Source organism: Microcebus murinus, chromosome 15 (assembly GCF_040939455.1).
Source record: "Microcebus murinus isolate Inina chromosome 15, M.murinus_Inina_mat1.0, whole genome shotgun sequence".
Classification (NCBI taxonomy): Eukaryota; Metazoa; Chordata; class Mammalia; order Primates; family Cheirogaleidae; genus Microcebus; species Microcebus murinus.
In genome coordinates, this window is record NC_134118.1 from 13,793,326 (window position 1) to 13,923,486 (window position 130,161).

Below are 130,161 nucleotides of genomic sequence, written 5' to 3' on the forward strand. Positions count from 1 at the left end.
TTAGGTTTATAATTTTAGGACTGAAATGTTTATATTTATGATATTTTAGACATATACAATAAACAAGTCATATATACTTTCCCCTAATAACAAAAAATACTGACAACAATGTCTCACTTGTTTGCTTCCTGGTGTTTAATTGTGCATTTAAAAATCAAATTCCAGGCAGGGTGCAAATGAGAAAAATCTAGCTGTCCCATGAAGTCCATGCCCCATCTCCTCTCCCCTTCTCCTGAGTGCTGTCCAGAGCTGAACAACTCCTTCAGAGAAGAGGGAGTGCTGAGTTGAGGCTTTTCCCAGGAATAATAAAGTATGCTTGGTGGGTGGCCATACTCATGAGGGCTGAATATTTTGGGAGAAGTGTTTCCTTTATCACATGAAAGGGGATATGATAGTTAAGTAACACGTTGAGTGTCTGCTATATGCTAGTTCTGTGTACCCTTATTCCAGAAAAAAAAAAAAAAAAAAAAAAAGAAGGGAAGAAAAAAGAAAGAAAGAAGAAAGGAGATCCATTGTTCCCTAGGAAAAGCTCAATATGTTGATATTTTATTTATTTCCAAGGAGGCATTAGAAATCTGCAGTAGAAATGCTCAGGACTCTGGTGCCTGACAAGTTGGTGGCCTAGGACAGGCTCCCAGCTTTCTTCTCCAGTCTCAGCCTAACCTTGGAGGTGAGAGAGACATCAAAGAAGCATGTGAGCCTGAGAAATTAAACAGGAGAGAAATCCCTGGGGAGAGAAAGAGAGGACGGGACCTGGTTGGGGAAGAGACGGGAGTGAGCAGAGGAGGTTTGCACTCAACAGTTTGGGAGAGTTTGAGCACAATATTTTTTTCCCTCCTGCTCCCGGCCTGTCCCCATGGGACTAAGAGCAGCATCTGTCCTGTGCTGTGAACATGGGGCGGGGTAACATCAGGGAGGCAGTGGAGCCAGAGGACAAGTCTACTACTGAGTATTCCTGCCTCTCTTTCTCCCCAACCACACCCTGAGCAGTAGGCGATGACAATCAGGAGGAAATTTATCTTCAACAACAATGCCTGGGATGGGGAACAAAAAGCTTACCTGAGGGTCAGGATGCTGCTCAGAGGAGGTAGTAGATGAGGGGTTTAGGCGTGTGCATGCACACACGTGCACATGTGTACGGCCAGTGCTCAAGGTCAGATTATGATTCATGGAACTTTCTACCTTGTCACGGGCCATATCCTTTCCCTTCTTAAATCTACCAAGAGTGACACACGCTAGTGTTACCAAAAGTTTGGTATTTGTCCCGGAGGCCGAATCAGTGAGACAAAGAATGAGGACAAGTGGTTTGAGGAAAAAGAAAGAGAAGTTTATTAATTTGCTGGCGAATGAGGAGAGGGCAGTGGACTAGTGTCTCAAAGACTGCCATTCTGACTTTAAGCAGAAAAACAGGCTTTTTAAAAGGGGTGTTTTTGGCAGTTGGGCTTGGGCCTATGTGATCAGTGTCCCATGTCATAGCCTCATGCTATTGTTGTTTAACTATATAATTGGTGGTTTTGGCTGACCTTATCTCTGGTGATAAGATCTGGTGATCCTTGTGACCTTTGTCTGGACAACCTGTTGAGCCATCTCCTGTGGTTTAAGATACTAGAAAACAAACAGCAAGGAATATTTTTCTGCCCCTTTGATTACTGGCCTCAGGCAGGAATGCAAGCTTTAATTCCCCAAAAGTGTGGGGGGTTTAAAAGAGACAACTCGTGAAATATTTTGTTGCCCTTTTTCAGACCTTTACCTCCGTTATACCAGGGCCTAGAATTTGGCTCCGCCCACAAGACATTTCTAGCCAATTAGGAGGATGGTAAATCCCATGGGGAAAATGAGCACGGGGCAATGAAAGAGACAGCCACTAGGTAAGCTGCCCTTGGAGAGCAGATAACTGATGCTCACTAAATGCCATTGTGCTCATTTACCATGTTCCAGTTTGCCTTGCATCTTCTCTGGGGCCACCTGGTAAGCTCTAGCTACTGGAACGTGAGTGAAAGTGAGTTCTCAGTTTTTTTTTCCTTTTTGTTAGTATTTTTGTGGCTTACAGTGAAGAACTCTAAGAGTGTGGAATTGCAATGGGGAAGCAGTTTGGGTCACAGTTGCCACAGAGCAAGGAAAGTTGTCTGGCTGCAAGTGAGAAATAAAAGCTTTGTTATGTGAGCCACTGAAAGTTCTAGAATTACTTGTTTCTACAGCATATGCTCTCCTGTCCTATTACATTCATATAGGAACCAGAAATAATCGCATGGATCAAGAATTTAAAATAAGCACAATAAAGAACTTTGAAGAGATGAGCGGATATTTGTAACATGATGCAGAGACAAGTGGTTTTAAAGGAGAACATCCTGGAGATACTGATTATATTAAAAAATAATGGTTAAAATAAACTTGAGAGATGAATACATAGTAGAAAGTACATATAGTAGTTGAAAAATTAAGTGAGCTGCAATGTCAGATCAAGAAACACTCCCAGAAGACAAATTATAGGGAGGATAAGAAATGAACAGGAGGCCAGGTGGGGTGGCTGTGACCATCAATATTACATTTGTGTTTCACGAAACATAAGCTTCAAGTAAGAGGTTTTTTCCTTGGGGCTGTGCTTCAAAACTTCACAATTAAAGCACTAATGCTCGCTGAGAAGTAAATCCCAAAGACTCTAGTCGAACCTTCTGGAATCTGTACTCCTGTGACACCAGGTCTACCTTAAGGGGGACTTTCATCTCACCCTTAATCCAGAGGCAGATGGTTTGTTCAGTTATCCACCAGCTTACATTCAAAATTTATTAAGGTGCCAGTTTAATCATTCTATCAAAGCCCTGATTCCAAGGCTGGTGTTGAATGTAGAAAATACGTTAGCAGCATTATTCATGACCAGGCAAAGAGCAAACACAAATATTCTGCGTCCACAAGGCTTTTCCTGCTCTGAAATTCTTTTCAAAGAACATGGTATAGACAAGGAGTAGAACCAGATTTTTTATTGGTCCTGTGATTTTCACAAGTTTGTACATTTCCATGAGCCTCACATCTCTCATTGTAAAATGGGGGATTTGAATCTCTTAATCCCTAAGTTAAGGATTTAAGCTCTAAATTTTCAAATTCAATGTTTCCAGTTCTTTTATTACTCACCATTTCTAATACGGTAGTCACCAGCAAAGAGAGAACTAAGAGAATGAGTCACACACTTCAGATGAGGAAAAACGTATGAGTCCAAGGGACTTAGGATCTGAGTTGAGCCGACGAGAATCATCCTGACCACAGCCAAGCTCAGAAGGGCAAGCTCAGAGGTCACCACGATCCCATCTGAGACAGCGGGTGGGTCTAGAGCCAGCACCTGCAGCGAGAGCAGAGTCGAGACCACCCATGGGGGATCCCCGCCTCGGAGAGCCACCCGTGGTCTCTCCAAAGCTGCCACAGGGCCCGTGCTTCCTCCCAGCAGTGGGGCATTCCGTATGAAAAATGCATCTCTCCACACACGAAAATTGCTCTCAAAGAAGAAACATGCTCACACGCTGAGAGGGTGGAGATCTGAGATCAGGAGAGAAAAGCTCTGGTTTCCCGCTAAAGTCCACTCAGGGCCTTATGTTCAAATAGATGTATAGTTTAAATCCCACTCCCTTTCTTTCTCTCCCTCCCTTCCTCCCTTTCTCCCTCCTTCTTTTCTGTCTCCCTCTCTCCCCTTTGCACTAAAACTGGTCCGTAGTGAGCCCTCAATCACTGATGGCAGCCAACACTCTTCCTCTGAGTACAGTGGCCCTCGCTTGGTTGACAAAGGCTGTCTGAATGCTTCCCATGTGCCATGCGCCATGACGACACGCCACGCCGACGCTGGCACTACAGTGGTGAAAGATACCGCCCCTGTCCTTGAGGGCCTTAGGGGTAGTAGGGAGAGGAGCAGATACAAAAGCACAGGAAGTGCTATCACAAAATTGAGCTCAAGGGTACCTTGGAGGTGCCCAAGCCAAGCTCGGCCAGGGCCAAGGAAGCTCGTGGGAGAAGCGAGGGCTCCCCTGAAACTTGGAGGGTGAGTTTGTGTTGGGCAAAGAGTAGGTCAGCAAAGGGACCAGCATGTGCAAAGGTCCAGAGGTAGGAGGTACATATCTAAGAACTGGAACTAGCTTACGGTGGCTGGTGCAGGTCCAATGTGCAACAGGAGAGAGAGTGAGGAGCAAAGCAGGAAGGAAAAGGCCCTTCCAACTGCAGGCGACAAGTTTAGATTTTTCCTGAAATGGTCAATGGTATAGTTATATTTCTTTCTTCCAACACTCTCTAGCTAGGGAGAGGAAATAGGATGAGAGAAAACCAAAGTCTGTCACACAGTTGTGCAAGGCGTGCATGGCACAATAGTGCCGGACCCAGATGTGGAGTGAGGTGGCAGCACCTGCTGCGCGCGCCAAGCAGAGCCGGGCGCTGTGGCGAGGAGGAATCTGCAGGGCCAGCAGCACAGCAGGGAGATCTGAAGGGCATTTTGCAAAAAGCCTGTGAGAATCGAAGGCAGCTGGAAGCAGGAGGCGGCAGTGGGGACAGTGGACGGTGGATGCTGTTGTGCACTGCAGCACAAAGACAGAAACGGTGGGATTGGGAGGCGATTAGGAGTCGGTAGCAGGAAAGAGGAAGGGGTCAAGCGTGAGACCCACCCTCTGGCCAAGGCATCTGATGGACGATGGTGCGGTGTGAGGCCTAAAATTAATGTCACACGCTACCCTGACATCTGGAAAGATAGGGAGGGCCTCGAATGGCCTGACTGCGAGTTCCTCTCCTCACCGTGCCCGTAGGCTGAGATCCCCAAGCCAAACCTCCTTCTCAGGGGAACAGAGGCATTTCTGCTTATCTGTGAGTCGTGGGTTTCATTTCCTGCCAGCACAGGGAATGATTCAAACAAGGCCATCACCTCCTCTTGTGGGACCTGGGGGCACTGTCTTCTTGCCGCTGCGAAGCTGCCTGTGTAGACCCTGGCTGTCCACTCTGCTCCAGGAGCAACTTCCACATGGCCCTGCTCAGCATGCAGTGTCCTCCTCCCCAGGCTGGGAGTCACAACACTGACGACTACTGTCATCGCGTCTATCCAGCGCGTGCGTTGGTCGTCCTGTTACCCAGGGTAGGACCCTCCCTCACCAATGGAGACGAGCAAATGCAATGCCTGCACCAATCCAGGAACCCAAAGGGAGGAGCAGGTGCTGCAGGGGACAATGTGTGTCATTTCCATTTTGGGTGCGACCAGCTCTCCTGACGGATCACCTGGTGACGTGCAAAGGCTCCCCACTCCGTGGCCGGCTCATCGCGCCCCTTCTGCCCCCCCCCCCCACCGCTGTGCGGGGCTCTGCAGAGCTCGGCCTGCAGGACAGGGCGCAGCTCCGATGAGATGAGCGAGGACACGCGCTCCTTGCTGAGCTGAGGACAGAGCTGGGACGCGGGTCTGGCTGAGCCGAGAACCGATGGAGCAACTTGCGGCCGCTGCCGCTTGGCAGCCGCAGGGCAGGGCTGGGGACGCGCTGGCTGGGAAAGGAGCCATTTGGGAGGAAAATGCCGGCCTGGAACCGGGTCGTCGCTGAGCTACACAGGAGGCAGGACCGCGACATCGCTCAGGGGCCGCACAGCCAGGCAGAGTGTGGCTTTCTGAAAACGCTACTTGCATGTGTGACAGTGGTTGTTTTTGTTTTTGTTCTTGTTTTTTTTATTTATTCTGGTGTCCAGAAATCTGGAAGAATTGCTGTGGGGCATAAGTAATAATGCTAATAATAATAGCATAAGCATTTATTGATGTCCTAGTAGGGACCTGCTACCGTTCTAAGTGGTTTTCACGTATTTGTTCACTGTTTCTCCTAACACCTCTCGAGTGACATTCTATTAAATCCCTCATTTTATCAGTGCAAAGACTGACGCACAGAGATGTCAAGCGACATGAGCAAGGTCACACAGCAGCCTGGTGCTAGAGCCCAGGCGCTTAAACAGCGTGCCGTTGTCTGTCTGAGCCTAGAGCGTGTTCTGTTCATTTCCGCGTGGCCGGTGTCTGTGTCCGAGGAAGTGGCCACGTCCTCGTGTTGAATGAATGAGTAACTGAACGAAAGGAGGGAGGAACAAACGCAACCTCATCTGCTAGGACTTCCACGCCTCTGGGTAGCTTTTAGTCACTCTTGCACAGAGCTGCAAGTTCAGAGGGCAGCGACGAGGTCTTGGCCCCAAAGCATCACGGCCCATCGCCGACCACTCTGTCGTTGTGTCTAGGCTGTCGGCTTTGTGTCTATCTGTCCTGGAGCTTTCCCTTCTTTAGGAGCCCTGTGGGAGCGGGGAGGTGCGCGGTGCTGTGGACGCTGAGGACTGAGTCCTCGCCCCCCCCAGCCCGCCCCAGGCAGATGGCGCCCCTTGAGGTCAGCAGGGGCCGCGGCCTGGTCCTCCAGAGAGCTCCCCTGGGCCACAGTGTCTGCAGGAGGCGACTGTGAGGGAGGGCACGGCCGCGGGACCACGTTGCCCTCCTCCCGGGCAGTCTCCATCCAGCACCGCCTTGGAGACCGGGTGGCCGTTTCCTACTCACAGAAGGAAATAATATGTCTCAGGGTTGGGCGGCCCAGACAGGAGAAACGTCAACTCCAAGATCTCCCCAGTGGCGTCCACGTCCTCCCGTTGCCTTTTGGGTCATCCCTGTGCAGACCCTTGTGACGGGGAGGGCTGCTCAGAGCCATTTTGAGGGCCAAGGAACAGGGGTGTGCACCCCAAAGCAGGGGCTCATCAGAGGAGAAGGAGATGGGTTTTCAAGCCAATGAAAAGAGACAAAGAGACTTTTCTACACTAACAGCCAGCACCTGGGCAAAACAGGTGGCTCCAGGCCCCACCTCCTGCCCGGCCTCCCTCCAGCCTGCGCGGCCTCCGCACCGTCCTCACCCCCAGGGCTGCTCACGCTGCCCACTCCGCGCGGGTGCCGTCCACACGCACCGAAGTCACTGTCGGTGGCGTTGCACAAAGGACTCGCCCGAACTCCCCTCTTCCCCCACCCCAGCCCTGTGGTTCTGGGCGACATTTTCCAATCGCGGTGGCCCCGTTTCTGCTCTTTCCCACTGCGTTTACCCACGGCTCCTCCGTGCACAGCACTCCTGCGCCACTGTCACCGCTCCCAGGCTCCCAGCGTCCTTGCCACGCTGCCAGGGCCTTTCTTAGCGATTTCCCAAGATGGTTGGAAAATCCCTTTAGAAAGTTCTTGCTAAGGACTCAGTAATGACTTTTCTGGCCTTCACAGGATTGTAGAACATTCTAATAGTTGTCTACCGTCAGGCCTTAATTTCACTTGCTTCCTTTTCGTCTTTGCCGTGATAATCGACAACTATAATTACGCCAAAACCAATATTTGACATTTTTAAAAGCCACTTGTGTTGCTTTAAGTGATACAACAACCTCATGAGGTAGTATTTTTCTCATTTTACCACTGAGGAACCAGGCTCAGAGAAGTTAAGTGACCTGCCTGAGGCCACACAGCTATTAAGTTGCAGAATTGGGACTTAGCTGGGACTGCTGCTGCTGGGGCTCAGAAAATGACACAAAACAGGGTGCTGTGATGCGCTGAATGAAAGAAGCTCCCTCACAGTCTCCCTCTGACCTGCCCCACCTCCCCATCTCCCTAATCTTCTTTCCCAGAGCACTGGGAGTGACTCTGTCTAGAACTTCCTTATCTGACTAAGGAAACCTCTTTCCAAAACAAATGCAGTTGTCTAGGACCCCTTCCCTAGGAATCTCATCAAACAATGAGGGAAGATTCGCCTCCGCAGGAGAGAAGACGGGACTGGGAGTCCTCAGCGCAACCAGCAGACCTGTCATCCCTCCTCTGAGGGGAGAGCTCGCCTGGGCCTTTATCTGCGCAGTAAGGTCACCTCTGCTCCCACGCAGTTCTGCCCTCGCCTTCCCTACCGTGCGGCTCCATCCAGCTTCCAAAGAGAATCCTTCGCAAAATAGCATCTGCCTCCTGGTTCCTGCATCCTCCTCCGCGAAGAGGGTGTTTAAGCCTGAACTCTCTGCCCCTTTTCAAGTCTCGTACTTCGTGTGCAGCTCCCGTGCCCGCATGCTAATAAACTGTGTGTGTCTTTTCCTCCTGTTAATCTGCCTATCGTAAGTTCGTTTTCAGCAACACTTTAGAGGGTTGAGGGGAAGCTTTCCCTTGGCCCCTACACTTCCAAGGCTGGAAGTCCTTTTCCAATGCCAAGCTCAGGACACAGTGAGGAGTAGAAATGTTGCCCAGGCTCTGCTCTTAAAAAAAACAAAAAACAAAAAAAACATGGACAATTTCACATACATGAAATAGAAAAAGCAAAACACGGGTGTGTTGGAGCCACCTCTTACTACCAGCTCCTAAGACTTGAGTGTTAAATATTCAGAAATTTTGAAAGTTGCCTGTTAAACCATTGGTTGCTTGAAACAAGCCATGGTTGGAACCCCACAGAAACTGGCAAATGGCTCAAATTTGAGCTTCCCAGTCTCCAGCCCTTTCCCCAGTTCATCACTGCCTGTCCCTGTCACCTGACTTCAAGAATCATTGTCAACTGGTCAGTCTTGTTTTATCCACACCTATACTCATTTATTTCTCTTTTTCCTCATGGCTTATTTGGAGACAAATCCCAGATACCTTATCATTTTATCCATACGTACTTCAGTGTGGATCTCTAAATGAAGACTTTTTTTTTGACATATCTAAAATGCCATAACATGCCTTAAAAACCCTGCAATTTTTTTCTCTCTTTTTTTAAAATTTTAAATTGAAAATTCCACAGCCAAGGATTGGAAGTATTGATTTTGTTGTTGTTGCTGTTGAGACAGAGTGTCACTTTTTTGCCCAGGCTAGAGTGAGTGTCGGGGCATCAGCCTAGCTCACAGCAACCCCAAACTCCTGGCCTCAAGTGATCCTCCTGCTTCAGCCTCCTGAGTAGCTGAGACTACAGGCGAGCACCAGCATGCCTGGCTAATTTTTTCTATATTTTTAGTTGGTCGGCTAATTTTTTCTATTTTTAGTAGAGACAAGTTCTCACTCTTGATAAGGCTGGTCTCCAACTCCTGAGCTCAAGCAGTCCTCTTGCCTCGGCCTCCCAGAGTGCTAGGATTACAGGTGTGAGCCACCAGGCCTGGCACCTGTAATTTCTTAATATCATCAAATACTCTATGGAATATATTTATACAGTTGGTTTGTTTGACTTGGGATCCAAACAAGGATCATGCAGAGTTTTTTGTTAATATGTCTTGAGTCTCTTTTAATTGATAGGTTTCTGTTTTAGTTTCCTGGGGTTGCTGAAACAAAGTATCACAAACTGTTACTGTAAGTTCAAGTTCAGCGCTTGTCCCAAGTCCACATCAGAAGAAGGAGGACAAGTGGTTTGAGGAGAAGGAAAGAGAAGTTTATTAATTTGCTGCCCAATGAGGAGGCTGGTAGACTCCCATCTTAAAGTACCGATGCCCCACCTCTGAGCAGAAATAGAGAGCTTTTGAAGGGGAGGTTTTCAGCTTCAGGCTCTTGCTATTCAACTGTAGTTGAGGGTTCTGATTCATCCCATCTTGGGCTAAGACAATTTGGTGACAATTCCCTTGAGCCATCTCCTTAGCACGAAGAACAAAGGCCACTCCCTGCCCCTCCTGACCACAGACCTGAGGCAGGGATTCAGGCTTTAATTCCCCAAAAGAGTGGAGGAGGTTTTAGAGAGACAGAAAACATTTTTGCCCCTTTTCAGGCTGTTCCCCCTGTTATGAAACCAGGTGGCTTAAACAACAGAGATGTATAGTCTCACATTTCTGGAGGCCGAGAGTCTGCAATGAGGTGTTGGCTGAGCTGGCTCCTTCTGAGAGCTGTGCGGGAGGGTCTGGTCCCCGCTCTCTCCTAGCTCCTGCTGGTTGGCTGGTGGCTCCATCACCCCCATTCTGCCTCCATCCTCACACAGCGTTCTCCCCATGTGTGTATCTGTGTCCAAATTTCCTTTTCTTGTAAGGACACCAGCCATATTGGATTAGGGCCAACCCTGACGACTTCCTTTTAACTGTCTCACCTCTGTAAAGACTCTGTCTAAATAAGGGCACACTGAAGTAAAGGAGATTAGGACTCCAACATATGGATTTGGGGAAGGCCTAATTAAACCCAGAATAGTTTCCTTCTTTCTCTGTTTATTTCCTTGTGATTTCATTGTTGAAGAATCCAGGACATGGTCCAGTTTCTTTTGGACTTTGCTGATTTGTTCCATGAGATCCCATTTATGACATGTGCCTCTGTCCCCCATATTTCCTATAAACTGGCAGATAGACCTAACCCCACGACCACATCCACATATGGTTATTTTAGCAAGAATACACCAGAAGAACTTTGACGTCTGTGTTTCCCTTTTTGTGATATTGTGACAAATCCCAGGCTGAGGAACTGTTAGCCTCATCTATCCACTTAAAGTTTCCCATCAGCCTTTCACTGAATGACTTTAATAGCCATTGATGATCATTGCCTAGATCCATTATTTCATTAGGGGTTGAAAAATGTAATTTTAAACTCTTAGTTCTTTGTCATTTGGCATCAGAGATTCTCCCACAAAGAAGAACTTTCTGATAACAACTACTTGCTTACCCTGAGGTATAGTTCATACAGGCAAGACAGGATAAATATTCTACTCATTCCCTTTATTTATTGGCTTTTAAAATAATGGGTTGGTTTCTGAGAATCTTCCAAAAGGGAACAAGGAGGGTTCTTTTAGTATTATAATTAACTGATGGATTTTTAACATATACAAGTCATTGTAGTTCTTCTATTTATTGGAGTTATTATTTCTTTGATACACAGAATTTTTCATCTTTGTCCAGTGACAGCCCTTCAAGTTGGCTCCAGAATTATTCTGATGCAGTTCCAAAAGTCTTTGATAGTCTCCTTGCTTTCTAGTAAATCAATGTATTCTAGGTTCATCCTGTACACTTCTTGTCCCAGACGTAAAATCAGCCATTTCTCCAAGGAACACTGATTTCTTTCATGGGAAGCTGGCATTTAGAGGCAAATATCAGAGTCCTAGAAATGTGCATTGCTAGATTATTTATAGACTTTTTTTTAGGGGACGGTGGTGGGAAATACTTTTATAAAAAAAAATAAATCATGATTTCATATCAATATTGTTAACTTAAATTTAGATACAGTGTTTTATGTACATTGTTTAATTTTATACTTGCATTTTTTAAAACTAAAAATCTTGGTTCCTAATAACTTTAATGTAATTATTTATTTGCACATATATACATACACAGATATATTTAGGTTGGTGCAAAAGTACTTGCAGTTTTAGCATTGTTGAAATTTGCCATTTGCTATTAGAATAGATTCCTGAATCTCGGTGAAACATTATATTTGAGAAGTGTGCTCAGCAAATTGATGAGATGCAGTGAAAACTGAAAGGCCCGAAGCAGGCACTGGTCAACAGAAAGGGCCCAATTCTCCACAGCAACGCCCAAGCACATGCCACACAACCAACGCTTCAAAAGTTGAACAAATTGGGCTGCAAAGTTTTGCCTCATCCGCCATATTCACCTGACCTCTCGCCAACCGACTACCATTTCTTCAAGCATCTCGACAACTTTTTGCAGAGAAAACGCTTCCACAACCAGCAGGATGCAGAAAATGTTTTTTAAGTGTTCGCTGAATCCTGAAGCACGGATTTTTACGCTACAGGAATAAACAAACTTATTGCTCATTGGCAAAAAATGTGCTGATTGTAATGTCTCCTAATTTGGTTAATAAAGATGTGTTTGAGCCTCGTTATAATGACTTAAAATTCATGGTCCAAAACCACAATTAGTTTTGCACCAAACTAAATATGTTTCAGATGAACAATGCCAATATTATTACCAAATAAATATTGTTAGTAAGTATTATTATTGAACAAAATTTAACATTCATTTGTAGTTGTTTGGTCTAGTAAAGCATAATCCACTAGGGATGTTCCCTTGAGTCACAGTGCTTTAAAGACACCTGAAATAGTTCCTGTCTATGTGGTTGACCCATTAGCTCAACAAGGTTATGTGCAAGAAATTAACAACATTAATTTGTTTCTATTTGCTTCAGATTTTGAAAGATTGCTTTTATTTTGATTGAATTTTATTTTCTAATTATAGAAAACATTCACACAAGTCCAAAGTCAACGAAATGAGAAAAATTCAGTATCTGGCTTCCGTTCCCACCTTTCCAACCTGTCCCTCCTTTCCCACAATAACCTTTTTTCTTTTCTTAGAGTAACCACTTTTATTAGTTTTTGATTTTATCCTACCACATAAAAAGTTAAACAAATAGGTCTTTGTGTATATTTCCCCTGTTTCTTACATAAGAAATAAGTTTTCTCTGAAAACTTGCTTTTTTCACTTAACATATCCTAGAAATCACTCCATAAAGAGAGTTGAAATTTGAGGTCTTTTGATAATAATCTTCATCATCAAACACAAAATTATTTTCCTATCACAGCAGCTCCAAGGTCATCAGAAAGATGGAATGCCCCTATTGGTGTCAGAGTTTTTTCATGAGTAAAAATGAAACCATCAGCTCAGACTTTCTTAGGCAGCTCGTTGGAGCTCTCTGGGCTTCTCAGATAACCCTTTGAGTAACTTGCTATATTTTAAGAGAGCATCAATAACAATACTTGCAGTTAGTCATATGATACTCTGCTGCAAGGGAAAAAGTCAAGTAAATATATGACTGGCCTTGAGAGAGTTGGGTTCTGGCCCTGACTCTGATGCAAACTTGTGTACCTTAGAAGAAACATTCAGCCCTTTGAAACCTCATGTTCCTAAACTGCAAACTCTTAAGGATAAGGAATGTTTGATGAAGAGTCAGGCAACCTGGCACTCAGTCACTACCTCGGTCAACTTCTGACTCTCTTAGAATATTGGTTTCTTTATACGTCAAATAAAGCTAATAATACCTACCTAATATGTTCCTGGCATACAATAGGTACTTCCTTATACTTCCTGTTCCCTTCACTTTAAGAAAATTCTAAGTCTAAAATCAAGATTCTAGTTCAACACATCTCTCTTACAAGTGAAGAAACTGAAAAATAGAGAAATTAAATAACTGACAAAAAGAATACTCACCAAGTAAGTATCTGAATCATGACTGGTATTCAGTTCCTTTGGCATTGAGATTGTTGATGGCCCAAAGATCTGTCAGTTGTTTCTCTTTTGTGAAGTTAAGCTTAATCATAAGAATAATATATCTCCTTTTGAGGAAATGTTACTTTTTGTAAATTATTCAGTTTCTCATTCAGCCTAAGGAAGTAGTTGAATTTCACAGAAACTGAGTGGGAGATGAGTAATGTGCTCCAGTGCACCAGAAAAGTTAGTAGCCATGGGTTAGAACTCGTTTTTCTTTAAAATGAAGGCAAAGGCTGAGCGGGGAAAAAATGTGAATAATTTTATGTTAGGCCAGTGATAAAGAATGTTGCTCTCTTTAATATCTCATCAACAGCAGTGATTGCTTTCTGTTACCAATATAGTAAGTGGTTAATTAGAAAATCTAAAAGTGTGTAAAGAAGAAAAATAACCAAGAGTGACATCATCTAAACAACATTACTCTCAGCTCTGGTAAATTTCTTTCTATTTTCTTTTCCACTGGGATATTTTATGGAACATATTTGAGTATTTAATTTTATATTTTGACACTTATCCTTAACATTTGAACGTATTTCATGTTATTTCATAGTCTTCTTAACACAATATTAAATGGCTATATATTATTTATTGAGAATGGCAGTTTATTTAACTATACTTCTGTTATTCACTCAGGTTGTTTATAACTTTTAGCTATTACATGAGCAATGTAGCAAATATCTTTATGAGTAGAGATTTTTTTGTATTAAAGATTCACCTGCACTCGAATGTTTATAGCAGCACAATTCACAATTGCAAAGTTGTGGAAACAACCCAAGTGCCTATCAATTCATGAGTAAATTAATAAAATGTGGTATACGTATACTATGGAGTACTGTTCAGCTTTAAGAAACAATGGTGATATAGCACCTCTTGTATTTTCCTGGATAGAGCTGGAACCCATTCTACTAAGTGAAGTATCTCAAAAATGGAAAAAACAAGCACCACATGTACTCACCAGCAAATTGGTATTAATGGATCAACACGTAAGTGGACATATAGGAAAAACATTTATCAGGTGTCGGGAGGGTGGGAGGGGGGAGGAGGGGATGGGCATATAGAAACACAATGAATGAGATGTGCAATGTTTTGGGGATGGTCACGCTTGAAGCTCTGACTCGAGGGGGAAGGGGGGCATGGGCAATATATGTAAGCCCCCCAAATATATTTGTACCCCCATAAGAAGCTGAAATAAAAGAATAATAAAAATATTACTGGGCTAAAGAATATAAACATTTGTAATTCTTGTGATACACAGTAATTCTCCAAACAGATCATATTCATTTTATACATAAGCTGTCATTTTAAACTTTCAAGTTATTTATTAATTTTAAATTTAAATTAACTTATTGTATTTATTTATACTTAAAATGAAATTAAACAATCATTTAAAAAATTACAAATGTAATATATGATCATTGTAAACATTTTATATGATGCAGAGATATATACAATTAAAAGTGAAATTACCCCATAATGTTATCTCCCAAAGTAATTACTGTTTATAGTTTGTTGTATATTCTTCCAGATTTTTTGATATGCATATATTGACATTTATTGCAGTCATCGTCAGCATTAAAAACATGCATAGTGTTTTGCATCTTGTTTTTTTTTCATTTATTGTGATATCTTTGACATCTTGTCACATTGGCACAGGCAGATCTACCTCATTCTTTTTAATAGCTGCATGGTATGAACATAACACAATTTCTTTATCCCATTTCCTTTGATGGACGTTTGGGTTAGTTCCAAGTTTTTTTCCCTGTTACAAACAATATTGCAATGAGAGTTCTTGTATATACGGTTTATGTTTAATGAGCATTTACTGTTGTAAAAATGTGACTTTGAAAATAATTGTTGGCAAGATGATTCTCTCTCAGTGTGCTGAAACATACAATATTTAAACACCATTTAAAATTTTAAATTTGAATTGGGTCCTTTCCATTAAAACCAGGTTAAAATCACGACGATCTTTTCCTCTTATATAGGAATGAATCCTCTTGCTCCAGATGGGACATAAAGCTCCTTAAATTGAAATTCATTGCATGGGGGCTCTGATGGCCCTTAACAGATGGAAGAACAATCTCATTTGGGTGGTTATGTAATTCAGTGATTATCATGGAACCCTTCAGATAGCAAGAGACAGAAGGTGGACAGAGTAAGGCTCTGTTGCAAAGGCAGGTGATGAGGCTGTGGATTCACTATACTGGCTTCTTCGTATTTATTTGCTGGCGTCATTAAGACTAGAATCTGAGATCTGAGCACCGTAGCATGATCTATCTGGTCTAACCACTAACCTTGGACTCTGGGAAATGAAACATTGGGATGCCAGTTGGAATTCTAATAGTTCCTTGTTAAACCACCTTGAGAGGGTTGTTACATTTCTCTGAAAGTCTCATTTTTACAAGTGTGCCAGACAATGCCTCTAGTAGTAGGGTATAATATTAATATTTATTCGGTAGATATTTATTGAGTGTTATGTGCTTAGAACTATTCTAAGTGCTAGAGATATAGGTGTAAATAAAACAGATGAGAATCTATTTTCATTTTCCTCAAAGGTGACGTTGTTACCTTTCTCAGCTGAAAGTAATCAACTGCTCTGCTTAAATTTAGTCAACATACTCCGCAAAATTTAGCCTTTATACATTGCATGTTCTTGGTAACAGAGGCTTTCACTGTGGCAAACTCATTAGCCAGATTAAAACATCCTTCTTTGGGCTTACCCATTCAACAAGGCACTATTTCTCCAGCCTTATATTATGTCTGCAGTGCTAAAATTAGAAGTCATCAATTCAACACACACTGAAACCCTCTCTGCCTTTTCCCCTTCCTTCCTTCCTTCCTTTTACCTACAACAGTGCCCAGAATAAGCATCTAGAACAGCAATGGGCACATAATAGGTACAAAATAAATTTTGATTGATTAAATGTCTACAAATATTTGTTGTTTAAATTTTAGGCACTAGGGTAGCTTTTGTGTATACAAGGATAAATAAAATGTGATTTCCATTTTCTAAGATCTCATATCCAGTTAAGAGATTGGTATATCAACCAGAAATATGATGAATGCTATAAGAATTATGTACACAGGGCAACTACCTCCATCTCCCCAGTTAATATTGCTGTTCCTCCTTTTCCAACTTCTATTCAACCTACCCAGACTTCTAAATTTATCTAAAACTGGCAGACCACATAAGTCAAAATGAATTCGTGTGTGAATTTGTTTATTGGGTGAATTAGAGATTACATTTTCTATCCTTTCAAGAGTGTGTTTGGAGGCAGCATTGGTAAATGTTTTACACTTGTTTGCAAAGCTGATATAAATATTTCAGGAAACAATCGAGCTTTTCTCATTAAAGCCCATTTTCTTGCCTCTACATGCAGAAGTTTCTAGCTATAGAGAAAAGGTACTATTTAAAATAATTGTGAAGATCCTAATTCCATGGCAACTGTAACAAATGGACTTTTTCTGCTATAATAGGTTTTCATGAGCTTATTTTTAGTTAAAACAATGATAAGTTTTGTTATTAAAATCTCTTATAACCTAATTTGATCTCTATTTTTAAACTTGTTCCCAGTTAAAGGCTGTAGTGGGTTAGACAGATCAGAATCAATTTAATTTTCAAACCAATAACACAATCTGAATCACTGTTCTCAGACAGATTGGATATTTATAGCAAGGTTGATCGATATCCTAAATCTTCCTTCTTATGTTTCTGCATATCAGGAAAAACAGTGAGTAAACAAAAAGCTTCTTTAGTACTTTCCATAGAATTACATTTAAACGTGCCATAATGCACGTGTGAAATTTTAATTTCCCCTTAGGTCACTTTTAATGTTCTACCCATAGATGGCAGCAAGTGACCAGGCTGCTAAAAACACCAGGCCTTGTCAGTCCTTGTCAGGTGATTTGTTGTAAAACCTTAGTAAAGGGAAAAATGGGGGAAAGGACAGATCACCTCATTCAGTTATTTGAGATGTGGCTCTTCTCTTCAGATCTAGTTGATTCTTCTTTCTGAGGCTTAAGAGAAGAATCCCAGTAGCATCCAAGGAATGGCCAAGGCCGTCCAGGGAGGGCATGAGGGTTAAGGGCTGCCCTGGTTTGCCCAGTGCCTTCTGCCTTGGTTCCTTCACCTCTGAGCATTATGAACTAGAAGTTCTTCTGAAAATTCAGCCTTTTCTATTTGGTCCCTGTGGGTCTGGAGTTCCTCTCTCTTATTTTTCAGCCTCCTAGCAAACTGTATTCTTGGGCAGCCCTTATCTTGAGTCCTGCTACGCCCCTTTGGGCCCCATGAAGTTGGAGAGTCAACCTGCAGATGACTTTCAACAGAATAACTTAAGGTAGGCACAAACTGGTTAATAGGTATATATGCACTTATTCTGTGCTTATTATTTGTCCAGTGCTGTGCCATGCGTCATCTCATTTGCTCCTGACAAGTGCTTTACAAATTAGATATTATGAATCTCCTTTGACCAAGGAAGAAATGGAAGTAACTTAATTTGTTCACAGTCACAAACCCTGTTTAAATTGCTTTGGCTACCGTAAGGAGGCTCCTTCTTAGGATGAGGTATGACTTTGACCTTCTCAACTAGTTTGTACAGATTACTGCCATGTGTATCATGAAAGATGTGAATGTCCCTTACCCTTGAAGACTTTATAGTGGGAGGGCCTATGCACATGAAAAAGACATCAAGGCAGCAGAATTTGAAAAAGCCCAAATTATGACAATTGGGGCTTTTGGAAGATACTGGAATAAAAGGGTTGTTATAGGGTTTCTAGGTTTTCATAGAATCAAAATGGAAGCTAATGATGGTCCTGTTTGAATTCAAGATGTAATATCCTACTCTTCCACCTTCCTTTGATTGGTATAATATCACAAACTTGGCTAGTGTCCTCAAATTGCAAGGGCCAAGATGTAGTGAACTGGATCCTCAAACTCTCCAGGAAAGCTGGGTCTACTCTCAGAGTGTCTCTGGCTGTGTAAGGTCTCCTGAAGTACCAGCAATAGATATTTTATAAGAATCTGTAGGCTGGGCGTGGTGGTTCACGGCTGTAATCCTAGCTCTCTGGGAGGCTGAGGCAGGAGGATCGCTTGAGCTCAGCAGTTCAAGACCAGCCTGATCAAGAGCAAGACCCCGTCTCTACTATAAATAGAAAGAAATTAATCGGCAAACTAAAAATATATAGAAAAAAAATTAGCCGGGCATGGTGGCGCATGCCTGTAGTCCCAGCTACTTGGGAGGCTGAGGCAGTAGGATTGCTTGAGTCTAGGAGTTTGAGGTTGCTGTGAGCTAGGCTGACGCCATGGCACTCTAGCCAGGGCAACAGAGTGAGACTCTGTCTCAAAAAAAAAAAAATCTATAGTTTATAAATTGCCTACAAGCACAAGCAAAGATGCTCAACATCGTTAGTCATCAGGGAAAAGCTAATCAAAACCACAATGAGATACTACTTCATGCCAACTAGGAAGGCTAGAATCAAAAAATCAGATAACAACAAATATTGGTAAAGATATGCAAAAATAGAACCCTTATAAACTGCTGGTGAGAATGAAAAGTGATGCAGTCTCTTTGGAGAACAGGTTCCTCAAATGATTAAAGATAGAGTTACCCATAGATGGCTACATTCCACTCCTACGTTTATACTCAAGGGAAATGAAAAAGTATGTCCACACAAAATTTGTACTTGAATGTTTATAGCAATATTGTTCATATTAGCCAAAATATGGAAACAACTTGAATGCCCATTGACTGAATGGGTCTGTCCGTACAATGGAATACTGTTCAGCAGTAACAATGAATGAAGTAGTGATTCATGCTACAACATAGATAAACCTTGACAACATTATGCTAAGTGAAAGAAGCCAGTCACAAGAGACCACATATTGTATGATTCTATTTATACCCAATCTCCAGAGTAGGCAAATCTATAGGGACAGAAGGTAGATAAGTGGTTGCCTAGAGCTGGGAGTCCGGTTACAGGGATAGGAAGGTGATAGCTTAAGGTTATGGGGTTTCTTTTTGAGGTGATAAAAAAGTTCTAAAATTGATTGTGGTGATAGTGGCCTAATTCTGTAAATACACTAGAAACCATTGAGTTACACACTTAAAATGGGTGAATTGTATGACATGTGAATTGAATCTCTATAAAGCTGTTAAATAAAAAAAGAATTCATAATCCACTACAGGTACTTGTGTAGAACTTATTTGCCAGGTACTGTTCTAAGCACTTTGCATATGTTAACTCTTTAAATCTTCCCCACAGTCTCACCAGGTAGGCAGTTCAATCTTGCCTATTTTACAGACAGGGAAGCCAAGACACAGGGCATGAAGGATCTTGCCCAGGGTTACTTAGCTTACAAGAGAGGCTGCATTAGACTATCTTGTGTAGAACTGGGAGGCCTCCAGAATTTCTGCTCTTAATTATAGGCCATACTGCCTGTGAGAGAAGAGATCTTTGTGTGTGATCACCTAGTTAAATCCTATGGGAAAATGGGGCCTACTTAGGGTGGAGCTGGCACTGAGCCAAGGCTACTGCTCCTGATCTGGAACTCTCTTCATGTTGTCACATCACCTCTGTGCTAAACGGTTAGCCAGGGCAAAGTCGGAGCCATCCATGTGCCCAGGAGACAGTTTTTTCTTAGAATTAATTATTATTATTTTTGAATCTGAGAGATGAGTCAAGTCAAAATGCATAGATGGTAGTGGTGAGGTGTTAAAAAGAAGAAAGTGCAGGAGCAGACAATAAAATTGGTTGGGGATTTGGGAGTTTATAGAGGTAAAGAGAAATAATATGCAAGCATGTCCATGAAATATTGCCTATTTCATTCTCCATTATGTACCATCAGAAGATTTCAAGGGAACTAAATTTGCAGAAAAATCTTGCTTGAAGTTAGAGTGGTTCTTTTTTGTATGAGCAACTATTAGGTATTCCATACTGCACTTCTGTTTCACTGTTAAGTCTCAAGAGAAAGGGAGTGGGATGGCAGGCTATGGAGAAAGGGCGGGGGAAGCAGAGACAAAACTGGACATTCTATTAAAGCGACTTAAGGTCACAGAGTATCAAAGCAAGCCTTCAGAATTAGCATACAATCAAGTTCTCCAACATCATTCTTACTTACCTAAATCAGCCTTCTTCAGCAGACCTCTGTCAGCTTTCGGGCTCCTCCTGTCTCTTTACAGTATTGGCAGTTAATTTGCCCCAAGGTCCTCCCAGTTTTCTTTGAGGCTGAGCTATCTTTCTGTTCCCTGGCATTTCAGTCATTCTTCTTGACTTGCTCAATTGCTCTGCTCATTCCCACTGCTGTCTCTTAAATGGCTTAAAATGGAGCACAGCTTCAAAGAGCACTCTGATATCTGTAGTCTTACATGTGATTTGTAACCTTGAAGGTTTCCTCCGAGGAATTTGTATGTCTGTGGGCAACTGTTAGATTACAACATGTTCGAAAGAACATTGCAGTGAACATGGGAATGCAAGACGTGGGGGAAGAGCAAAGTCATGCAAAAGTAAATAAAATAAATCTGAGGCAAGAAAGAACAGCAACAATAAAAACTAAGGATACAAGGAGGCCCACTGTCAAGCAGTGATAAAAGATAAATGACAGCTGTAGTTGGGCTAGCAGGAAGTGATAAAGGTTGGGTGACTCAGCTTGAATGAATAAAAGCTCATGGTGATGGGGGGATTGAGAGGAATTTTCCCACAAATCAGGACAAGGCTCCAGGTCCAATAATTATACATTAGTCCTTATTTCATTTAGCGATCGGTATGACAACAATAAGTAGCGATAGCCTTTCAGCTTAATTTGGGTGAACATAAGATAAGTGGTTTCAGTCACTGTGTATAAAAATATCCCAGGACAATAAGACAAGCAGCAGTTCAAATCGGGTGGACAATCTTGGTGTTTTAGATTCAGCTTTTCATTCTTATCCCTTTTGATGAAAATAATAATAAAGACAACAGTGGGTTATTATTATTATGTGACTGGGTTTGGATTAATCTATATAGAATATCCTTCATTTATTCTTACTGATTTACTGCCTATAAGTACCTTGTCGGAATTGAACTAGATGGAGACTAGTAGATAGCACCGTGAGGGAAGGCAGTCGCCTGCCGGACAACAATTCCCCACTTTTCTTACTCTCAGAACTCCATTTTTTTTTTTGGCCTGGCAGTGTGCCCAGCCCCAGGGAGTGATGTGATTGGCTTATGTCAATCATCAGTTCACTTTGACACTGATTGGCTCAGGGATGAGCATGTGACTCAACTCAGTCTATGAGGCTTTAGCCACTGAGGGATTCTGGGGAAAATGTTGCTCCCTGATTAAACAGAGTAGCACGATGAGAAATGCATTTTGTCACATTCCATTTCTTCCTGTTTGGATGTAGTTGTGTGAAGATGTGAAGTCTGCGGCCATGCCAGCTATTTTGTGCTTATGAGTTAGGGTGGGAAAGGTCCTGCCAACTGAGAGAGCACAGCAGATTAACAGCAAGAGCCCAGCCTTTGCTGATACCACGAGCTGCTGGAATTGCCTGCAGACGTCTCCTTGTGTGAAATAAGCACCTATTATTGGGGCTGCTTTTAGTCAGTTATTTCCTTCCTCGTAGTTAAAAGCATCCTACCTGATATGAGTGCTTTAATAGTAGGTCATTAAATATGAAATGTCCGATTTCAAATCAAAAGTGTAGTTTATTATATCTCAAACAAGAAGCAGTACAATTAATCAAAGTACGTGCCTAAACTATCAACACAGTTTTGCCATCTTAATGGTAGCTTGTTTATGCCAGCATCGAAGAAGCCTGGAGAGCAAGCAGTGATGAAATTAAGAATGGTGGTTTCCACAGCTTGTTGAAAATTGAATATTTTTCCTTGCAAGAAGTGGTCCAAAGCCTGGAAGAAGTGGTAGTCAGTTGGTGCGAGGTCTGGTGAATATGGTGGATGACAGAGAGTTTCCAAGTCCAGCCTCTGTAGTTGAGCATTGTTGTCTGTGCAGCATGTGGTTGAGCATTGTCTTGCAAAAGAAATTGATCTGTCTCCATTGACCAATCTCGGCTGCTTAACCACAAGCATCCTCATCATTTCATTCAGTTGGTTGCAGTAGACATCCACTGTAATCGGCTGCCCAGTTTTCGTGAAGCCGTAACGGATGATACCAGTGCTGGACCATCAAACAGACACTATTAGCTTTTTTTTTTTGATGAATATTTGGTTTTGGACTGTGTTTCAGCACTTCATCTTTATCCACCCATTGTGCCGAATGCTTGCAATTGTCAAAAAGAATCCATTTTTCATGACCCATAACAATACAATATAGAAATGGTTCGCCTTTGTGTCATGACAGCAAAGAAAGGCAAAGTTCGAGGCGATTTCTCTTCTGATGCTCATTGAATTCATGCAGAATCCATCTACCCAGCTTCTGTACCTTGCCCATTTGTTTCAAATGGTCCAATATTATAGGAACAGTAATGTCAAACCTTGCCGCTAAGTTACGGGTAGGTCAAGAGGGATTCAAGTCCCCTACAGCTTTCAACTCATCATTATCCACCTTGATCTCGGGTCGCCCACGTTGCTCATTTTCAAGCTTAAAATCACCAGAATGAAACTTCTCAAACCATCGACGTACTGTGCGTTCATTAGCCACATCCTTTCTGAACACTTTGTTGATATTTTGAGCTGTCTGCATTGTATTGGTTCCATGACAGAACTCATATTTGAAGATAACACCAATTTTTGACTTATCCATGATTTTACAAAAATGGCTCTTAAAAAAATTTGAATGATAATCAGAAGGCAAACCATGCATTTGAGAGACTGAAGGTGTACCTTCACAATAAAAATAAGACAAGAAGTGTCAAAGTGAAATGTTAGAGAGATCAACTGTCAAACTTAGTCCTTAAGGAAATCAGACATTTCACACTTAACAACTTAATAATTTAACATTTGCTGTCATGAATGTGAAAACAGCCAATGCATCCATCTGGGGTGTATGCAGTAAGTTTGTCCCAACGTCCCCTGAGGCTGAGCTGGCTTTCTGCTCCCTGGCATTTCAATCATTTTAATCATCTGATTTTGTGTACATGCATTACAGTTTTACAAATAAAGTCCCCGAAAAGAAAAACAAAACCGAATGAAAAGTTTGCTTAAACAAATTCATCCTATAAAATCCTTTTGCAGTAAAAGCTGATGAAAGAAATGTTTCTGTAGTGCTAGGGTGTTCAGGGCTGTTAAACAGGGCAAAAGTCCAAGAAAGGGGAAAAAAAAAAACTTCCAACAAAAGCAGCACACATGAGTGATTAGAGATTTGGGAAAGGGAGCTCAGAGTGCAACTCCAAAGCTGTGTTTTTGAGCCAATAAGAGCGCCTTCAGAGCAAAGAGGCAAGTTAATTTCCAGGCCACATTTTACAAATTGGCACCTCCTCAGTTTGCCTTCACTCAAAGCCCCAAACAACCAAGCGCCATCTCCTACACAAAATAGAAAGACAAAACAAAACCTTTGATGTACACTCTTACTTAGCTAAACATAACGCCACAGCAGTGACCCTGATAGAAGAAACACTTGGGATGGAAGTTCTATGTGAGATGAAATACTTGACGAACTAATTCGCCAAACTAACTGCCAAGGGAGGGAAGGCACCATGCTAGGTGCCAGACTACATGGGATTGAAATATAAGGCACCAAACTTTGTGGTGTAGAAATTTTTATTCTTGACCTATGCACATTTCACTGTGGCACAAATTGTAAGGTTATAAACGCTACAAGAGAGACACAAGATTATGTGCTGTGGGAGATACCAGCTGAGAGAGATTCTATCTCACCAAAAGAACGAGAGATTGGGAAAAAAAAAAAAAAAGAACGAGAGATTGTTTCATGAAAATGTGGGCATTTGAAGTGAGCTTTGAAGAGTGAGTAGCACTTGAACCTTAGAAAGTCAGGGAAAAAGGATGCTCCAAGCAGAATAAACATGTTGCTACTGAAGAATACTATATGTTAATTTAGCCAGGGCATGAAGATAATGTAGTGGATGTTACCATGGGAAAAACATAAAGAGCAAAAGAGTTGGGTAAGGTTGTCATTCCATAGGCAGTGGGGAGTCATGCAGTGTTTAGGAGCAGGGCATGACATGTTCAAAGCTGTGCTTTAGGAAGATCAAACAGCATCAATAAGAGGTATGTCCAAAGGTGGGGAGAGACTGAAGACCACATGAGCAGTTGAGAAACTGTTATGATAGTTCAGATAAAATAAAGTCCTTACTTTATTTTATGGATTATGGAAACGAAAGCGAGTCGGAGAGTGGACCCGAAACCTAAATATAGAGTTAATAGGATGCAGCAAATGGCCAGAACAGGGAGAAAAAAATTCACCCAGGCTTTCGCCTCTAATGTGAGTTTCTGAAAGGATAGAGTACCCTCCCAGCTTAAAGGTTTTGTTTTCATTAAAATCAAACTGTTCTAGTGAATCTCTTTCCCATTAAATAAAGTTAACTGAAGCCTCTTTGTGATTCTAAGATCTTCCTCAGCCAACTCGGCAGGCAGCTTTGGGGGATTCCTGGCCCACTGCCTCTCCCTGGCAAGCTGTCATTGATGAGGCTGACAGTGGCGCTGGTCTTGGGGACACTGTATATCCGTCCATGGGAGCCAGGCCTGGGACCAGCAGTCCTCTTAGCTTCCAATACACTTCATTATTAATCACATTCAGCTTTAATATTTGCTAAGCTTCTCCGAAGGCAGTCTCATAAAGAATGTCAAAGAGCATTTGAGAAAGGGTGAGCGCATGTGTGTGGTCACCTAAGGGATGAAGTCCCTGCTCCTGAGCGCAAAGGACAGGAGGCCCGTGAGGCTAGCATAGGAACGACAGCCTAAGTATTGAGAACTTCCAAGGGGAAGTAAAATCCAGGAGGAAGCAGTCATATTCTGGTTGCCAGCGAAGTATTTTTTTCTAGCCTGGGTTTTAATCCTACTAGGGAAAATGAGTTTTCCTCACACAGGTCCATACAATCCGGGTCCTTGCTACCGGCCCGATATCATTTCCTTCCATCAGCCCAGGGACACCCTGGACTCTGGCCCTGCGGAATTGAGCCTCTGAACCTGATATGCTGGCTTGGCATCTCCACGCCTCACATCTGTTGAGTCCTTTACCTGGAATGACCTTCTCCCTCCCTTTGTTGCCTCAAAGGCCGGTTTGAACATTACCTCCTCAATGCCCCGCAGGGCCCCAAGAGTTGATCTGCCACTGCCACAGAGCACTTACCACCTGCCATTAACTCTTACCCTTGTCTTCTCTGCAAACTGTCTTCCCTCAGGACCGGGGCTGCTCCTTATTCATCTCTGGATCTCTGGCTCCTTATTCATTTCTGGATCTCTGGCTCCTTATTCATCTCTGGATCTCTGGCCCAGCCCAGAGATAGTACACAGAAGGAAGGCAACACTGACAGCATGAAGGAATACAATCTTTGAATTGGCTGATGACCATCGACAGGCAGTAGGCTAGCATCTTACGTGGTGGATTTTCCTTCTCCTGACATATCTGTTCTAACATTTACAAACCTGTGGCTCTTCTTCTTAGAGGCTGACCTAGTTGGGACATTCCCTGGCCTTCATCCAGCCCTTCTGCTGACTTAGATTCCTACGTGTATTCTCGTTCAGCCTTTTTGTTGGTAAGGAAAAGAAACTACTCAAAAAAGATCAAGGAAAAGGAAAAGTTATTTTAAGGACATGGCTATTTTATAGCATCCAAGGGCAGGAACAATGGACAGCTGCCTCTCTGTGAACTAGAACTAGGAACTGGGAAGCCGTCCGTGCACCCCTTCACCAGGTGTTCACCAAGTGCCCATTGCACCTGGTGCTGTTCTAGGGGCTGAGGAGTGAGCGTGAAAATGACAGGCAAGTCCATGAACCTGGGAGCTCATGTTCTAGAGGGTGTGGTTGTGGACAAGGCAACATACTTGTAAGTGAATGACAATGTCAGAAGATGCTAAGTATTTTGAAAACTATAAAAGAGGGTAATGTGATAATAAGAAACTGTGCTATTTCGGATTGGGTGGTCAGAAAAGTTCTCTGAGTTGGTGACATTTGAGTGCAGAGCTGAGAGGCCCAAGGGAGACAGTCTTGTGAAGATCTGGGCGGAAGACCATGTTAGGTTAGGGAATGGATGGGCAGGAGACTCAGAAGGGAACATATCTGATGTGTTCCAAGAACAGAAAGCCTGTGAGGCTGCCCTTGCAGACTCTGAGGAGCCATAGGGCTCTGGTCTCTGTTTCTCTCTTTGCAGTTGCTTATCTTCCCCCAGCCCAGGGATCAGTGAGCAGTCAGCCTTCGCTGCATATCATGGCATCCCAGCCATATCCACTTCTACCAACTGACAGTCTCGTCTTCCAGGAACGATCATCAATCATCAAATATGCTCAGCGTTTCCCCTTCACACAGAGTCCTACATGGCAGGCCAGAAACTGAGAGGGATTCCTGCCACTTTCCTCTGCCTTTTGTCCTGGAAGAAGCCCCTTATCATGACCTGTCCATTCTTCTTCCAAAATGCTGCTTCTGTCTTCCTACTTCTCTCCATCTCCACTGTCCCCCATGCCCACCCCCAGCCAACCCATTATCATCTCTTGCCTGATCTATTGAACTTGTCTGTTCATGGGTCTCCCTGTCTTCATCTTGCTCTCCACGAATCCACTCTCCATAAAATAGAACGGTCAAATTGCTAATTGAGAGGATGGCCGTGGTGGTGGTGCATATTTGGGGTGGATTTTTTAGATTCTACCTCCTTTTTGGGAACTTTGATGCACCTCTGGGGGCATATTAAGTGATATGTTACTGATTGGAGAGTTTACATCTGTGAATAGTGAGTGTGGAGGCAGAAACCACCCCTCTATCCCCTTGTTTTGGGACTTATTGTCCTTTTGCTCTTGCTAGCACGGCCTTGATCTTGTGCCAGTTCTAGAGGGGGAGAGGAAGAACACAGTTATTAGATCTTTGCTGACCACTTATTTGCACTAGTATTATTAGCCACTGACTATTGTGTTGATCTTGTTCTGCTCACTAGGATACGTACTTCCAAGGATCTGACTCTATATCTGTTGAAATCCTCACTGAGCTCCCTGTTGAGGGTTGCTTGATTTAGCAAATAATAATACAGGATGCCCCCATTAAATTTGAATTTCAAATAAATAAAAAAATAAGTGTTTTAGTATTCATATGTCCCAAATATTGCATGTCCTGTATTTTATCTGGCAACTCTACCCTGCCCCTGGCTAGAGTCCCCCCACCCCACTGAGCAGAGCTTATTTTGATCTTCGCTCTGGCCTAATTTGCCATATCTGCCTGCAGTTCATGAGCCCATGTCTGGGTATTTACTCTGATCTATGCCTATCTAGCAAAGCAAGGTACAGTCTCAACTGGATGGGAGGTGCCAGTGGAAAATGCTGCCACATATCTTTCCCTTGACGCATTGAGTGCCTCATCCCCAAAGAGTCTGTCTGGTCCCAACACCCTTGGCTTGTCTTTGATGGTGTAGAATTCTTCATTTATAATGTTCAAAAGATCTAGTCACAAAGGGGCCTTTCAAATAGTTTTACTATTATAATGATGTGTACAGTATACAATTTCCCTTTGATAGCCCTTCTAGTCTCTCACTCCGGTGGTTTACAGCATTAGAATCTCATAGAGCCTTTGATCAAAGAGCTTTACTGGACGATCTCATTTAAATTTATGAAATTTTTGCTGGAGATAAGGACAGGCCTTGACACCCTCATTTTATAGATGAGGAAACTAGAAACAAATCCTTTCCATTCTGCTAAGAGCTAATTTGCAGCTGTGTCAGAGATCAATAAGTAAATACACAGATAATGAAATTTCAAACAGACAACATTGGAATTAGTTCATATTCTGACACATTTTTACCACTGAGATGAGATAAGCTATGAGTGTGAGGAGGTCAGCAGCAGAGGGGCCGTGAAAGGAGATGGGAGCCTCTACTTGATGACCCAAGAAAAGGAAGCAATACCTTTACACTAACTCTCTGAATAAAACATTTTTCAAGACTGCTGAAGTTAATTTCTTTAAAACAAAATTTTTCTTAAGCCAGGTAAAGTGTATCAAAAGTTTACTTGACTGCAATCTGATCAAGATCAAATTATACTTTCAGCTTAGATGTTATGTTGGACGTCTCCATGGGGAGCTCTTGGTGGAGAACTGTAATGTATTAGTTTCCATGCCATTTTCCCCAGTGGCAAATAATATATATTTTTAAATGGGCTGCACAATAAACACAAGGGAACAATAAATAATGCATGAGACAGTGCTTCTCAATCCCATTTACTTTTGGCTATATTTTCCAGGATTCTTAGGGGATACACTGTGGCAACTTTCTCTCACTCAGATTGATGTGCCAGATAGCTTAGTAGTTCTATGTATCTCCAATGCCAATTATGACAATATTTTTCACAACTGGTTTAGTAGCAAGGATATTTCAAAATTATCTTATCTTTGTGGAATGGATTGCGTAGAGAAGGTAGTCTCTTTCAGTTCTACAAACAATTATGGGGCTGTTTAGCATTGTTAAGAAATTTGGATGTTCTTTAATTTCTTTATTGTTAGCGTCATTAAGGTAAACCATAGTCTTTTATAAACTAACACATCATACATAGAGCTCATTTCAAGTTAGGTAAAATTCTTGGGAGTTGGATGAATCTTTATTTTTTAAAGAAATTCCCTATGATGAAGAAATTTAGAATGTCAGTTGGGTACCTCTTGGAGCCTTGAAAGAAATATGATTTAAACTCTCTTCTATGGTCTCAGGTTCAAGGGACCAACATACTTCCTTTGAACAAGGATGTCCAAACCCCTTAGGAGCAATGTGTGGTAAAGTGCATTTTTCTCTACTTGCAGGGATATGATAGTCAATATTTGCCTTTTAGAGCAGATTTGCCCATGCCCTAGGGGGGCTATTGAGAAGAGAGGAAATTGTGAGTTCTGAATTTCCAGCTTTTATAGACTCAGCTGAGAATGTGATTTTCTTTTTCAACCCCTCTGAATGGCTGAGGATGGTTTTTTTCATTTCAAATTCAACAACTATTCATGAAGAAAACTAATTTTAAGACATAACAAGTAATTTAAGATAAAATCTAAGACATAAACAAGCATTTTTAAATGTATTTTGTGTGTGTTGCTATCACCTCATTAAACAATGTCAGAACATGGCCAGAAGGCAAGGGTCGAAGGAGTCGGTGCTTAATGAGATTGTAATGAGAGAACATTGAAGCTTGCTTTTTCCCTCTGCCTATTCCAAAACTGATGACTTAATAGGATAAAGCATATTAGAGTTCAAGCTCTCAAATAATTTAAAGATATTTCTTAGGATATTTGCTTTTCCCGTTAATTTTTGATTGTGTCAAGATGCAAAAGTTAATAAATGTGCTTCTCCCTTTTAGTGAAGCTGTAGTATGTAGTGGTTAAGAGTCTAGTAATTCTGCCACTAAATAACTGTGACCTTGGACACAGTGTGCAGTAAACATCAGCTATTATTATGATTTACAACTGAGAAAAATACAAGAATTTGGATAGACAAATTCCAAAATACAGAATAGGAAAATTTTTATACAAACTCTTCAGTACCGATGTCTTATGTACTTTACATATTAGGGATTTGACTGTAACAAACTGATTGTAAACCACTTGAGGATATTTGCTGTGTTTTGTTAAACCTGGAAAATTTAATATTTATCAAGATGAAATTACTCTGAATGTTGATCTGATAATTTAACTTTTTGATTAGTGTGTGTGTGTAGATACATGTATATATATACACATACACTAAGCTGAATTGAAGATTAATAAAATAAATGAGAGATCCAACAAAGTATAATGATAAAAATAATAGTTAAAGTTTATTCAGCATTGTATACTATCAGGCATTCCTCTTAGAGCTTTATGTGCACTCATCTACATTTTTACAACTCAATGAAGTACTATTACAATCCCTATTTTACAGATAAGGAAACTGAGGAACAGATGTGCTAAATTGCATGCTGAGGTCATGTAGTCGATAAACAGTAGAACTAGAATTCAGGCCCGGGGAAAGGTATGTGATAGATATTGCCAAATTGTTTAATGGCCTGTCAGAAAGACCTTGTCTTTTGACATCATCCTGAAATATCAATATTCTCATTACAGGAAAGTGGCCAATCTGTTTTCATTTTCCTCCATAAAACAGATCTTATATTTTCATTAGTTAATATGGGTGGCTTCAAATTAATAGTAACATTGTTCTGCTTTGTGGCTTCTCAGATAGGTCTCAGAAAACATCAGGTACCCAGAATTTTATTATAAGTTATTGACATTCCTTTGGTGATTCACAAATGCCAGAAAACAAATGCCATGCACCCCAGGGTTTAAAGAAAGACATTGTACATTCTGGATTCAGTAACTCATGTTTCAGGAAAACATAGTATGGAGTGATGACACTCACCCCATGGCCGCTGCCCTCTAGCTCTGTCCTTCAGAGGAAGCACGACCAAGGGTCTGCTAGTACTTTTCCCTCCCTCTCTAAGAATTTCCTCAGGAGAGGATGCTATGATAGCACGTGCCAAGGTTAGCCTCCCTCCCTCCTCTCCTGACTGCGATGGCCTGCAGTACCGGGCCGGTCCTTGGCACGGTCCCTCAGCGCTCACGGTAGGTGCCAGTGGCTGCGCAGTGTGGCAGCAGCTGAGATTCACGCTGCAGCCTGAAAGTTGTGTCTCAGCTTGTGAGCTTACAAGCGTATCCTGTGTTTACAATAAAAAATAAAGCCCCCTTTCCCCTCTCACCTATAGGAGCCCTCAACAAGACAGAAAACGATTTCGGTGGACTGCGACCAGATCCGGCAGAGGGAGGAGGGGAGGGAGGAGGGGAGGGAGGAGGGGAGGCGGCTGAGGAGGAGGAGGAGGAGGAGGAGGAGGAGGAGGAGGGACGCGTCCCTTGGCAGCTCGGTGCACGCTGCGGCAGAGGCAACAGGAGCACCGAGTACCAGTTGCTCAACACTTTATCACTTTGCATTGCTCTTTCTTCTCCCTTGAGTGAATTTCCATTCTGAGAGCGCAGCGCCACAGAAGACAGGTGTGGTGGCGGCCCGTGCGGGGAACGGGGGAGGTTTGGAATGTCCAGCGTGGGAAAGCAAAGGAGCGCCTACTTAGGAGGGAAATAAAAACCGGCCCGGGGCTGGCTTCTCGCTTTCAGGCGTCCCCTCTTGCCGGGGAGAGAGGCGATTTGTGAGGGAGATTGAGAGGGGTGTGTGTTCGTGCTGGTGGCGGCTCACGGGCGTCCCTGTCCGCTCGGAACACCCAGGCTGCTGAGGAGAAGGGCGAGGGGCCCCGGTGGCGGCGGCCCGCCCGGGTCCCGGACCCTCGGCGCCGGGGATTTGGGAGGAGGGGGTCCCCGTCGGCCCCGGTCCCCGGCGGTTGCCATGGTGACGCAGGGTCGGCGGCTCGGCGCGGCGGAGACAAAGCCGCCCGCCCGCCAGCCCGCTCGCTCCTCGCCCGAGCTCCTCCTCCGCGGGCGCCTCCCTCCCCTCTCAGGCGCCGCCGCCGCCGCCGCCGGAGCGGCTCCCGGGCCCTCGGCCGCCGCCGGCCAGGTAAGGCGAGCGCGCCCGCGGCCGGGCGGGGGACGCCGGGGAGGCGGGGGTCCGCCCTTCGCGGGGAGGAAGGGGCGCCAGCGCCCGGCTGCGCCCGAGTCCCCGGGGCGCGCGTCCCCACCGGGAGACGGCTCGTGGCTGTCCCCGACGCCGCCGCCGCGGCCTCCCGCAGCGCGGGACGGCGCCGGGCAGCGCGGGCGCGCGAGCTGAGGGACCGCAAACTTCGGGCCGCGCGGCGCCGGGTGGGCGCGAACCTCCCCCGGGCGCGCGGCCGCCGTCCTGGCCCCAACTCGAGGGCTCGCGGCGGGAGCTGCTCCCGGGCGACGGCGCTGGGGCGCCCGCTTACCACAGCCGCTGACCTCCCTCTCTCTCTTTTTATTTTGGCATCGAGGCTTTTAGGAAAAAGAAAAAAAAGGTATGAAAATATTTACCTTTGGACTTTTCCCATTTCATGGGTTATTCTCTTTGAGGAGGGAATGGAGGGTAGTAGGGGGGGACAAACGAGAGATTTTTACAAATCTCTGAAAAGTGAGCCTGTTCTTAACGCCTGTGGCCGAAGCGTATTGAGGAGGCTTCTGAAGTTCGTTTGGATTTTGATGCTAACTAACGACCTTTATCTTTGGAGGGTGTCGTTGCACCTGTAACTAGATGGGAAAGGTAGTCCGCGTTTCATCCAGCGATACCGGAGTTTGTCGCAGGACCAAGACTTTGTCGCTGAGATACTTGGCACCGATGTCATTGCTTTTGTTTCTGGGACGTCTTGTGTCCATGCTTTAAAGAACTGGAAAATGACTTGTGTTTTTATGTGTAGGGAAGCAATCCAGAGCCCCTGTGAGCGCAGGCAGCCGGGCGGTATTTGCAGCGGTGTTTGTGAGTGTGATGACGGGGTCGCGATGCAGTTGCCAAGGGCATTCGGGTACTGGATAGGGAATTGCTCAAGTGATGGGTACCCTAGTGTTTCCTCAGTGGCCCCAAGCCATGCAATCATTTTGTGATATTTAGTTTGTTGCAGACACAAATTAATAAATTAAAATTGAGATTGCGAAGACTTGTTTTTGGATACTTAGATATTATCTTAAGGATCATAATGTGAAAGAAAACATTCATTTTCAGAAATACAGCTGATCAGTTCAGAAGGAAATTGTATATATGTTAATATGATTTGTTTTAAATCATATTTAAACCATAGGAGGTGGCGTATTGATAACTAGAAAATGTTCAACTAATTGAATTGTGTAACCAACTTAGTAAAATAATGTATAAGTTAGAGTAGGTCATTTAGGGAATATTATATGGAATGAAAGAAATTGTATTTTTGCTAGAAAGTGATTAATGAAAAGAAACTGGCACTGATTGTCTTGAAATGCAGTTAAGTTGATTGGAATTCTGGATATGACAGCTACTTGAGGTGTCAGGCATAGACTGATTATCTAATATTCCTCTTCCCTCTTTCGGGATTTCAACACCTGTTAGCCTGCTGATTACTAGATTTCTCAGTCTGTGCATATTTGCTAGCAATTTTAAGTAATGTCACTTCATTAGAAGATTGTATTGGAAACTAAAGGGTTTAAGTTGCAATAACAATTTGCAGATTATTTCACAATTGGGTTTGTTTTTAAACTGAATTTTACCTGCCGAGGATTCACAGATGCTCTGCTAAATACTCTTTGATGATGGTAATGAAATGGTAGATTGATTAAAATGAAGTAGATCTGTTTTGAGAAGATAACCAGGAGAGAAAATAAGTATTTTCTCATTTAAGCATGAAAGACAAACAGGATATTGAAGCCTAGGCATGTAATATAGACACTGAATATAGTTTCATGTTTTGTACTAAAAATAAATTATTTTTGTGTTCTTTCTGAGGTACCAAGAGTGCAGCTTTCCTTCAGATCTTTGTTAGCAAATCTAACATTCAAGCACAAGGACTATGTACATGCTTTCAGCCGGATGAAACTCTGAATTCTAGTGTTCATATTTGTGTTGTGGCCCATAGTCTGAGTGTTAAAGCATGGAGAGGTCCTTTGTTAATTTAGCACATTAAACATGGTGTTTTGCCTTTGCTGCTAGCTCACACAGGCACAAGATTCAGTATAGTTTGGCATCTTCAAAACTATCATTTTCTGCCAAAAAATAAAGTCATTAAACACAAACCAACAGTCATGTATTGTATGCACTGCTTTGTTGTAGTGGTTTATTTGTAAAAGCTCTGAAGCATGAAATGAAGCTTGTGTCAGTGGAGTGAAAAACAAGAATCTGGCATGTTTGTGTTACTAGTGTTTTGAGGTATGTACATAACCAGATAATGAAGGGAAAAATACTATGATATCCACGTATCTCCTTAGGAAATGTAAGTGGAAAGTGTGCTTTATGTCCATGGTTTAGATTAGCCACCTGGTGGAAGCAGGCAATAGCACTGCACATCCTCAGGTATAAAATGCTAGTCATCACTCACTGATTCTCAGCAGCCTGAGTCTTTTCCTGAATTCCTAGGCTTAAGAGTCTTAATTTGCTGAAGTAAAACTGATTCTGATTTTTGGTTTAAGTTGTAAAATATGGTCTGATACAATAATTTTCACCATAGTCATGCTCAACCTGAAGAATTCTGTAATTTAATTTATGAAACATATCTAAAGATATAAAACGAGCCAAAAATGTCATTTATGTTAGGATTAACCTTAAATTGTGCCATTGTAAATCGGTTGTTTGTAACTGTATAAGCCTGCTTGGGCAGCCTAAAGCCATGAAAGCCTTTATTGGCTGTTTCTGGGTCAACATTCTCTTGCAATTTCTAGTTGCACTGTGATAACATGATTACTGGTTGGTAATTTAGCATCTAGTACAATGTGTTGTAGCATTTATAAAAGCACATTTGTGAAGGATGGTAGTTTTTTTAATGATTTTTTCATTACTAGAACACTTAGGTTTAGATTTGTGGCTGGGGAAAATAATGTGGCCCTGAGACCTCAAGGAAAAATGCTATAAATACAAGGTATTGTTAACTGACCTGCTTTGCATGGCAGGTATTGATCATAACTGCTGTGCTGAGAAAAGGCATGGGAGACACATGGCCATGGTGACAGGAAGTGGTGTTTAGTGACATGTATTATTAATAGTGATTGATAGAGGTTGAACAACTTTTGTGTTTTGTTTTTATGCTCTCAATTAAAATGAACATAGATGAAGCCATTTTGCAAACCACAAGTATTTGGGGAAAATGTATATATTTATACTGTCTGGTACATAATTTGAGTGATATATAAACATAGCTCAAGGTAAATGATTGATTTCCTATGTGCCAATTATTTGTAGCAGTTATATAATTTAGTTTTGGACATCAGTCAACAAATGTTTTTCAAGTGTTTCCTTCTGTATATTTCATATTGCTCCATGAAAGTTATCTCTCAATCATAAGAGTCAACCTCTTATAGTTGAAGAATTACTTGATTTCCAACTGTTATGATTATTTCTTTTATTTTCTGTGTAACTCTTTACATACTATACCCAAATATTCTCCTTTGGCCTAGTTTTTAGCCTGCCTTTTTTTCAGGGGAAAAGTTACCAATTAGTTTTGTAATGGTTTAAACAAAATTTTATATATGCAGAGCTATTTTTAAAATATGATTTGGTTAATTTGTAATTCCACCAGAAAAAATTAGAAACTTAGATAGTTTATGATAGTGAACATTAAAAAAACACAATAATCCTTATATTTCACATTTGGACATTTGTAGAGGTGGTATGTTGGATAAGAAAATTTGGGATCATGTTAGGTGATTGCTTATTTCCTTAAGTGCCTTGAACTCCATCCCTGCTTTTGTTTTTTTTTTTGTTTTGTTTTTTTTTGAGACAAAATCTCACTCTGTTGCCTGGGCTAAAGTGCAGTGGCGTCAGCCTAGCTTACAGCAACCTCAAACTCCTGGGCTCAAGTGATCCTTCTGCCTCAGCCTCCCAAGTAGCAGAGACTACAGGCATGTGCCACCATGCCTGGTTAATTTTTTCTATATATTTTTAGCTATCCAATTAATTTCTTTCTATTTTTGGTAGACACGCGGTCTTGCTCTTGCTCAGGCTGGTCTCGAACTCCTGAGCTCAAACAATCCACCCTCCTCCGGCTTCCAGAGTGCTAGGATTACAGATGTGAGCTACCACACCTGGCCCATCCCTGCTTCTTTACCTTTTAGTCAGTTGAAATTAAAACCAAAGGACTAGGAGGTGGAGGTGGCAGAGAATTAAACGGTGTTTAAAAGGGAGATCAGTATATACTGAGAGGCTGTGGGCTCAGTAGCAAGGGGTTTGGGGTTTAGGGGAGAGACCTCATGATGGCTCTAATAATATCCTTGACACTTTATGGTACAGATCTTAAAACAAAGAACCTGAGGTCGGTTTACCTAGTAGCAGTTTCCAGAGGTTGGCCAGTCATACCACAGTGATGCTGGTCCTGCTCACTCGTCCCCACTTTTCCTCCCAGTTAACTAAAAAGTGACTCCCTTGAACTGTGGCTTACGTGCACTTTGAACTTTGTAAACCACAAATTAAGGCCCCAAAATAAAGGTTTTCTGTGTGGGTAATCTACTTGTGCAGATACATGATTTAGATAATCAAGACAGTAATGGAACTATAAAATAAAACTGTATGTTTGTCTGATATACTTGATGTATTTGAATGAGAAGTTATGTTTCTGTCTATTGTGAAATAATTTCCCTCTCCTGTGACTATGGTCATTCAAAGCAGATATGGTGTTTTACACAATTTGATCACTATGTGATATGTCAGGCATAGTTGTATTGAAGAATTGTTGTTTACTCAGACTCTTGAATTGTAAATCTATAATAGGTTTCTGTGTGGTCTTATTTGGCATTTCTCTTGTTATATGTTAGTTTTCTGAGACCCTTTTTAGTATGATTGCATTAATTTTGATTTCCATCTCTTTTCTATCAACCATACTCTTACTAGTGCTTCTTTCCTGTGAGCTAGGTGCTGTTCTAAGTAATTCACAAATATTAACTCATTTAAGCCTCACAAGAACCCTATGAGGCAGGTACTATTATCCCTATTGTATAAGAGGACACTGATATGATCTTTCTCTGTTATATTAAACTAAAGGTACAAAAAATATAACAGAATCCTAGCTTTATGTCAAGGAATACAGCAAGCTTTATTTTCTATTCACTGATATGAACTAAGTGTAGAAATAATGGAACTAATTATTATACTTAGGCTTTTTTCCCTTATCTTATTCTGTCTTTTTAAATAAAAAGAAACAAAACCTAAAGTGATAAAACAAGCATTTCTTCATAGCATATTGTGATATGTACCAGTGTTCTTTTCTGTACATAGAATCTAGGCTAGCTTAATTTACAAAAAAGATACTCTCTGAAAGTAGTTCTTTGATTTCTTATTTGTATTCATATATTAAAAGAATAGTTAGCCCAGCATATCTGTGGGTTTCACATCTGCAGATTTAACTGACCATAGATTGGAAATATTTGGGAAAAAAGCAATAAAGAATAACAATACAGCAATAAAAATAATGCAAATTAAAAAACACAATATAATAACTATATAGCATTTATACTGCATCAGGTATTATTAGCAATCTCGATATGATTTAAAGTATGTGGGAGGATATGAATTGGTTATATGCAAATACTGTACCATTGTATATGAGGGACTTGAGCATCCTGGGATTTTGGTATCTTAGGGGGTTCTGGAATCAGTCTGCCATGGATACTGAGGGATGACCACATATTTTCTGTGGTGTTGGTCTTGCTATATACGTGTAAATCTAACTTGGAAATGTTTATCCATTTGCATTGCCTCATGGGGTTATCCTTAATCTGGGCTCACCTGTTCTTTCCTTGGCTACCTCTTACCTGTGCTAAGGACTAAATGATACTACCTTCTCACTCTCTTTCTCCCAATAGAATTGTGAATTACATCTCCCCACACAATGTAACACATGTTCTTACTGTCTCTGTAAAAGAATGATTAAACATTTTAATTCCAAGGTCCTTTCTTATATAAGCTATATAAAAGTAGAATTAAATAAGAGGTGTATATAAAAACAAGTAATTAAACATGGTTCTGTAGATTCTTTTAATAATAAATATTATGATAGCTACCATTTATTGAGCCTTTACTTGGTGCCAGGCACTTTATTAGGTATGCTATACAAGCTGTCTCTTTTGATCATCATTATAACTTGTCTCTTCATCTATAAAAGGCTAATAAATAGCTTATTCCAAATTGCAGGAGTTGGTAAATTTAAAAAAATGATTTGTGTGGATACACCACAATCTGAATTTGACTATGATTGCTTTGTTAATTACTAGCAGACAATGCCTTCCTGCTGCAGTGAAGATGCTTTTTAGATTATGTCTGCTTTGGAAACAGTGGCAGTGGAGGACTGCCTGGTGGGGCAGATTCAGAACAGCAGGTATGGTCCGCTTAGAAGGAGGAAGAAGTTCTCGGGAGGTAGCCAAGAAAAAGACATCCTTGTTTATGCTTATTGCTGCAGACTTCAGGTGGGGTTTTGGAGTAGAAGGAGGGAGAGAACCTTTATCCTCAAATCTGTTTTTAGAATTAAAACCAAAATTAAATGGAGTTATCTTCTATCTCTTGAATTTATTTTGTTTTATTAATATTTAAACTTTCCTGGATTGATTGGGAATGAGCATGAGAAAGGGCTACATGGGGTGGTATAGGAGGAAAAGAAGTGAAATGGGAAGTGACTCAGTAAATGTCATATACCCTAGGCTGGAATTCTGTGAGGTTCAGAGCAACATGTTCTTTGTTACAGTTGGAGAGAGTTCCTTGTCTTAGGATGTTGGAGGTCTGGGGTGTGGGGTCAAGGATGAAGTTAGAAATCTGGAAAGCTGTTTTTGTTTGAGTCCTTCCCCTGTACAACATGGGGTTTTCCTGGGATTTCTGGTGCAAACCTTTCTTGATAACTACTAGGGAAAAAAAGGAACAAGAGACTTAGTTAAAATCTTAACAGCATGTAAAAACTTGCTTTTATGCATACCTAATTATTTCTGTCAAGCGTGCTTTTTTTCATGTTCAAGGGCAATATGAGAAGTCAGACAGCCTGGATTTGAATTTTGGCTCTGCCACTTTTTAGCTATTTGACCCTGGGGAAGCTACTTCATCTCTCTGTACTATCACTTCATTATCACAATGGACTGAATGTTTAGTGCCCACCCCACCCATTCATATATTGAAATCCTAACCCTCAAGGTATTAGGAGGTGGGCCTTTGGGAAGTGATTATTATAGATCATGAGGGTGGAGCCCTTATGAATGGGATTAGTGCCATTATAAAAGAGGCCCAGTGAGCTCATTGGCCCCTCCTGCCATGTGAAGACATAGTGAGAAGGCACCAGCTATGAATGGGGAAGTGATCTCTCACCAGATACCTAATCTACTGGTGTCTTGATCTTAGACTTTCCAGCCCCCAGAACTGTGAGAAATAAGTTTCTGTTGTTTATAAGCCACCCAGTTTATGGTATTTTGCTATAGCAATCTGAACAGACTAAGACACAATTACCAGTAAAATGGGGAGAATAATATTACTGTAAATGGAAAAGAATCCACACTCTGCAAAATAATTAGAAGAAGTTTATTATGAGCTGACTATGTGCAACCATGTCTTGGAGAGCCACGCCCAAGAAGCCTTGAGCAAGTGGTCTTGCAGTGGTTGGGTTACAGTTTGGTTTTATACATTTCAGGGAGACAGGAATTACAGGTAAAGTCATAAATCAATACACGGAAGCATACATTGATTTGGCCTGAAAAGGTGGGACATCTTGAAGCGGGGCATTATAAGTTATAGGTGGGTTTAAAGAGTCTTTGATTTTTGATTGGTTGAAGAAATGAAGCTTTGTTTAAAGGCTTGGAATGTCTTAAGATAAGTAAGTCTGTTAATCACAGACAAGTCACTGGACATATACTGGACATAGACTCAAGTGATCTGTTAAGTAAATTGATGACCTGCAGGTGTGATTTAAGCTTTGTTTTGTGTAGCTTTAGGCCTGTTAATGAGTTACAAAGGATGTCTCCAAGAAGAGAGTGGAGTGTGAGGAAGAACGTCTGACCTCCCTTCTCATGGACTCCGTTTTAGGGTATTTCCTGGGCCCCTTGGCCAAGTGGGGCAGGGGGTCCAATTAAAGTTAGCTGGGGGGGCTTAAAATTTTATTTTAGTTCACATTATTATTTAGTTCACAATTTTATTTTAGTTTACACTACTTCACTTGGTAGTTGGGAGGGTTAAATGAATTAATATTTGTAAAGGACTTAATTATTAGTTATTAAGGGTAAGTTTTATGTGGGAAAAGGAAAATTAGTATTCAATTTATTTCTGGCAAAAATAAAAATCCAATTTTCTTTAGGCCTTTAAGTTCAACTTACCTATCTTATTATTCTGTTTATATATCTGGTAAATGTGAGCAATCACCCTCACTTTTTCTGTGACTAAATTGTAATTCAAATTGAACAGATTGAATTCCTTAAATTATCAGTGTCATTTATAAACTTAGTTAAATTTAGACCCTTAAATATTTTAAATTGCATATATAACTTTAATGTATTAGATTTTCTACTTGGACAAATCAGATGCTTATTGGTCAAATTTATGACCCAAATAAGTAAAACTTTCCCAAATAATTAGCAGAAATTCCTTTGAATATTCTATCACCTAAAAATTAATGTTATATAGACATAATCAGATACTCTTAAACATTTAAATCAAAATAAATCACGTCTAAAATCTATCATACATTTTAAACTAGAATCACAGGCTAATCTGTCATTTTGATGTCAGATTCTTTTAAAAATTAAAAACATGACAATCGTGCATAGACTGTTCTATTAATATAAAACATAGTTCTAAGTTTTTCTAAAAAGTATTAATATGAGGCTGATATTCTTCATCATCTCTATGTTTAATTCTAAACCTTCTCTGGATTGAAGGTCACTAGAAGGGAGTTTTTCACCTCAGGTAAACTGGAGGTACCATTCCAGGTGAATTTTTGTTATCATACTATCCCAGATTGATTTGAAGTTGCTGCTTGACAATTTTTTTTATTAAAATATTGTTGCTTATTGATCACAGATTTAAGGAATGCATTCTGCACCTGGGGTGCACATATCTTGGATAATTCTTCCTGTGATATTGATGGACAGGCTTGGCCTGCCAGCATAACAGGAGGCTCCAAACCCTGCTTTTCAGATAGGATTGGTTTTTTTTTTTTTTATTGGTTTTTTAATCTTCAGGACAGTGCTGTCCAATAGGTAATTTTAAGTTTTGGGTATTTATGTTAAAAAAATAAAAAGTAATTCATTTTAACAGTAGATTTTATTTAACCCTATATATCTAAAATGTCATCATAATTTTAACATGTAATAAGTATAAAAATTATTAATGAGATATTCAACATTTTCATTTTGCACAAAGTCTTCAAAATCTGGTATGCAGATTTTATACTTAAAAAAAAATCCCAATTTGATTGTTAAATTTTCAGCCATTAAAATGAAATGTAATACTACCAAACAGTAGAGTTGTATTGGAAGGAAAAATATTTTACATTGTTTCCGTTTCTAAATTTAAATTAATTCAAATTAAATAAAATTAAAACTTTGGTTCCCTAGTTGCACCTGCCACATTTCAAGTGCCCAGTAGCCAACTGTGGCTAGTGGCTGCCATTTTGAGTAGCGTGGCCCTATGCTCTGGATTCAGATCCACTCATCACCCACTTCCTCCTTCAGCCTCGATCTGTGCCCCACTACTGCTTCAGAGATCTTCTTGTACTCAGGTGGATCCTGCATTTCTTTAGCTCACAGTTCTGTGGAAGTTTCAATGACATCTGATTGGTTTGAAAGGCATTTTAATGTCATTTCACTAGATCCAAATATTCTATACTCTTGCATATTTTTCTGAATGACTTTCCCAGCAATTTTTTGTTTGTTTGTTTACAGCAGCTGTAGTAGTTCCAAAGGAGGTACAGTGGGGAAGCTTATGCCATCTCTGTTTCATCACAAGTAGTTTGCCATGTAGAGGGGATTGTGAAGACTTAAATGTGACCCATGTGTGAGCTGACTGTGCTGACTGGCTGTCCTGCTCCTGTTTTCCTGGTCTGTTTGTTATCCTGCCATCCAGGAGATCCAGTTCTGTCTTCTTTTCTCCCCTCAAACCTGTACCACCTCATGCCCCTGTCCCCTCTGCAGATGGCATTGCTTCTAGAGACCTTGCACAGGCTTCCCCCACTGCATCTGCCACCCTACCTGCTTTGAACCCACACACACCACCATCTCTCAGGGACCTTGAGTGGTGGAGTTCCTCTCTGATGCCACCTCCTCCACTTGGACATTGTGTACGACCCTTCCTTGCCCACTCACAAATAATGGTCTTTCTGTATCATCATTTTTTCCCCACTATTAGATCATTTACATGAGTTTCATAACTGTAACATTACAAGCTGTAATTCTGCTCCTCTTAAAAATAAAAAACAAAACCTTCCTTGAACCCTACATTTTTCTTCAGCTCCTGCACCATTTCTCGGCTCTCCCTTATAGCAAAACTTCATAAAAGAGTTGTCTTCACTGCTCTTTCCTATTTCTCTCCTCCCATTCTTGAACCTATTCCAGTTAGGCATTCATACCTACTGCTCGGTTGAAAAGTGCTTCAGAGTGACCTCTTTGTTCCCATATCCGGGGTCAGTTCTCAATCTTCATCTTATCCAACCTATCAGTAGCACAGTAACGTTTGACAAATGCAACTTCTTGAAAGATTTTCTTCATTTGGTGTGTATATTAGCTATTGCCTTAGTAATGCGACATTGGAAATCACCCTAACACTTAGTAGCTCGCATGTAATCTTTTGCTTTGGGGTATCATAGGCCAGCTGCATTTCAGCCGATATAGGGTGAGCTTAGCTGCGTGGTTCTGCTGCAAGCTGTGGCTTGGCTGGGATTGATTCCAGGCTGCGGACTAGGTTTAGACCTGCTTCTTCTGTATTTGTTCTGGGACTCAGGCTGAAGGGACTGCAGCCATCTGGTTGTGGCAGATTATAGGAATAAAAGAGTAAAGTCAAACCACCTAAGCATGCTGGAGGCCTCTTCTTTCATCTCATCCACTAACATTTCCATTGGCCAAAGAAAGTTGCTTAGCTAGGCCTAACATCAATGGGGCAGAGAAGCAAACCCCATCAACAGATGGGAAAGGAAAGGGAGTGAAATTTGTTGGACAATAATCCAGCATATCACATGGCCTCTGGGATACTTGTCTTTCTTGATTCTTTCCCCACCTTGCTGCAAGCTTCCCTGCTTAGTGTCCTTTGCTGGTTTCTACATTTTTCTTCAAACATTGCAGAGTCCAGTCTTTGGATGTTTTCCTTTCTTTGCCCCCAATTCCTAGGTAGTTTCATCGTGTCTCATAACTTTAATATCTTATCTGCTGATGAATCTCAAATTCATATCTCCAACTGAAAACTATTCCCTAATCCCACACTCATGTGGTCTACTAGGATGTCTAAATAAGTCCTTCATACTCAACATATCAAAAAATGAACTCCGGATACCCTGTACTGACATCCTCCCAACCTATCCTCCCAGTTTTTCCCAATTCCATAAATGGCAACCTCATTCTTTCAGTTGCTTCAGCCATACCTGTGGAGTCATCTGAACTTCTCCTCACCGCCCCTTGCCCGTCTTTGAACATACCCAGCCTGTTCTGGCCTCTGGACCTTAGCACTGCTGCTCTCTTTGCTTAGACTGTTCTTCTTCCAAATATTTATATGATTCACTCCCTCATTTTTTTCAGGTCTATACTCAAATGTTACCAGAGTGACCTTCCCTAAGCACTCTAAAAAAATGCAAATGCTAATCTTTTTGTCTCCTGTACTCTTTATCTCCCTTACCTCTTTTTGTGCATAGTACTATTACTACCCGGCACATCATCTAAACAAATAAAAAATATATATACATATATGTTTGCCTTCCTCTTTCCTCTATCGTGTAAAATCCACAAAGAGACTGGCTCTATTTTTTCACTCCTGTATTCTTAGCCTCTAGAACAATGCCTGGAACATAGTAACTGTTTAATAAATATTTCTTGAATGAATAAAAGAATTTTATATGATGCCTATTTCTAGCATAGGAGATTAGTCTTAGGAACACTCCAGAATGTTATATAGAGTTTTAGATTTCCATTGTCAAGCCTCTGCTACTTGGTTTTGTCAAGTGGCTGTCTCTTTAGCTTATTAAATGATCCCAGAGGCGAGCCCAGAAAATGCTATCCTCTATTCTGGCAAGCAGGTAAGAATTATTTATTTGGTAACACTGACGACATCTATAATCACTGAGACACGACCATTTCCATGGTAGAGACTTCCAAATAGGTGAGGGCTTTTAATAAAAAATGTACTATGTGGTTCCCTTCTTTTCTCAAGGCTTTGTAAAAATGGATATGAACCACTTGAAGATAATTTTTGAGGTCTTGCTCATGTTAACATGAATTAGAATTTTTTATGTACAATTTTGGGGGGCTGAAAAATAAAAGGAAAACACCTAAAACCTACTTCTCTATCAGCTTGAATTAACAGTTTGCTTGTAGTACTAATGATAATAACAAATATTTCTGAAAATATGGTTTTCTAAGAGCCAGAGGCTACAAAATCAAATATGTTTAATAGTTCTTTAATTTTCTGTGTTTTTAACTAAAGCAAATGTATTCTGGGGGAAGGGGTTGGACAGCTGTACTTTGTCAAAGCTTTTAGTTATCTCTTAATCACTGAAATATGAATGAGACTGTAAAAAACATAAAATACACCTCCGTATTTAGCCTATGAATTAAAAAAATTCTACTATTTTTTGTATCCTATGGGTATGTATCATTTATAACCTTTATAACCTTTTATATCCTATGGGTATGTATCATTTATAACCTTTTGACTTAGTGCCTATGCCTCTTGGGAAAGTGAACAGACTTACTGAAATCAGTAGGTACTAAAATATATAAATGAAATGAAGAGTTATTCAGTGGTGAGTGCTCCTACTGGCTGGTTTGCCATAGCTGTGCTGTATGTGTGTAAAGAGCCTGGGCTTCCTAGTAGTCGGGTCTGGGTCCCAGTCCTGGGTTTGCCCCTTGTTAAACTGTGGGACCTTTAGCAAGTTAACCTAACTACCCTAACAAGCTTCACTTTCTTCACTACAAAGTGGGATACTAATGTACCTATCATAGTGAGTTGTCTGAAGCATTAAAGGATTGAATGACGTATTATATGTATTTATTATCAGCTTATTTATTATGTTTGTTATTAGCTATGTAATATTCGCTTGAGAAGATTATAATAGAAGTGGATAGTAGTGATTGTATTTTTATATGGAAAGATTACATGACCTTGGCCATAAACTTTTCTAGTATTAGGAATTGAATTGATTTGTGTTGATTAAAAGTATTTTTGTCTAGCTCTAAGAAACAATGATGACATAGCACATCTTATATTTTCCTGGTTAGAGCTGGAACCCATACTATTAAGTGAAGTTTCCCAAGAATGGAAAAACAAGCACCACATATACTCACCAGCAAATTGGTATTAACTGAACAGCACCTAAGTGGTCACATAGGTACTACAGTAATAGGGTATTGGGCAGGGGGGAGGGGGGAGGGGGGCGGGTATATACATACATAATGAGTGAGATGTGCACCATCTGGGGGATGGTCATGATGGAGACTCAGACTTGTGGGGGGAGGGGGGGAAATGGGTATTTATTGAAACCTTAAAATCTGTACCCCCATAATATGCCGAAATAAAAAAAAATCAAATAAAAAAAAAGTGTTTTTGTCATTTAGCTCCCTCCCACATAAGGGATGGTATTTTTATTGGGGTTAGGGTGTACGAGAATTAGAGCACATGATCTTGCTACTGATACCAGTCTGTAGGTGGGAAGAAATCAGATTTAGCTCTACCTCTGAAGACAGGGCTGATAGTGAATAAGTTGGAGGATGTTGAGAAAAAATAAATCTGTTAGGATAATGTAGGAAATTCTTCCGCCTACAAATGGTGATGGTATGAAGTTTTAAAGACCAGGTTAACAACTCTTTCTGTTAAAGCTGTTATAATTCTGAAGGTGTCAATCCTATACTTAGCCTGTGAATTTTTTGGTTTTAAAAGATAATACATTTATTTATATAGTATATCACACATGTAAAATAAATGACACACATACAAGGAAGAGACCAGGAGTTGATGGGCACCAAACTATACGGTGATATAATACTGTTATCTTGTAGGGTTATTGTTAGGATAAATGATGGTTGGATAGATGGATGTAAAGCGTACAGCATATATGATACATAAAAAACACTTAGTAAATGGTAATTCCCTGCCATTTTGCTTCTTTTTTTCCTCTATTGCATGATCTATTTCATCTTTCCCTCCCTAAGAAACAAAGACTTATACTGAAGATCACTTTTAATCATTCCTTTTTTTAAAAATAATTCTGACATTTTACCTTTTTCTTCAACGTCTCTATTTTTTGTTCAGAAAGTTCTTTTATTCCTCTCATCGATTGTGTAGAGTCTTATCAAACATAATTAAAAACTGCTTACGAGTCTACTTTTTAAAAAACATTTAGTAGTGAATGTGTTAGTCTGTTTTGTGTTGCTATAAAGGAATACCTTAGTCTGGGCAATTTATAAAGAAAAGATGTATATTTGAGTAATGGTTCTGCAGACTGTACAAGAAGCATGGCCAGCATCTGCTTCTGGTGAGGGCTTCAGGGCGCTTCCAATCATGACAGGAGGTAAAGGTGTCACCTGGTGAGGGAAGAAGCAAGAGAGAGAGGAGGTGCCAGGCTCTTTTACACAACCAGCTCTCTGTTGAAGTAATAGAGCAAGAACTCACTCATTAGCACATGGAGGGCACCAAGCCATTCACGAGGGATCTGCCCTCATGACCTAAACACCTCCCACGAGGGCCCACCCTCCAACGTTGGCAATCAAATTTCTACGTGAGCTTTGGAGGGACAAATATCTAACCATGTCAGTGTAACATTAAAATGTCAGACACACCATAGCATCAACAATACCTCAATGAGTAGAATCAGGGTTTCCTATTAAACTAAATCTACAAATAAACTTTCATCATTAATATGTTTTATAAAACACTTTTCACAGAGCAGTTTTTTTAAAGATGGGGTGATCTTTGTTAGAATTGGCACGGAAAAATAAGAAAAATGTTAAATTGTGGGATTTATGTTAAATGTGTTGTATTAGCTCTTCTAAAAGTATTACTAATTGAGTAAATTTTTATCTTGTTTTTTTCTTCATGATTTGATTATGAAATAATTCTGTAGGTTTTTTTTTATCTCTTATTTTCACTCAAACCTGACAAGGGTATTAATTTCATTGTGTAATATTTGCCTTTATATCCATACAGCTAACTGATCTTTCCTTAATATCATCATAGCAATACTTCTTTTTGGCACTCTGAGCTCTTTCTTACTCAGTAAGTCAGTTTAAAAAGCAGAAAAGGTAGCCCATGTAAAAATCTCACATTGTAGAGTAGGAAATTTCTTAAGTAAATGTGTTTAGGGATTCTGCTGACTTTATCATTGCATTTATGCAGTTAGTACTTGCTGAACATCCATTACATGCAAGGCATTATGCTAGACGAGGGGTGGGAACCTTTTCATGCTGGAAGGCTGCATTAATTTAGCTATTAATATAATCAAATAAGGCCACACTCAAGAAACTTCAATTAGATGTACTTAAAAATATACATTATTTTGTAAAAATCTAACTACTGTGTACTTAATTTCAAAAAATGAAAACTATTTGTTAATTTTCAAGTTAACCAACCTTTTATGACTTTGTTTTGTCTGCTTTTTGTTGGAAAGCATTTGAATATTTGGTTCCAGCATGGAGGTCCATGATTTCAGTTGATCCTCTAGGTGGGTATCAGTCATTTGTGACCTTAAGGGCATCTTGACTTGGGATGGGTAGGAGAATGTAGATTCTCAGCAATAAGTGGTTGCAAAGCACGAGAGCATTTTTTGGGCATGTTGCTGAAGGCATGGGTATTCTGCATTTTTCCATATTTCTATTGGATCTTTCTTATAATCAAACAATGACTTTAAAATGTCATCTCCTGAAAGCTCAGTCAATTCCATCTGTAGTTCTTTAGGTGACTTGGTGATATCAATTGAGTGAGCTGAAATGCTAATTTGAGTGTGATGTCATGATTCTCAAAGTCAGTGAACCTTTCATTGTATTCTCCAATTAATAGGTTTATAACAGCTGTGTAGTCTTCATATGATTTGCATTTATCATCTCGCTCATCAGTGACCTTTGCTAACTGGGAAAAATCTTCATCTGAAATTTCCTTTTAAAAGAAATGTTTGAAAAAAAAAAGATAGCTTTTTTTCCCGAAATGCTTGGATTTTTTGCCACATATCATGTATAGACTTAGTTTTACCTTGCAAAGAAATATTGAAGTCATTTTGATTTGACATGATATCACACAGAAATGCTGCACTCATATCAAAATCTTCTTTCAATAATTCAAATTGCTGATTCTGTTCTTCATAAAATTTAACTATCTGGTCTTGTAGAGATAAAACTTTGGCTAACACCTGTCCCTGTGATAGCCAACACACTTTATTATTATTTTTTTAAATTTTGAAGCCATTTATATTTTTGTGAAGTGCTTGCTAACAAGTCTATGTTAGGTTAGGATTCCAATTAAAAGAAATGTTTTCACTTGAAAGCCTTCAGGGCTCAGTTATATGTCATGGAGTGAGGAGTAGCACTGAATTTCGTACTTTATTTTTTTTTTTTTTTTTTTTTTTTTTTTTTTTTTTTTTTTTTTTTTTTTTTTTTTTTTTTTTTTTTTTTTTCAGTTTTATAAGGAAGTGGAAGAATTTCGTACTTTAGAATGATCCCACAAATCCACACTGACTGCCTCATCCTTCAACTTTGGCATGTTTTGAAACTAATGATGCCATGTTGCATTTGCCCAAATATAGTTTACAATACTTATAGCTTGTTGCAAAGTGTCACTTAAAGCAGTAGCTTTAGCACAGAGATTTTCCTGATGTAAGAAATAATGAAAAGAAACGAGAGCATTTGGATCTGCTTTTTAAATACTTTTTAAATCTATGCAATAAACCCTCCATGCATTCCTATCATGGAAGGTGCACCATCTGTATGTACATACACTTACTAAATTTACCAAATTCAGTCCAACTTCATGACATTTATCTTGAAAGTTGTTGAAGATATCTATCTATTCCCTGTGTTTTGTTCACATGAGTGCCCAAAGCAAGTAACTCTTCATAGCAAAGAACATCTTTTGTTATGACCTGAATTAAGTATTCATATAAAACCTGTGCTGCGTCAATAGTTACAGTTAATTCATCCAAAGCAATTGAATAATGTATATTTTTCTTTTGAAGTAGTGCATGAAGTTGTTCTGTTAAGTTGAAGGCTAATTCATGCTGTTGATCAGTTATGGTTCTCCATGAAAGAGGTGGTTGTTTGTACTTTGAAACGTTTTTGGGGTCTAAGCATCCTACAACTTTGACAATGCATTCTTTTACAATTTCTACATCACTGAATGGCTTCTCTTTTTTTCCCCAAGTATATAAACTACTCTGTAAGTTGCTTCGGTGGTGTTATTTCCAGGTCTTATTGCTGCTTGAAAGAATTGTCTTTGCTTTTGTTTTTATCTTTTAATTTCTGCAATACAAGCTTTCATGCCTCTCCCTCTAATTTAAAATATTTATGGTCTTTATGAGCGTTATAATGCTGATGAGCATTGCATTTTTTTTTTTTTTTTTTTTTTGAGACAGAGTCTTGCTCTGTTGCCCTGGGTAGAGTGCAGTGATGTCATCGTAGCTCACTGCAACTTCAAACTCCCAGGCTCAAGCAATCTTCTTGCCTCAGGTTCCCAAGTAGCTGGGACTACAGGCACACACCACGATGCCCAGCTAATTTTTCTATTGTTAGTAGATACCGAGGTCTTGCTCTTGCAAGACCCAGTTTTTTGTCATTTGGCCTCATCCCTTAGCATGTGTGATATGTTTGATAGAATGCCAGACAGAGCATTTAAAAAAAAAAATTGTAGAGGCTGTGGATGATGCTTTGTTTTATACTTAATGTTCTGAAAGACAGACACGGGGCAGCTCATTTTGATTCAGTCGAGGATTGAAAAGATTTGATTCTGGGTTCCATTCTTTTGGAGGAATATTTACTTTTGGTTTTTCTTTATTCCTAGGGCCCTTTTAGACATCACAGCTGAAAACTTGAGGTGTTTAGAAGTTCACCTTCCTCCTTGTGAACCTGAACTCCACTTTCTTTGCCCTCAGCCCTATATACTACCAGAAGCTCTGCTTAGTGTTTTAACCTCACATATGCCACCTTGTCTTTGGTTTTCAAGCTTCTTGTGTTGTGCCACTTAGGAATCTTGAAGGGAAATGTTATGTAGAGTGTTGATGTTTTCCTCACTTAGCTTTTCTTTGGGATCTTGGCTCCTCCAGGTCTAGCTGCTTTGGCAAATCTGAATTCAAAGTTTTGAGTGCCTAGCACAGTCAGCCAAAATATTCAAACTGCTGCTCTCTCAGTCCCCAGGCATGCATAGAAATTGGCAAATTCTTTGTGAACAAAGTGGCAGAGAGTGTGAAGCTCATTTCAACGCATTCCCCTTCTTTTCAGGGTCTTAGCCTCCAAGTCATAGTTGCTTTGGTTGCTGTCTAATGTCTTGAACAGTTTTTGCTTTTGTAAATTTTATCCAACTTTGCTTTGTGGAAAGGTTGCTCTGATACAAGCTACTTTATTGTAGCTGGATATAGAACTCCAAAAACATTCGTCAGTGTCATTACTTCATTTGACCTAGGTTTGACAAAGAAATGGTTAATCATGCTATTTTTTCCCTCTAAAGTAGTCATCTATCTTGGAATAAACAAGGAGTCTCTTCAGGATACAATGACTAGACAGGAAAGGTTAAAAAATTATTTTGCAAAATTTGAACTAGGGAAATTCTACTCAATATATATTAATAGCTAAGAGACCAAACCATTCTATATAAAAGGACTTACCAGCAGTGTGATTATAATATTAGTCTTTGAAATGTTTTTTTCCTGAACCAGTTAGTCCTTTATTATTTCTTGTAGTAAAACAAATGTATAAGGCAATTTTATGAAAATATAATAATGACTTTTAGTGTAAATCTTTATTTTTAATTTGTGTAATATTGAGACTAATTTTATTTGAGTTTATTGTTAGGAAAACAAAATATTTAACTTAATTCAATAATGTCAAGTTATTCTTAAGTTTTTAGGGAAATAGCACAGAATGTTTAACTTTTTATGATAATTTCTTTAGAGTTTAATACTTTTTAATATAATATGAAAAGTACAAAGCAGATTTGAAAATAGTTCTTAAGAATTATTAGATCGATGGAAATCATGCTGGTGCATTCTGATATACCAGTGTTACTCTGATATTCTGATGGATAAAGAAACACCTTTAATTATTAATCCTAAGCTATTAACTTAAATATGTTAGGTACTTTTTCTATATGCCACTGTAGTGAAAGACCTATATTATTATGAACTTTAATGACCTTGAGCATTTTTGATAGACATGGATTTTGAATTATTAGAAGCTTACAAATTGAGCTCAGAACATTTTAAAATAAATGGTTTTTAAAGATATTTAGTTTACGCATACATATTTAGTACACTGAAGAATTAAAAAGGGAAAATCAGTTGCTTTCTAGGAACATGGGAAAGAAAACCTTGCCCTATTCTTTGTCTTTTTCTGAAATTTTTGTTTGGTAGATTAGTAGATATAAATAGCTTTGATAGAGCTATTATTATTTAGTTACACATAAGGAATAGTAAGAGCTACCCTATAGGTATCTAAATAGTGAAAATAGTTTCTAAGGTGTTATATACTTTTATTCATCCAAATAAGATGGTATATCTAATAACATGATATATATCAAAACCTTGATAAAAATAAAATGTATGCAATGTAAGACATTATTACCAGGCACATGGATCTTGTTCCTGCTTTGAAGTCCATGATTTTTTGGAGATGGAGATATAGAAATAGGAATTTTTACAGTAAATCAGTTATGCTGCTGGGAAAATGAATATTGAAATGCCAGTAGAACTTTGTACCATTGGCACTTATCTTACTGCATTGGAACAGCTGTAATTTGCATACATACTTGCTGCCTTATTGGATTGTGAACTCTTCAAAGAAGGTGACAATGTCTTGGTCATTGTTAGATGCATGGTACTTAGAACATGTGAAGTATTCAATAAATGTTTGCTAAGTGAATAATGCTGAAGAAAAATTTTGCACCACACACTTATTAAAAATGGCAAGACAGATTTTATTCAGTACTACTGCAGTAGGGAGAGAGACCTCAGTATAACCAGAGCTTAACTGCATAAAACAAAAGGCAGGAGTCCTTTTAAATGATGGGGTGTGCAAAACAAAAGGTACTAAAGGGTGTTAAGGGGGATAGGTCTATGTGGTAAGGTAATCTGGGTTTGTTAATTGGTGTTTATCCAGGAAAAAAACAAACTTCTCTTTAGCACAGGAGGTAGTTTAACAGATTGGAGCAAGATACCCACTAAAGTTAGGCTCTTTTTTTTTTTTAAATTTATTTTTAAATTTCAGAATATTATGGGAGTACAAACACTTGATTACATATATTGCCTTTGCACTGCCCAAGTTAGAGCTACAAGCATGCCCATCCCCCAGACAGTGTGCTCTGCACCCATTAAGTGTGAATTTACCCATCCCCTTCTTCCCCCTCCCACCTGCCGGACACCCGATGAATGGTACTTCCATGTGTGCCCGTTAGTGTTGATCAGTTAGTACCAATTTGATGGTGAGTACATGTGGTGCTTGTGTTTCCATTCTTGTGATCCTTCCAAAGTTAGACTTTTACCCTCCCACAAGAACTGGGCTGCTGCAGAGGTAGCTCTCTGCATGTTTGCATTTCATAGAGGTGGCTCCCAGGTCCTTGAGGAGACATTTCTGGGTGGTAGAAGATTTACATCTCAAAGGCACAGGGAAAGGATTTATAATTGCAAGCTTTCAAAAGTGAATGCTCTAGAAAAGGGTAGGCAGGGTCCTATGATCTGGTGTTGGCTGCAGCAAACAGTAAATTATTTTAGTTTGAGCTTTCTCAGGCAGGCATTTTAAGGGGGCTGGGGTAGATGGCATGGTCTTGAGCTGACAGAATCTATGCTAGTGTTTGTTGAAGTCTCTTAGTGCGAAGGGTGGACGAATGGTTTGTGCTGAAAGTTGCAGTTCTTACAGGCCAAGGCTGAGGCCTGGTTGAGAAGAAGGCTCAGAGAAGCCTGACTAGAATTTGGCCAAGGAGAGAGTCTTTGTCAATAATACAGGGCAAGGAAGGGTATTATTTTATGAGTGGAAATCCAGGATGAAACCAGAAATGGGGTGGAAAACAGGTATACCTATCAGAAGTTAATGTCCAGAACTGGCTAGGGGACAAGGAACTAGTGTCTGGTTCATCAGGCATGCTGTATCTGTTGTTTTTGATTAATCCTTCCAATAGACCTGTGAGATCAGTACTATCTCCATGTTATAATTCAGAGATACAGGCTCAGATGTTTCAAATCACATGTTCAAGCTTACATAGTTAGGAGCCCAACCTGTGTGGACAACCTCTTGAAGCAGCCCTTGGCCACAGCTGCTCTGGGTGGGCAGCAGCTTTAAGTTTCACAGTTCGCATGTTTCCACCACACACATCAAATCAAGGAATGAAAATAAAAGGGAAAATGAGCAAGTGGCTGGAAAAGGGAGCCTGGAAGAGGCTGCAGGAAGGGGTGAGTTTCTTAGGTGGTGGCAATTTCTTGACTTGGATGGAGTTATAGAGTATTCACTTTAAAATTATTCTTTAAATTGTACATTCATGTTATATACTTTTCTGTATGCATGTTATATCTTAAAATTTTAAAAATATAAAAAAAACCTTAAGAGGCTAAAAGTGAATAAAAGGGCTGATGATGAAACAGAAAACAAGAAATCAGAGCAGACAGACATGGGAACTGAAGTTATTGTTAGTGATTGTTGGGATCAAATCCATATATATTTTTTTTTGAGTTTAAATTTCCATTCTTTGATCATCAGCATGTATTTTAATATGTTGGAATTTGCTTTCCTTTGAAGTAATTTACATTAGTATCAGTTAACACTGATAAGCTGCTTACTGTGTGCCAGATCCTAAGAAGAACATTTAGCCAGACTTAATAAACATTGAGTAGTGAGAATATAAGAGTGTTACCAGAGCTTTGCTTGGTCAGGGTAGAAATGCTCTCAGTTGTCACTTTAATTACTGCTAACACTCTAATGCATATGGAAAGGTTGCTCTTAATTATGGAACCCTGTAATGTTGGAGCTGGAAGGTCTTTAGCCTTCAAGCCCCAGATCTTAATTTTTGAGATGAAAAAAGCCATGACCTAGAAAGGTTAAGTGATTTACCCAAGTGATTTACTCAAGATCCCAGAGCCTGTTCATTAGAGAGAGCTGGGATTGGTTAACCAAAAATAATTGTGGCCCAATTTGGGTACTTACCTTCAGATGTTTCATCACAGAATGTATTTATCAAATGTCAAATGTTAAACTGCCACAGTGTTGCTAGTGCATTCTTTTAGAAAATAACCTTAAAAGTTGGAATTGCCCTTAGAGAGAGATGATGGTAACTCAGCAGTGCTGTCCCTTGGAGCCCAGTCAGGTGCCTTAGCAGATCTCTGTTTGAATCCACCAAATCTCTTCTGGGTGACCTCATAATATAAGTTAGGCAAAAATAAAATAACAGCAACACAACCACAACAAAACAACCAATATGGGTAAACAAATAAACCTTTAAAAATTTTTTGTCTAAAATTTTCCACAACAGTATTTTAAAAATTCAAAGATTGATGTATACTACTCTTGTGTTAAAACCTATGAGTTTATGCTGTTTGTGGTGTTGAACAGTAAGCTCTGTTTTCCCCTGTTATTGTATTCCCTCTGTTACTGCTGCTGTGCCTGAATTTCGTCTTGACAGTTTTCCTCTGCCTTTTTGGCATCCCATTTATTCGATTACACTGATAGATCCCTTGGTGTGGAAATAGTGCGTGGCTCTTTATTCAGTGACACAATGGACAGGTGAGTCACTAGTGAAGATGTGGAACAAAGGTGTTAGTACTGCACTGGATATGTGCTCTGGAGTGTGTGTGTGTGTGTGTGTGTGTGTGTGTGTGTGGAGGGGTGGCTGTTAATGACTAGAGAGCAGGAAGTCAGCAGGAGTGCACTGGTTGAGGGTAGGTATTTGGGTGCTCTCAGAGTAGTTACCATAGAAGTCAAAGGGCATATGGGGAACAGGCTGGATGCAGAATCCAGTGTTTCACTTTCATAAAGTCCTGCAATAGGCAATGGGAAGCCTCTGGTTTCTAAGATGGGGTCAGTCAGGGCCACTTGGAGAAATAAATTCTTTTCCTTAGGAGAGAAGTAGAAAATCAGGAACGATTAGCTATCCTACAAAAGAATATTAAGGAGTGGGAATGAGGAATACGGGACGGTATAGCTGCCCCTTCTCCACATTTCCTGAGCACCCTTTGGAGCCTGCTTTTGCGACACTGACCATCTAGTGCTGTAATAGCTGAATTACTTATTGGGCTCCCCATCTAGACCACCCGTTTCTTGAACGTAAGGCTATCATCGGCACCTAGCCCAGGGCTCATGATGTAGTAAATGTTCAATAAATATTTGGTTAATGTACCAATACATGTGGTGGATGGGCAGGGGAGAAACAAAGCATCCGTGAACACAGATGTTGGAGAGTGGAGATAGAAAGCTTTGCTAATGGTTTTTATTTTTATCTTTTTATTATGGAAAAATTTTAAACATATTCACAAGTAGAGGAAATAGTATAATGAATCCCTTTTTGCTAATCAGTCAGCCTCAACAGTGATCAACATATGGCCAATCTTGCTTCATTTATCTGCCCCCTCCCCATTGGATTATTTTGAAACAAAGCCCAGATGTCATATTATTTCATCTATGCAAACCCCGTTATGCATTTTTAAAACAATGAAGAGACTTGCCTTTAAAAAAATATATAACCACAACACCATTATCACACCAGAAAACAATGCAGTAATTCCTTATTGTCATCAAATATATAATTGGTATTCAAATTTCCCTTATTGTCTTGTAAATTTTTTCCCCTAGTTGGTGGGTTAGAATTAGAATCCAATCAAGGACTACAGTGCATTTAGTTGATAAATCTCCTAGGCCTCTTTAGGTTCACTCTTCCTTTTCTTTTTTCTTTGCAAAACTTATTTATTGAAGAAACCGGCTCCTATGTTCTTTTGAATTTCCCATAATCTGAATTTTAATTAATTATATCCCCATGGTGTAGTTTAATCTGTTTTTATGTCTCCAATATTTACTATAAGCAGGTCATTATAACCTGAGGTTTGATAAGTTTTCAGTTTTTTGGCAGGAAGACCTATGACGATGAATAGAAGGTATGTACTTTCCATTGCATCATCTCACGAGGCACATGGTACCTTGTCCCTTTCTTTGTCACATGTGTTGTGAGCCTGACCATATATTATCCACCTCCTCACCTGCTTTTTGCCTAGAGGTTTTAGCAACCATTGGTAATTGTTATTTAGATCAGGGGTTGGTAAATTTTTTCTGTAGAGGGCCAGATAGTAAATATTTTTGACTTTGAGGGCCATATGGTCTCTGTTATTGTAATAGGAAAGCAGCCTTAGGCAGTATGTAAGTGAATGCGCATGACTCTGAGTGCCTATAAAAGTTTATTTACCAGACCAGATTTGGCCCACTGGGAATTATTGGCCAGCTCCTGATTTAAATCAATTATTTTACTAAGGGTTACAAAATAATAGTATAATTCTATTATTCTTTATTTATTAATTGAAATACTTCTATTATTATAAAGAAGTTTACCTTATCAATTATTTGGTTACTCCAAAGCAGGCGTCCTCAAACTATGGCCCGCGGGCCACATGCGGGTGTTTTTGCCCGTTTTGTTTTTTTACTTCAAAATAAGATATGTGCAGTGTGCATAGGAATTTGTTCATAGTTTTTTTAAAACTATAGTCCGGCCCTCCAACGGTCTGAGGGACAGTGAACTAGCCCCCTGTTTAAAAAGTTTGGGGACCCCTGCTGTATAATAGAAAGGAAGCTATTTACAAAGGAAAGGCAGAATAAATGCTGTGATTTAACCTTTGGTTTAACCGTTTTCAGAATGAGTTGGTTTCCCAGCATCTGCCAAAGGTGATCAGATTTTTTAAAGTATTATCATGAACTTACTTTTTGACATTTGATGTTTCAGTCTCCTTAGACTTTGGCCCTCTAGGTACATGGGAGGAGACCTATGGCTGGTGCCTGTACAGTCACACTGCAGCTACATGGCACTTCTGAGGTATGGTGTGTTCCAAGGAAGAATTGTGTCCCCGTTTTAGTTGTACTATTATTATAAAATATTATATATTATAATATATTACATGTTATAATATATATTATAATAACTATTATAAAATATTATTATAAAATATATTGGTGGTCTCTGCAGCTTTAAAATCCAAATACTACAGTTTTCAAAGTTTTATTAGGTGAGAAACATGTGTTTTTTAAGTTCAGAAATTTGATTTCTTTCCTACAGTTTTACATAATTTTAAAAATCTATGTTATTAATAACATCTTGTTTTTATCATGCCTAGAGCACTGTTGTTAAGCAAAATTGACATTTAAAATTTTAGAATGCAATATTATTTCATTAGCGTACAGTCTGAAATTTCATTAATACCCTTTGGTTTTTCATTAGTGCCAAGTGGGAAAAAAAAGGACGTATTTAAAGAGTCCAAGTTTAGCACTAATGGATGGGTCATATTGCTCTCTCCTGACTTATCATCCATATATCACTTAAATCAACTGACTCTCCTAATACTCCTCCTCATTTCTTTCCTCTGTTATTTTAGCTGTTCAAATTCATCATCCAAGTTTTCTCTCTGCCCCTGCCAAACTCTCACCCTAAACCCACTGCAGTCTGACTTCCTGTCTGACGTTTGTGGTTATATGTGGCCTCTTTCAAGTATTTATATTATTGACCTGCTTGCTGCTTTTGACACCTCTTGGTCATCCTTCCTTTTTGGATTTAGGGATGACCTTTTTATTTCTCATCCTCTTCTAGATTCCTTTTCTATCTTCTTTTTTCCCAACACATTAACTGTGTTCCTTGAGTATTATTTTATGTTCTCAGCATTTAATATTTTCTCTTTTTTTTTTGAGACAGAGTCTTGCTTTGTTGCCCAGGCTAGAGCAGGCTAGAGTGAGTGCTGTGGTGTCAGCCTAGCTCACAGCAACCTCAAACTCCTGAGTAGCTGGGACTACAGGCATGTGCCACCATGCCCGGCTGATTTTTCGTATATATATTTTTAGTTGGTCAATTAATTTCTTTCTATTTATAGTAGTGATGGGGTCTCACTCTTGCTCAGGCTGATTTCGAACTCCTGACCTCGAGCAATCAGCCTGCCTCGGCCTCCCAGAGTGCTAGGATTACAGGCCTTAGGAACCACGCCCGGCCATACTGTCTTTCTCTCTAAGCTTTAGCCTTCCTGGGAAGCTCATCATTTGGCAGTTTTATTTTCATGATTTCAGTTGTCATCAGATGCCTTTTAGAGTTCTATCTCTAATTCTGAGCTCTGATGTTTCTGTTTCCATATTTATTGTCAAATATAAGATGTGTAAACTTTGACTTGTTTTTACAACTGGAATTAAAACCCAAGAGAAGAGAGTGTGTCTTTTTCTTGAGGTACCTTTTAAATGTATTCATTTTATTCATGGAGTCTTGGTTTCAATCAATGAAAAAATTTTGAAGATGAATTTAAAGGCTTCTAAAAGTTGTCTCCCAGCAGCTATCTATTTTTTAAAATTCTAACTTATGTATGTAACTTATTACTTGTTTTTCTTCTATTTTTAGTTGACACATAATAATTATACATATGTATAGGATATAGAATGATATTTCCATATGTGTGTTTAATGTGTAATGATCAAATCAGGGTGATCAGCATATCCCTGATCACCTCAAACATTTATCATTTCTTAGTGTTGTGAACATTCAAAATCCTCTCTTCTAGCTTTTTGAGAATGTATAACAAATTATAGTTAACCATACTGACTCTGCAGTGCTGCAGAACACCAGAACTCATGCCTCCTATCAAGCTATAATTTTGTATTCGTTAACCAGCCTCTCTCCAGTCTTCCCTCTCCCCTACCCATCCCAGCCTCTAATACCCACAGTTCTACTCTCTATTTTCATAGGCTCAATTTTTTTTTTTTAGTTCCCACATATGAGTGAGAACATGTGGCATTTATCTTTCTGTGTCTGGCTTATTTTGCTTTACATAACATCCTCCAGGCTCATCCATGTTGCTGTGAATGACAGGATTTCATTCTTTTATGTGGCTGAAAAGTATTTAAGTGTGTATATACACCACAGTTTTAAAAATCTATTTGTTGATGGACATTTTGATTCTGTATCTTAGCTATTTTTATCTTCTGCTCTGCACCCTATCTCTGCTTTGGCCTAATATTCCCTGGATATCCCTTGTTGTAGACTACTCTATGACGTTCTTTCTCTACTTAATGTATCTTAGCTCACTACAAAAGTTTCCTAAGTTTTGCTTCTTTCCATGATGATTTTCCAGACTAATTACGACCGTCTTCAAGGATATCAACAGCTGAGCTCTTTGCCTCTTAAATACAAGAAGAGTTTTTTTCATACTTTAAAAGCTTCCCCCAAACCTGTCGTTTCCTGGGCTGAGAAGAAAGGAAGCAGTGTTCTTTTGAGTTTGCCTATTGGGAATAGAGTGTCGCTATGTCTGTCACACAATAAAATTAGTATGTAATTAATATAAAACTATCTTTCCCATCTTCTTCTTGTTTTATACAAGTACAATTTTTATCTCATTAAAAAACATTGCAGCTTTTAGTTTATCTTAATTACCACAGTTGAATATATGTCGATCAATAATGCCACATTATGTAGCTGTGTTGGAGAGTGACACATTCATTAAGATTGACTCTAAAAAGGCTGTTGAGAAAAGTCATTCAGGGCAAATATATTCAATAAAATTTAATCTATACTTCTTTTCCATCTTTTCAAGCTTGGATTAAGGCAGAAAGTGGTTTATTTCCTTTAAAAACCTTTTTGCCGATTATTAATTGAAACATTTCATTAATTGGATTGGTCACATTTTGCTGAGTCAGAGTACAGTTGGACCTTGGTAAATAGAAATATATTCCATTTCATAAAGTGTTGTAGCCATTTTCATTAATGCTGTAGAAGAGATGATATATTCTTTAGAATTATGGGAAGTGAGCAAAACATTTTCAGGAGTGATAAAATGGAAAAACATTTTGGTTTGTGACTTTGTTTTCATTTTAGAATAATATTATAAAAATAATATCTTTCTTGCTTTTAGTATATTTATAATTTTGGGAATGCTGTGAATATTGAGATATAGTAATAACTATTTTGCTTAGTATAATACATAAGGAAATAATACTTAGAGAAAATTTAAAAGCCTTAAGGACAAAGTATATCTCCTTCGGTTGATGTCTGGACATTTACAGACATTTACAGAGAAACAATCCTATGGGAATTTTATCCTCTAAATTTTATGATACCTTTGATAAACCTAAACCTAAATCTGATTGTAAAAAATATTTATCAAATTGGGGATTTTAAATGATGAAGATAAAGAATAGAATTTAATCATTTTGTCAACATGTATTGAGGGCTTCCTAGATGCTATGACTTATGAATCTTTTTTCCATATTATATTTTATATTAAGGATTTCTTGGGAAGTTCAGCTGATTCAATATTTCTTTATGGAAATTTTGGAGTATTAAATCAAAAATCTAAATTATAAAATATATAGTTTCCAAGAATATTTACCAAGACAAAGAGCTGCTTCACCACACTTAGAAAGGTGTGGTGAAGCATCCCAGGCTGATGGGCGTGGGAGGAGTCTTGGAGACATTTCAGTATATTTATTTACATGGCAAGTATTTACTCAGTATGTACTCTGAGCTGGCTTATGACAGGTGCTTAGTCTGCAGTGGTAACTAACATATCAGTGGTTCTTGTATTCTTCAAATTTACATTCCAGTAGTGGAAATTGACAACAAAAAATGATTTCAGTTGGGCTTGTGGAAGTTTGTTGAAGGAGGCAAACAGGGTGCTGTAATAGAAAATAAAGGATAAGGGATTTTGAAAATGAGGTAATTAGGGGAATCCTCCTTGAGGACTTTATATTTAAGATCTGCTGTGGTTTGGATGTTTGTCCCCTCCAACCTCATGTTGAAATTTGATCCCTAATGTTGGAGGTGGGGCCTAATGGAAGGTGTTTGGGTCATGGGGCAGATCCCTCATGAGTATATTAATGTCCTCTCTTGGAGATGAGTGAGTTCTTACTCTCCAGAACTGGTTGTTAAAAAGAGCCTGGCACCTTCTCCTCACCCTTTTCCTCCTCTCTTGCCATGAGATCTCTGCACAGGCTGGCTCCCCTTCACCTTCCATCATGAGTGGAGGCAGCCTGAGGTCCTCACCAGATGCAGATACCTAGTCTTGAACTTTCTAGCCACCCATAACTGTGAGCCAGATAAACCATTTTTCTTTATGAAGAAAAGCCCTCAGGTATTCCTTTATACCAACACAAATGGGCTGAGACAAGATCTATAAGAAGGAATGAGCTTGGTATGACATTTTATGTTGAGGAAACAGTCCTGAAGCATGAGAATTTGGATTGTTCATGGAACTTAACAAGGCCAATGTGGCAGGAAGGCAATATGGACAGTGGTTCAAGCTGGAATTGGAGGGAAAGTGGAGGCTAGTTGTATCTTGCTGTGTAGAGTTTGGATTTTAATCTCTATGTAATGGAAAACTATTGAAGTGTTATAAGCAGATGATAGATAAAAACTAATTTATATTTTTAAAAACTCAATTTTGGCTATTACAAAGAAAATAGTTTATAGTGGGAGAAGATTAGAAGCAGGAAGATCAATTAGGCAGTTTTGTAATGAGCAAGGTCAAAGTTTAGATTAGGATGTTGGTAATGGAGATGGAGTGAAGTTGGAAGAATGGGGACATGTGTTGGAGGTAGAATTGGCTGACTTGCCAATGGATTGGATGTGAGGAATGTAGTGTAATATAGAATCAAAGATGACTCCTAGTTTTTGGCCTGAAAAACTGAGAGAATGGTGGTGCCATTTATTAAAATGGGAAAACTGTGCGAGAAACAAGTTGGGTGGAGATGAGAGGTGAGGATCAAAACTTAAGTCTAAGACATGTTAAATTGGAATTGTTTGTGGTGATACTAGTACAGGTGCCCAGTAGGCACTTTGGAACTCAGGGAAAAGAATGGGCTGCAGATACAACCTGGGGTAGTTACCATTCAATGGTATTCATCGAATGGATGAATGGATGAAACAATCCAAGGGAAAGAGTGCAAACAGAGAAAGAACAGTTGCTGGAGATCAAGGGCTAGGGTGCTCCAACATTGAGAAATCTGATAGAAGAGGAACTAGCAGAGAAGATTAAGAGTGGTCACTGAGATAGGAGGAAAACTGGGAGAGTGTGACCTTGTGGAAGCTATGAGAATGGACAATTTCAGGAGGATGGCATAGTTACTGGGATGGCAACAGATAAGTGAAACAAGATGAGGGCAGAAAAGGATCCATTTGCCTTTACAATCAATCTCTGCCTTCAGGAACCTTGTCTTGATTACCTTGGCATTCCCAGCACCTTGCACATAGACTGATACATAATATGCAGTAAGTAAATATTGTTAAGTAATAAAATGAGAGCGGTAGTATCAAAAGAGGGCCACATTATAAGTCCATCAAGAATTAAACCCCAATTGTTCTATTTTTTAAGTGAAGATAACTTTCGTATCAATCATTTATATATTGATGAAGGACAGCCTATGATTTTCAGCCATGGCTTCAGGAGTATAATCCTGTACTTTTTTGACCAATAAATCAGTTAACCTCTGTCTTCCAAAAGAAAGACAATAACAATAGTTATGGTGGTTTGGAAGAAGAGAAAATGTGTGTGTGTGTGTGTGTGTGTGTGTGTGTGTGTGTGTGTGTGTATGTGTGCAGTGTCTATGTGCATGTGGTATACAGTATTAGTTTTATTTAGTGAAGTGGGCATCAAAATAATTAACCTACTAGAGTTCAAAATTGTAGAAATGGCACAAAGAACCTATGTTAATTTCTAGTTTAGACATTTTATTTTTTCTTGATAAGCTTAGACAGTTTTGTTAAACTTTGGCCAAGGGAAATTATGGCAGAAGGAATTAATAGGAAAGAGATTAATCTAATGGGAGAAGACTCAGTCATTTTTAATAATATTATTTTCAGGCCATATTCCTGTTAACCGATGATCTTCTTAAAATATATCTTTGTCCTTTCCAAATAAAGAGTAAGGTACTAAGCAAATAATCTGAACTTAAAAGACTTACACATTATTTGTTAGTGTCCCATAGATAGTATAAGCAAAAGAAAAATGATAACATTTCTCTCTCATCAGGTGGTAGAAATTATTACAATATTGCAAAATTGGTAGATATATGCTCTACTTTCTTTATTTACTGTCTGCTCTATCTATAAACACAAAACCTTTGTGCCTTCTTCTGATACTCTGTTCAGTGCATATTCTATCTGCTACCAGTGTAGAATGCTGAAATACATTAAAGATATTGATGAACTTCTCAATTTCTAGTAGCATGCATATAGTGCTTATTTATGCATAACATTTATACCCGAATGATTTCATTGAATCCTACCAATTTTGTGAAGCAGGTGTTATCTTTTAGTCCAAGGTCATGTAACCTGTCAAAGTCAGAGCCAAGTCTCAGATCTAGGTCTCCTGATTCGAATCCTATGTGCTTCCTTTTCAAGAGCCTGCAGGTGGTAGTCACAATCCTGGCTCCACACCCAAGGTCCTGCGGAAAGCAGATGAGGACACTTAGACATAGAGTGGGGAGTGCCTATTTTGCTTCCTCATTTCTGGGGATTTATTGGTTTAAAATTGCTGGCAAACAGTGTATCATAAATCACTACTCCGTATATATGAATAGTGGCCTCTTCCAAAATTAATAACCTACATTTCTAGATCATTAACTTGACTGTATCCTAATAAATATGTTATGATTCCCCATCAAATTAAATTGTGTGGTCTTGGAGGAGGGTGAAGTAAGAGTTTTAATCTTTGAGGGAGGCTTTCTGGAATTGCTCGTTACCATGCCAAACAACATTAGGAGTCATTGGTATTGCAGGTTAAATTCTGTTAGGGTCAGCTGTTAGTCCTTCAAGAATCAGTGCTTGGCATCTGTTAAGCCTATTCTTTTAGGATTTTCTGAGTTGGAATCTTCTATTATAGCAAATACTGTTTTTAATGAAAAGGTATAGCAAAACCCTCAGTTGTGAGATCATCACCTACACAAAGTTCAAATATTGTCAATATTCCTTAAGGGAGAACTGTAATAATTGGTGCTGTAGTACCAGTAACATGGTTTTTCTAGAAAGCTTTAACTGGAAGTCAGTTTCTGAATGTCTAGCTGAAAAAACAGGGCTTTCTTGGAGGTAGATGCCACATGTGTGGTTTAGCTTAATTTCAGACTCAAGCGCCATAAATAATAAGATTAGGGGCATAGAGTTTTGTAAATGAGCTTTTTGGCATCAGAGAGATGACAAGTGTATAATTTATCAATAGCTGAGCTTAGAAACCAATGTTCTGCCTTGATAGTCACAAAGAAGAATGATGCTACAAGTGCCAGAATCTCCCGTATGTTTTTGGGGATAGAGTTATTAGTCAAAGAATTTAGGACATCATAAAAACTGATGATAAAGAGATGAAAATGTCTGAAGAGTGATGCTCTGTTTGCAGAAAGAGAAATTGAACACAGAAGCAAGTATTTAGCACCATCTCTAAAAACAGAAACCATGGATAATGAATATGATAATACCTTAACTTATATCAGTTTTATTGTTAGAAAGTCCTTTAAAGTATATTGTCTCATCAGCTAGAGAGCAGTGTTTATAATATTTATTTTTCAGGATGGGAGGAGTATCCAGGAAATGAGAGTTGAAACTTGACAAGTTGTCTTTTTAAAAGGGGAAAGATATAACCTGTCCTGGTAATGCCAAATTAAAATGGTGATGGATTCTGTGAACATGATGCAGGCTAAATCAAACCTATATATGAAATATTTTGAAGAAATTAAACTCATACTAAGACCTATAAAATTAATTCATATGGACAGTGGAGAGAGGATAGAGAATAAAGCCCTGGGTAAGCAAACAATAGGATCATGGTGACAGCTCTATTTTTTTGAGCTGTATGATATTTTAATTTTTTTGTCCTGACTTCTTATGTAATCTTGGAAAAGATGCTTAACTTTCATGGATGTTCATATATCTGTTAAGTGGGAATTATAATTGCCCCTTACTATGATGGAGGTTATGCAGTGTTTCTAAAATTCATGAGCTTTTTAAGGAGACTGTCTTAATTAACAGAAGTTATTATAAAAATTAAAATTCTATGCATGGAAGAATATATAGAAATTTTGACCAATGATTTCTGAAACAAGCAAAATTGTAAGTGCTATAGGGTTAGGTAGCTTGAAAGTTCATAAGAAAATCTAGGTAGGAATGATACTTCTTGATAAATGAAAGAAATAATATCTTTGGACAGAAATTGGCTTTGGGTTACTTTGGAAACAGAAGGTTTAGCAAGATACTTTGGTTATCTAGTGTCTCAAAACTAACTGGCTTTAAACACAGGCATTTTATTTGCTTGTAAGTCTGGATCAGCATTTTCTGCTGGGCTCAGTGCAACTGCTGGTCTGCCTTAGGGTCCCTCATTCAAATGGGTGCTGTCCTAGGTGGTTCAGTCCTAGGTGGTTCAGTTGAATCTGGATGGTCTATAATGGTCTCACTCCCTTGACTGGTGTTGCTGTTGGCTTTTGTCTGGGCTCCTCTCTCTTTCTGGTTTTTCCTTTTCAGGGAGACTAGCCTGGGCTGCTTCACACGGTGGTCTCTGGGGTCCAAGAGAGCAAGAGCAAAAGAGCAGAAGCTGCAAGGCACCTTGAGGGCATGAAGTTGAAGCAACTTCTTTCAGTTTGTCAAAGCAAGTCACAAGGCCAGGATTTAAGGGGTGAGGAAACAGATTCCTCCACCTGTTGATGGGGTGAAAAGAAAGTCACAATGCAAACACTGTACAGGACTGTGGAGAATGATTTTAGCCATATTTGCAAACAACTTAACCTATAGGATAGGTGCTAGGGAAAAGGATATTTAGGTAATACAGTCTGCTAGTAAATTTTAAAATTTGAAATGAAAGAGTTGTATCATGAAAAAGTAGGGAAGGAGACTCCAAACAATTCAAGATGCAAATAGGAAAGACTCAAGAAAGTCTAAGTTTAAAAAATATATATGTGCATGTTTTTGACATAGAAAAATATGAAGAATTCTTATCTAATGGGTTTTTGATGTAACTGGTATGTAGAAATACATTGTGAATTAAAAGGTAGAACTTAGGACAGATAGCCAAGGGAAAAGTAAAATGATTCCTGTACCCTGGGGTGTCCAGTTTATGGATTCTTGGGGTCAGATGGTTTGCTATAGAGGAGGGAACAAAAGAACGTACAAAAAGGAGAAATCTAAAATGTGAATTTTAAAAATAGTTATGAACGTAGAGATGAATATCAGTTTGATATGCATCTTTATGTAATAGTCACTGAACATTATTATTGTCAGTGTTTTCCACAATTTAAACTTTAATCACAAATTCTCATGTTTCCCATCTGTATAAATATTTGGGAACAAAAACCTAGGAATTATAGTTGGTGAGGATTCTGGGAAGATAGCAAGCTAAAGTAGCTTGCACTCCTGCTCCTCTTGAGTCTACTATCTGTCTCTGTCTGCTGACCCAAACCACTCCTGCAGTCCTGAGTGCAGGGGAAACCCCAAGCTTTGTGGAAGTTGAGGATGGGGAGTGAGGAGCAGATGGAAATTTTCTTCCTGGGCTGGGCTGGGCTGGCACTGAGGGCTGGCATCAGATGAGTTCTTGGGAGGGTCAGAATGCATTGGATACTCTGATGAGCTTTACCTCCAGAGGTTGGTAACTCCTGGAAGGAGAATTGAAAGTTGCCGTCAGGCCATTGTGTACGTGTGTGTGATCCACAAGAGACCAAGGAGAAAATCAGCAGATGTACTGAGTCCTTCCTGTTTCTGAGACTGTGGAGCAGAAAGTCTTCTGTTGCTCTAGCAGGGCCCTAGCAGCCCGCCTGCTGTTGCACTGCTAGGTTGCAGGAGCAGAGACCAAGGTGCTCCCCACCACTTATAGGACTGCAGCCACATGGGTGCTCAACAATGAGACCTGAAGCCCCATGATGTAACAAAGAAAGATGATGGCACCACAGCCAGAGAAGACAGTCCATAAGAACAGATAGAACCCATGCTCAATGGGAATGAGCAGCAGCAGGAGACAGATGACAACCTGATAAAAAATAGAAAGAGCACATAAGGAGATGTAAATGCAACACAAGAAGACTTTCTAGGGATGAAATGCATAATTTTCCAATCAAACATTTTGGTAAATGAATTGAAGGAAATGATGGTCATTCTTGAGACTTGAATCGGTAGCCTAGTTGGTCAAGTGGAAGACTCTGAAAGCACAGAACAAAAATAGAAAGGGATGGAAATCACAAGAGAAAATAGATCCAGGAAAAATATAACATGTGAGTAATGGAAGAGCCAGAAGGAGAAAAAGGAACAGATGGAGGAAAGACAATAATTAAATAAATATAAGAAACAAATTTTCTGAGCTTAAAAATCGGGACTTGAATCTGTAAATTCAAATAGCCATCAAGTTCCAGGCAAGATTTGTGAAAAAAAGATACTTGTGCAAATATTGGAAAAGTTCTTGAACTCTGAAGTATAAGAGGCAAAAATCGTAGAAGCTTCTAGACAGAGAGAGCAAATTACCTACCATGAAGAAGTATCAGATCAGCAGCAAATTTCTTATCTATGACACAAGATACTGAAGATAGTGGAGTAACTTCTGTAGATCATGAAGAGAAAAAAACCAGCAGCCTGGAAATCCCATGCTTAGCCAAACTACCATTTCCCTGTCAAGGTGAAAAAAATTTATTACTGTGTAACTCAGAGATATCATCACTGTTTTCTGATAAAGATACTCAGGAAAATGGCATCAAACAAAAAGTAACTGAACTAAAAGTTAACTAAAAACACAGATCTTGAGATGAGGGAAAATAATAGGAGGGAAATTTTTAATTAATTAACAAATTAATTTTTTGAGACAGAGTCTTGATTTGTCACTCCAGGTAGAGTGCAGTGCCATCATTATAGCTCACTGCAACCTCAAACTCCTAGGCTCAGGTGATCCTCTTTCCTTAGTGTCTCAAGTAGCTGGGACTACAAGTGTGTGCCATGACGCCTGGCTAATTTTTCTATTTTTAGTAGAGATTGGGTCTTGCTTTTGCTCAGGCTGGTCGCAAACTTCTGAGCTCAAGCAGTCCTCCTGCCTTGGCCTCCCAGAGTGCTAGGATTATAGGTGTGAGCCATTGCACCTGGCTGGAATTTTTAAATTTAATCAGTTAACTCAAATGTGAAGGGAAGAATTATTTCAAATATAATAGTCTTTATATTAAATGTGAATAAACTGAGAAAATTCAAAAATTAAAAAAATTCATTAAACGTTTTAATGGGATAATTGTCAGACTGAGTTAAAAGGCAAAACCCAGTAATATGTTGTTTACAAGAAACACTTGAAGCAAAGTGATTGAGGATGAAAACAAAAGCATAGATAGTCATCCCAGGCAAATTCAGAGAGTTAATATAACTAGCAATATTAGATTTAGACAAGGTGGTATTTAAGTTAAAAGCATAAATAGTATAAGAAAGACATTATCTAATGATAAAAGAGGTAGAATATTTGAAGATAAAGCTGTATATGTAAAGTATAACATAGCCGCTAAATCTGTAAAACAAAACTGTTAGAAATGAAAATATAGTTATAGTGAGGTATTTTAATAAACCTCTATCACTTGTTTCAACCTGTTTTAACCTTGCATATACCTTGAAGATAGAGAAATTGAATAAATAAAAAAGTCAGTTTAATAAGAATGCTAGAACTTTACATCCTTGAATACAGACTATTCTTTTGGGGCTACTTAGAAAAAATTGATCATATAAAGAGCACTTTAGTAAATTCAAAGGAAAAGAGATATTTATAGATTTTAGTTCTCTGATCATAATCCATTAATGTTAGAAATAAAGTGATAAGAAAGAAATTTTATTATTGAGGAATTGAAAGTCAAGTTGCAAACTATCTAGAAATTGATAGTAGGAGCACAATCTATTCTACAAGCTATGGGACAGAGTGAAAGCTATAACTGGGGGAAAGTTTACAGCCTTTAAATATTTTCATTATTTAAGAATAATGACCAAGTGTACTCTTAATATGAAGTGGGGAAAAACAAAACAAAATGAACTAAAATAAATTAGAAAGAAGGAATAATAAAGATAAAAGTTGAACTTAATGAAATAAAAAATGATAGAAAGGATAAATATATATAATAGCTGGTTCTTTGAAAAGTGCAATAAAATAGATATAAGGATTCGTGTGTCTGATTAGGAAATTATTATAATAAAGAGTGAAAAACGTGGAAGACTAGGATTGAGAAAAGGGTCATGATTAGAGAGATATAGGGATGATGCAAAGAAGATAACAAAGACAAAGTTCATTCAGCTCTGTGGCAATGAATTTGAAAAAACAAAAGAAATGGATTTTTCTCTTTGCTAAATGTAAACTTCCAAATTTGACTAACAGAGAAATAGAAAATTTGAATAGGATGGTAACCACAAAAGAGATGGAAAAGTGATTAAAGACCTACCACTGAATATGGCAATGGGATCATATGAAATTACAGCTGAGTATTATGTAGCTTTTAAAGAACAAGTAATTTTATCATTATTTAAACTGTTCTAGAAGAAGATGAAAAGCTCCTGATTCATTTACAAAATAAGCATACATTTAATACCAAAACCTGACAGAGCACAAAAAATTCTAGAAACCAATTTAATTTTGAATATGAATGTAATCTCAGTAAAAGGTTAGCAGATAGAACCATCAGTGTATTTGAGGACCCAACCGTGACCAGGTGGGGTTTATTTCAAGAATACAAAAGTGGAGATCTATTATTGCAATCTATTACATGGTCAAATTAAAGGTAGAATACCATATGATCACATCAATAGATGCTAAAATTCATAAAATGTATAAATACTACTAATGAAAACTATAAGAGGAGAAAGAATGGAAAGAAATCCCTTAAACTGACAAAAATTTAACAGTTCAATAACTATTGATATTAGGGGTAGGAAAAATACTCATTACCAGTTGAAGTATGTATTATACCCGTTTTGGAAAGCAATCTGGCAACATAGGTTAGAAGCAATATCTATTTGATCCAGGAATTCTAGTGTTTGTTCTCTTAAAGAAATAAAACCAGCCACATGTAAGGATTTATTACGAGGTTGTATTTTACAGTATTGTTTGTGCCAAGGGAAATATGGAAACAAATGAATGCCCACCAGGAGAAGAATGATTGGATATATTACAATACATTCAAATGGTGAAATATGCAGCCATTATAAAAGGCATTTAGGGCGATATCAGTTGAATTGAGAGACTTTAACGAGCCGTTATTGAATAGGAAAAGCAAGATGCAGAAAACTGAGTATAATACACTATTTAATAAAAAAAAGAAAAGGATTGTTTGTGTCTTTACAGGTAAGTGAACATGGAGAAATACAGATGTTCTTCCATTTATGATTGGCGTTATGTCTTGAAACCTATTGGAAGTTGAAAATGCATTTAATACACCTAACCTGCTGAACATCATAGCTTAGCCTAGTCTACTTTAACTGTGCTTGGGACACTTACATTAGCTTATGGTTGGGCAAAATCATCTAACACTCTAAAGCGTTGAATATCTCATGTAACTTATGGAATACTGAAAGTGAAAAACCAAATGATTTTATAGGCTTTCAAAATACAGATTCTACTGAATTTGCACCATTGTAAACTCCAAAAATCATAAACTGAAACATTGTAAGTCGGGACTATCTGTACATAGAAGGAAACATACCAGGTAGTTAATATGGGTTCCTAGGATGAGGCAGACTTGAGGGGTGGCATTAGGGCTGGTACCAGTGGAGCAGAAAAGAATCAAATGAAGAAGAACACACACATAGATCACTAATAAATAATATGTATGATGACTTTTGTATATTTATGTACATGAATGTGTGTGTATGTGTGCATGCTCATGCATGTGCATGCCCATGTGCAAATGAAATCTTAAAAGTAGGGAATGCCTATTGCCTTTTGTTCAATTATTTATTTATAATTTCTGTAGTACTAAATAAAAACAATAAATTCTCAAAGCCCACAGCATGGTAACTGTATTAGGGCTCTTTGGGGTTGTAAGCAACAGAAATCTAATCAAAAACCAGCATAAGCATAAAAGGGGGTTTATTGGCTCACAGAAGCCTTCACAAATCACTGGATCCAGAAATTGGTTAAGGTCTCATCAGCATGGCTCTGTTTTTTGCCTCTGCCTGCGTCTTTGCCTCCCCCTTCCCTCCTCTTTATATTTTTGGCTTTATTCTTTCTTATTCTCCTTCTTGGTGTGTGGAAGTTCCTTAATATGCCTTTTTCTGGTTCAGGCCATCTCCCCTGGCCTGAACTCTCTTTCCCTAGGTTCAAATAAAAAAAGTTCTATGTAGGAGCTTTGAGAGGCCTGGTTTGGGTCACATGCCCATCAGACTAGTCACCGTGAGCAGGAGAGTAGTGGAGTGCTATCGTCAGCCTGGCCTGGGTCCCAAGTCCACACCTTGGGACAGAAGGGAGGTACTGCATTAGCGAAGCCCACCTGCAATTGTATCACTTGAGTGAGCAGGGAGCAGGCCCAAGGAAGTGGGGGCAGTTGGGAGGGGGAGCAGTGTGATCTAAAGGAGATAAAAAGATCCTAGGCAGACAGAAACAACAGATGTCTGCTGGAGGGACTTTGCTTCAAAATACAAGCCAAGTTTGCATCTTCACTGTCAAGGGAATTAAGTAGCAGAGTAAGGAGATTTGAGTCAAGTAGTAAGTGGTGTACATTTAGGGCCATGAATATAATCATTTGTCCGAAGTCCAGGAGCTTAAGTTGATTTATAAGAATTATAGTAGGTAATTATCCATTTGTGTAGTCTTACTCCCAGATGATTTATGAAAGAATTAAAGACTGTGAAGTGGTTAGTAAGGAATACCAGCTTCATATATGTATTTTTCTAGGAAAAGAAACCCATTTATATTTATTTTAAAGGCAATTTTATTTTATTTTAATTTTGGAGACAGAGTCTTGCTGTGTTGCCTGGGCTAGAGTGCTGTGGCGTCAGCCTAGATCACAGCAACCTCAAATTCCTGGGCATAAGCAATCCTCCTGCCTCAGCCTCCTGAGTAGCTGGCACTCCAGGCATGTGCCACAATGCCCGGCTAATTTTTTCTATGTTTAGTAGAGATGGGGTCTCTCTCTTGCTCAGGGTGGTCTTGAACTCCTGACCTCAAGTGTTCCTCCTGCCTCGACCTCCCATAGTGCTAAGATTACAGGTGCGAGCCACCACACCTGGCCTTTAAGACAATTTTAGAGTACCAGATTCTTTCCCCATTGCTTGGCGAGACATACTTTTAACACCTCTTGTTCTCATCAAGGTATGCTCCAGACTTGATCATCCCAGAGATTCCATCCATTTTTCCCTTTTATTGATATATAATAATTTATGTATTTATGAGACACGAGTGCTTGTTACATGCAAAAGAATGTGTAATAATCAATTTAGGGTAATTGGGTTATCCAACACCTTGGGCATTTATCATCTGTGTGTTGATATCATTTCAAGTCCTCTCTTGTAGTTACTTTGAAACATATATATTAATATTTTTGCTAAGTAGAGGCACCCTAGTCTGCTAGCAAACAATAGAACCTATTTCTTCTATCTATCTATGTGTTTATACCCCTTACCAACTTCTCTTCACCACCTGCTTTAGCTCCCACATGTGCGTGAGAACATGCAGTATTTGTCTTTCTGTGCCTGGCTTATTTCACTTAATACAATGAACTCTGTTTCTGTCCATGTTGTTGGAAATGACATTATTCAACTCTTTTTCATGGCCAAATAGTATTCCATTATGTATAACTACCACGTTTTCTTTATCTATTTGTTTGTTGATAGGCATTTAGGTTGAATCTGTATCTTGGTTGCTGTGAATGGTGCTGCTATAAACATGCGAGGGCAGGTATCCATTTAATATACTGATTTCTTTTCCTTTGGATAGATACCCAGTAATGGGATTTCTGGGTCATATTATATTTGTATTTTTAGTTTTCTGAGAAATCTCCATACTGTTGTACTAATTTACATTCCTACCAGCAGTATTGATTTATAGTAATGCTATACATCATTAAGGATTTATAACATTAAATCCTATACTAAGGATATAAGATGATCGATATTAAGATGATCGCTAAGTGACTGATATTTTAACTCTGTGAAAAAAATTAATGGATTTACCTACAGATTAACAGAAAAGTAAGCTGATTTAAAATACCCATTGATAGAAAAATCTATAAATTTTTTTTTTTTTGAGACAGAGTCTCGCTTTGTTGCACAGGCTAGAGTGAGTGCTGTAGCATCAGCCTAGCTCACAGCAACCTCAAACTCCTGGGCTCAAGCAATCCTCCTGCCTCAGCCTCCTGAGTAGCTGGGACTACAGGCATGCACCGCCATGCCGGCTAATTTTTTTCTATATATATTAGATGGCCAATTAATTTCTTTCTATTTATAGTAGAGACAGGGTCTCACTCTTGCTCAGGCTGGTTTCGAACTCCTGACCTCGAGCAATCCGCTCGCCTTGGCCTCCCAGAGTGCTAGGATTACAGGCGTGAGCCACTTGCGCCCGGCCAAAAAATCTGTAAATTTTGTGTGTAGAAAAATCTGTATCTATAAAAATAGCCAAAATATTTAGTTATAGATTTCTTGTTTTCTTTTGTAACTGTTTTACTGTGGAAGATACCACTAGAGTAGAAAACCGTACATGTGATGGTAGACCACAAAGTGAGCACTCATAGGGACCACCTAGCTCAAGGAAGGGAACACTATCAGCCCCTCTGCGGGCTGCGTGGAGCTGTGCCCACACCACCCCTCCATCCTCTCAAAGCCATCTGCTGTCCTGACTTGTAAGCTAATTACTTCCAGGCTTTTCTTCACAGCCCCACCGCTTACGCTTGCAACCGTAAACAGTGTAACTTAGCTTTGCCTGCTTTTCGAATGTCACATAAATGGACTCATATTGTGTGTGCTCTTTTGGGTCTGGCTTCTTTCTCTCGGTGTCACGATGGTCGCCCTTAGCTTTTGACAGCAGTGAAGGCAGGGTGGGAATGGGCCGGAATTAATGTCTCTTAGGAGGACCCAATAAAACTCCCACTACTTGTAGCCCTGTAAAGTTATAAATTTTATTAGGTTGTTACTCAAGTTCTTTGAGCGACCTTGAGTCATGATGAGACAGATAAAAACAAAATTTTTTGTAAGAACTCTTGTAGTTGGTAGCCTGGCTTCTCAAAAGGAACAATCGCTATGCTGTTTTGTGTTGTTCCAGAAAGAAATACTTGTGCTGGCTGCATTTCCAGGGATGTTTCCAGAGCTCAAGGCTGTTCGCTGGTTCTGCCCAGAAGTGCCACTCTTAGAGGCAGGACTTGATGAAGGCTTTCCGGCTGATGGAGTGGGTTTGCGAGAGTCAGCCTTGGAATTAGAGTAGGTTTCTTTTTTATTGGACATTTGAACATTTAGTATTTTCTTTGCATGTTACCAAGAAGTTCCCTGTATGAATTTTTACAAATATAAACATTATGATCACATAACACTGTATCTTAACATATTCAAAGATCTGATAGAATATTTTCTGTGACAAAAGCTTTGCTTTAAATAATAGCTCAAAATTGTCAAGCAAATAATTGAGGTTCACAGAATTATCAGCTAGAAATTGTGGCTGTCCCAACATAGAATGTTCCTGCTACTCTTCTAATGCTTGCAAGCTTGATACAGAGAGTGTGAATGTGACCTGCTGACTGTCAGATGCTGACAATATAATGTATTCTCACACAGAAATCTTTTGGTGTTTATATTTATCTACTCCAGCTTTCTGTGCATTTAGATGTAATTTTGTAGTTATCCTCGTTGGATGTTTTACTTTCTCTTTTCTTGATGTCTTATGTGTGTGTTTACATACTGTCTTTTTGTCTTTCACATGACTCCACATACCTGAGTCCTTTCTGTGGCAATGAAGCAATTGCTTCTGTCAGTCTGACTATTATTATCAGCTTCGGTACACCTGGATTTTGGAAGGCATTAAAGCTGGATGGGAAGGTAGCTGCAAACAGAATGTGTTCTGTTTGGATGGGCCAGCGGTCTGTGTTGGTTCTCAGGAGGACTGTTTGGTAGGGAATGAATGGGACCTGCCCAGGGCTAGGGACCATTCTGTGAAGGCAGCTAGGACTGGGAGTGGTGGTCAGGATAGAACACCTTCTTGTTCTTTGGTTATCATCTGGACAATGTTCATCCCTTAGAAGGGAAGAAATACCAGCTTTGTGGAACTGTGGGAAAGATGCAGTCGTGTTTTGCAGTGACGTGGGCATGTATATCCTGAACAGGATCCGGGTCAGGATGAAGAAAAGTATTAGGGCACATGGAAGGAAAGCAGTAGAAGAGTTGATGTTTGTGTCTATGTATCTTTTTATGTGTGTGAGGCTGGATACAGAGAGATTGGTTCATGGGAGCAGTTTTGAAATACAGGCATTCATGTACAGTAAACTCTATTTTTAAAACTCCTACCTACATTTCTTGGCTTGTCACCAAAGATTCTGTTGATTGATTTCCTTTTGCTACCAAGTATACGTCTTGCCACCAATTCCATTATGCATTCTTGTAGAATATGAAGTAAATTAAAAAATTAGTTAAAGTCATAAATAAAAGGAAGATAATATGTATTTACAAGTCAGCTATTCATGATTTTTAAAATTATCCAAGTTTGGCTATCCACTGTCTTTTCTCTATTAATGCAGTAAGATCCACAGCAAATTGTAATTGCTAGCATAGTTCCACTCTGCTTCTCGAACTGCTGTGACAGCTTTCTGCTATTATTGCTTAGGGGTTTGCTTGGAAATTCAAATACATATTGATATTTATTTTAAGCAAAACACAATTGAAGATGAATCTACTACCAAAAATACTACATACATTAAAGCTAAATAAAAATGTTTATAGATTTCCAATATTACCGCTCCCTTCTAATAGTACTTATAATTGAGAACCATGTGTATGAAATCAACCTTTAGCCACTTGTCTGAAGCTGGTAATAGCCAATAATAGTAACATTAAGGACTATGTATTGTATTACACTTTTTGTTTCCTACAGAAAGAGAATTTACATGAAATAAAAGTAAGTGAGTAGGTGAACATTGAGTATTTCTTGATAGCCATGCATGATTGATTGATTCTTCATATCTGGATATATAACTGTGCATGTGATAGCTGTTTACTTCTCTTTCTTAGGAATTAGACTTGACTTATTTATAATGCCTATATATTGGGTGTTATATGCTTCATTTGTCCTTGAGTGGATGCATATGCACAGCAATGGCTTTCAGGATGAGTATTGAAACAAAAAGTTTGAAATTGAATAGTCAAACAATAAAGGCATTTATATAACAAATTTATTTACACCGAGAAGGTGAGAACAGTCTGCATGATTAAATATGCTCTCATCTCTACCAGAGCACTCTGAAAACACATTTTTAACATTTATCCTTAAGATTCCCTTCTTTTGTGTGTTCCTAAGCACTAGTGAGAGTATTTAGACACCTGATATTTATAACAGCAATATTCTGAATTAGTCTATTATTTCTGATACATATCCTATTCTATTTTGAAAGAGGCCAAAATTAGTTACAAGTTTCAGGGTGAAAATGTCTTGTATCTAGACTAAAGCATGCTCTAGAGCACATAACTAGCTCTATAGTGTACTTTCCACCCATTAGGAGTCTTAATTCCTTCCTCACTGTCATATTTGTGGACTGGAACGAAGGATGAAGACACTTACGGTGTCCTGGGAATAGAAATGCGTGAAAAGATGAAGGGGATTTAACCTTTTAAGTCCATTGCTTCTAATTCTTGAAGCTCAGAAAATTCCATAAAGCGCTTTTCAGAAACACCTTTTCCATGAACTGTTCATTATATTAGAATCTCTTTTTTTCTTTACAGACCCTTCATATGGCCTTTATAAACATGCATTTGAGACAAGTGCTATGTGCAGAAGCCAAAAATGCCTGGAAGATTTCTTGTTTCTTTCACTACTTTTCCAGCCTTTTTGCATCTCTGCCTGACTTGGATGATATGATATTCAGAGGGGCACCTTAATTGAAGCCATTTCTCAACGAGATACATCTGGCAGAAGATAGTACATGTAATTCAAGATGGCCAGCCAGCTGCTTGAAGACACTGCAGAGTCTCAGGTCTCCGATGAGCTCGAGTGCAAGATCTGTTATAACCGATACAATCTGAAACAGAGGAAACCCAAAGTGCTAGAGTGTTGTCATAGGGTTTGTGCCAAATGCCTCTACAAGATCATAGATTTTGGGGACTCCCCACAAGGTGTCATCGTCTGTCCTTTCTGTAGGTTTGAGACATGCCTGCCGGATGACGAAGTCAGCAGCCTGCCCGATGACAACAACATCCTTGTAAACTTGACTTGTGGAGGCAAAGGGAAGAAGTGCCTGCCAGAGAACCCCACTGAGCTGCTGCTGACCCCCAAGAGGCTGGCCTCTCTGGTCAGTCCTTCCCACACATCCTCCAACTGCCTGGTCATCACTATCATGGAGGTGCAGAGAGAGAGCTCCCCATCTCTGAGCTCCACTCCCGTGGTAGAATTCTATAGGCCTGCAAGCTTCGACTCAGTCACTACTGTGTCACACAACTGGACTGTGTGGAACTGCACGTCCCTGCTATTCCAGACATCTATCCGGGTGTTAGTGTGGTTGCTAGGTCTGCTGTACTTCAGCTCTTTACCCTTGGGGATCTACTTACTGGTATCTAAGAAAGTCACCTTGGGGGTCGTCTTTGTCAGCCTGGTCCCTTCAAGCCTTGTTATTCTTATGGTGTACGGTTTCTGCCAATGTGTTTGTCATGAATTTCTAGACTGTATGGCACCTCCTTCTTAATCAATATGCAAAATGACAAATTTGACACATATTGCCATGTTTGAAGTTAGGTAATTTATAATTTATTTTCTTTTATGTTCTTTATGATTGGTGTCCATGACATATACAAAGAAAGCCCTTGGCCATGTTTGTGGTCCATTTTCCATCAGAATGTTGACTGGATTGGTTTTCCTGTATGCTGGGAGTAAAAATGTCCATTTCTACTTAGGGCTTAGCAAAGAAGCAAAACTGTGTAAACTCAGCCTTCATGGAGCACTGACAGCTGTGAGCCTTCTCAGAGAAAGGGCAAGATGTCACTTGGCACTGGCAGCCAGACAGCAGGGGTGTGGTGTGTACTGTAGTAGAGGTCTTTGTGGAAAGTTAGGAATGAACTGATTCCTTTTTTCAGAGTCATGGCTATTCTACGATGGCAGGTGGACAGAGAGGACAGTTGCTCTGAGACACATCCATTTGCAAAGCATGCACTGTTGCGCCCCGTCCCCATTAGTCCTAGCGTTGGATCCCCCTGGAATCATCTTTTGGTGTTTTCTCTTTTGAGTTAATGTGTCTCTCTGTGGTCTGCTGTGCCCATTGAAATGCCTGTTCCCTCTGCATGTTCTTTCTTACCAAGGGGAAGCTATTCCCTTGGGTGGTTTCAGCTGAATATCTGTTTTACCACGTTGCTAGAGATAATGAAAACATTGAGGAGTTTTCATGGCAGAATATGTCTGCCATTTGTCTTTGAGACATACCCTTTCCTCATATGTATTTTCCTCTCTCCTCAGGCTTCTCTGAGAAGAACTGAAGAGAATGAACTTCTCGTAGAGCAATTATTATTCATGGAAACTTTCATTTGAGTCTTTCCTTAAAACGTTTTAGTTTTTTTCCTTTTTAGTTACATTGCTCAATCAGCCCCACCCCTTATCCTCAGTGAGGTTCCATTTAAATTAGTTGCTAGAAATGTATGAGGACTTTCTTTTTTTCCCATTGCATTTTAAATTCTGTCAGGATTTATTTAATCTTAAAACAGTATGGGGCAAATTGTGGCAATGGAAACCCAGAAATAATTAACAAGACACTTTAGCTCACAGTTTGAAGTGCTGAGAACCTAAGTGTGTTGTTGTACTGTACCGAGTTCTACCAAAATACAATGGTTTAGGTTTACGTGCAAGGCTATGTTTTGTAGTAGTCCAGGCAGAGGGGCGGGCAAGAGACACTCAAGCTGTTGCCCTGTGTGAAAAGACCCTTCAAGAAAGTAAAATGAGAGGGCTGAGTGCAGCTTAATATGTTGCTGTCCCTGTTGTCCTTAAGTTAGTTCTGGAATGGATTCAAGTTCTTACACAATTTTTTTCAAATAAAAGCATAAGCCAGGTAACTGGAGTTAATGAACTTCTTTTCATAATGTAGAGGAAGTTGAATGTATATATTTATGAGAAAAATTGTTTAGCAGATTATAGGTTGAGTGAATAGAATGTTCACAGAAACTAAGCAAAAAAAAAAAAAGCATTTTAGTCTCTAAGACCCATTACTGATGATTAACATTAAAATATTTGTAACTTTTAGAAAGGGGCATTACTATGACTACTTTAACTTGTTTGTGATGAAATATATATTGTGCAATATAGTTTCACTGGGCCAATTCCAATATCCTTATTCAGGGAAAATTGACACTTAACTAGAATAGCAGTTTGATTTTAATTGTGTAACTATTAACTTTGAGACTATGTATGCCCAAACTAAGTATGATGAGAAAGTATACATGGGATGTGGTACAACAAATTTAAACTCCAAGATACAGCTAAATACATTTATGGTTTCATAAAATCTAGTTTAGATAGCATCGTGAATGCAATTTCCAGAAATCCATTTGTACTTAGAGTAAATATAATGTTTAGGAGATGTTTTGTGGTTTGGATTTATATATTTATAAGGTTTTTAAAAAATGCTCATTTTGTCTGAAAGGTAACATTGAATAAATTGGTGAGTTGTATGAGATTTCTAGAAAGCTCTGGACATGGGTACTATATATTTTGCTTATTTGTATAATGTTTGCAGTGCTGAATCTGTGTCTCTGTGTATTGTGGCAGTCTTTTTTTTAAGTCATGAGTAAGTTAATTTGGTTTTAAAGAGTTATAAATGTATGACAACAAAAAACTCTTTGTGTTGAATGAAAAAGGGACAATGTTTTAATATTTTATTCACTGTGATAATGTTTTGTTTGTCTATTAAATTGTTATTATTTCCAAACTAGAAGTTTGATTTCTCTGTGGTTGAAATTCAGCTATTACTTTGGACCTCTGTTAACTTTCGATAACTACAAATGTGAACTTTCAGAAACATTGAATAAGCTAATGCCTTCATCACGTGCACAGAGATTTCAGAACTTTCCAGCAAAGGGCACCTAACCTATCACACTTCTAAAATACCCTTATACCTTTTTTTTAAAAGCAAAGGAGAAAAATTAGGGGAGATGAAGTAAAAATATTGTCTTTATAAATAATTTTTTTTGTTTTAATTTGTTTGATTTTATTTCCAGGTTTTGCCTAGCTGCTCTATGAAATGGAATCCAGTTTAGCTGGGGAATCATGGTATGGGCAAATTAAAAAAATTACCTGGTATCTAAATATGACCATTGTTAGGTAAAGTAGAAATAATTTGGAAATATTTAGTAGTTCTATGCTTATGATAATTAGTGAATTGGCACTATATGTTAAAAGTAATTGTTTCATTCACTTCTGAAATCTTCGCATAGATAAGCAAAGAATCAGGTTAAAGAAAGCAGTTACCTGTGTTAGTTATAACCTCCAGTGTGAATTCATGTTTATCTACTGAGACACCTGAAAGTGATGAGCATTTGCTCAGACACTGGGCTTCAAAGACACTTTGAAGAAAATTCTTAGCATGTCAACCAGGTAGACCCAAAGCCAAAGGAATCCTGGTATTGATTGGCTGATATAAGTTATAAGTATGAGCTCTGTGAGTGGTGGAGTACAGATTAGAGATGCAAATGAGTTAACTTGAGAGTATAATGGAGGGAAGCTATGATTTTATGTGTTTCTGCATTTTTTGAGATTTGCTCTTTTTGCATACTTTTCTTGGTAAAAAAACTGATAGTGTTACCTGCCTCGATTCTTTTGATACACCACATATTATTCCAGAGCTTCACTCAAAACCAATGAGAGTCTTGTTAAAGGTAAGCTCCCTGCAAAAGTTTAACCATTTGCTCTTGAGTTTGAGTTTTGTGTGCTTTCCATATCTTTGCCCCTTTGTTACAGGTTTTATGCTCTTTACTTCAATACCCTTTATGAAATTTTACTCCTCTGTGATGTGTAGGCTTAGTATTGGGTCTTTTATTACAAGTTTACCTTTGTGTAAAAGAGATTTTAAAAATGTGGATAATTATAGTAAGTGCTGAAATTTGAGAAATTCCAAGTGAGTCCTGGAGGCAATACAGTTCATCCCAATTCCTTATATTATTTAAATCTTGGATATGATCCAAATCCTCTGTACAGATATTTATGGTTCTGACATGAAGGTGCTTGAAGCTTTTGAATAAAAAAACCAAAAATTAAATTATGTCCTGAATACTGTGTATACTAAGCAGAGATGTGTGCTCATGTATTTTTAAAAGTGGTTGAACCTTGATATAATTAAAACATTCAATTAACTGAAACAATTACTCTGCAAGCATTTTCATTAGGAGTTTATTAGATTTGTAGCACATTAACCCTTTAAATGGAGAGGGTTGGAATGTCCTAAGAGAAAAGAAAGTGCTGGGACCGTAGGTCATTTTAGATTGTGGTTTTCCCATGAAGTGTAAAGAAAGAAAGTTTCTTTTTGTGTTCATGTCATTGACCTCAGATTAGAGGACTGGCCTGGAGACATAGCTTTGGGAGTCTCTGGCATTTTAGTAGCAACTAAAAGTGAGGGAGTAGAGAAATGTTGAACCCAGAGAGAACAGAGCCAAAAGCTGGCTCTCCTTTGATTGCTCAGGGGAGGAGCTGGTGGAGGGACTGTCTTGGAGCGCCCAGAGGGTAGGAATAGAAGCTGGACACAATGTGGTCACTGGAGCCAGGGAAAGGAGGGGGGGTGAGGGTTATTAGGTGAATGGAAGCAGATTCAGACTGGTTTATGAAAAAAAGGTTCTTCAAGCGTTTTTTTTCATGAAGATTTTCAAAGACACAGGGAAGTCGAAAGAATAGAATAATTATCACTTGTGTACTTTCCATGTAGAGTCAATAGTTAACCTTTTGCTAAATTCGTTTTCTTCTCTCTGCCCCCCCCAAATAAAGGACTTCCTCTAGTTTGACTAGAGCATCATTATATTATCTCAAACATTTAAAAATACTTTTCTAATATCATTTGATATGTAGCTTTCTCAAATTTTTCTATTTGTTACCAAAATATCTTTTATAGCTTAAAAAAAGAAAAACCCACTAACAACAATAATCAGAAAAAACAAAAACCAGGGTCTAACCAAGCTTCTCATGTTGCATTTGGTTGTTATGCATCATTATTCTGTTAATCTGGAAAAGTCATCCCACCCTGCTTTTCCCACAACATTGAGTGCTTGAAGACAGTAGGCCAGTTGACTCATACAGTGTCCCACGTTCTGGATTTGTCTGTTTCCTCATGGTGGTGTGTCACCTGTATTTTCTGTACACTGAAAGTTAGGTCTGGTAGCTAGATTGGATTTGGCTTTTGGACAGTAAGTTGTCTTAGTCATCTTTGTATCTCATGAGGAGACATAAAGGGAAAGGTTGCCCCACAACTGGAAATCTGCAGTCTGATCACTCAGTTAAGGTGGCATCTCCATTTCCCTTGTGCAATTAGCAAGTGATCTGTGAGGTGCCATTTTGGATCCATGCAAAAATCCTCCTCCTTAGCAATTTTCACCTGATGGTTTTAATAACCAACAATGATCCTGGCCTGAACCAATTGGAGGTTCCTATTTTTCCCAAAGATTTGGAGTATGTGATTCCTTTTTTAAATTATTTTAGAATATTATGGGGGTACAAACGTTTGGGTTATGTAAATTGCTTTTGTACCATTTGAGTCAAAGTTATAAGTGTGCCCATACCCCAGATAGTGTGCATTGTGCCTGTTACGTGTAAATTTACCTCTCCTTCCCTCCCGCCTAGAATATGTGATTCTGAGAGAATTAACTTCCCCCTTGCAGGAGGTTTTCAAGTAAGGGTGGTCCCATTACCTCCTGGCAGGTATGTAAAGGAGGAGATGGACTCACAGGGGCCAACACCTGTCTATAAAGCCTCATTAAATCTTAAGGTTGGAGTGCATCATAACAGCCATCCAATTATTGAAGGAATAAACTGAAATGGAAATAACCTTTTATCTCTTGAGATACTTTCTATAATCTCAGAGAGGAAAGAAATCCAAATTATCTGTGAAATAATTTTTTAACCTGTAAATAATTCACTGGATTCTAGCCTCAAATTTTCCACTTGTGTTTCTTAACTACCTGTCTCAATCGGGGTCTTGCTTAAGTTGCATAAACAGCTTTCTGGTTATCTTCCAAATCATGCTTGGACTACTCGTCATTTCCTTTAAGACTCCATACTCCTTTTCCTCAATCTTTATCAGAGCTTCTTGAATTCTTCACTTCAGACAGCTCCATTTTCTTGCTATGCTAGCAATTATTAATAGTTCACTCCTCAGTCTGTTGTTCAGGGTGATCTTGTTTGGCAGAATTACCTCTTGCTTATTTCCTGGCTATGCCATCCCTTCTTAAAGTCCCTTCCAAGCAGTGGGTTCTTCTGTAACATTCACTGTATGTTCCCAGTCTTGATACTATTCTGGAACTTTCTCTATGTGCGGTCCCTGGTTTTAGATCTTTTTCATTCTTCATAGTGGCAAATGGAATATATGCAGAGCTTTCTATCAGCTCACATAATAAATTCTGTAGTCTTCAGATGTTTTAGAGCTTTTACTGAGCATTATACTTAAGTAAATGTATGTTGTATAATTCTAAACTAAACATTTCCCCCTAATTCTTGCCAATACAATCCCAATTTGGTTGAGCTAATCATGAATTATCTCTGTTAACAGATGTATTCTGGACTAAGGTCAGATAATTCTGAGAGCTGGCTTAATTTGTTAAATCCTTCTCAGTAGTTTAGAATAAGTTAAGCTTTGTGTTGTTCTATATCAACAGATAAGAAAGCTTATCTTCTAACATAGAATTTTAAATAAAAATAACACTTTAGTATGAAATGTTATTTTTAATGCTAAATAACATCATTAGTCAATAAATGAACATCTGTTTTTGTTATGTGCTGAGCCAAAACCTCCCGCACTATTCCTTTTTTCCTGTTTTCTCTAATTTCTTTAATTGCCATTTATGGAAGAACCTAGTGCACTCACTGCCACCCTCCTCCACACCTGCACACACACACACACACACACACACACACATGCACACACACACACACACACACACACACACATCTTCACATTTTAGGAAACACAGATCTGTGAAAGAGAACCACATTAGTCTTCCTCCAGTTGGTAATTATGCATTTAAGTGCTATTTAAAGGTATCTTGTGACTGCTAACAACTACATTTATGACTTCTCATAAAATAACAAATTCAGCTGCTTACCTCAGAGGTAATTATTTCCTCTTTCATGGTATTCACCATTACTGAACAATGGAGATTATCCTTAGCTAAGTGATGGACTGGTCGTTGCCATTGCTTCTGTTTGATGTGATTTTCTTTACAAGATATTCCAGCCAGAACCGTGTACTTCTATGATTAAATTTATTAACATCACAAATTTTATTTTTGGTTAGAGTTTTTAAAATGACAAAATTATTTCCAGTCTACAATTCGACCAACTTTTAATCACCAGTTAAAAGAGAGCAGAGAATGTACCCTAATTTGGTGGGGTTTTTCTGCCACTAGAGTGGAGAAGTGGCATTGGGAGACCAGAGAATACTAAATTCTGCTCTTGGAAATGCTGATCACTTGACCCTTGCTACGGTTTGGATATTTGTCCCCCTAAACCTCATGTTAAAGTTGGGTCCCAGGCTTGGATATGGGGCCTCATGGGAAGTGTTTGGGTCATAGGGACAGATCTCTAATGAATAGATTAATGCCCTCTCTCAGAGGTGAGTCTCATTCTGTTAGTTCCTGTGAGAGCTGGTTGTTTAAAAAAAGTGTGGCCTCTTCCTCTCTCTCTTTCTTGCTCCCTCTCTCGCCATGTGATCTCTGTGTACTCTGGCCTCCGCTTCACCCTCCTCCATGAGTGGAAGCAGCCTGAGGCCCTCACCTGAAGCCGAGCAAATGTCAGCACCATGCCTCTTGTACAGCTGCAGAACTGTGAGCTAAATACACCTCTTTTCTTGGTAAATTACCCAGCCTCAGTTATTCCCTTAAAGCAACACTAAAATGGACCAAGACAACTCTCTTCCCTACTAACAGCTTTATATCCAAAATGGGCACCCTGCCAGATTTTTTGATACAAAACCTGAAGTTTCATTATTTTAACTCATTATTGACTGCCTGTTATGCACAATATACAAATATTCCTTGACTCGTTGACATGATATCCATGCATGTCATACCTCATTGGAAAAATACAAAGATAATCATAGCGTTTCAAAGTAATAGTTCATTAAAACAGTGGTTTCAAAATCTATGATATGGAACATGTCCAAGTAGGTAGTCCCAGAAGGAAGGACATCCTGACTGTGTACATGTGTACATTTAAGACACTGTGAATATGTATCTTCCTTTGAGAGAGTCTCATTAAGCATCAGCACCGTAGAGTGTCTGAGAAGTCATTCAGTTAAAGAAACCTGTTTTGCAATGTAATCCAGTGTTTTCCCAAATTTACATGACCCTAGTGCTTTCCCAAATTTAGGTGATCATGGAACTCTTTCTCAAAACATCTATTAATATTTTGTGGAATTAGTGTTCTACAGAGCACATTTTGTGAAATCTGCACTGGAGGATTGATAAACCAGTCATAATATAGACTCTAACTACACATACAAGTCACTGACCAAGTGTATGAATTAAAAAGATAGCCAAGAAAGTCACAGTTTGGCAGTGGGTCCAAGAGAAATGGCAAAGTGCAAAGATAAAAGGAACAGGCTGCTGGTAGCGTGGACAGTGAGAGGTTGTGGTTAGTTTCACTTGTTCCCAACTTAATTTACATCCTTGTCAGAGTTTTATGGAATGGCACATCCAAGTTTTGTCACTAACCCCTATGAAATATCTAAATAGATGAAGAAGGAGCTCTCAAGCAGAATAATTAAGTACTAGTTATTTTTTCAAGCCTACAAAACTCCACTGTTAATTCTCAAACAGTGGAACTCAATATTCCAACTTTTGGAAAACACTTATCACATTTGAAGTTTTGATCCTTGAATGTCAAGGCTGGACAGATTTTATATATCAGAGTCCAGCTGCCTTATTTTATAGATGATAAAGGCAACACTTAAAGAAATAATTGAAGCGGTCACAACACAGGGCTATGATGGTTTCCAACAAGGGTCACTGGGTATTTGTCAATATCTGTCAACTTATTTTTTCCACATGGGTTACTGAATTATGGGCAACAAAAATATGCAGGTGGACAGAGATTATTTTATCCCTAGAAGCCGTATCTGGCTACAAAAACAGGTAACGAAGACATGAAACCAATCATCTGAATTGTTCAACATCCCATTTTGTTCTGGAGAAGTAAGGTCAAGACATTTGAGCACTAAAAACTTATTCATAAGCCAGACACTAAGAGCTTTATCATCCACAAGCACACAGATGTAGCCATTAGGAAGAGAGCTGTGGGGACAGGTCAGTACATGTGTGATAAATGAGCAGTTCCTTACCATATGCACCAGCCTAATTTAGACGCTCACCTGGATAGTTGCAGTCATCTTTGAGGCAATCTCCTGCATTGTGTGTAGGAACACACTGTGCCGTTCTGCCCTTGGTGTCTGGAGTCATGGTCACATCCGGGAAGTTGCTGTTCTCAGCCTACTCCCTCGGCTCCCAGACCCCCACTGGGGTGATCTGTCCCTCCCTTTGCACCCTCGTTCTCACCACCCATTCATTCTCTCGAGCAGCTCACATGTTGGCTCTTACTACTACAACTGTACTGAAACTGCATTCTCAAAGGGACTGATACATTTTTAAAAGTAATTTCTATTTTTATCAAAATTATACATGCTCATGGTGTTAAAAGTTAAACAGCACTAGGGCATTTAATGAAAAACAGGTGCCTCTGACCCAGCATTCTCTGTCCTTGAGGGGCAACCACTTTCTACTCTTACAATCGTTTTTGTTCCTTTTGTATTTTCATATTTCTGAAAATTGTACTTATATGACAAATTCTTATTTCTTGTCAATTTTAGCCATTATCTATTGATATGTTATTGCAGAAAATGAGGGTTTAATTTTCTCAGTACCTTCCCTCCACACATACACTTCCACTCCTTCCATTTTCCCAATGTAGGACAATCTGGGGTAAAACCAACGTCTGGTGCTGAGGCTGTTAGGACTACATAATGCTCATAGCTGAGGTTATAGTGTGTTGTGAATACATTTTCTTTCTTATACAAGTTTTTGTTTTCCCTGGAATCAATTGCTTCATTTCAGAATTTATTTAGATTTCTTTGTATCTATAACTGAAACGTCTCCAGAGTCTCTGACTACTGAAAAAATCTTTCCTGTGCAATGTGATGGACAAGCTGCCAGTTTACCCGTGTAGGGATGGCCCTCCGGGAGCCCTTCATTCTCTCGATTTAATCTAGATAAGTTGCTTTCTGCACAGCTGCCCTCCAGGGAATTCCCATCATCCTGGGAGTTCTCTGATCCCCTTTTCTTGGCTCACTTGCCATCTTTTTCTTGGTTTGTTCATTCTTTGACAAAGCACATTCTTTATCAGCTTGCTAGGGAAAAAAGATGCATGGAAGTAAACATTTTAAGACCTTGCATGTCTGAAAATACCTTTCTTCTAGATTTAGGCTCAATTGATGATTTGGTTGGAAATCATTCTCCCTGGCTGCATTGCTGCCTTTGGTCCCCTGGAGAAGTTCATCTATGGAGAAGTTCTATAATCTATGATTCTTGTATGTCATCCTTTTTCCATTTTGAAACCCATTAAGGTCTTCTTTTTCCTACAGTGTTCTAAAGTTTCACAATGAAAAATTGTTACGTGGCTTTCCACCCCATTTATTGTATGGGCCACTCAGTAGGTCCTTTCCGTGGAAGTTCATGCCCCTCGATTCTAGAAATGTTCTTGTGTTATTTTTTACAAAATAGCTTTCCCTCCATTTTCTCTCTTCTAGTTTCTGGAACACTGGTTGGCTTTTGAACCTTCTGGATTGATCCTCTGGTTTTCTTATCCTTTCCCTCCTATTCCTCATCTCTTTCACATTCGATCTAATTTCTGAGAATTTTCCTCGAATTTATCTATCAACATTTCTCTTTAATTTTATCATGCTTACCATCATGTTTAATTTCTTAGAGTGCTTTCTTTTCCTCTGAATGTTTCTTTTCTTGTTTTGAATGACATTTTCTTCTTGTTTTCACGAAGAAGGCAGTATCTTCTACCTTTGTGAGGATGTTAATTCTAGGGTTTTACGTGTTCTTTTGCCCTGCATTGTCTATTTGCTCTGGGTCGATTCTGTTTATTTTGGTCTCTCTCTTTCATAGAGCTCTATCCCTCAAGCATCTAATCTTCAGCTGTCTTTTCAGTTTAGCGAGGAGATAAACAAGCGGGTCGAAACTCTGTCTGCCTGGCGGGGGCTTGTCCAATGACGGGCCTCTGGGGAGGCTCCTCGAGTTTCACTGGCAGATGCTCAGTTCTCCTTCCATGTAGGTCTTTCTTTTAAGTTGATGAGTTTCCCCATGGAGGATTATCCTGGCTGCCAGGGAAGGAGGGTGTCAGACTTCCTTCTCAATATGCAGCCTGTCATTCAACACCAGGAGGGTGCCTCATTGCACCCTCAGGTGTGCCTGGTGTCTCTGAGGACAGACCTCCCATCTTCAGCAGGGCGGGGAGGAGCAGTTGCCTGGCTGCAGGAGCAGACCAGGGGATCTGGGAGGCTGGTTTCCTCTGTGCCAAGTCTCACCCACCTCGTCCTCCTGAGATTCAGAGGTAGCTGGTGCCTCTAATTCCCAGGCTTTGCCAGGGTTCCTCTGCATGAATTAGCTTGCTTCTTTTTGGTATCCTTTCTTTCTTTCCTCCCTGCCTCCACTTGCTCCTGCTGCAGGCTTAGCGGCAGCACTCAGCAAAATGTGTGCTCACTACATTCATTAGCAAGATTCAAAATGAGCTCCCATGGGTCCCAGACATTTTAGAACCATTTCTTATAATGTACATAAACAATGCAACGGGGGTTTAAAATGTTCCAAAGCGTACACAGTGCCACGTACTGATTCCACCTGAAGCATGGATGGGTTCGTTTGGAGTTCAGAATTACACATTCTCAGTGGCAATCTCACCAAAGAGAAAGATTCGTGATCAATGAGTCTTAATATCAGCTCACTCCATTAGGGTATGAAGAATGTGCAGGGCAGTCTGGTGGATTTTTTTCTTTTTTAAACTCTCTTACATTTTCTATATTTAATGGAGGGGATGGAAAAATGGTTGCTGGCTTAGAAATTATTTTTAATAGAATTTGAATAGCCATGAGCAGAAACCATTTTCTTTTTTAACTTAAGTCTAATAAACATGCCATGGTCCTGAGGGTATATAATAACTCTCTAGCAGAAATGAGACATAACACTTGGAATGATTAATGATCTCATACTCTGAAAATCTCAGATCATCAAAGCCAGTATTTTTCTTTTAAAGGGCTTATTGTGGCCAAGGTATTCATCAAAATCTATTTTGCAAGATGCTGACATTGTTCTAATATAAAATCCAGAAATAATTAAACATTTGTCAGGCATCATTTGTTTTCAATTATGCAGGTAAATGTGAGACTGGAGTGTGTTGTCTGCACAAGCATCTGACGTTGGTACATCAGCCAACTACTGCATAACACTGGGCTGCAAAATGGTGACATGCCACACATAGAGCAGTAATAACCCTAAAGTGCTGTACTCCGATGAGCAACAAAGTGTTTTCCTGAACTTTTAAAGTTACATGTGCTTAAGAATGACAAGACCGCCAGGGAATCTTGAGACTCTGTTCTCTCTTTCTGTAATATCCATTTTAAAAAGCCCTGAAATGAGAATACTGTCAAAAATTTACTGAGAACTTAGAACATTCCAGATTCTGGGCCAAGTGCCTTAAATGCATTACCTCAGTCAATCACCACAGCAAACCTGTTATCCTCACCTAGCCGCTAAATTCAGGACCCTGCCAGGTGGAAAAGAAGTTTTCTGTTCTCAAACCCAGCTCTATTCCCTAGACATATTTCCTTTAAACTGTTTATTATTGTTGTTAATAATAATATTGTTAGGACCTCTGGATAGTTAATAATAATGTTATTATTAAAAGTTATTATTATTATTAAAAGTTAATATTATTATTAAAAAGTTAATAATAATATTGTTAGAACCTCCCCTGTCTGAGAGAGAAGGTATTTGACTCACATTACTTTATGCTTCCTCTTCTCTTAAGTTTTGTTGGTTATGTTGTTTGTAATCCTGTCCTGATGATGTTTGTAACTTAAATAATACTCTTCAACCCCAATCTCATTTTTTCGAGTTGGATGCCTCTCCCTAATGCCAAAGCTCCAGTTCTGAGATCCCAGCTTTCTCCGATTTGGGATGGAGACTCTGAGAAAGGCCTGATGCAAGCAGCATTCAGTAAATATTTTTTAAATAACTTTTTATTTTAGAAAAGCTTTAGAAGTAAAGAAAAATTCAGAAGACAGTCGAGAGAGAGAGAGTTCTCATATACCCCCACAGCCAGATTCTCCTTTTAGTAGCATCTAACATTAATTATGGTTTGCTTGTTACAATTAATGAATATCAATTTATTATTGTTTACTAAGGTCCATACTCTATTTATATTTCCTTACTTATGTTCTAATGTCCTTTGTAGTGTCCATCCATGATACTATATTACATTTAGTTGTCCCATCTCCTTAGGTGCCTATTTGCTGTGACAGTTTCTCAGATTTTCATGTTTTTGATGACCTTCACAGTTTTGAGGAGACTGGCCAGGTGTTTTGCAAAATGTCCTTCGACTGGGACTTGTCTGATGTTTTTCTCCTGATTAGACTGGGGCTGTGGGTTTTGGGAGCGAGACCACAGAGGGGAAGTGCCATGTTCATTGCATCATATCATGGCACATACTGTCAGCACGACTTTGGTTGATGTTGGCCTCGACCACTTAGCTGATGTAGTGTTTGTTAGCTCTCTCCTCTCCAGAGTTACTCCTTCCCCCTTTCCATACTGCACTCTTTGGAAGGAAGTCACTGAACAACCCTAGGGAGTGGGAACTCATGCTTGACTTCTTTGAGGGTGGAGTATCTACATCAATTATTTATAATATTTCTGTATAGGAGATTTGTCTCTTCATTGATTGATTGATTGAGACAGAATCTCGCTTTGTCACCCAGGCTGAAGTGCAGTTGTATGACCATAACTCACTGTAGCTTACCTTCTAGGCTCAAGCTGTCCTCCTGCCTTGGCCTCCCGAGCAGCTAGGACTACAGGTGTGCACCACCATGCCAAGCTAATTTTTCTATTTTTTTGTAGAGACAAGGTCTCGCTATGTTGTCCAGCCTGGTCTCAAACTCCTAGCTTTGAGCAATCCTCCTGCCTTAGCTCCCCCAAGTGCTGGGATTATAGGCATGAGCCACCACACTCTGCCCATTTATTTATTTACTCAATCTTTAATTATTTCAGTATGAACTCACGCATATATATTTTATACATTGGGATATAATCCAATACTACTTTATTTTGATGCTCAAATTGTTCCAGCTTTGGCCATTGAGGATTCTTTCAGTTGTCTTGCATTTCCTCTTGACATACCCCAACTGGGGTGGATTTTTGTTTTGTTTTTTTTGAGCACTTTCTTACTTCCAGGCACTACAAGAAATTCTAGGCTCATCTTGTATATTTCCTGTCTCAGCCCTAAGAGCAGCCATTTCTCCAGAGAGCCTAGCTCGTTTCCATTAGCGACTGGTATCATAAACCAAGCTACGGGTGCTAGGTGTGCTGCTGCTACTTGGGTGTTGTTGTTTCTAGGCCCATTCAGTTGACAGAGCAAGAAAAATATGTGTATACTAACCCTTGCATACTCACAAATCTATAAATATTTCTATATGCAACCATCCATTTTTACATTAAGTTAAACATGAGTTTGTACTATTGTGTACAGCTCTAATGCATTACCACGTGGGTCATTCTAGCCTCCTCTAATTGCTTATCTGTAAAATCCCACTCTTCAGGGAGAAACCCGACGCCCACCATCCACTATCCAATTACTTACTTGTTCAATTGCAATATACATGTATAGTGGTATTAGAATTGTTAACCCATATCCCCATGGGAGACCACTTTATCAATTAGAGTACACTGCTTTTGTGCAGTTCCTTTTGTCTTTGGTCTTACAGATGCCATCCATTTTCTAAATCACTTATGTCAGCACCTTTCCTCCCCACCTTCTTCAGGAAGGGTTTTTCAGAAATCTATAATACAATTAGATTATTTTGTCACCTTCTGCACTTTATCCTGGAATCCCACAATGCCCTAAATGATTGTTTACATTTTCATAATTAAAGTTCACTCTGCTGTGAAGTTCTGTGAATTTTGACAGAGGCCTAATATCATGTGTCCTCATTACTGTATCACACAGAATAGCTTTACCACCGAAAAAGGCCCCTTTGCTTCACCTATTCAAACTTCCCCTGCCCCTGAACTCATGGCAACCACTGACTTTTTACCATCTCTATTGTTCTGCCTTTTCCAGATCGTCATATAATTACAATCATACAGTATATAGTAGTCTTTCATTCAGCAATATGCAGCCATGTCTTTGCATGGCTTGGTAGCTCATTTGTTTTTCTTGCTGAATAATATACCATTATGTGGATATACCACAATTTGTTTATCCATTTGCCTATTGAAGGACATCTTGGTTGCCTGTAATTATTGGTGATTATGAAGAAAGTTGTCATAAAGACAACATGCAAGTTTTTGTGTGAGTATAGTTTTCAAATTGGTTGGGTGAATATCTAGAAGCACAATTGCCAGATCATATATATGCTAAGACTATGTTTAGCTTTATAAGAAATTGCAAAACTGTCTTCTAAAGTGGCTATCCCATTTTGCATTCTCACCAGCAATGAGTAAATGTTTCCATTTCTCTGCATTCTCCCCAGCAATTGGTATTCTTAATTTTTTGGATTTTGGCCATTCTAATAGGTGTGTAGCATCTCATTTAAATTTGCAATTCCCTAATGAAAATGACGTTGTTCATCTTTTCATATGTTTATTTGCATTTATATGTCTCCTTTGGTGAGGCATCCCTTCAGACCTTCTGCTCATTTTAAAATTAGGTTGTTGGCCGGGCATGGTGGCTCATGCCTGTAATCCTAGCACTCTGGGAGGCCGAGGCAGGAGGATAGCTCAAGGTCAGGAGTTCAAAACCAGCCTGAGCAAGAACAAGACCCTATCTCTACTAAAAATAGAAAGAAATTAATTGGCCAACTAAAAAATATATATAGACAATATTAGCTGGGCATTGTGACGCATGCCTGTAGTCCCAGCTACTCAGGAGGCTGAGGCAGGAGGATTGCTTGAGCCCAGGAGTTTGAGGTTGCTGTGAGGGAGGCTGACGCCATAGCACTCTAGCCTGGGCAACAGAGTGAGACTCTGTCTCAAAAAATAAATAAAATAAAATAAAATAAAATACAATTAGGTTGTACATTTTCTTATTAAGTTTTAAGAGTTCCTCATATATTTTGGATACAAACTCTGTATCAGACATGTGTTCTACAAATATCCTCTCCCAGATTGTAGCTTGTCATTTTATTAACAGTGTCTTTTTCAGAGAAGAAGTTTTTAAAGCCCAACTTATCAATTTTTAATAAAATCCAATTTATCAATTTTTTTCTTTCATAGATTGTGGTTTTGATGGTGTGTCAAAAAATTTATCTCCAAACCTAAGATCACCTAAATTTTCCACTTTGTTTTCTTCTAGAGGTTTTATGGTTTTGTGTTTTACAGTTAAGTTTATGATCTATTTTTAAGATAATTTTTGTGAAAAGTTCAGGATCTGTAAATAGGTTCATGGTTTTTCTTTTTTCTTTGTTTTTGTATGTAGACATCCAGTTGTTCCTGTATCATTTGTAGAAAACACTGTCTTTTCTCCACTGAATTACCTTTGCTCGTTTGTTGAAGATTGGTTTGACTATATTTGCATACTCCATTTCTAGGAGAAATCTTTTAGTCTTTCGACATTAGGTGAGGCTTTGTAGATGCTCTAAGGTAATTTCCTCCTTTCCTTGTTCGCTGAGAGTTTTTATCCTGAATGGGTGTTGAATTTTGTCAAATGCTTTTTCTGAATCAGTTGTTATGATCATATGATTTTTCTTCTTTAGCCTGTAGATACGGTAGGTTATATTCATTGATTTTCAAGTGTTGAACCAGTCTTATATACCTGGAATAAATCCCACTTGATTGTGGTGTATAATAATTTCTATACATTGTTGAATTTGATCTGCTAATACTTTGTTGAAGGTTTTCCCATCTATATTCATCAGAGATATTATTGGTCTGTAGTTTTTATTTCTTGTAATATCTTTATCTGATTTTGTTATTAAAGTAATGCTGGCCTCATAGAATGACTTAGGAAGTGTTCCCTCTGCTTCTATTATCTGAAAGGGATTGTAGATAATTGGTATAATTTCTTCTTTAAATGTTTGGTAGAATTAATGAGAAACCATCTGAACCTAGTGTTTTCTTTTTTGGAGGGTTATTCATTTTTGACTCAATTTCTTTAATAGATATAGGGTTATTCAGGTCATTTATGTCTCCTCATGTGAATTTTAGTAGTTTTGTTGAAAGCTGGACATTTTGTATTATATAATATGAACTGGGGTAAATAGGCCTTTAGTGAGAGAATATGTGTTAATCTGGCTAACATTAATAATTAAAAAATAAAAATTTATGTAACATTAAAAACTGCAAAATGCAAACCTTCAAGAACTTCCTGTTATGAATAAAATTGAGTTTCAACTCTTTGGCCCGGTAGTCAAAGGCCTTTATGTTGGCTTCAACCTAACTTCTCAGCTTTTTCTTCAAATAATAATGATGCTAGACCCCATCTCTACAAAAAAATGGGAAAAAAAATTAGCTGGGCCTGGTGGCGTGTGCCTGTAGTCCCAGCTACTCAGGAGGCTGAGGCAGGAGGATGGCTTGAGCCTAGGAGTTTGAGGTTGCTGTGAGCTATGATGACACCACTGCACTCACTTTAGCCTGGATGACAGAGTGAGACTGTGTCTGGAAAAAAAATGCTATAGGTTATTGAGCACCTACTGTTTACAAGTGGATAACAAAAATACTGCAAGGTAGATATAAATATCTCTGTTTTACAGATGTGAACGTTAGATACAGACAAGTGGAATAATTTGCCCATGCTCATATAGATAGTATATGACTAAGCCAGGGTTGGATCCTGGGTGTGTCTGGTTCTGAATCCATCCACTTTTTATCCCACTAGATCAATGTGTATTCCCTTTATCAAGTTCTCTGTTCTAGGCCAGTCAAATTTGTCTGTTTATCATGCCCCATAGGTACTAATAGCTCTTGCTATTGTCCTTGGAATGCTGACTCACCTATATTAGTAGTGGAATAGCCAAATAAAGTCATTTAAATAATAAAGACATAGTTATTCCACATAACAGAAAATTTGGAAGTGGGCAGTCCCAGGGTTGACAAATGGCTCTCCCATGTCACCAAGGACCCAGACTTGTTCATCCTTGTATTCTGCTATCTTCATTGTTTTTGGTGTTATCTCCCATTATGTTCACTAGAAGGATGATTCAGCTTTAAGAACCATGTCTTCATAGGACAGGAATCCAAGCTGAAAGAAAGAGTATGGGGGACAAAAGGCAAGAAAATATTTTCCAGAATTTGAGTGGACAAAAGTGAACCCTAAACCCGTGGCCAGGTCCATCAATTGCAAAGAGAGCTAGAATTGCTGTATGCATGATTTATTTCCTGGAAGCGGGCACATTGCTGCTCAGACAGAAGCCGGGATCTAGAAGCCATGAAGGATGGAGGAATAACTTTGGAGGCAAACCTCAGGGTCTACCAGACCACCCTTCTTTTAATGCCCACATCTAGCACTGTCCCACCTGCCTTGACTGTCTCCTCTCCATACCAGCTGCCACCATCTCTCCACAGAACTGTCACAAGTATTGTCTCTACATGGGATTAGCCTTACATCAGTTATTGTCTTGTATTATGAGTTTTCTTTTCAAGCCTGTGTCTTCTCTTCAGAGATCTGGTGCAAGTGTCTCTCATATCTCGTACATGGTGGACACACACTGAACGTTTGCTTGGGGTCCAGAATGTGGTCTGGGTGTGCAGTCACCCAACAGGCTACATACATATAGTCCTCTATCTCTTGGATATCTAGACTTTTCACCCCTCTTCTCACACATAAAAGAATGATTTGAGAAATTAGCAAGTTGTTTTAAAAATGATAAATATATACAATTATTTTTGTAATACACAATGTGCAGAATGAGTTGACAGTAGACCTTGAAAACAGAGCCTGGTCTTCTGAGGCCAAGAGAAGTCTAATTTGCAAGCAAGGAAATTTAAAAGACTGTGGCTTTGTAACATGGCATCTTTTGTAAAATATGACGTTCTATTGTAAAAAAAAAAAAAAAAAAAACTAAAAAAGAAAAAGAAGGCATTTTCCATTTATCACTTTGATGGTGTTATTTGACACGTTGAGATAATGGCACCAGTTAAAACGAAATATTGAGAATCTAACAGACCAAGTTGTTGGCTGAAGAGCTATGTTTTTTGGGTGTAAATATGCAGTTGTGGTTTTTCAAAATTCCAAGCACGCATTTAAATCAAATGGGCCGAGAAAGCAGCAAGATTATAAGCTGGTTCAGAGCGCAGCCAGTCGGCTGGAGAAGAGAGGAGGAAGGCTGGGGCATCGGGTGGGAGACGGTGTTGACATGTTCAGCCTACTCCCAGGATCTGAGCAATCTGCTCCCTGCTCATTTCTCGTAAGATCATACAGGAAACTAATTTTTACTTCTAGAAAACACGTCAGAATTCTATTCATTAATCCTAAGGAGAAAAATCACTTATCACTGCTGTATAAATCCGATACCATACTGGGTAATTCATACACATCAGTGTTTTGTAATTCTTTTAGCAAGCCAACAAAATGGGTGTCATCATCTCACTGCACCGACAGGAAAATTGATAGTGCAGTTGGCCAGGGTTACAAAGCAGCGGCAGACCTGAGATGCTTCCTCGCAGCCGGCGGATTTTAAAACCTGGTTCTTTCCCCAATTCTTCTAAAGCAGCGGTTCTCCACCTCGGGGGCGTGGTGGGATCAGTTGTAAGCTTAAACAGCTTCCTGCCCACACCGCATTCTAGACCGACTTAATCAGAATATCTGGGGTTCATCTTGCCACTTGCTCATTATGAGGCTTTGGGAAGTCATAAATGAAAAACAAAGCGTTGTTATCAGTGGAAAAGTACAGAGAACAGCGTAATGAGGACCTATGAACCCACCTCCCAGCTGTATCCCATCTCAATCTAATCTAAAGTTGTGCTCTATTCGTTTCTTTTTTTCTTAATAATTAACTTTGCAATTCTTCCTGACCCATTATCCTCTCTCTCCTCTCTCTCCAGAGGTGTTTTATCATTCTGCTGCGTGCTTTCATTCTCTTACTAATTATATGTGTATCTGTTAAAGTGTAGGTGATTTCTAACTTAGTATAAATGGAACATACGCCACACAACTCCCTGTAATGTGATTGTTTTTGTTGTTTCCTATTGTGTTTTTGAAATGTATCCATCTTGACGCAAGTGGCTGCGTAGCCTTCCACTGCATGCAGCACAAATTTTATTTTTCTTAATTTTTTTTTGAGACAGAGTCTCACTTTGTTGCCCAGGCTAGAGTGCCATGGCGTCAGCCTAGCTCACAGCAACCTCAAACTCCTGGGCTCAAGCGATCCTCCTGCCTCAGCCTCCCGAGTAGCTGGGACTACAGACATGCGCCACCATGCCTGGCTAATTTTTTCTATCTGTATTAGTTGGCCAATTAATTTCTTTCTATTTATAGTAGAGACAGGGTCTCGCTCTTGCTCAGACTGGTTTCGAACTCCTGACCTTGAGCAATCCGCCTGCCTTGGCCTCCCAGAGTGCTAGGATTACAGGCGTGAGCCACCGCGCCTGGCCGAGCACAAATTTTCTACTCTGCTGGTTGATGGGTATTTGAATATTTCTAATTGTTTGCCATTAAACGCGAGAAGAACACTCCTGATTATATAGCTTCTTGAGCAAGTGTGCAGCAGTTTCTTTAGGAAATATATTGAAAAGAAGAATTATTATTGGGTTGAAAGATATATATATGCGTCTTTGGCTGGGCGCGGTGGCTCACGCCTGTAATCCTAGCACTCTGGGAGGCCGAGGTGGGAGTATTACTCAAGGTCAGGAGTTCAAAACCAGCCTGAGCAAGAACGAGACTCCCCCCCCCATCTCTACTAAAAATAGAAAGAAATTAATTGGCCAACTAAAAATATATAGAGAAAAAATTAGTCAGGCATGGCGGCACATGCCTGTAGTCCTAGCTACTCGGGAGGCTGAGGCAGGAGGATTGCTTGAGCCCAGGAGTTTGAGGTTGCTGTGAGCTAGGCTGACGCCACGGCACTCTAGCCCAGGCAACAGAGTGAGACTCTGTCTCAAAAACAAACAAACAAACAAAAAACCACAAAGAAAGATATACTGTCCTCAACTTTCAACTTCACTCAATTTGACCAAACTGCTCTTTAATGTGGTTTTACGAATTTTTCACATCCACCAATGTTTCTGTTTATGTCCTTGACAATCCTGGGTATTATCAAATTTTCAATTTTTACCAAACTGATGGGTGTGAAATGGCTTAAATTGCTTTAATTTGCATTTCCTCAATTATTAAGTATTTTAGTGGTTTTTCCATATGTTTATTATTTTTTCATGTATTTTGCTCATTTTTTTTTCGGCTTGTCTACTCCTAATTGATCTTTAGAGTATTATTATGTATGCGCTACACTAATCTTTTGTCAGTTACACACGTTGCAAATATCCTTTCCAGCTTGTGGCTTGTCTTTTCATTTTGTGATGTTTATTGGTAAATAGAAGACTTTAAATTTGATGAAGTCAAATACATTGATCTTTTCCTTTTATGGTTTATAATTTTACAAACTTAAAAGAAGTCCTTCTGCATTCTGAGGTTATGAAGATATTTCCCTGTATCCTTTTTTAAAATTTCATTTTATTTTATTATTACTATCATTATTATTATTATTATTATTTTTGAGACAGAGTCTCACTCTGTTGCCTGGGCTAGAGTGCCATGGCATCAGCCTAGCTCACAGCAACCTGAAACTCCTCGGCTCAAGCAATCCTTTTGCCTCAGCCTCCCAAATAGCTGGGACTACAAACATGCGCCACCATGCCTGGCTAATTTTTTTGATGTATTTTTAATTGTCCAGCTAATTTCTTTCTATTTTTAGTAGAGACAGGATCTCGCTCTTGCTCAGTCTGGTCTTGAACTCTTGAGATCAAACAATCCACCTGCTTTGGCCTCCCATATTATTTTATTTTTAATTATTATGGGTACATAATAGTTTTGTATATCTTTATAGGGTACATGTGATTTTTTTTATTTCAGCATATAACGTGGGTACAAATGTTTAGGTTATATATATTGCCTTTGTTCCACCCAAGTCAGCGCAACAAGTGTGTCCATCCCCCAGATGGTGCACACTGTACCCATTAGGCGTGAATATACCCATCCCCTCCTTACCCCTCCCACCTGCTCAACACCCGATGAATGTTATTACTATAGGTGCACTTAAGTGTTGATCAATTAGTATCAGTTTGATGGTGAATGCATGTGGTGCTTTTCCGTTCTTGTGATACTTCACTTAGTAGAATGGGCTCCAGCTCTATATCCAGGATAATACAAGAGGTGCTGGATCACTGTTGTTTTTTTGTGGCTGAATAGAACTCCATGGTATACATATACTACATTTTATTAATCCACTCATGTATTGATGGGCACTTGAGTTGTTTCCACATCTTTGCAATTGTGAATTGTGCTGCTATGAACATTCGAGTACAGATGTCTTTTTTTATAGAATGTCTTTTTTTTCCCTTTGAGTAAATCCCCAATAGTGGGATTGCTGGATCAAATGGTAGTTCTACTTTTAGTTCTCTGAGCTATCTCCGTACTACTTTCCATAGAGGTTGTACTAGTTTGCAGTCCCATCAACAGTGTATGAGTGTTCCTATCTCTCCACATCTGTGCCAATATTTGTTGGTTTGGGATTTTTTGATAAAAGCCATTCTCACTTTCCTCAGGGAAATACAAATCAAAACCACAATGAGATATCACTTAACTCCAGTGATGTTTTGATATAGGCATGCAATGTGAATTAATCAAATAATGGTAATTGGGGTATACATCACCTCAGGCATTTAACTTTTCTTTGTGTTAGGACCATTTCAATTCTACTCTTTTAGTTATTTTAAAGTATATCCTAACTTATTGTTGATTATAGTCACTTTGTTGTGCTATCAAATATTGTTCATTCTATCTAATATCTAACTATACTTTTGCATCCATTAACCATCCCCACTTTACCACCCCCCTCCCTGCTACCCTTTTCAACCTCTGGTAACTGTCATTCTACTCTCTAGCCCCATGAGATCAATTGTTTTAATATTTAGCTCCCACAGATGAGTGAGAACATGCGAGATTTGTCTTTCTGTGCTTGGCTTAATGTCACTTAACATAACGTTCTCTAGTTCCATCCATGTTGTTGCAAATGGCAGGATTTCATTCTTTTTTGTGGCTATATGATATTCTATTGTGTCTATGTACCACAATTTCTTTGTCCATTCATCTGTTGATGGACACTTAGGTTGATTCTGTACCTTGGCTATTGTGAACAGTGCTGCAATAAACATAGGAATACAGATATCTTTTTGATATACTGAATTTCCCTCCTTTGATATACTGAAAACTCCACCCAGCAGTGGGATTGCTAGGTCATACAGTGGTTCTATTTTTAGTTTTATGAGGAATGTCCATACTGTTCTCCATAGTGGTTGCACTAATTTACATTCCCACCAACAGTGTACAAGGGTTCCCCTTTCTCCACATCCTTCCCAGCATTCGTTATTACCTGCCAATAAAAGCCATTTTAACTGGGGTGAGATGATATCTCACTGTAGTTTTCATTTGTATTTTTCTGATGACTAATGATGTTGAACATTTTTTTTGTTTACCTGTTGGCCATTTGTATATCTTCCTTTGGGAAATGTCTATTCCGATCCTTTGCCCACTTTTTAATTGGATAATTTTATTTTTTCCTATTGAGATATTGAAACTCCTTCTATATTCTAGTTATTAATCTCTTATCAGATGGGTAGTGGTAGTTAACAAATATTTTCTCCCATTCTGTGGGTTGTCTTTTCACTTTGTTGATTGTTTCCTTTGCTATGTAAAAGCTTTCCTTTGCTTTGTAAAAGATTGTTTCCTTTGTTTGATGTTATCCCATTTGTCCAATTTTGCTTTGGTTGCCTGTGCTTCGGAGGTCTTTGCTTAGACTAATGTCCTAAAGTGTTTCCCCAATGTTTTCTTTTAGTAGTTTCATAATTTCAGGACTTAGATTTAAGTCTTTAATCCATTTTGATTTGATTTTTGTATATGGCAAGAGCTAAGGGTCTAGTTTCAACCTTCTGTATATGGATATCCAGTTTTTCCAGCAACATTTATTGAAGAGACTGTCCTTTCCCCACTGTATGTTCTTGGAAACTTTGGCATAGATAAATTCACCATAGATGTGTGGATTTATTTCTGGGTTCTCTAGTCTGTTCCATTGGTCTATATGTCCATTTTTATGCCAGTATCATGTTTTGGTTTCTACAGCTCTGTAGTATAATTTGAAGTCAGACAATGTGGTTCCTTCAGTTTCATTCTTTTTGCTCTGGATGGCTTTAGCTATTCTGAATCTTTTGTGGTTCCATACAAATTTTAGGATTATTTTTTTCTATATATGTGAAGAATGTCATTGGTATTTTAATGGGGATTGCATTGAATCTGTAGATTGCTCTGGGTAGTGTGGACATTTTAACAATATCAATTCTTCCAATCCATAAACACTGAATATCTTTCCATTTTTTTGTGTCCTCTTCTATTTCTTTTTATATTAATAGTTTTCATTATAGAGATCTTTCACTTCTTTGGTTAAGTTTATTCCTAGGTATTTTATTTTATTTGTGGCTATTGGAAATGGAGTTACTTTCCTGGTTTCTTTTTCAGATTGTTTCTGTCAGCATATAGAAATGCTAATGATTTTTGTATGTTGACTTTATATCCTGCAACTTTACTGAATGTACTGTTTATCAGTTCTAATATTAATAGTTTTTTTGTGGAGTGTTAGGTTTCTTTAGATATGAGATCATATTGTCTGCAAACGAGGATAATTTGGCTTCTTTCTTTCCAATTAGGATGTCCTTTATTTCTTTCTCTTGTCTGATTGCTCTAGCTAAAACTTCCAGTACTATGTTGAATAACAGTGGTGAAAGTGGGCATCCTTGTCTTGTTCCAGATCTTAGAGGAAGGCTTTCCATTTTCCCCCATTCAGTGTGATATTAACTGTGGGTCTATCATATATGGTTTTCATTGTGTTGAGGTGAGTTCCTTCTATAGCCAGTTTTTTGAGAGTTTTTATCATAAAGGGATGTTGAATTTTATCAAAGGCATTTTTGGCATCCATTGAAATGCTCATATGTTTTTTGTCCTTTGTTCTGTTGATATGATATATCACATTGATTGATTTGTGTATGTCAAACCATCCTTGCATCTCTGGGGTGAATCCCACTTAATCACAATAAATAATCTTTTTAATGTGCTGTTGAATTCTGTTTGCTAGTACTTTGTTGAAGATTTTTGCATTTATGTTCATTGAGATACTGGCATATAGTTTTCTTTTTTTGTTGTGTCTTTGTCTGGTTTTGGTATTAGGGTGACATAGGCCTAGTAGAATGAGTTTGGGGGTATCCCCTCCTCCTTGATTTTTTTGTAATAGTTTAAGTAGGGTTGGTATTAGTTATTCACTGAATGCTTCATAGAATTCAGCAGTGAATCCATCAGATTCTAGGTTTTTCTTTGATGAGAGACTTTTTATTACTGCTTCTATCTCATTACTTGTTATTGGTTTATTCAGGTTTAAGATTTCTTCCTGGTTCAATCTTCGTAGGTTGTATGTGCCTAGGAATTTATCTATTTCTTCTAGGTTTTCCAATGTATTGGCAGATAGTTGCTCATAGTAGTCTCTAATGATCTTTTGGATTTCTGAAGTATCAGTTGTAATGTCTCCTTTTTCAGCTCTGATTTTATTTATTTTGATCTTCTCTCTTTTTTTCTTAGTCTGGCTAAAGGTGTGTTTATTTTATTTATGTTTTCAAAAAAACAACTTTTTGTTTATTTAACCTTTTGTATTTTTTTGTGTTTTTTTTTCCATTTATTTCTGCTCTGATCTTTATTATTTATTTTCTTCTACTAATTTTGGGTTTGGTTTGTTCTTGTTTTTCTAGTTCTTTAAAATGTATCATTGAGTTGTTTATTTGAAGCTTTTCTACTTTTTTTGATGTAGGTACTTATTGCTATAAACTTTCCTGTTATTACTGCTTTTGCTGTATCCCATAAGTTTTGATATGTTGTGTTTTCATTTTCATTTGTTTCAAGAAATTTCATAATTTCCTTCTTAATCTCTTCATTGACCCACTGGTCATTCAGGAGCATATTGTTTAATTTCCATGTGTTTGTATATTTTCCAGTCTTCCTCTTATTATGGATTTCTAGTTTTATTCCATGGTGAGAGAAAATACTTGGTACAATTTCAATTTTTTTGAACATTTTAAGACTTGTTTTATGGTCTAACATATGGTTGATCCTTGAGAATGATCCATGAGCTAAGGAGAAGAATGTGTAATCTGCAGCTGTTGGATGAAATGTTCTGTAAGTATCGATTAGGTCCATTTGGTCTGTAGTGCAGATAAATCCAACATTTCTTTGTTGACTTTCTGTCCGGATGATCTGTTCAATGCTGCAAGCGCAATGCTGAAAGCGGAGTGTTGAGGTCTCTAACAATTATTATACTGGGGCCTATCTTTCTCTTTAGCCTTGATAATATTTGCTTTATATATCTGGGTGCTCCAGTGTTGCGTTCATTTATACTTAGAATTGTTATATCCTCTTGCTGAATTGACCCCTTTATCATTATATAATGACCTTTTTTGTCTCTTTTTACAATTTTTGTCTTCAAATCAATTTTATCTGACCGTATTAGATGAAATAGATGTACTGCTACTCTTTCTTGGTTTCCATTTGCATGGGATATCTTTTTTCTTCCCTTAATTTTCAGTCTATATGTGTCTTGATAAGTAAAATGTGTTTCTTGCAGACAACATATAGTTGGCTCTTGTGTTTTTTTTTTTATCCATTTAGCCACCCTTGGATAAGATATGGGAGAATGGACTTAGATAAGATATGGAATTGGATAAGATATGGGAGAATTCGCTGGGTTACCAGGCAAAGTCTCTCTCTCTTCCCTCACTCTCTGTGCTGGGCTGCTGGAGTTGGGGGAGGAGTGATGTGGGTACTCCCTTGTGGCCACCAGCGCCAGGGCACACCTGAAGCCAACTCAGTCTTACGGAAAGCTTGTGGTGCCTGTTGCCTGGCTACCTCTGATGTTTATTCAAAGCCCAAGGGCTCTTTAGTTCACAGGTGGTGAACCTGCCAAGACCGGATCCTTCCTTTCAGGGAAGTTTGTTTCTTTCTGGCCTAGGATAGGTCCAGAAATGCTGTCAAAGAACTAAGCCCTGGACTCAGGGGCTTCAGGATTCTGGTTGGTACTTTATTTTACTGTGGCTGACCCTGGTACCCAAGTTGCAAAACAAAGTCCTCCGAGCTCTTCCCTTTTCTTTCCCCAAGTTCAAGAAGACTCCCTGAGTAGTGGTGCCTGGAGTTGGGGGAAGGGTGACACAGGCACTGGCTTGACCACAGCTGTGGTTCACGTGTACTGCAAGACCACTGGCTCTGTGGCCTTGGTGTCCTCTGGCACAGCCACAGGAATTGCACAAGGACTGCAGGCTTTGTGGCCCGACTGCTTTACACATAAATGTAGTGCAGGCCCCAGGCTGCCTTTTGTCAGCTGGTCTTGGGAGCCTGGGTAGCCAGAACTCAGGTTTCAGAGTGGAGGATTTCCCTCTGGCTGGGCTGGTCTAAATGCTCCCTCTGTGGGGACTGGCAAAATTCTGCCCTGTGCTGTGTTCCCCTGTGGCAGGGCGGCCCTGAGTTTCAATGCAAAGTCCCACAATCACTCTCCCTCCCCGGGGCACACAGAGTCTCTCTCCACTGGGCACTTGGTGCGGCACTGCTGGGGGTGGGGAGGGGTGGCATAGGCCATGCACGACTGTCTTCTCTGCCCCCTCAGTGCCTCTTTCCTTGATCAAATGTTACAACCAGGTAGTATGATCGCTCACCTGATTTTTGGTTCTTGTGAAGGTGCTTATTTGCGTGGGTAGTATTTGGTGTTTGTGCAGAGGGACGGTTGCTGGAGGTTTCTATTTGGTCATATTGGCCCGCTCCCTCTCCCTTTTTAAATTTTAGAAGTTTCCACATACAGGTCTTTAATCACCTGGAGTTTATATTGGTGTTTATTTTTGTGTTGGATAGGGGAAGTTAGGTTATACTGAGGATACGGCCCCAAATCTCAGAGGCTTCACTCCAGTTTGTGTCTTGTCTACACTTCATGTCCCCCATGGGTGTGCAGGGTCCCTGCTCACCACACTCTCTCTGGGACCCAGGCTGGTGGAGGCTTGTCTGGACAGGGGCATCTGGGAGGCCTGCAGCATAGAGGGTGTGGCGAATCACACACAGGTGCTCGAAGGTGACATGCGTTTCTTCTGATCAATTCCAGTGGCAAAAGCAAGTCATGTGAGCATGTCTGGCTTCAGAGGGGACCGAGGTACAACCCCATCCTGGGCCCAGGAGGAGATAACTGGAGCATTTGGTGAACAGCCCCTAGTGACTACTCATAACTGTGAAGTAAGAAATTAGATTTTTTATTGGAATAATCAGTTGTGTCAGCACCGTTTTTGGAATCGTTCCTACTTTACGTATTGGTCTGTAACACCACCTCTGTCCCTTACCACGTTTTCACCCTGGTGTGAGTTTATTTCTGGCTTTCTCTTTTGTGTCATCGTTGTACTCATTCAGTTCAGCGATGACACCACTCTGTTTTAATTACAGAACCTCCATGAAGCTATTAATCTGGCATTTTCCAGTGAAAGACCTCTAACCTTGGTCGTCTTAAAATTGTCTCAGCTAGTCCCAATCCTTTGCTTTGCCTATGAAACTCTCAATCTGTTTGTCAAGTTTGGTGAAATCCCTCGTAGGATTTTGTCTCGTGCTCCACAGCAAGCCTATACCAGGACCAAAATATGAACTGAGGTCTCTGTGATTCCCGAATGAAAAAGCGGCAGAAACATTAGCCTCTGAACGGCTGCCGGCCAGCGCAGAGAGAGCAATGTCTTGCCTTCTCTCCAAGCTCCTTCAGCGCATTGGGTCTTAGTTTTGTGGCTTCTATAATCCCTGGCATGGGGCTTACCCAGGGTAAACACCACTTAGTACACAGTGGTTGGGTTTAACTGAATGTGAATGTACGAGATAAGAAGTGTAGATGCACCCAGCAGAAAGGGGCTTGGGACATTACTAACAGTGCTGGGTGAAAATACATTATTAGTAGGTGGGTGAAAATACAGAATCTGCTTCTTCCATTGAAGCGGCTTGATCTCGTCACTGGGTATTGGAGCGAGGCCACGTTACAGAGTGGGGACAGCATTTCTCATCAGCACCAGAGCCCGGCGTTCTGGAAGTGAGGTTCTGTTTGCTACTGCTTTCTAAAGCATTGATCTCTGATCATGAGTCACTTAGTCCCCAAGCACCTCCTCTCAGCTGTCTCATAAGAAGTAATCAGCTTCATCACTCCAGTTGCGCCTCCCTGGGGGAAATGGCCAGTATGTAGACAACAAATGCTTATTGAATTGGACCGAAGGGGAGATGGCGGGAGTCCGGCTGTCAATCTCTTCCGAGATATGGCTGGCTGGCAGGAAAAAGGGATATAATGGAACTATCAAGATGTCTCTCACCTCCTGTAGATGGCTCCGGGGGATTTTCCCATTAGCAATGCTGCTGTATGACTCACAGCTCCATTTCCTTCCCTGCCCTTTTGCTGCAGGAAGGGAGGAAGCTGTGCCTTTTATGACTCAGTCGGCCAGCCTGTTAGCATTGATTTGTGCTTGGTGGGCACTGCTGGGCAGAAGGCTCTGCCAGCCGCAGAGGAGGGGGCCACGTGCACTCTTGCTTTTTAGTTTGGGTTAGAAGGTCAGAACTCAGAGGCTGCTTCCTGCTGTCCAAGTGCCTAGACCTTTCACTGCCTTTGGGCGGATGGTAATGTCTTGATTATGGGCTAAGCTGCAGGTGCGCACATATTTTTTTACACAGTGCCGTTCCATTGGATGTAAAATAGAACTTAGAGAAAATAAAAGTGGCGAAGCTTAGCATTAGCCAGTTTTGCTAATAATTGCCATACAAAGGCTCGATACCCCACGCAATGTCGCAATTGCAGCTATTCCATAATGGAAAGCATTGCCCCAGGAACACCCCGGAGGCTGGCTCAATCAAGGGTCTATCCGTGTTGGGAAGGAGATCCGCATTACATGGGAAGTTGGACGAAATAGCTTCGAGGACCCCTTCTACATTAGTTTCCTGGAGTTGCTGTGACAAAGCACCACAAACTCGGTGGCTTACACAACGGAATCTTATTTTCTCTCACTTCTAGAGGCTTGAGGTCTGAAATCAAGCTGCTGGCAGTGGCACGCTTCCCCCGAGGGCCCCAGGGAAGGGTCTGTTCCAGGGTTCTCCCCTGGCTTCTGGTAGGTCCTTGGCTTGTGACAGTGTGACTCTGGTATTCACATGGCGTGCTTCCTGGGTACCTGCCTGTGTCCAAATTTCCCCTTTTCACAAGGACACCTGCCCTTCTCCAGTGTGACCCCATCTTAACGGGTCATGTCTGCAACAACACTTTTTCCAAATCAGGCTACATTCGGAGGTGCTGGGGGTTAGACATTCAACATATGAATTTTCAAGGGACACAATTTAACCCATAACACCTTCCTACTCTGCGATTTGATTAATCAGAGATGTAAAAGTATAATAAAAATTCATGCCTATTTACATTTCTCTTAACCATTTTTAGTTATTGCTCATCTAACCTTGGTATTCCCACGTCTGGGCCTAAAGAGAGCACATCTTTTTTTTTTTTTTTCTTTTCCGAGACAGAATTTCACTCGGTTGCCAGGGCTAGAGTGCCGTGGTGTCAGCCTAGCTCACAGCAACCTCAGACTCCTGGGCTCAAGCGATCCTCCTGCCTCAGTCTCCCAAGTAGCTGGGACTACAGGCATGCGCCACCGTGCCCGACTAATTTTTTCCATTTTTGGTAGAGATGGGGTCTGCCTCTTGCTCATGCTGATCTCAAACTTCTGAGCTCAAACGATCCACCCGCCTCGGCCTCCCAGAGTGCCAGGATTATAAGCGTGAGCCACCACGCCCGGCCAGTTTTTTCTTACCCTGAATTCCATTTACTTCCCTGTGTGTCTTTAACTCCATGGAGGACTCACAGCGTACAGCCTTGCCTGCCTCCCACCCCCGGAGATTCCATGACTTGATTGTGCTTAATAGAAGTCGAATCTGGCCTTGAGATCAGCAGTTCATTTGACTTTCTCAATAATCCCTCTGCTCTCCCTTTGTCTCCCTCTGCATTTGCCAACTGGAAATGCTTGCGCTGTCTTTTTCCAACCCGAAGGGCGGCTGCTTCCCCATCAATGTGCCTTTTTTGCCCTTTGAACCTTGAGTGTGTATGTGGATGGTCCTTTAACGCCCTTCTCATACTCAAGATTTAAAACAAACTCAGTCAAACCTCAGCTACCCCAGAATATTGCTTTACGGCCCCCACTTAATCAGAAAGAACATAATGAAACTTTGAAACAAAAGCTTTTAAAATGTGATGAATGATCCCATCATAGGAGGACAAAGGCAAAACAACTTACTGGGAAAAAAAAATCTTGTCCATGGAGTTTTTCTGGTAATAATGGGAATATTCTTCTTTTAATATTATAAGGAAAATGGTCAAGAAATAAATTAGTCTATTCATATTCAGTGTAGTCTCAGCTGGGGGAACAGAAAAAGGCCGGAGTGACTTAGAGGAATATGTCAACAGTGGCTATCAACAGATCATAGAATGCAGGTGGTTTTAATTTTTTTCTTTCTACTTGCCAGAATTTTCCAGATGTTTTTCAAATATCTCATGTTTCTTTAATCCTTTGTCTTTCTTTTGTTAGTGAAGGTACAAGGACAGAGGTTCCTGCTCCTCAAAGGCAATGTTGTGTGTCGTAAAACTTATTGGGCTTAGCTCTCCGCCAGTGGAAGACATTCACTCAATATTGATTGAATAATTACAGAAGAAATATGGCTTGGGCTGTGGAGCTTTGTATGAGAAATACTGTAGAATAGCCATTTTTCTCACTTTCTCATCCGATTACATTTCCAATGCATATCGTATGCTGTAGGTCATAACGAAGTTATGTTCAGGAGCCCAACTTTAGATCAAAGTGGGAGTTGGTGTTGAAGGCCAGATGCTAGTGATGGAAGCCAGTGGCACAGGCTGCTCTCTTCTGAATCTCCTTGATAAAGGAAACTTGTGATTTTGATGCTGGAAACCAATGAGCCGGGTGACTGGGAGCGGAGGGAGGTGTGAGGTGTGAATACAGGTGCCTGACCAGTTCTCTTACTTGATTCATCTAGAGCCATGTGATAACTGAGGCCTGGATTACAATACATATTTTATTTCAAATTCCAGTGTGAAAGCAAAGTCAATGTACTTCTCCAACCCATTGTAAATCCACGTGGCAACAGAAAGAGGTGGGCCTCCCAGGTGTGACTGAGAAAGAGCCACTGATTGAGAACTTTAAGAAAGACTGTCCCCAGCTGCCATGACTTTTCTCAGGAAAACCTTTGGTTTTTGCCCCCAATGACTAACTCCACAGGAAGCTGTTCTGAACACAAATAATATAAAAATTCCTCTTATCAAGATTTTTGTTTTGTGACCTAAACAGAGTACCCCATGTGACATTTAAGAATGAGTCTAGGTGGATAGGTCAGAGCTCTTTAGCGGCAGATTCTCAAGGCAGCGCTCAGAGAGTGACTGAGATGTCCCCATGAATGATGGCGAGTGCATAGCCACGCTCCTTGCTCTACTGAATGCTTCCTTCTATGCAGCATAAAAATAAGGACCACAAACATCTGCTGCCCTAAATTTGAGGGAAGCATCTACAGTAGAAAGTTGGCTTCTTCTCTTGAATCACTCCAATGAGGACTCGTCTGTAGAATTGCAAGTTTCCTTTAACACAGAAAGTCACAGGATTTGCTTTGTCCCAAATAAGAGGTATGTCCCACTTTGACACCACAGTAGATGAGTAAAAGCCCAGAGGAGGTCGTTTGCACCTTAGAGTTGAGATTTTTTTTATGCCTGAAGTTCTCTGGTTAGTTGGGATTTTATTCAATAATACCACTTTCTTTTTCAGACAGGAAAATATCCTTTTCTGTCTTCAAACTGATCTGAAAATTCAAGACTGGAATGGAAGTCAAAGCTGACCCTGCACATAGTTGTGGGAGAGGCACCTCCTCTGCCTGCCCGCTGCGGTCGTTCGCCCCATTTGCTCACCTGTCGCATTTGTCCTGCTGTCAGCCTAACAGCAGTAGTTCCATGCCCAGATCTACCTGGTGTGCTCTTTAGACAACGAGGATGTCATGCCCTCTACCGAAACAGGGCTTGAGCCTCACACCTTGTTGACAGTTTGGTTCTCTTCTAATACAGAAAGATGTACTGATTTGTTTGTTCTTTGGGATTCTTGTATTTCATGTTCTCTGTGTGAGCCATGCCTGGGAGTCAAAACAGGTGCCTGGGGAAGGTGCTTCTAGCGCAGTATGGAGTATTTGTAGTTTAGGATGAATTCCTTTCCTTCTCTTCCTTTTCCACTTCACTCTCTTTCTTCCAAGGAATTAGTGTGGCTCAGAATTCGTTGCTTTCTTAGGGTGGAGGGAATGAGTTTCTATAAGCAGATTTATTCTTGCCCTACACCCTTGTTTGAATTTTCCCAGTTTAAAAGTTTCATTTCAAGGACTCTCCCTCCCTCTGCGTCCTCTATAAACATTTTTCAGAGCCTGTCTCTGGCACTGTCACCACTGAGTGCTTTGGTGGTGGCTGGAAAGCCAGTGGGGGCCTTTTCAGGGTGGCTGCCTTGATCTTGTCATTGAAAACAGTGTATTGCCAACTGTGATTCCTGCTGTTATGTGAGAGAGATGAAGTGGGGTTTTTTTTTTCATTTCTTTCTTCTATCTTTTTTTAAACTGACAATTTTCTCCAACCCACCTGAGATCTAATTTTAACTTCGTGATCCTTTTATATGTTTTGACATTTTAGAAATCAAAATGTCAGTGAGATTATCTCCTAGTGGAATTTGATCAGTTATTACACAGACTTTACCCACATAGCGATTAGTCTTGCCTGTCTGTTTTCTGTTGAAGGGGGACCTAAAAGATGGGCTAAAGCTTTGAGTCCCTCAACCTGGGGATTTCATGGCAGAGGGGTTAGAGGGTCTGAGGGTCTGAGCCCTCGTTCGGCTCTGCCACTTGCTACTTCTGCATTCAGAGGAAGCCACTGGCCTTCCCTATCTCAGTTTCCCTGTCTGTAAAATAATAATAAAAGCTCCTTTCCAAATGGATGTTTGCTCCATGCCCATTTTTTATGTAATAGCAAGCCCTTCCCTGCACTTCGAAGCACCTCTCTGAGATAAAGTCTAGGGAACTGGTAAAGAAAACCAGGGGTGTTGACAAATTTCTCAGACTTAATTTCCCATCATTACTAGAAACATTTATGAGGGACTCATCTGTGGTGGGCCCTGGGCTACCTGCCACCCCATTTCTCTGTGCAGTGTGCCACAGGGCTTTAGGAAAGTCTTTTATGGGTTTTCTTTCACCATGTATAAAGTGGACATGTTAATTTCTACTTCCCCCATTTCATAAAGCTGGTATTAGGCTACCTGGGAGTGCTTTAAAATGCTGTGAGCTCATTAGAATAAAAGACTTTTCTGCTTTTCTATTTTACAAATTCTTGTGGTTTGATAAATGCGTCTTCTTATACCTTTGTACTCAATAGTAATTTTATAAACACTGGCATTAACCAGATCTTTGGAGTAGCTACCAGGCTCAAATAGCATGCTAAAGACACTTCTGGTTCCATGCAGTGTACCACATTTGAAACCTAGAGATATAAATGCTGGAATCGTTTTTTTTTTTTTAAGGAGAGAAACATCTATTAGTAGCATGCTAGAAATGAACATGTCTACGTTATTAAAAGTTATTACTTTGATGACATTACTGTTAAGACCATTGTGTTTCTACAACGTGGCACTTGGATTTAAGTAATATAGGAGCTAGCATGGGCTAATTTCGAGCGTGACAGGCTCGGATCTTTTCCTGGATCTGCTGTCAGAGCTATCGTCACTCCCACTGGCTGCTCTGGAAGACACAGCCCCTCCAGGAAGATGTCCAATCTCATCTCCCTTAGAGGGCTCCCATTGCTGTCGCCTGCCCAGTGCTCACGTGGGTTTGCTGCCTCCACTGCACAGATGCCAACAGCTGCATTTCCACACCCTCCGATAAGCGTGTGCACACCCTGGAAACACAGAGACTACAGGGACATGCGTCTACTCAAATGCATGCATTGCCATTGCTCTCTGACAAATGTTGACTGTCTGTGAATGTCCTCTAGAAAATGAGGTTTAGAGGCTACCCTGGATTTAGAACAGAAAAAGCATCTTCTGAGAGTGGGTCCTGCCCAGTAGCACTCGCCGTCCTCTTTCCCCAAAGCCCTCTGTTCCATTTTTGGTTCCTGTTACCCGCAATCAATTACGGATAGTTAAAAATCTCTCCACTCGCCTTTCACAGGGTTTTGCTGTTTGACAGTGTGTAACAACCTGCCGATGTCACCAGGAATGATCACATCCTATGTTGCAGATCAGCCTGGCTCTCAACAAGGGACCAGGTGTCACAGCACAATGACACTTAACCACAGTGACCTGCATGAGGGATCGGCATTCAGGTGTGTGTTTAGGACTGCTGTACAGCATGTGTAACACCTGAAGGGACAGAATAAAAGTCTACAGAGGTGGTAATAAAAGAAACATGAGGGGAGTGTGTATGTTGCACTTTTTCCTTCACTGTTCTCAAGGAATAGTGAATTCTCTAGAAACCTATTTTGCATGCAGTTTGAATGAATACACACAGGTGGGTGCAAATGAGCAACAGCAATTTCTTACTTGCGTATAGAGTTTCACAGATTACAGAGCATTCCACCTCCCTGTAAACCAAGCCAATTACGCAACAATTTTTAACAATGACCTGCTGCTATTCACTCAGCCTTAGATACTCAACAAATGCTCTAGGTCTTTATCTCTGTTGAATCTCTTTTATTCCAACCCTTCTGTGGGCTGGCTGTCAAAGTTTTCAGTTGTCTTTGGTTGTAGAGCCTGCATTTCTAATAATACTGGTGGAGTCAGTTCAGAATTAAACCCTAGTTGGTTTGTGTCTTTTCTGATAGGATAAGCGCCATTTAGGCACTGGCAGGACTAGGCCAACTCTCAGATTTTCCACTTGCTCATTTGATTGGGCCCTACGTATGCTACATGGTTTCCGGCTGGAGATGAGGTGCCCGTCACTGGAGGTATTCAAGGGCAGGTTGAGGGGAAGTACTAAAGGGTGGACAAGGGAACTTGGTAGTGCTTGGCTGGTTGCTCAGCAGACTGTTTTCTTTTCTTCCTGGACATCGACTAGGCCACCCTTCCTAACATTCCTTGCAGTTTTAAACTTTTATTTTGTTAAGTCACTGAGCTTTTATGGTTTTATTTGTTTCAGAAGCTAGCATTTACCTTACCTAATACAATAGCCTTTAAGTTTCCATCCAATCCTGAGATTCTAGGATTGTAAGTACCGACAGACAAGACTCAGTTATGATTACTTGTGACTTTCTCACCACTCGTAGTTGGTTCTTCTTGTCTTTTTCTCCCCTTCTGGTTTTCCAAGGGATGTCTGTTTCTTTCCTTTCCATTTTTGTAAGGCTTTGGAATCACTCACAGCCAGGGAAATGGCCAATGTGGGTTTAGCTTATCCAAAGGCCCAGCTGTATTTGTCAGAGTTCTCTAGAGAAAGAGAACCAATAGGATATATATATAGAGGAGATATATATATATGTGATATATAATACATATATTTTTTAAAAAGGGTATATATGAGATTTATTATGGGAATGGGTTCATGTGACTATGGAGGTCGAGAAGGTCCATGATCTGCTGCCTATGAGCTGGAGAACCAGAAAAGCCAATGGCATAATTCAGTCCAAAAGCCTGAGAACCAGTGGAACCAAAGATATAAGTCCTGGTCCAAGTCCAAAGAGCTGAAAAATGGGAGGGCTACGGGAGTCTGATAGCATAAATCCCAGATCAAGTCTGAAGGCCTGAAAACCAGCAATGCCAATGTCTGGGAGCAGGGGAAGACAGATGTCCCAGCTCCAAAAGACAGCGAGTTTGCCCTTCCTCTGCCTTTTTGCTCTGTCCAGGCCCTCGAAGGGTTGGACGATCCACCCACACTGGGGAGGGTGATCTTCTTTACTCAGTCAACTGATTCAAGGCTCATCTTTTCTGGAAACACCCTCACAGACATACCCAGAAAGAATGTTTTACCAGCTGTCTGGGCATCCTTCAGCCTAGTCAAGTTGACACGTAAAATTAACCATCACACCGGCTTGTAAGCAAGCATGGTCACTATGCATGCACTCAGCCTGCTGCGGTTTGCCACGTGGGTTCCGAGAATAGAGGGGGTACTGGGGCAAGGCCTGACCTGGAAACAAGGGTGACACAGCCTCAGGACAGGGTGATTGCAGATGGAGTTTGACAGAGCAGACTGTGGGGCCCAAAGTGGGGCGTGGGCAGGGATGGTGGGATCAATGGATTATGCCTGCTTAGAGGAGTTACCTACTAGAGACGGCCACGCTCTGATTTCCCCCCAAATACCATTAAGCTGAGTTCTACTTCCCTACATATCTACTCGCTGTAGAAGCCAAGTAAGCAAGTGCTAAATGGCTCTCACATTCCTTCTGTTGTTTCCAAGTGGGTCCCTAATACACTACCCAATTGTTAAATAATTCATAGAAGCAGAGACTTCAGATCTTTGGAGAAGGAGTTTAATGAAATTTGTTTTTAATGGTAATATTTATTGATAAACCAAGGGAATTGGCTCTAATTAGCAGCAACGTCTTCCTGGGAAATTGGGTGTTAGTTTTAGAATAAATTTGAATTGGGCTAGCTCTCAAAGAGAAAATCATTTTAAGAGTGCATCTTTCTGAAGATTCCTGGCTTTGTTTCTAAACGTTTGAAAAATTATTATTAACATTATCATCATTGGATTTAGAAGCTGAATAAAGGTTAGAATTCTGGTTTGAGAGATTGAAACTCTTGACCAAGAGTTTGACCAAACTCTTGACTTTGATTCTTTTTTCAAAATGTATATAACAGAGTGTGTCAAATGGGTTTACTGTGATGGTGGTGGTGGTGGTGGTGATTGTGTGTGTGTGTATGTGTGTGTGAGAGAGAGAGAGAGAGAGAGAGAGAGAGAGAGAATGAGGGAAAAAGAGGTTTCATCAAAGGCTTTATTTATGATATAACCATTTTTATCACATTATATTTGTCAATTACTCTTGACCTAACCAATGTGTGATCATAGTCTGATAAACAAATGCGGATACCGGAGTGCTTTGTTTATAATAAATTAGCAGTTTGCATTGTCTGAATATATTTATTTACCTGTAGCCTTTTAATGAAGCACTTCTTATATAGAATCAGATGATTTAAATAAGCACTGAACTTGAGACAATTCAGCTGTGGCAAATAGTATCGGAGGGTTTTTTCCCCCCTTTTTTCTGTCTTGTTTTACTGAACTCTTAGATATTGCATAAGCTATTCACAAATATCAGTTGCTGTTGACATTCACACCAACAAATATATTTAGCGTAATACACCAGAGGCTGGAAAGTTAAGCTTTTAATTAACCTTTAGGGGATTTTCTAAGATCACGGGTTAAAAAAAACTTAGAGGTGGGAAGGTCTCTGACAAAGGCAACACATGCATTTTCTCTTGACTTTTAGATGTGACCACAGAGTGCCTACATAGGGCAGCAGATTATTCATTTCAAAAACATTTTCATGGTATGTCACGTCCAATAAAAAAAAATGCATTCATACACTTTGAACGTCCTAATGCAGACCTGCTCTGCCGTACCCCCTGCGTCAGCTGCCTGGGGCTCCCTTGCTGCTCCCTGGTTTTCCAGGGTGTGAGGGGCCCTGTGTTTGCAGGCACACCTTCCACCGCCCCACTACCCCGGCCCAAGCTGACCCATTGGGACTCCCTACTTTCCGACATCATGAGCATTTCCAAGTTCCAGACATGGTACGGAGCGCGTCCCATTAATCTCTAAGACCATCCCCCACGGTAGGCGTTCATTCGTGTCCCTGCTGTGTAAGGACAGAAGCTGAGGCTAGAGAGGCCGGTGACTTGGGAGAGGCCGATCTTTCTTTCCCTTTTGACTTCTTTTCTTAAGGGAGGTTCCCTGGAAATCACTACTGCTTTGGTTTGTTTGTTTCCGGAATCCTGCGTTGCTCAGGTGCAGACTGTCATGAATGGATGTAGAACTGTCCGTCCTTCCTTTGGTCTACCCAGTCCCACAGCCAGTCCACCCAGGTCCTGCATTTTCCCCTCCTCCTGCTTCGCCACTATCTTAGTCTATTTTGTGCGGCTGTAACAGAACCACAGACGAGGTCATTTATAAGGAATAGGGCTTATACATGGGTTGTCTGTGGTTGTCCCTGGGTTGTCCGTGGTTGCTAGGCCGGGAGGCCCAACCCTCCGGGATGGAAGCCAGGGCTGCTGGGGGAGTGCACCGAGGGCTGTGTGGTGTTGGGGGCCTGCTCCCTCCAGGGAGGTGCGAGGAATGGAGCCCGCAGGGTCTGCCTGAGGACCGCCATGGTGAGGTGGGCACCACAGGTGGTCCACCAAGGTGGACCAGGCTGGGTAATGAACTTGAGTACTGTGCGTGCTGGGTGCACGGCTGGGGGCAGCCACTGAGAACCACGCAGCGGGAGGAGGGAGAAGACAGCAGCAAGCTGGAACTGGGGGCAGAAGCCCCTTCCTCCTGTGCACACCCAGAGTGCTTCACCGACAAAGTTTAATGTTGTGCTTGCAGCAAAGGACAGACCCCTAAAGCTCCCTTATCACACAGCAGGTGTGGAGGACGGATTTGGAGTGATGGGCAAGAGATTGCTAGTTGGGTGCCGGCCTTTCCCTGCCCCCCACTCTGGCTCACGCTGCCTCTCGGACTCTGTTTCCCAGCGCGCACCCTCGGGCCTGTCGGCCTGGCTGCTGCGTGGGCTCCCTCCAGGCTCTGTTTATTCTGGCTTCATGGAAAGTGTTCTTCTTTCTCTCTTCTCGATCAGTGCTACTCATTCTGCAGGCCCAGTGCAAGGCCCAGGCAGGCACCTGTGTGCTGCCTCCCAGCTAGTCCTCTCGTTGTTCAGCCAGCTGTGTGACAGCGAGTTCTTGTCCCTTCGTGATTTCCTCCGTAACTCGATTGTAAGTTCCAAGGACTGTGTCTCTTTCCCTCTGTTTCCCCGTGATGCTTGGAATAATGCCTTTCCCTCCAGAGAATCCCCGCTGGTTTTGCCTGGGAATCTCAGAGTTGAGAGAGCCTGTTGGGGACTGTTTAGAAATTTCTGGAAAAACATTCAGAGGCTACTTCTTTCTCCACGTATACCCAACACCCAGTCTGAGCACTCACTAGAGGCTGAGCGTCCATTTCCCTCCTGGTTCCACGCAATAGTGTTATCGAAATGCTACCAATTAACAGCATGTCATTCCCTCCTGGAATGCTGCGTGCCCAGTGAAGAAGATGTAAAAATGTCAGGAGCAAATGAAAATGATTTTGCCTGTTCTGACCTGAGTCTGGTTGGGAAAGAATATCTTCTTCCTTTTATCACTTTTAGAAAGCAGAGTTGCTTTCATAATAGAGACTTATTTCTCAAGATGAAATACTGGGGATCATAAAGAAGTAGAAAAAGAAAATGACCCGAGTGCTTTGTAAGGGAAAGTTTATTGGATCAATGCCTCTTTGTCTTATTACTCAGAGTTTTCCCAAATGGCCTGTAAGTGATTCTTGAATCACTGTGATCTCAGTCTCAATAGCCAGAACTAGGATATATTAAAAGCTTTGGCCCAGGCAATGAGTCACTTGTTGTTTATCAAACAAGGCTCCTCTACTCTTTTTGCTGGTATTTCTAGACAGTCCTTTATATGATATTAATTTGCTTTTTTATCTGAGCAAAATCTTCCTGACTATCTCCTATCATTAGACTGAGTTGATGTTCCTCTTTTGTATTTCCTTAGCAGAGAGTATATATCTTATATTGTAATTGCCGGTTAACTCCTTGTTCCTTCTTTAACTACATACTTCAGGATTTAGACCAGTGCATTACACATAGTAAAGGCTCGGTGAATGCTATTTGAATGAATGGATGGTTGAATGATGAAATAGTCATGGTTCTTTGGGTGGCAAACATCAATAACCCAATTGTCTTAGTCCGTTTGAGCTTCTGTAACATAATAACATAGCCTGGGTGGCGTATAAACAATAGAAATTTATTTCTCACAGTTCTGGAGGTCGGGGAGTCTAAGATCAAGGTGCCGGCAGATTTGGTGTCTAGTGAAGGCTCGCTTCTTGGTTCATAGACAGATGGCCCTCTCTTCCTGGCACCCTCATGTGGTGGAAGGAGCAAAGGAACTCTCTGGAGCTTCTTTCATAAGGACACTAATCCCATTTGTGAGGGTTCTGCCCTCATGACTTAATCACCTCCCAAAGGCCCCACCTTCTAATGCGGTTCCTTACCTTGGGGGGTTGGGATTTTAATATGTGAATTTGGGGAGGAATAAGCATTCAGTCCATTGTGCCAACTTAACTTGTTTTAAGCATAAGAGAAAATATAATGGCTTCTATAATTGAGGAGTACTAAGGGTACTACTTCTGGCTTCATTCGTGGCTGAATTCAGGGATTCAAATTCTATCATTAGGACTTGATCTTTGTCTCATTATATCTGGGTTCTGGTGTCATCTAGATTTGCATCATTCTCATGCACGCTCTCTCTGTGTGGAATAATAACAGTCACGATAAAGCCACAGAAGGCCCTAGGCCGGGGTTTCTCACTGTGGGAGATTCTTTGTTGTGTGGGACTATCCCACACACCATAGGATATTTAGCATGGCCGACTTCCAGGTATCCAGTGCCAATAGCTCCTCCATACAGTGTGACTACTAAATCTGTCCCCTGTGTTTCCAAATGCCCCTTAGGGAGGCAGTGCGGCCACTGGTTGGGAGCCACAGCTGTAGGCTGACTTCATGCCCACAGTTGTGATCCCAGAGAGAATGGCCTGACTCTGTCCCTAGTTAGCATCCATATCAGTTCTTGCAAAGGATTCTGATCAGCACTGTTCGGATTACAGTTCCAGCCCTGGACCCATCACAGTGTTCAGTGTGTCAGGGGTTCTGCACAGTATACAGTTACTGATTGCTGCATAGCAAATTACTCCAAAACTCAGCAACTTAAAATATTTATTGAAACAGTTTCTATGGGTCAGGAATCGGGGAGCAGATTAGTGGGGCGCTTCTGGCTCAGGGCCTGTCACGAGGCTACAGTTCATCCGCTGGCCGGGGCTGCCATTTCCTCAAGGTTCAATGGGGGCTGGAGGATCTGCCTCCAGCCTCACCCACATGGCTGCTTTTGGGCCTCAGTTTCTCGCTGGCTGTTGCATCCTCTTCATAGGCTGCCCGAGTGTCCTCTTCAAATGGCAGCTGGCTTCCCCCAGAGGTCTTGTAAAGCCTCCTCTTGGAAGTGACATACCATCGTTTCTGCTGCTCTTGGTCACAGCTCTGGTTTGCTGCAGGCAGGGGCTGCATGAAGCTGTGAATGCAAGGAGGCAGGATCTTTGCGGGCCATCTCAGAAGCTGCCTCCCCTAGACAGCAAGCACTCAGATCATGCTCATTGCTGTGCATAGAAGGCAAGGTCACAGAAACGACAGCTCCGCTCAGGGAAACCACAGAGGGTGGGGCAGGGCATTTCCCAAAAGGAAGTCCTGCCCTGCAAACAGAAAGGAGATGTTTGCCACAGGTGAATATGGAAATGTGCTTCCTCACCAACTTACAGGGAAGCGGAGAGGGCAGGGTAAGTTCCAATAAAAACAGTGCCACAAATTATTTCTTTCTATATGTAGACCATCGTTTGTCCCTTAAGAAGCTTTTCCTACTGTGGACTGATGTTCCTGGCCAGCAGTTATTTTTGCAAAGGCTTTCACAAGCAATTCAATTGCAGACTTATAGAAAGGTTTCAGAGATCTTGGGAGTAGACCAATGTTTGAGTGCTTGTCTCATAGAAATTGCTTCTGACAGCTGCTTACTTCCTGTCCACAATTTTCCTTACTTTGGTGCCCTTTTAATTTTTCGGATTTGTAGCAGGCAGAGAGCATCAGCGACATTATAGCATGTTTCCACAGGAGAGAAGCAGAGGGAGCATAGCATGCAGCAGCCCTGGCAAGAGGAGGCAGCTGAGGTCGCCGGAAATGAGTATTCAAAGGAGCTGTCTTGATTCTGTGCATTTGGAGAGGTTGTCTGTAGTTTTCCCAGAGCCTGTGTGGAGTAAGTCTATGCGTGCTCTCATTTGGGATTAGTGGCATAGACAGGCAAGATGATCTTTTGCTGCTTTGGTCTTTGGTCGGAGTACAGCCAGCTACGCAGCCATCCTGACACGCCACTGCTCGCAGGAAGGGGAAGCCACTGTTTGTCTAGCCACGGTCCTGCCGCACGAAGCCTGCCAGGCACTCGGGACCAACGCCCGAGACAGCCGATGGAAGATCTGGCTTCTTAGGAGCCCTCCCCCAAAGCTTTTGGAAAGTCATAATAATAATGCAGGAGATGAGTGACTCAGGAGACCTATTAAAAAGAAGTCTTGCTAGGGTTTAATTGCACAAATGGAGCAACGGTGTTTCGTTATTCCTTCGACCAGTGAAAACAAACATGCTAAGTGTGAGACCTTGTGTTACTTAAGCCCGATTTCTTACATAAATCCTTCGTGTCGAAGTTGGGGGCCCCATCGACAATGAATATTGTGTGCAGTGTGGGAGAAGGCGTTTCTCTCTCTTGGGGCGGCTCAGCAGGTCACGGAGCTAGGACCGAGCCGGGCGGGTGTCGGGGTGGGTAGAGTTTCCAGGCGCGGGCGCCGCGCAGCATAGCAAAGGCACGCACGCCGGGCACTGGACTCTGCGGCTGGCTTTCAGAAACGATCCAACATTTGAAAAATGACATTCCCCCATATTTATTTTGCGCCTGACAATTCCAATCCCTTTAACCTTCCAGGTGGCCAAACAGAGAAGAGAAGAGAAGGTAAAGAAAAACACCAGCGTTAGAAAATAGACGGTGCTCTCCTCTGCCCATGCCAGTGCAGTCCAAAAGGGAGGGGAAGGGACAGCCACGCAGATTAAAGTGGTTGCCTTGGTGCGTCTCATGAGGCTCGCTGTTTCTACTTTGTATTTGCAATACTCAGCGCATTCTGATGGAAGGTTATCTGTGGCTAGATGGGTCCATGGGATGTGGGCTCCTTCCTGGGAGCTCTGGGGGTAGAGGGGGTGGGGTGAGATTGTCACTGGAGGGACGATTGGGGGTGGTTTGTGTCTCTGCTTTTTCCCCCGTACTTAGGCTCTGGCTGCTTTGCCCAACCTTGTTCCTCCCGCTGGTCCCCCAGCCCAGAGTAACCAATTGGCAGAGCTTGGAAAAGGTCAGGGTGCCAGGCTTTGAACTCAGAAAGTCTGGCTTCAAATTCTACTAGCTGTGTGAGTTTGGGCAAGTTACATAACCTCTCTGGGCTTCTGTTTTTACCTGAACAATGGAGATAATCCTAGTGCCTCCTTAACCCAAAGAGCTATAGAGAAGATTAAAAGTCAGATAATGGCAGACCTTGGGGAGGATCAGTCCTTCTTGCTCTAGCCCTCTGGGTGGGCTCTCCTCACAGCTCTGTCACCTTCCACAGCCCCGGAGCTCCAGGCGCACAATGGCGGAGCTGAAGTGACCTTACTGCTCACAGGGGTAGGCTCTTAAGGGTCAAGATCCTGTGTGGCTGTTGCTATTTTTTTGAATCAGTCTCCGTTATTTTTCCTTGGGTAGGGGGAGGTTGTAATGTTCCAAATGCTTCATCTCGGGGACAGATAAAGCAGCCCTTGCAGCGGCCTGCCACCTGCAGTTTCACTGAAAGAAGCAGAGCCCTGAGAAACTGCCGCGTGATCTTTTCTGAGAAGGTTGTGCTCAGCAGACAATTTATCCCAGCACTTGACCAGCTTTTTGTTAAAGGAAGAAAGGTAATAATTGTAGAATGCAGCCTGCAGGGAGTAAACAAAATACTTCCCTGCTTAATAAGCCTTTCATTCATTTTCTTAGTCTCCTGCTAGGTTTTTCTTTTTCTTTTATTTTTTTAAATGGGAACATCATTTTGTTGATTTTTTTCCTCACTGAAAGACCTTAATGGAAAAAACCATTCTGGCCCATTTGGTCCTCTGCAGCCTTTCTCCTTCTCAAAGCTCGGCTTCAGTTGTATCAAACTGGCTGCAGCCAAAGCCTTCAAACCCAGGCAGGAATGGAACAGGGCTGGAGTCACCGCCGAGGGTCGCACACGGTGGGGCAGGCTGTGAGTGCTCTCTGCGCAGAGCCTCAGGCCAAGTGCCAGTACGCTTCTGCTGGCTTCCCGCCCTGTGCCGCAACACTGGACCCCCAGTGCCCTGGGGTGTGGGGGGCGTGCCCGCAGGCCATGCTTATGGGGGTGGGGGGAGCCCAGCCAGCAAGCCCCCCAGTCCCTGCCTGCAGGGAGCTCTGGCCTGCCTCTCCCGCAGATGCCAACTGGAGTTATACAGACGCTGGAAGCCCAGTATTGCAGGACAGACCCTGGTGTCACCCTGAGCCTGGAGCTCAGCCCTGGGAACCCCGCTGAGGTGTGTGCCCCGGCCCCGCTGCCTGAGCCCAGCCTTGCCACCCACACTGAGGACTAACCTGATGACAGCTTTGCGCCCACCTTTGGGTTTGGCTGCATTTGCTGCCAGGACTAAGCCATAGCCATTGTTTTGGTCTTTCAGCTTTCGAAACATTTCCCTCTGCTTCTTCTTTGAGATGGTGTCTCAGCGACACGAGTACGCAGTCAGATCTATGGCCCCGTCTGAGGTGTGCCCAGGAATGATCCGGAAGTTGCCTTCCCCGTCCCATCCCTGATGTTGAACCCCTCTCGAGTCAGTGAGCTCACCCCTCACCGCTGGCACCTTAGCAACCTCACTCTGATGACTGTCCTGGCAGAGCAGAAGTGACAGCCGGCCTGAATCATCACGTCACTCCCGATCCTTACCCGGTGTGGACAACCTCCGGGGCTCACTGCTGCCTCTGAGGACACCCCACTCCAGCCTGGCCCTGCCGCTGCGGCAATCCGGCTCCAGCTCTGGCTCCTCCCCAGCACCCACCCATCCACCCCACCTTCACCTGGTCTGTGTTTTCCATATCCCCCCACTTCTCTGCTTTCCCTTGACTTCTCTCCACTGGAACACGCTCCCCGTCTCCACCTGTCGAAATCCCACCGTCCTCCAGGACACAGTGCAAATACTCTTTCCACGCTGAAGCCTTCCGAGGTCTCTGCAGCCAGGAGTGATTCTGGGCTTTATTATGACTTTCTGAGCTCTTGTGTCCCTGCTCATCCCTGGCCATGGTGAAACCCCGAGCCCTCACCTTTGATGTGGGTCCTCAACTGTCTGGACCCACTCACGTTCAACACATACTCATTGAAGTGCTACAGGGCTCCGGCAGCCGTGCTAGATGCTGGCAATAAATATAAGGATAAATAAGACACTGAACGTGTCTTTGGGGACATCAAAAGTCCGGGGGACAGGCAGGCAGGGAAACACCTAATCAGGATGAAATGTGCTAAGACACAGGAACAGGGCTCTGGGAGGACACGGGGACAGGCGAGGGCCCCGAGGTACCGAAGTTCCTGATGTGGCCAAGGAATGGTCCCCAGTCTCTGTGTGGTCAGAAGAAGGGCCCACGTAGGGGCGTGTCGGGGAATGAAGCTGGAAAACCATCTTGATCCCAGATTGTGGAGGATTTTGTGGGTCAAGCCATTTTGCAGGCAGTGAGAGAGCACCAGACATCATGAAGTGCTGGAGAAGTGGGTCAGAGCTATCTTTAATAAAGGCCCTTTGACCTGAGCAGGTTCCAGTCCTGGCCCGATGGCCCCTGTTAGTCATGGCACCCAGCAAGCTCAGCGTGCCCTGTTCTTCCCTGGCAGCAGTGGGTTCTGTCATACTCGCCAGCAGGAAGGAGCTCTGTCCTATTCCCCCCCGCCACAGGCCCCCCCCCCCCCGTGTGCGTTCTGGAAGCTCAGTGCAAGAAGTGAGCGTGTGGGTTAGGGGTGCACCCAGGCTGAGATGCTGGCAGGGCCCGTAATCCTAGTGGGGTCCACAGGTGGCCAGTTAAATCCCGCCGATTTCTTACCGATAGGCATTGAGAAATGAGTGGCCCTCCCTGGCGAGAGGTGGGAAGAGCCAGGCTATGGCTATGAGCTGTGGACAACAGGACTGCCCCACCTGGTGTGCGTGAGGAACTGGCACCCTCGGGACTAAGAAGGGCCAACTAGTCGCCTACGTCCATGGAGTGGATCCAAATGGGATCCAAATGGCAGGGTGCGCTCAGACTCGAGGCTCTGCAAGCCATGCCCGGTTGACTGGACCTGGGGTATGGCTGGCAGCAGAGAGAATGCCCGTGGGCAGCTGGAGCTTGCAGGAGCCCAGAAGTGTATGTGGGTCACAGGCCCCCCACTGGGGGCGTGTAGCTAATTCCATGCCCCTCTGGCTCGTGTGGCCGACGATGCTGGTTTATTTCCTATTGCTGTCAGATCAGGCTCAGGCGCCGGGGGGGCCCCCGCAGTGGATGTGGCTGTGGGTGGCTGGAGGAGACAAAGGCAGGGGAAATGAGGCAGGGCCAACAGTTGTCCTGCCTGGTAGCGTGTAGACTTTCTTAAATTAGCAGTGGGGAGAGGAAATGGGAACGAGGAGCCAGAGAGTCAGCAGCCAGACTTTTCCATACCATCTGTGATGGGAAGCAGAAAGCTGCCAAGAAAAACCATGTGCTAGAGCTAATTGGTAGAACTTGAGAGCAGAAGGAACATAGCACCCTACTAAATCAAGAAGCATTTTTCTTTTCTTTTTTCCTTTTATCTTTTCTTTTTCCTCTATTTCTTTTCTCTTTCCTTTTCTTTCCTTTTCTTTTCTCCTCCCTCACTTCCTTTCCCTTTCCTTCTCTTCCCCTTTCCTTTCTTTTTAAAACACCTTCTCTGTAGAGTCTCAAAGTAATGGTACTACTAAGGAAATACCTAAAGATTTGGGATAATAAGAAAGGAAGCATGTAAGCTCGTGAGCCAAGATCGAGCTGAGTCACATTTGATAGTTTAACGTAAGGAAGTGTTAACTTTGAGTGTAGGAGTTCGATTTTTTAAAATCTTGCTACAAATTGGATTCCTAATTTGTAACATCATTTTAAGGGATATTATTTTTAAGAGAAAATAATCACAATTGGATCACGGCATGCCTTAAGTTCTTACTTTTTGAAAAATTATTACTTGTGATGAGGAATAGTTAACCGTGGAGACTATGCTGTTGTACTAGGTACAACCAGCCACCTGGTGTGTTGAGTATTCCATGTCTTGGAGGAATTAAGGAGTCTTTAGATAAGTACCTTATATTTTTATTTTTTTAAATTTCAGAATAGTATGGGGGTACAAACATTTTGCTTACATAAATTTCTTTTGTACATTTGAGTTAAAGATGTAAGTGTGCCCATTTTCCAGATAGTGTGCATTGTACCCATTAGGTGTGAATAAACCCATCCCCTCCTCCCCCTTACACCTGCTTGATTTCCAGTGAATGTTATTTCTACATGTGCACATAAGTGTTGATGGATTAGTTCCAATTTAATGGTAAGTACATGTGATGTTTGTTTTTCCATTCTTATGATGCTTCACTTAGAAGAATGGTCTCCAGTTAAGTACCTTATTTTTAACATTATTCAGATACCTCAAAGGTCTCATAGACGATTTGCACTCCTCTGGGATGAAGTTTTTCTATCTTTCCCCAAGCAGATGAGGAAACTGTGGCTCTAAGAAGCTATGTGACCTGAACACTAAGCTGACAGCAATGGTTTGCGAAGTCGGCAACTAATTAGATTTTTCCCTCCCTCCCTCCCCACTTCCAAACTTCCCCCGCCCCTCCCCCCGACTCCATACCTCATTCTTTCCATCCATTCATTCTTTGCATATGTTGCCAGTGAAGCCTAAAGTTCTTTTTCTTTTTACTTTTCCTAAGAAACATCAATATAGGAAGGAACAGCTCTTTCTAAAGCCACTGATTTCTGTTTCCTAGAGATAAGAGGACAGGCATCATTCATTAAAGAATAACACTTTAATAAACCTTTTGATTATGAACCTCATAAATCCCAGACCATCTTCCAGAATAGAGTGGTTTAAGACAACAAGGATCTAAATATTTTGCATAATTAAAATGTCTTCATTGAGGGTAGAATTGCAAATCTCAGATGATTTTTCTCCTAGAAACAACTTTTTTTTTCCTTCTACGGAAGCCTCAGAAAATACTTGTCTTGGCTCAAAGTTGGAGAGACATGGCTCTTTGGGAGCTGAGTTGGCCTCTATGGTCGTCACAACCATAGAGAATGGTGTTTAGTGGAGATCTGGAGGGAGGCTTGGCTCATGGACTCCAAGAGTAGCCAAACCTCCTGTTATCCCCAAGCCTTCATCAAAACTTCATTCATCATCACAATCTGTATTTAGAATTTACAGGTGGTGCAAGGTTCAAGCTTGAGCAAAAAGCCAGATGGCAGTTGAGGCGACCCTCACAATGAGGACCACATTCCTTGGGGAGTCCCAGGCATGGACCACTGTTTTCAGGGCATGTGACCCTTGACAGGTGGAAGAGTCTAGGACACCCGAGTGTCAGCAAATTCACTTAGCAACTCTTCCTTCCTCTGTGTGCATAACATACCACCCTAGAGCCGCTGGTTCGGATTCTTGGCTAAAGGAAGCAGAGGACGTCAGCCTGCCCTCCCGCCATCAGAAAGGTGGCCAGCCTCCTTTAAGGAAAGGGCAGTGGCAGGCCCTGGAGTCAGAGGTGGGTGAACTTGGGCTGGGGCTTAAACAAAGATATGCTCCTGATTGTGCACTTCCCTGAGCACCCTCTTACCTATCCTTTGCACTCCTCATGACACTTGACTATTTACTCTCCTGTTGCTCAGATTTCCCTCTCCCTGGCCAGGATGAACCTCAGCGAAAGATTCTTCCCCTAGCAGGGATTCCATAAATACCCATGGGAGAGCAGCCCGATGCCTCACGTCCTGCGATTTTCCACAAGGCCTGTTTGAGGCACAACAAAACAACGGCTTAGAAACTTGGGATCATAAAGTGAGAGAATGCCCAATTCGTCGGCTGGGAACAGGCCACAGCTCTTTGAGTCTAACCCCCTGAGAATCCACTTCATTTTTCTAAAAGATTCTTATAAGTCGGCCGGGCGTGGTGGCTCACGCCTGTAATCCTAGCACTCTGGGAGGCCGAGGTGGGCGGATTGCTCGAGGTCAGGAGTTCGAAACCAGCCTGAGCAAGAGCGAGACCCCATCTCTACTATAAATAGAAAGAAATTAATTGGCCAACTAATATATATACAAAAAAATTAGCTGGGCATGGTGGCGCATGCCTGTAGTCCCAGCTACTTGGGAGGCTGAGGCAGCAGGATTGCTTGAGCCCAGGAGTCTGAGGTTGCTGTGAGCTAGGCTGACGCCACGGCACTCACTCTAGTCTGGGCAACAAACTGAGATTCTGTCTCAAAAAAAAAAAAAAAAAAAAAAGATTCTTATAAATCTGCCCAGGTGAAGAACCTGCAGCCGGAGAAGATAACACTGAAGAGTGCACAAAGGCCTCCCCTTGGCAGAAGCTGTCCCTTGCTAGATCAGATCACACTAGTGGGAAAAAATCCACTGTAGTTAAGTTCACCAGTTTGGGAATCAGATCTGGGTTTGGGCCCCCACTGTACCACTCACTGGCTGTGTGACCTCGGGTAAGTATCTTACTCATGTCATTTCCAGAACAGCTGCAGAGGGAGGTGTTATTATTTCCATTTAAAAAATAAGAAAAGATGCGACTTGACGAGGCTATGGGAATAAGACATTTAGCACAGCGTACGTCCACTCCAGTGTGTGGTGCGTGCTCGGCGTACGGCAGGAACCTGCTGTCACTATTGTCACTAGCACGCATCCCAGGACCCCTGAGCACAGGCCAGAGTGTATTTCCTCGGAATAGTGATGGTGGTGATATAAAGAAGTCTTACATTCGCACAGCTCTTCAGCGTCTACAGCATACTTTTCATTCCGTATTCTCAAGACAGTGGAACCTGTTTAGGGAGTTGGTCCCTGGAGAAACAGGCATTGGCCTCCTCACAGGCCACGGATTTTTCTGTTTCAGGAGAGAGAAGGGCTTTCCAACTCCTTGCGAACACCAATGCTTCTGTTGTGCACCACTGAGCAGAGGTGTGGCCTCGGGACAAAGCCCCTGGGACAACGCCAGCTACCTCCTCTTCTCGCAAATGCCTCCCACTGACCCAGACAAGACATTCCAAGAGAGGCAGGGGCGTGGAGGCTTCCAAGACTTTCTGCATAAAGGGGCTGGACTCATACCTCTACCATGAAGAATCTGTCTCCAGAGCCTTTGGAGAGAAGCGTGGTCCTGCTGACACCTTGATTTGGGAGTTCTGCCCTCTAGAACTGCGAGAGAATAAATTTCTGTTGTTTTAAGCCACCAAGTTTGTAGTCATTTGTTACAGCAGCTATAAGGAACTAACATGATCTCTCTCTCTCTCTCACAAACACACACACACACAAATTCTGCCCCCCAAAAGAAGAAAAAGCTAAGTAGGAGAAATATTGACGCATTCACATGCACAGAAATGCACTGTCTCCCCTAAGGTGCGGGAGAGACCTCTGGAAGAAACGTCTCCCTGCTTTCCCCCTCTTTCTCCGCTCGCTCTCAGGGCTGGAGAAGGCTGGCGGGTTTATTCAGCTGTCTTAGGCACTTGCCCCATTTGCATTCCCTCCAAACGCACCCGTTTCTCTCAGTCACAGAAGGGACTTGCTGAGCAAAGCCTGACATTTTCCAGTTCTTGGGCCTGTGCCCAGAATCAACAGCCCTCCCCGGGAAGGTTGAACGAATTCCCAAGATGTCAGCGCAGAATGCCTGGGGCTGCCGGGCCGCGGTGTCCCTGCCCTGTCACTGGTGCCGGGAGCCCCCAGGGTCCGTGTTAACACGTGCGTGTTCACCGAGCAGGATCGCAAATACCGCCTAAGCAGCCCTGGTGGTTCAGGAGAGGCGAGAGCACGAAT

At 40.6% G+C, this 130,161-nt stretch overlaps 1 protein-coding gene across 2 annotated transcripts; it reads left to right on the forward strand.

Annotated features, from left to right (window-relative positions):
• Positions 1-32,024: 32,024 nt before the first annotated feature.
• Positions 32,025-90,626, forward strand: RNF182 (ring finger protein 182). 2 transcript variants are annotated; one of them, XM_012753659.2, is made up of 2 exons: positions 32,025-32,144; positions 77,249-90,626. In XM_012753659.2, exon 2 carries the CDS (start codon positions 77,461-77,463, stop codon positions 78,202-78,204), a length of 744 nt encoding a protein of 247 aa, XP_012609113.1. In that variant the 5' UTR covers positions 32,025-32,144; positions 77,249-77,460; the 3' UTR covers positions 78,205-90,626. The 2 variants fall into 2 exon arrangements, with proteins under 2 accessions (XP_012609113.1, XP_012609108.1); XM_012753654.2 differs by lacking the exon at positions 32,025-32,144 and adding an exon at positions 73,967-74,743.
• The last annotated feature ends 39,535 nt before the right edge of the window (positions 90,627-130,161 follow it).

What these genes read in the sequence shown, in the direction of transcription:
- RNF182 (XM_012753659.2), top strand. Translation starts at nt 77,461, where the DNA reads ATGGCCAGCCAGCTGCTTGAAGACACTGCAGAGTCTCAGGTCTCCGAT.